The sequence below is a fragment of the Budorcas taxicolor genome, chromosome 8 (genome assembly GCF_023091745.1).
Source record: "Budorcas taxicolor isolate Tak-1 chromosome 8, Takin1.1, whole genome shotgun sequence".
NCBI lineage: Eukaryota > Metazoa > Chordata > Mammalia > Artiodactyla > Bovidae > Budorcas > Budorcas taxicolor.
This window is the reverse complement of record NC_068917.1, coordinates 51853472-51997650: the sequence shown is the minus strand read 5'-3', so window position 1 is coordinate 51997650 and position 144179 is coordinate 51853472. Positions and strand designations below refer to the sequence as shown.

At 38.4% G+C, this 144179-nt stretch overlaps 1 protein-coding gene across 1 annotated transcript; it reads right to left on the bottom strand.

Moving 5' to 3' along the window:
* Positions 1–34485: 34485 nt before the first annotated feature.
* Positions 34486–135095, bottom strand: TMC1 (transmembrane channel like 1). The gene is made up of 18 exons (XM_052645236.1): positions 135053–135095; positions 131467–131635; positions 124847–124975; positions 106989–107079; positions 104802–104883; positions 96308–96414; positions 92325–92423; positions 79189–79331; positions 73929–74073; positions 73128–73322; positions 69091–69270; positions 68810–68971; positions 60087–60215; positions 49043–49110; positions 43007–43246; positions 38318–38443; positions 34871–34949; positions 34486–34764 (listed from the first exon to the last, which is right to left on the bottom strand). Exons 2-18 carry the CDS (start codon positions 131589–131591, stop codon positions 34486–34488), a joined length of 2379 nt encoding a protein of 792 aa, XP_052501196.1. The 5' UTR covers positions 131592–131635; positions 135053–135095.
* Between the last annotated feature and the right edge of the window lie 9084 nt (positions 135096–144179).

Below are 144179 nucleotides of genomic sequence, written 5' to 3'. Positions count from 1 at the left end.
CTTCTGCATCACTCTTGCTGTCAAGCTGAACACAGCAGCAACTCTCCTTCACTCTGCTTCTAGGAAAGCTAGTCAACTCATCCTCTAGATTCCTCAGGAGAGAGTCATATAGTAGTACATTGCAGGGGAAACTGATTATAGACAGCACAGCAAGCTCTAGGAGCACATTTTTTTGAAAGCTCCTCACTCTTACCTTCTCACAAACTGTTTTCTCCAAAGAAATCATTCTCCTACTTCCTCCTTAATATTGCATAAGTCAACCTGTTTGTTAAAGGTGAGATATTTTTAGTATTATGTAATGCATCTTTGGTTAATTCTGCAAATTCCACATACGGTTTAGCACCTCTTTGTAAGGCAACAGACATTGAACTTCAGTGATTCAACTGAAACTTAATGAAATGTAAAATCACATCCTCTATAGCAAGAACCTAGACATTAAAGAAGTGAATTTAGAAGGAAAAGTAAAACCAGTAGATAGACAGAGTCTTGGTATAATTCACACTCTTGAATTCAACCACACCTGAATAGAAACTATCTTTGGATGTTTCAGTTAAGCAACCCAACTACAGAGCTCTTTCTCTGAAGTGTTCTCATTGTTTGATTCTTCATTTCCAAAGTTTCCACTGAAATAAAACAAACAATTAGGGCCTTATTTTCAAGTGTTTTCTTATTGGGTGGTCAGTTCCATTGTCCTGTCATGAAACTGTCAGTAGTGGGTACGGTAGATGCAGAGTTGGGTGTTGTGGGGTAAGCCTAGCATCTTCAACCTCTTGGAGGGCTGGAGGGGAATACTCCTTAGAGCGCAGGAGTCTCTCTGGGTGTGGACATTTGACCAAGGAGGGATAAATAGAGATGGAAGCCATTTCAAGAGAGGCAAACTGATCAGAGCCAAAAGTGGCAACATTTTACCAGTGCACAGTCCCACATGGTTAAGTCTTTTGAATCCTTGAGCTTCACAGTAATCTTATCTGTCTTCATTTCCTGTCAATATTTTCACTGTAATATCTTTTATATCTCAACTTGATTATCTGTTCCTATAGTCTGTTATACCAACTGAGACTCTCAATAAAACTCTCACTTGGTATTCATTATATTTAGATAAAAGACATTTACTTATGCACCTAATTTCGTATGAAATTTCATGGCATTTATCCACCTTCTGAAATCCATTCATAAGTAGGTCTTATAACTTAAGAATCTCTCTTTTGTAGTTTTGCCTGAACGGCTTTCATAATATTGACTGACACCCTGCATAAGGCAGAATGAGTTTCTTTATTATTTTATATTTTCAAACATTTTTAAAGTGCTTATATGTGCCAGGAACTATGAAGAATACTTTGATATTGCCTGAATTACCTCATTTATTCTTATCACAAACATCTGAAGTATATACTATTCTTATTCCCACTTTATGGATGAGAAAACAGGTTTAGTGGTGTTAATATAAAGTCACAGACTGAGATGGACCCTAGACTCAAACACAAGTCAATTTCTGCAGGATGACTTTATTCTTTTTGCACTCCTTTTTTTCTGCCATGGCTTTGTCTCATGAGCGTTAGTCAGGATGGGTTATAATGTGGTGCAATAACAGATAAACCTCCAAATCGCAGAGGCTTTGCACAAAGAAGTCTTATTACTCTCACATATAGTCTCAAGGGAGTACCTCAGCCTTCCTGCATCTTTCAGCTCTGCCATCTGGAACACAGGACCTTTAAGGTTGCCACTTTAAGGGAAGAGGTAGATGGAAGATGCACATTAGCTTTCAATTGCCTCAGCCCAGAGGTGATGCGCTGCACATACAATCTACTTTACAGAACTTTAAGAAATTATACTAGCTTTATAAACCCTGCCACTATTACAGAAAAATGCATTATGTTGCAAAGTCACCTCAAAGCAGTATATTTTCCTAAACATTAAATAAGCTCAGCCATTGTTTTTCCTGTATGTTTCCCAATCCTCCCATCACTGCAGCAATGCATAACCCATAACAGACTAAGTTATTAGCAAAATGTCTAGAAAAGGAAAACTTTTGATGATTCTAATTTGGAGTTCATCGGGCATCATTTCTTCTTTTTGTGGATACATGGTTTCTTGGGTTGTATAGAATCTGCAACTAAGCCCAGAGACATTTGCGGCTTCCATCATCTCACTGCCAAACAGAACATCTAAATCCATGAACAAACCACTCCAACTTCAAGCATCCACACATCAAAATATTAATAACAAGATTCTGTAAATTCTCTAAAGTGATTTAGGAAAAAGTAAGAATCTATAACTAACTAGATGTTAATCAAGATAAGTTACTGTGAAAAGCCCAAGAGTAAAAGAAATATAGAAGCTATCAAATGTCCCCATCCTTCAGTAAGAAAATGCAGGATGTTGGAAAACTGTTTCTGGAATGTCATTGGAAGAGGAAGACAAGCTGCTACTCAGAAACTCACTTGCCCATATCAATCACATTAATTGGGACAATTATACTGGGATGTATTCCCCCTTCCCATTTTTTTTGTTTTGTTTTCTGCTTTCCCTTTGTCTCAAGAAATGACAGCTATATTTATTTAACTATAGGCATGGCACTAGGCTCTGTGGGTATATGTTTGTGTGTGTGTGTGTGAGTGTAGGTGTAAATGTGTATTCTATACAATTTTTCATAATCCTGGTGATGTTACATGGGAATTAAGAATTTTCATTATGAAGTGAAAGAAACTGAAGCACAAAGAGGATAAGTTATTTTTTTCAGGTCCTAAGCCCAGTAGGTTGTGAAGCTGGCATTCATACTCTGATTGGGATAAAGTCAAAGGGAGTCTCCCTCACCAGATTGAAAAAGCAGAACAGAAGACCTCCTCCACAGCCTCTTAAAGAATTCCAAATAGACATGGCTGACTCTGCTCCATCTAGGCCAGTCAACCTGTGGTGAAAGTGAGCAAAGAGAATGAGCTGCGGGCGGTGCAGGAATGGATAGAGATACTAGAATGGTAGTTTCCAGGGCTGGAGATCAGGAAAGTAGGAAGATGGGTCAAAGGGTACAAACTTCCAGATATAAGATGGATAAGTTCTGGAATTTTAATGTACAGCATGGTGATGATAGTTAACATATTATTGACCAGGGTTCTTTTGCAGAAACTAGTGCCTATGGCTGGCAATTTGTTAGGTAAGTGAATATTGATATGCCTCTGATCAATAATGTTCAAGCAACAAAAGATGTATTAATATATCTCTGGTCAATAATGAGTTAATAATACTATATTGTGTACTTGAAATTTGCTAACAGAGTAGATCGTAAATGTGCTCACCACAAAAAATATAACTACTTAAGGTAATGGATGTGTTTATCAACTTGAATGTGGTCATCTTTTCAAAATGTGTACCTGTATCAGATCATCACATTGTACACCTAAAATATATACAATTTTTATTTGTCAGCTGTACCTCAATAAAGCTGAAAAATAAATAATGAGAGGACAGGAGGCTTGAAGCTTGTCCCTTCTGTCATCAGAGCCCCAAGGCAAGCAGGCAGGCTACTAAGAATAAAACAATGCGCTCCGAGTCCTTACATTGCTTTCATGCCACCAATTAATGCATTCATTTCTTCCTTTGTGGGCTTGTTTACTCATTCATTTATTAACTCAACTTTTTTTTTTTTCTCTTATTGTTTTTCCTACTTCTGAATGATCTTCTATTTACCCACTGCTTAGTCAAACCTCCACACCCAGAGGGACTCCTGAGTTCAAAAGACTCTTTCTGCCTATCCCTCTGAGTCATGAGGACTCCAGACCGATTCCACCACACCCAGCTCCCCAGCTCCTGGGACCACTACTTGTTTTATGGCAAATCGGCGGCACAAAACCAACTGGCCGTGAAACACCTGAAAAGAGTCTTCTCATCAAGAGGCTGGTTTTAATTCAATTGGAACTTTGCAGATAAGAACATGAGATTAAAAGCTGAAGTCTCTAAATCTAGGCAGTGCTGAGTTCAAATCCTGGTTCTACCTGTTCTTACTGTGAAACCTTGATCAAGTTAAGTTGAATGCTGTCACTTGGAGTGTAGGGATAAACATGGTATTCAGCCCACTGGTTGAGAAAGTTAAACAGGATCAGAGGGAACACTTAGAACACATGGCAGGGCACATGATGGTCAAGGTTCAAGATGGTAGGGACGCAGCAAAGAATACTGAGAGAGATAATAATAAAGAAATAGATAAATATAGAATACTTTGGCTGGTTATAAGTACTGAGAATAAACAGGCAGGGTAAATGTCTAACAGTGACTGCAGAGCAATTGGGTCGCTCCTGAGGGCACACAGGGGTGAGGAACACAGTGATGCTGTGGACTCCCAGCAAGTGCTGCTCTGAACAGGTGTCCCAGGTAGACCCCAAAACTGATAGACCTGTTGTGGAGAAGAAGAGAGAAGAAATTCATCATCTCTATAACAAAGTCATAAATAGAGTCTCCACCATAAAATAAAAGTAATTCTTCCTTGCTCTCTTTTTTCATATATGAGGAAGACTGACCACAATCCCTAAATGTATCTGAGAGCAATTTTGCTTAATAAACATGCTGAGCAAACTCCCTCTTAAATATAAATTTGTGAGCCTGCAGAACCCAGAACACTTTCAAGGGGCTTAAAGTCTTTCAGGCTTATAGTCATGCACCTTACTCCATTCTTAGAAGTCAAAATTGGGAACAAATTTGAGCTGGGAGGTTTCGAGGACCAAGCTATTAAGCCAATGGAGGAGGTAACAGCCTGTAACATTCCCAGGTTGTCATCAGTGCATCATGAAGCCAACTTGGATGACTGCCTTAAAGTGATCTACTCTTGCTGGGAAGGCAAGCAGCCTCTGGAACGCTATGTCCAGAGTAGAGAGTATTTGGCAACAGTTCCTAAGGGTTTCTCATGCCCCTCCCATCCTGCTTGATGTCTCCATGGGAGGTTTCCCATACAAAGAAAATGCCTCTGAATCTCCCCCCTCACTCAGTTCCTTCTACCATCTGGGGTACCTGTCAGGGGTGTTCAGCCCTCAATGACCCTCTACTGGGTCCTGAGGCCCCAGGAACCACTAACACTTCCCTACACTGCCTGCCTGGCTCTTATTTCCCCATGGCCTTAATGAGGCAGCCCTGTGCCCACACAATTGCTTACTGCGTGTGCCTGGCTTCCCATTCCCTGCCCCACTGCAGAGGTCTCCACACCAATAACCTGCTTAATCTGGGACCAATTGAAGGTGACAGCTCACCCCATGTGCAACCAGTCTTGCTCTTTTAGTATAATGCCTCTTGCAGCTCAGTTTTGATGTGCTGGCTTCTAAGGGATTATCATTCTTTGGCTTAATAGCATAGAGTCTTGTTTTAAAGGGACAATCCCTTTCTAGCGCATTGGTTCTGGTTTGTGCAAATTGCCCCACAGACCCTCTTGGTGGAGTAGGACAGGAGGTGTTTGCAAGGCAAGGTAGGAAATGGCCAGCTTCATTGGTTTGGACCCTCCCAGCTCCAACCAGAGCATCTCCTTCCGCCTCTGTTCACATAGCATGCAACAGGTTTTTAGTTGAAAAAGGGCTAGAGAAAGGTTGAATACTTTTGGACTGAGTGATTGACTTCCTCCCCATTTTGAAATGGGCGTAATAGTTTAGGGTGTGTGACTCAGTGCTCACAGGAGCCTTCACATTCCAACCCCGCATCTCAAGTTGAAGCTATGACTTCAACTTCACACCATCTTCCTTCATTCAACCAATAACAACTATTAAGAACATATTCTGTGCGATGAATCTGAGCAGGAAATGATATCTTCTTCAGACTAGAGTTAGGCCCTCTTTTAATTGAATGTCTTAATTCTGGTTTCCAGGGACTTAATTCTTAGGCCCCCAAAGACCTTTTTAAAAATGTTTCTCTTAGGAAGTTTCCTGGCTATCGTGCCTGCCTGGGTAGCCCAGGATCCCAGTGGGATGCACTGTGTGTTAGACTCTGAAAGACCTTCAGGGTCACCAGGAGCAACTTTGTGGCATCGTTTAGTAAGTTTACCACTAACAGGTGCTTCTCACATGCACCAATAGATTGTTGTTGTTGCTGTTTAGTTGCTAGGTTGTGTCCTACTCTTTTGCAACCCTGTAGGCTACAGCCCACCAGATTCTTTTGTCCCTGGAATTTTCCAGGCAAGAATACTGGAGTGGGTTGCCATTCCCTTCTCTGGGGGATCCTCTTGACCCAGGGATTGAACCTGCATCTCCTGCATTGGCAGGTGGATTCTTTACCACTGAGCCACCTGGGAAGTCCCCAATAGATTATGATGTTTTAAAATTTCTCATTTCTTGCAATGTTGGATATGTCTCATTGGAGAGATAATAAACTGGGTCTCATACCACAACGAAATTAGAAAAAAAAGAGAAGAAAAGATTAAAAAGGGAAAGATTTGCAGTGGGGCCTGTAATATCCTCTGGGCACAGTGATGAAATCCAGTCTCCTGCTGGAAGGAAAGAAAAAATACTCCATCCTTTTTCCTAGAGATTTCCCCAGGTTTGAACATAAAATTCAATCTAGCCTGAATAGAGTCCATCCCATGGTATGGTTCAGTGAAAAAGTAAGTTACTTTTTAAGTAGTATCTCTGACCTGAGAAACGTTTTTTTAAAATATCAAATTCTTACTCCCTCTCACTCTCTTTCTCTCATACTGCCCCTACATAGACACACTCACACCCACACTCACAATCAAATAGGAAACACTCCCATATTATGTTAGTGGCAGTATAGGCTCCAAATTTCCCACAATATTTCCTCTGCCCTGCACTGCCATATGTTTGATATATACCACTTTTCAAAGTTTTGGCAGCTTCATCTGTGCATAATAAGAGAGAGGGTCTGTAGATGATAGTAATCATCACCAATGATTTCTTCTTGTCACATGTCCCAGAAAAGAAAGAAATCATTCTGGGATTACTCAGTACTTTGAAGAATGGCCCAGAAACACAAGCAAAAGGCCTCAGTGTTTGTCTAGTTGCTATTGCTATAAGAACAAGGGTGTTCAGCCCTTCTTCTGAAGAAGCTTTAAATGCATCTCACTATTTCAGAATATGTCAAAACTATTTTAAAATATCACCCTTTGATTTCCTTGTTTTGTTTTAGTTTTGTCCAGGTGCTTTCATGGAATGAAGGAGATAGAAAAAGTGAAAAGGAAAAGACAGAATTGTTTCTTTTCTTGAGTTCTTACCACTAGAAGAAAAATGGTATAATAATAATAATAATAGTTACTGTTTATTAAATTCTATGCAGAGTACATCATGAGAAACGCTGGACTGGAAGAAGCACAAGCTGGAATCAAGATTGCTGGGAGAAATATCAATAACCTCAGATATGCAGATGACACCACCCTTATGGCAGAAAGTGAAGAGGAACTCAAAAGCCTCTTGATGAAAGTAAAAGAGGAGAATGAAAAAATTGGCTTAAAGCTCAACATTCAGAAAACGAAGATCATGGCATCTGGTCCCAATACTCCATGGGAAATAGTTGGGGAAACAGTGGAAACAGTGTCGGACTTTATTTTTTTGGGCTCCAAAATCACTGCAGATGGTGATTGCAGCCGTAAAATTACAAGACTCTTACTCCTTGGAAGAAAAGTTATGACCAACCTAGATAGCATATTCAAAAGCAGAGACATTACTTTGCCAACTAAGGTCCATCTAGTCAAGGCTATGGTTTTTCCAGTAGTCATGTATGGATGTGAGAGTTGGACTGTGAAGAAGGCTGAGCACCGAAGAATTGATGCTTTTGAACTGTGGTGTTGGAGAAGACTCTTGAGAGTCCCTTGGACTGCAAGGAGATCCAACCAGTCCATTCTGAAGGAGATCAACCCGGGGATTTCTTTGGAAGGAATGATGCTAACGCTGAAACTCCAGTACTTTGGCCACCTCATGCGAAGAGTTGACTCACTGGAAAAGACTTTGATGCTGGGAGGGATTGGGGGCAGGAGGAGAAGGGGATGACAGAGGATGAGATGGCTGGATGGCATCACGGACTCGATGGACGCGAGTCTGAGTGAACTCTGGGAATTGGTGATGGACAGGGAGGCCTGGCATGCTGCGATTCATGAGGTCGCAAAGAGTCGGACACGGCTGAGTGACTGAACTGAACTGAACTGAAGCACATCATGGCTTCATCTAATTCCTGCAGCTAGTGCAAGGAAGTTATTATCTCCACTCCAGAGATGAAGACTGTGGCTGGGGCAGTGAGGATGGAATTAGCCCAAAGTCATAGCATGTTCTAGCTGCTAGGAACTACTATCCTGAACAAGCCACTTCACATTGACTGTGGTGAAATCTTCAGAGCATCCCTAGAATAAATATATGACTGAAATTAAAAGATGCTTCCTCCTTGGAAGAAAAGTGATGACAAACCTAGAGAGCATATTAAAAAGCAGAGACATCCCTTTGCCAACAAAGGTCCATTTAGTCAAAGATATGGCTTTTTCAGTAGTCGTGTACAGATGTGAGTTGGATCATAGAGAAGGCTGAGTGCCAAAGAATTGATGCTTTCAAACTGTGGTGCTGGAGAAGACTCTTGAGAGTCCCTTGGACTGCAAGGAGATAAAACCAAACAATACTAAAAGAAATCAATCCTGAATATTCACTGGAAGGACTAATGCTGAAGCTGAAGCTCCAATACTTTGGCCACTCGATGCGAAGAACTAACTCACTGGAAAAGACCCTGATCCACGGAAAGATTGAGGAAAGGATGAGAAGGAGGCAACAGAGTATGAGACAGTTGGATGGCATCATCGACTCAATGGACATGAGTTTGAGCAAACTCAAGGAGATGGTGAAGGACAGGAAAGCCTGGCATGCTGCAGTCCATGGGGTCGCAAAGAGTCAGACACAACTGAGCGGCTGAACAACAACCAACATTTTTATAACTGTTCAAAGTTGCAGGCTAAGTGGTAAATTCAGGGCAGAATTCAAAGCTAGGTCTTTTTCATTCCAAAACATGCACTCTATTGTGCCAGAAATATTCTCATACCTTGTCAGAATAAATGTCCTGAGCTTAGTTTGAAATGTATAGTTACCATGCACAGTCCACAATGAGAGGTTTAGCCTTTTGCTACGGAGTTTCTGAAAAGCATTTTTAAAAACATCCTTAAACAAGCATTTGCTGAGGAGTCCTTTGGGCCAAGCCTCAGGCTGGACAGTGCAGGTAGGGCTGGGATAGAGGTGACCCAGAACTTGACCCCAGGGAGATCATGGTCCAGGAGAGTTTGGGGTGGAGGTAGGAGAGGAAGGGAGAAGAAGGAAGTGAGAGTAGAGAACACAAGTAGTAGAGAACACACACAGCATATACTCACACAACAGTAGGTGGCAGGGGCGGCATTTGAATCCTGGCCTGTCATCTTAATCAGTGCACTGAGATGAACAACATTTTTAAAGTCTTACTAGGCTCACTCACTTTCTTTACACATCCATAGACCAAATATAGTACTATCAACATAAGAGAATGAATATTTATAAGCTTATATGTAGTATAATCTTTTTGTGGATAGTCTGTCTTATCCATCCTGGAACTAATTAACTAGTTTATTTTGGATGATTTAATTGGGAGTCATGCCCATATATCCAGGGAAAATAATTTTTAATTTTGAAGAATAGAATAAGTTTCATATCTTGGTTTATCTTTTTGGCAGTCCAACCTCTATGTGGAGACCAAAACAATCCCTAAAGATAATAAAATACTATTGACTGAGGAGACTAAATATATCGAGTTGTTTTTATTGGAATGACTTAACAACAGGCCAGAAAGCAAACCTGGAAGTCTCCTCTTCTTTAAATAAATACCTGAAAAGATATTCATTCAGGGTTACTAGGAAGTTTCCATTTGCATTGCCAATTCTATCATTCAAATGATGCAAGTAAATTTATATTAGTTATATTTTCTAGGTATTTCTCAGAAAATTCTAAATGGAATAGTTCCTTTACAGGAAGGGTATTTAAATAGTCTGTATGCTTGGCTGAGATAGCTAGGAGAGAATACTGATCATTTTTATTCATTCTCTTACTCCAGTAGACACTTAGGATCTGCTTCTTGATTATTCAATTTTTTCCTTTGTATCTACGGTCTATTAGTACATTATCCAAGATCTAGTAAGTGGGTGTTCCTAGGAACATCAACATAGGAATTGGAATTATCACTGAAGCTGTATGAAATCGGTGGGTTTGAGACTCTTGTCTGTGAAATCAGGACTTGAGGAAAAATAACAAGCCAACCCACTAATTCATAAATAGCCCGCTACATGTGAGGAGTCAGAGAGGACCAGGACTGAATGCCAGACCTCTGACAGTTGAGCCCACATTAGTGGACACAGCGATACCAGATGCATGTCAGGTGGTGTCTTGGGATTCCCAGTGACTTGATTTCAAAGAAAAGTCATCCGCAGGTAGAACACTGTTTATCTATCTGGCTGAAGCTTGCCTTTGTGCCATTTTAGCAGTGAGAAAATGAACCAGATCTGCTAGTTAATGAAATAAAATTCCCCCAAGAAGCAAGGAGTTTGGCCAACTTAAAATGCAAGGCAAGTGATCTTCATGCATTTTAAAATTATTAGGAACAAATGTTAGGGAAAACTGTGCTAACAACCAATTTATGATCTCTACCTTCAATATCCACATAAAGCAAATATAGAGTGAGGACCCAATCTGAATGGACAAGAATTGTCTATTTCACAGACTTCCACAATTAAGGGCTTTCCCTAATTCTGAGAGGATTTCCTCTGTTCACCACAAATGTGTTCACCCATATTAAAATAATAAGCTCTTTAAAGAATAAGCCCCGTGCCCATGTATACATAGGAACTGGTTAAATTTTCCTTAAACACTTTCTAGCTGAGCAAATTTCCTGTTCCACTCTAATTGTGCTGACTGCTAGTTGTCTTTTTAGGTCTATGTTTAAACGTCCCTTAAAAAAATTTTCCTCAACCTCCCAATTGCTGTGAAGTTTCCTTATTACACTCTGTCTTAAAAGCTGCATATTTTATTCATAGCATTTATAGCAATTTATAATTGTATGGATGTGTATTTATTTGCTTAATGACTCTCTTCCCATTTAATGTTCATTTAATGCCATATGCATCCTTATATCTCAAGTCTTCAGCACCAGAGTGGAGACTCAGTGCATATTCAGCGAATGAATAATGAATAAATGAGAAGCAGAAATGAGAGTGACCATGTGTTCCCTAAGAGAGGCAAAGAGCAGCCCCTGCTCCCAGTAGGCCTTGGCTATATTTCATTTCTTTTCCAAAAATGCCTGTGATATTCCTTCTTGTGTATTTATAATAGTATTCTCTTTTCTTGAGCCAGCTGGAATGAGTCTCTATTCCTTGCAACACAAGTATCCCAAGTCACAGCCAGAGAATTGTGCACTTTGACATAACAGACAAAGCAAGTATGATAATAACAAGGTAACATTTTAAAAGGAAATGTCAGAGGAAAGTAGACCCCTTGGTATAGTTTATCTTTGCTTCATCCAATCTGAAAATGAAAACTCTCAGCTTTCTAAATTTAACCCTTTAATAAACTACCCTCTAACTCCACCTGGTGGAGACATAGAAACCTGGGGAGACGAACCAATCCAAAGCAGGATAAAAAAGTACGCCTAGTGGATTTCTCAAAGAGAAGACACATACTCATTAAGCCAAATAGATGACCTCTTGGGATGCGCCTTACCCACTTAGAGTCCCTGAGAAGAAATAGGTTGTAATGATCATTTTTGCCTTTTACTCTTGGCCCCCATTTTTGCCCTTCTATGTACTGCAAGGTATTCTAAGAGTCCAGGGACCTGCATATTCCATTTTCCCAGATACTTGCCAACAAGCTTCTGGTTAATTTCTACCAATGGGGAGTACTGACGGAAGTTCAAAGGGCAGGGATAGAGAAAGGGGGTTTGCTTCCTGTTCTAGAATCTGTTGGTATTTTTCAACAACTAGAGAGCTAACCCTCTATCCTCATCTTTCAGCATATGCAGCAAAGAGTCTTTGCACTGCTGACTCTCAGTCCCAGCACCCCCTTCATTTGTGGTTTCAACAGTGGCTCAGGCAGGCCCCTTTCTCCATGATCTTGTGTCTTGTAAAACCATTGCCCTCATTTATGTCTTCAGAAGGGTTTTTGATGCTCCCAGCAGCTACTTCTCATAGAGTTACTGGGCATAACTAATTCAAAGAGGCTAAATTAATGTTTTCCTACCCCCACCACCCAGATGTATCCAGGATCTAAATTTTGGTCTTTAATACTATTGTGGACTATAGGGGAACAGGGTCCCTTGGAGAGTAGTTCTTTCCAAGCCATAGAGAAGGAAGATGAAAATCTATGTAAATCTCGATTACACTGCTTTTGCCAAAAAAATCTCATAACAACAGGACAATGAATTAGTACTGTTGTCCATTTTAAAGTGCACATTATTTCTAGAATCTCAAAAACAAATTTCATAATATTTATAAACTGAACTATCCATAGCCAAACAAGGGAAATCCATTATTAGAAAGGATATATCCCAAGTAAGTGACGCAGTTTTGCGTCACTTTGGGTTCTGCAAACTACTAAGAATCAACGTATCGAGAGAGTAAACCCTAGACTTTGGCAAGTCGGAGTATTCTTCTGCTTTGTGGTTTGGAAAGATTATTTCCACCTTAAAGGAGATATAAAAGTCAACATCTCCCCATGTGCTCTTCAGTAAGTCATTATTGGTTATCCATTTTAAATAGCAGTGTGTACATGTCAATCCCTAACTCCCTAACTGTCCCTCCCTTCCCCACTTAGCAATCTAATTGGGAAACGAATTTGAAAAAAAAACCATAGATACCTGTAAAACTGAATCACTCTGTTGTACCCCTGAAACTAACACAGCATTGTTAGTCAGCTATGCTGCTGCTAAGTCGATTCAGTCGTGCCCAACTCTGTGCGACTCCATGAACAGCAGCCCACCAGGCTCCTCTGTCCACGGGATTCTCCAGGCGAGAATACTGGAGTGGGTTGCCATTGCCCACTCCAACATAAAATAAAATGGTTAAAAAGTTAGCATCTGGCAAGATCACTACAATCTTGGAACAGTAAAGCAGAAGAGCAAAATTAAGAATATGAATGTAAAATGAAATCATTAGTAGTGTAATTATATGTTTTCATCACACATTTATAACTATTTCAGTTTTACTGTAATACTTGTAATTGATATATTTTATGTGTAGATTTTCTGCTCTTCAAATTGTTTAAAGCCTTTAAGAGAATTTTGTATTTCATGTTTTGATTTCAACTAAATATTTAGAAGAGTAAAATTAAATGTATTCACAATCATTTAAATATTTGAGATATTTTTAACTGAACTCTGTAAGTACTGATGGATTATCCTTGTAAGTAATATAAAAATATTTAGAGAGATTGTGAGTGTTCAATGTTTAAGTGAATGTTTATAACAAAATGGTTTTAGGTTTAATGAATTAAGCATTAAAAAAAATAAAAGAGAAGGTTGCATTTTCCTTCATGGAGCTAAAGGACCCGTTAACACCTTTGACTCTGTAAAATGTCACACAGTTAAAGGAGGATGTATTATTCACTGAGGTTGGTGGAAGGATTTGTCAAAACATTTAGTCTCCCCCAGCACCAACACTATGGATACTTAAGAGACCAGGAACATAGCAGGCACGTGGCTTCAGCTATATTCGGCTTTGAATCTAGCCATGCCTTTTGAATTTCTTATTTTTATAGTTTACCTGTCATTGTTATATATGCAAAGTAGACATGGCATTGCCCTCTTATTATCTAGTGCCATCTTAACTGAGAAAATCTCTCTTACTGAACTTTTAAAATAAAACTGGAAATACATATTTTAAGACGCTTGTCTCTCCTACTTAATCACTAACTCCTTTAGACATTGTTCTTCTTTGTATATGCAGTCTCCAGCACATAGTAAATTGATCAATAAACATTTTTTGAATAAATTATTGAGAGGGTAACATTTTGTGAATCCTGGAAATGCTGGAAAGGGAAGACAGAAGCTATTGCTTATGTATTATTGATGGGAAAGTAAACTGATACAACTCTTTGAAACTGAAGTTAGCAATGTCTTATAAACTTGTTCAGATAAGCTTGGACTGACTTTTTTGGGATCTGGCCTTAAGTAATAATGAAAAAGAAGCAAAACAACAACAACAACAAAATTGGAAACAACCTGCATGTTCACTTACGTGGAATTGGTTAAATAAATTATAGTTTATTCATTAGATAGAAAATTAACCCTCCAGTAAAATTATTTATTATGGCATCAGCTCATTTTAAAGGCAGCATTTGGAACAATTATGACATTATAAAACACATGGATTAAAAATTAGAGGAAAATAATATGAAAATTGTAGCAGTGTTAATTCCATCCCCTTTCTGTTTTTCAAATGATAAAATCTGGCTCTGTAAATTGGCCTTATATTTACATTATAATTACTTGAATTTTAAAAAATTTTTTCCTCTAACTATATACTCAATTGCAGGAATCAAACAGAATATACATTTTAAAAAATGTGATGTTTAATCTAGGAACAAACTCTACTTTTAGTTTTTAGCTCATAACAAGCATGAATTTCAGGGCTCCTATTATATACTTTGATGTTTTTTTAAACTAGTTTTCTACATATAGTTAAATGTAAGTAGATGTTGCAACAGCCTTTGGGAAAATAAAAAGAAAGAGAAAAGAAATACTAAGTTGAAATCACAATGAAATAAGGCTTAGCAAGACTTAAAAATATTATGAAGCATTCCAGCCAGTGACCACCACCATCACAAGAGTGAAGCCATCTTGGGCTTTTCAGCCTAGCCCAGTTATTACTTTCAAACCATGACTACATTTTCAGTCACACGGCAGTTTCCCTCTGAAGAAGAGTCCCTGTAGTAGTCCACAGTGTTTAATGTTCTCATATGATCTTGATAGTAGAGATCATTTGGCACTGCCTCAACACTACTGGGAGAAGGCAATGGCACCCCACTCCAGTACTCTTGCCTGGAAAATCCCATGGGCGGAGAAGCCTGGTAGGCTGCAGTCCATGGGGTCGCTAAGAGTCAGACTCGTCTGAGCAACTTGACCTTCACTTTTCACTTTCATGCATCGGAGAAGGAAATGGCAACCCACTCATGGATGGTCACATCTTATTAGTCCTGTTCTATTTCTGTTTCTCTGAAAAACATTGATTAATACAGGCAGGACACTTGGATACCAGATACCACCAAATTGACAAATGTTCACTACATTAAAACTTCTCATCATTTTGAACATATTCTTATCCATCTCAATTACACACCTCATTGAAGAGCTATGAATAGAGTAGGATTTACCACTAAAGTATCTCAATAAGTATCTCAGTACCATTAAAGATCTCAATATTTATCTCAAGCTTATTGTTACTCATTCCCTTTCAAATTTCTAGTTTGTAATTTTTAATAAGATAGATGAAAATGCCACAGCTTGCAAAACTGATTTCAACAAAAAACTTAAAATTGTTTCAAAAGGAAATAAGCTTACAGAAAGCAATATGTATTCTTATACCCAACTTGATGCTTTTGGCAAGTGAACAAGTATCAATGCATGTGTTCATTGCATTATCAATGCAAATATCAATGCAATGAAAACAATTTTTGTCATGAAACAAAATCAAGAGTACTGGATAAGGCAACTAATGCTTTGATCTTAGAGTTCAAGAATTTTAACTTGTAAACATTAAATATATATGGTATAATCTTTACATTTAAAATAATTTTGACATTTTTGTTTTTATGTCCCTTCTTTCAGTGTTTTCTATAACAAAATATAAATATCAGGTAGAGATGAATCTATTAGTAGAACATAAAATTTTTTTCAGTATACTGCCTTATAAGAATAATAAAGAAAACCTCTGAATTTTAGCAAAAACCCTGTGAGAAAAAAAGGGCTTTTGTTTATTATTATGGACAAACACTACTTCCTAAGGCCCACTTGACTTCTCATTTCAGGACGTCTGACTCTAGGTGAGTGATCACACCACCGTAGTTATCTGGGTCATTAAGATCTTTTTTCTGTGTATTCTTGCCACCTCTTTTTAATATCTTCTGCTTTTATTAGGTCCATACCATTTCTGTCCTGTATTGTGCCCATTTTTGCATGAAATGTTTCCTTGGTATATCTGATTTTCTTGAAGAGATCTCTAGTTTTTCCCATTCTAGTTTTCCTCTATTTCTTTGCACTGATCACTAAGAAAGGCTTTCTTATCTCTCCTTGCTATTCTTTGAAACTCTGCATTCAAATGGTTATATCTTTCCCTTTCTCCTTTGCCTTTTGCTTCTCTTCTTTTCTCAACTATTTGTAAGGCCTCCTCAGACAACCATTTTGCTTTTTTGCATTTTTTTTGGGGGGGGGATGGTCTTGATCACTGCCTCCTGTACAATGTCATGAACCTCCATCCATAGTTCTTCAAGCACTCTATCAGACCTAATCCCTTGAATCTATTTGTCACTTCCACTGTATAATTGTAAAGGATTTTATTTAGGTCATACCTGAATGGTCTAGTGGTTTTCCCTACTTTCTTCAATTTAAGTCTGAATTTGGCAATAAGGAGTTCATGATCTGAGCCACAATCAGCTTGTGGTCTTATTTTGCTGACTGTATAGAGCTTCTCCATCTTTGGCTACAAAGAATATAATCAGTCTGATTTCGGTACAGACCATCTGGTGATGTCCACGTGTAGAGTCTTCTCTTGTGTTGTTGGAAGAGGGTGTTTGCTATGACCAGTTCGTTTTCTTGTTAAAACTCTGTTAACCTTTGCCCTGCTTCATTCTGTACTCCAAGGTCAAATTTGCCTGTTACACCAGGTATCTCTTGACTTCCTACTTTTGCATTCCAGTCCCCTATAATGAAAAGGACATCTTATTTGGGTATTAGTTCTAGAAGGTCTCGTAGGTCTTCATAGAACTGTTCAGCTTCTTCAGCTTTAATGGTTGGGGCATAGACTTGGTGTGATATTGAATGGTTTGCCTTAGAAACAAACAGAGATCATTCTGGCATTTTTGAGATTGCATCCAAGTACTGCATTTCGGACTCTTTTGTCGACTATAAGGGCCACTCCATTTCTTCTAAGAGATTCTTGCCCACAGTAGTAGATATAATGGTCATCTGAGTTAAATTCACCCATTCCAGTCCATTTTTGTTCACTGATTCCGAAAATGACAATGTTCACTCTTGCCTTCTCTGTTTGACCACTTCCAATTTTCCTTGATTCCAATTTTCCTGAATGGACCTAACATTCCAGGTTCCTATGCAATATTGCTCTTTACAGCATCAAACTTGACTTCCATCACCAGTCATATCTACAACTGGGTGTTGTTTTTGCTTTGGCTCTGTCTCTTCATTCTTTCTGGAGTTATTTCTCCACTGATCTCTGGTAGAAAATTGGGCACCTACTGACCTGGAGAGTTCATCTTTCAGTGTCCTATCTTCTTGCCTTTTCATACTGTTCATTGGGTTCTCAAGGCAAGAATACTGAAGTAGTTTGCCATTCCCTTCTCCAGTGGACCACATTTTGTCAGAACTCTCCACCATGACTCATCCATCTTGGGTCATTCTACACAGCATGGCTCATAGTTTCGTTGAGTTAGATAAGGCTGTGGTCCATGTGATCAGTTTGGTTAGTTTTCTGTGATTGAGGTTTTCAGTCTGTCTGCCCTCCAATAGAGAAGGATAAGAGGCTTATGGAAGCTTTCTGATGGGAGAGAGTGACTGAGGGGGAAACTGGGTCTTGTTTTGATGGGTGGGGCCATGTTCAATAAATCTTTAATCCAATTTTCTGTTGATACCCAAGGCTGTGTTCCCTCCCTGTTGTTTGACTTGAGGCCAAACTATGGTGGAGGTAATGAAGATAATGGCAACCTCCTTCAAAAGGTCCCACACACTGCACTGCTGCACTCAGTGCCCCCGATCCTGCAGCAGGCCACCGCCGACACACACCTCCACCGGAGACTCCTGGACACTCACAGGCAAGTCTGGGTCAGTCTCTTGTCGGGCCACTGCTCCTTTCTCCTGGGTCCTGGTATGCACAAGGTTCTATTTGTGCCCTCCAAGAGTTTGTTTCCCCAGTCCTGTGTAAGTTCTGGTAGCTCTATGGTGGGGTTAATGGCGACCTCCTCCAAGAGGTCTTATGCCATACCCAGGTCCGCTGCACCCAGCCTGCCCCTGTGGCATGCCACTGCTAACCCGTACCTTTGCAGGAGACACTCAAACACAGTTCTGGCTCAGTCTCTGTGGGGTCTCTGGGTCCTTGTGCACACAAGGTTTGTTTGAGCCCACCGAGCATCTCTGGCAGGTAAGGGGTTTGATTCTAAATGCGATTTTTGCCCCTCGTACCATCTTGCTGGGGCTTCTTTGCCCGTGGATGTGGGTGGGATATCTTTTTTTGGTGGGATCCAACATTCTCCAGTTGATGGTTGTTTAGCAGCAAATTGTAGTTTTGGAGTTCTTGCAGGAGAAGATGAGTGCATGTCCTTCTACTCTGCCATCTTACACCCCAAATTCACTACTAATTTAAAATATGCAAATAATTTTTTAAAGTACATAATGATATCATTTCAAGAATTCCTGGGAATTCTGATTCTCCTTTCCCAGACCCTAGAAATATTAATTTGGAAACCCTATAATAATCTAAATCCAGAAATAGTGAAAGCCAGGAGGCACACAGTACACGGGAGACCACATAGACAAGTCCATCACGGCTCCCACCCACCTCATGAAGCAGTGCCTGAGGAGATGATGGGCTGCCACCAGGTGGCAGCAGTGAGCACAAGCGCTTAGTTCTGAAACCCGACAAGGCCAAAGAGAACTTGAGAGGACCCACGTTCAGAAGCCTCTTAGGTTTTTCGTTTTAAACTATCAAGATATTTAACCTGTCAACTGCCTTAATTAACCTATTATGATTATCTTTTCACTTGCTTTTGACTGTTTAACCGAAAAAAAGTATAGTGTTCTCTTGTTTTCAAAGTAGGAAGCATGCCTTAGCTAGAACAGTGGCACATACCTGGCACTCAATAAATAGATGTTAAGAAAATTAAAGTGTGACATTAATTAATGAGAGGAACAGAGAATACTTTTATTTGGAACTGGCATTTTTCTCATAAGTCAAAATTATGAAAAACCAAATTTCCTGTAAAGAAAATGTTGTAATTGAATATTAGATTCTCTCCCATAATCCTAATATACAAACTTTTATAAAATAACTGCACATGATTTTTATCTTTTTAAACTTCAACCAATTGGGTGAGTGAAGAATCAGCTTTAATAGGAAGCTTTTAATTTCTTCAGGGATATGGTAAGGATTATCTTAGCTGAAGTAATAGGAGACGCAGATGTATTGATTAGTTATAAGGAAAGCAGGTTAAAGTAAATAGTCTTGTTTTCTCATCTTAAATTTACCTGCTCATCCGAACATAAAATTAGATACAGACGATACTGCATATCTGGCTTCCCTGGTGGCTCATATGGTAGGGAATCTGCCTGCAATGAAGGAGACCTGGGTTCAATACCTGGCTGAGGAAGATCCCCTGGAGAAGGGAATGGCTACCCACGCCAGTATTCTTGCCTGGAGAATTCCATGGACAGAGGAGCCTGGCGGGCTACGGTCCTTGCGGTCGCAGAGAGCCAGACTTGATTAAGCGACTTTGACTTTCACACTGCATATACTGTATATAAAAATGAGATCTGGTTATTCAAAACTCTATATGTTTTTTTTTTGTATGTAAATACATCAGAGTATTTGCCAAGATTAGAAATATATAATAAAGTCAAGGACTGTGTTAGCACTGCTAGTCAACAACTAATTCTTAAATTTCATTACACTAAAGATAATTCAGAGCATAATATTAACAATTTAGCTAGGTATTTATTTTTTAAAGTTCTCTTGAACACTGTGAACTATGTCATAGGAATGTCACTTCAATAAGATACACTCATATCAAATGTCTACTATAATAATTCCTACCACATATGGAATTCCATGTGTCAGACCCTGCATGGAGCACTTCACAGACTTCAACTCAACAACATCTTGCTAAGCCTTGTGAAGTACTGTTATTCTCCTGACTTTACTGCGGGGGACACAGGGGAGGAAACCAAGAAAAGAAACAACAAATAAATCACACCTCCATTCAGGGCTTGATGTGTGGGCTGATAAGAGAGGTTCATAGAGACTCCAAGAGAAACAGGGCAGATAAAGCTGGAAACCTATGAAATGACTAGGTTCTAAGCCAGAGTGGCATCTTTGGATACCTCGGCCCATTAGGGCTAACCGTTGGTTTTCCTTTGCCAAAAGGAAAGCATATTTCCTGTCTCAAAGAATCCTGGGTTTTTTGTTTTGTTTTTTTTTTCCTTTTCTTCTATTTTAAATTTAAATTTGAATTGTAAGTTATAGGACTCTATAGAGTGGTTCCAAACTCTATATTGTTTTTGCTTCTTTACCTCTGCCTTGAGAATACCTCTGCCTTGAGAATGATATAAAAAAGTTAAAGTGAATATATAAAGTAAAAACCATAAAATATAAAAATTAGACTGCTAGGCTTTAACATGAGTTTTAGGGGAGTTTGTTGTCTGTTTTTATAGCTAGTGAAATAGTTCTTAACAAAATCAAGCCACATAGGCAATTTTAGCAGGAAGAGGTACCCTAAAATGTCATACGATAATAGTTTCACGTTTTGCATGAATTAATGTTGACTTCAGGTAAAACTTAAAAAAAAAAAAAAGAAGTTTGAGCTCCCTCTTGTGGTAGTTGATGAGAGCTAGAGAATCCCAGGGATGGGGAAGCCTGGTGGGCTGCCGTCTTTGGGGTCGCACAGAGTCTGACACGACTGAAGCGACTTAGCAGCAGCAGCAGCAGCAGTGAAGGAAAGTACAGATACATCTTAATGAGCCAGGAGAGAAATTGCATTCTTTTCAAAGGAGAAAAAGACCTGAAAAATACTGACAAATGGTTTCTAAATGTGCAGAAGAGGACTCTATCTGAGGGACTGCTAGTATAAGAATATCAGAGCACACCCTTGGACAACATCCTGCCAAGAGATGGAGTGTATGTGTGTATTAATTTGTGCTAATTACTAACATTTAAAATATTTTAGTATGTGCATGAAAGTCCAGGTTTCCAGCTAATCTCTGACAAACCAGAAGATCTGGGAGCCAGAGGTCTGCAATAATTAGCAAGAACTGAATATTCACGCTCCCTAAGTACAGGACAGAGCTCATTTCTCCACGGTCCCACTGGATAACTGCACTTATTGTGCTGTTCTCTTGACTGTTGCTGGCCTCTGGGTTTGAATCCCTGTTAAAGGAGGAAGCTGATGGCAAAAAGGCTCAGATATGATTGAAAAAGCATAAACCACGAAATAAAAGACCCTTCTGCTTCCCAGCTTTGTCATATCCTGGCTGGATCACTTTAGGGGTGGGGGATGGTCTATATCTTTTAGCCTTTACGTTTTCATCACTTTCTATACTCATCCAATCATACTGAGCTTTTATTTTTACTAAATAGAGTAGTTTGTAGAGAAGGTATGGATTATACTCTACAATACTATTTTAAAAGTGATGTTGATTTCTCTAAAACGGGCAAATTATGGTCTCCTCGAACTATCTAAATTCATGGTAATTTAAACACTTTTTTGTAGGCCTCCCCTTTATCCCCAAGGGATCTTAAGGAGAAACAAAATTCAAAGAATGTTTTTGTTTGTCCCTTTTTCATCAGTTATGTCTCAACTCCAGTGTCATCTTCTCAGACAAGCTTTCCTGGTTACGTTGCTAAAGCAGCCCTCCGAGCCATTTACCTTATTTTACCGTTTTCTTAGGGCTTCCTAGGTGGCGCTAGTGGTAAAGAACCCACCTGCCAATGCAGGAGACCTAAGAGACGGCTTTGATCCCTTGGTCAGGACGATCTCCTGGCGAAGAGAATGGCAACCCGCTCCAGTCTTCTTGCCTGGGAAATCCCGTGGACAGAGGAGCCTGGCGAGCTACAGTTCATAGGGTTGCAAAATGTCGGAGGCGACTTAGCACAAACAAGCACCTTTTTCTTAGTCACTATCAGCAGAAGCAGTGGCTGAAACCATGAGTAATGAGTAAATGAGTAAATCCATTTCACCTGCCTTCACTAATGAAGGTCGGTTGACGACTTACACATTCTTCAAGAGGCAGGTAACCTAAACAGGAAGTTTGCGTGTATTGTTTTCCAGAAACTGGCAGTCAGCTGTGCCTAGTTAGAGCTGAGCTGTTACGATTGGACAGGACCACCCAGCCTTCAGCGGAGCATGTGCCTTTTGACCTGAGCAGGCAGGAAAACTCCACCCCCCAGCATGGAGAGGCTTGTCGCCTTGGTGTCTCAGTGTTTTGTCTTTCTGAGCATCAGGCAAGCGAACCTTTCCGGAACCTTGTTCTTGTTTTAATTTACTCTTTCACTTATTTGGTTCGTTCGTTTGTTTTTGTAATGGTTTCTTGTGTGTTTCCTCCCTGTGGAAGGAGATCTGCTATGTTCAGTGCTGTGTTCTAGAGCCTAGTCCAGTGTCTGACGCTAACTGCCCACAGACGCATCGGTGTCTTATGAGCTGGTGTTTCCCAAGGTATGCTGAAGACTGGTTGGTTGTACAGCCTCACCTGCAGTCTCCAAGGAGATTAGAAGAGGAGGGACAAGTGAGCATGTCAGAAGTCCAGCGGATGTTCTCAAGGAAGGCAAAGAGACATCAGCTAGAATCAAGGAGATAAGGATTCACCTTGCTGGGCAGTGCACAAGCTGATGGGGATCACATCTCAGCAGTCAGTCTGACCCGGAACCTGACACCAAGATTCCTCCTGAAAGGGCTTATTGGATTCACTGAGGAATACTCGGTATCGCTTGTGACTGACTGAGTTGTTACATGTATTTTTCATAACTTTTTGGATCTGGTTCTAAACTTCAAGATGAGTTTTAGAATTAAATAACTTGGAAAAACGGGAAGAGAGCTAGTGTCTTCATCCCTAGGGCCAAATCTCTCTTATTAATCTTTTGCAGTATATCACAAATCAGTGTGCATATCAACAACAGTAAGAGGCCAATCAAAAGCCATATGGCCAACGTGCTTAAGAAAAATTAACCACAGATGCTTGTCACAAAATGATAACTTAAATTTTTTTATGATAGGCTCAGGAAATGGTATGACTTAACATTCAACCTTGTCATTGACTCAAGAATATTACTCCTGTATCCCAGAAAACTCTATGATTCCCCATTTATACTCCACTGGCTATAAAGCTCTAGAAAAGACAGCACAAAAATGACCATGTGTGTTTGTCAGATCTTTCTTCACACCCCAGATGAGACACTCCCCTTCCTCCTTCACACCCTGGACAAGACACTGTAAGCATTCTGCCTTCTCTTTGACCTGAAATGTCATTGCTTTTAAGACACTTTGATTTTTAAAAGGTTGTTATTGCTACTTAGCTGAAAAATTTCCCTAGACTTTACCAGCCTTAGGTCCAAAGGAGGTATTTATTAACATTAAGATCCCTAGTATTGTTGCACCCACTTTGGGGGAAATAAACACTAATACTCTGTAAAGGGACACTTGTTTGTTGAGCTATAGTCTATGAACTGATCAGTGAGGCTCATTCACTGTGAAGCTTGCTCTGAACTCTTATTTTGCTCCTCCAATTCTTCAAACCAGTGCCTGAGAAGTGCCTGTCATGAACGTCTGCCTTGAGGACACCAGAATCCTTTCATGTGGACCATCTCCCCATGCTCCAAAAGCTGCCCTTTGATGATGGTGTCGGAGCAGTGACATGCTCCATGCGCTGTGAGCAGAATGTCTCTCTTCGCTTCTGTACGCTATGTGTGCCTTCCAACAACCAACAGAACGTCAAATGTACCCCAGAATCCTCCCTCCACCAACTGGCCCCATCTGATTTTCTGCAGACTCTGTCTCTACAGGACTCTAATTGATTGCCATTCTTCTCCCCAGCTTCCTGAAAGGCAGCTTCCCTCTCCCCATCCAACCCACCAGTGCAAATCATCTACTCCAGATGAGTAGAAGCCATTAGCGCTTACCAACTTATCAGAAACATCCTAGTAGCTCTGAAGCCCAGCTCTGTGTACAATTTAATTGAAACCTTCACTAAAATTTATTCTGTAAACTCAGTTTTTAGAGCAGCACTGTCCAATAGAAATGGAACACAACCACAAGGGCCAGCTATGTGTCATTTAAAATTCAATAGCCACATTAAAGAAAAAGAAACAAATGAAAATAATTTTAGTAACTCTTTTTTATTTAGCCAAATACATGCAAAAGAATCATTCCAATAATCGAAATGAAAAAAATTATTAATGACATATTTTACATTAGTTTTTCATACCATCTTCAAAATCAGTGTGTACTCTATGTTCACAGCACAATTTAGTCTTATGTTTCAAGTTCTCAACAGTCACATGTGGCTAGTGGTTACCATATTGGGTCTCTCAGCTTTATAGCACAGGAAAGAATTTTGAAAATTTTGAAATATTTTGCAAATGAGACTTTACAAGGTTACATGATTTCCAACAAGTCAGACAGCTAACCAGCAGCAGCGACATGGCTAGAACCCCGAGATCCTGATGCTCAATTATATGCATTTTTCTTCATTTAGTGCTGCTTATCTTAAATTTGTCAAGCCGCTCTATTACTAAAACAGTTCTATCTAAAAATAACTAAGAATGTGGCAAAATAATTTGGACCGTTGTTTTTGTTGGTCTGTAAAAGATTTGGTTTCTCCAACTGAATAAAATCTTCCTTGCAATTGTTTTTTGATATGTCCTTGAATTAAATCAATTAATATCTCATTTTTAAACTAGAACATGAGTAAACTTTTCAAAAGAAAATATTTGACAAAAAAGGAGAATGAGAGGTAATATTTATCCAACTTTTAACTAGATGCTAAATGATGTGCTACATGCTAAACGGTGCTCAGTGATTTTCAGCTTCATCTCATGTAATCCCTGCAGCAATTTGAGTGGAAACAATTATCTGTCTAAAGATGAGATAATTTGAAGGCTAGTGGGTGGAGGAGCCTGGTGGGCTGCAGTCCATGGGGTCGCTAAGAGTTGGACACGACTGAGCGACTTCACTTTTGATTTTCACTTTCATGCATTGGAGAAGGAAATGGCAACCCACTCAAGTGTTCTTGCCTGGAGAATCCCTGGGGCAGGGGAGCCTGGTGGGCTGCTGTCTGTGGGGTCACACAGAGTCAGACACGACTGAAGTGACTTAGCAGCAGCAGCAGCGGCAGTGAAGATAAGTAAGTAGCCTGAGTCAGAAAACCAATAATGATTACCAAAAAATTACACGGCCATTGGGTGACACTCTTCAAAACAAAACTTAAGCCTTGGCCTGGAATCCCAGGCCTGTACTCTTTCCCTCCACCACCCAGCACCCACAATTATTTAGTTGTCTGTGGACTTGATGTACATGGAACCTTTTCTGTGACACAGATCCAAAGACTGAGTGTTTCCACTAGCCCTTATCTACTGTTTCCCTGGAGACAAACATTTCCCATGGAATCAATTTATTCCACGTTCCACTGAGATCAGTTCTAATTCCAGCTCTTGACCCCTTTTGCACCAGGTTAATTTTCACCTGCTGTTGGGTTATTGCATCATATTCCACTACAAATGTATTTATTAATTCTGAAGTCAATCCCCTAAGCACCTTACCCTTCAGGCCTGTTAATCTACCATCTTTTTCAGGGTTATCCTTTCATCACTCATAACAATATAAAATGTCATCATGCATAAAATGTTTCTTAATTAATGTCATTCAATTTGACCTGCCTTAACACATAGAGTCATTTCTAAAAATTTATAATAAATCCACTTCCTCCATTTATTTCCATTATCAGGTCATGTGGGAAATATTTGATCCCAAAAGAAAAAAAAGCACTTTAGGATTTTAAAATTTTAAAATACTCTCTACTCCTGTTGACTCACAGTCCTTATGTATTTAGCCCATGTATATAATTCCTGAAATACTTGTTATGTCTATAGGGCATATAGACATATGCCCTCTAATTTATAAGCACATCTGCATTACGTACATGTGTATGTGCTCAGTTACATCCAACTCTTTTGTGATTCCATAGACTGGAGACCACCAGGCTCCCCTGTCCATGGAAGTTTACAGGCAAGAATATTGGAGTGGGTTGTCATTTCCTTCTCCAAGGGATCTTCCCAACCCAAGGCTCAAACCCATGTCTCTTGTGTCTCCTGCATTGGCAGGCAGATTCTTTACCACTGTGCCACCTGCATTACAGATTGCTAAGTCCATGTGCCTGGATTACTTAACAGAACAGGCAAGTGGGTATTTAGAGACCCAACAAAGCAGAATTTTTTTTTTCCAGAAAAAAAAATCTTCTAAATGACTTTCAGGAGTCAGAAAGCATGACTTCAGCATGCTTGAAAGTTTAGAGTTTTAAGAGTAATATTTTTTTTTAATTTAAAATTAGATATTAGGGATCACCATTAAAATTTCATTTTTCCGTTCATAAAAATAATGTGACCTTCACAAATTCTCATTTTAACAGTGTTCTCAAGTTTTTCCCAGAGTTCAGATGTACAATCGAGCACAAAAAAAAGCATCCGAAATGGTTACCAATAATTTACTGGCAAATTGGTGACTGTGCTTTTCCTGTCTGAAGCATTAAATGATCTCTTTATTACTCTTTACAGTTCATCCTCATCACTCCCTTAGTGTAACGTGTTGGCTGGTATGGAATATTTTTGTTTACAAATGAAAGCTAACACATAAGATGGACTGTAATAAGGGGTCTTATATTGTCTGCTGCTAAGTCGCTTCAGTCATGTCCGACTCTGTGCAACCCAATGGATGGCAGCCCACCAGGCTCCCCCGTCCCTGGGATTCTCCAGGCAAGAACACTGGAGTGGGTTGCCATTTCCTTCTCCAATGCATGCAAGTAAAAAGCAAAAGTGAAGTTGCTCAGTTGTGTCCGACTCTTCGCGACCCCATGGATTGCAGCCTACCAGGCTCCTCTGTCCATGGGATTTTCCAGGCAAGAGTACTGGAGTGGGGTGCCATTGCCTTCTCTGCTTATATTATCTAGACCTTTTAAATCCACTTTTATCCACAGATAAGAGACTGTTCTTAATAGTGGCTTTGATGTTGAGAAAGTAATCAATGAACCTAATCAGTTATTTTCAGGCAATTTATGGAGAGTTACCATTTTAGAGTCTTACAAGGAGCATGGGTATTTCTAATCCACTTTCAAGATGCTATTTTCCCCTTGAAATTCTTGGGGAAATCTTCAGAGGTTCAGTTAGGGATTTCAGAACTTAAATCACGTTCTGAATTTAAGCTGGATATATTTGAATGTCATGATCCACCTGACATGATCGATTACTAATCTGCTATGTTATGGAATATTCTATAACTTCATTTGGATTTAGGGAGTTTCTGTTAGTTTACATATGATGCACAATGAGTGATCCAGAAATTAAAAAATGTCCTGAAGTAATTTTTGTGACACGGAAAAATGTAAAATAAGAAAACAGGATAAAAACTAAATACATCTTGCGATTCAAAATATTTTATCAAGTCTGTGTGTGTGCATGAATCTGAGAAAAAAATACACCAAATGTTAACAGAAGTTATTCTGGCTACTGGAATTAAGGGTTCTTTTGCTTTTTACATTTTATTAAAATTTTCTAAATTTAGTTTAATGAAAATGTACCACTACTATAGGGTTTTAAATGACCAAGGATTTGTATGAAAACTTCTGGGTGTATAGGAAGATGTGTATTATATAACATTTAAGTTCCCAGAAGAGATCAAGTATTTCAGGTCCAAAGTTTCACAGACACATTGTTCCATTATTCATAATTCCTAAGTCACCAGGACCCATTCTGATAAAGGCAGCTGTACCATCCAAGGCAACTCATGACAAGAGAACTTTGAGAAAAAGAGCTTAAGAACTCTTGTAACCATCCTATAATGCTGTTTCCTTCTCTCACTGGTTGTAAAAACAGGTTTGGAAGTGGCATTCCCTCCTTTAGATGCTTGTCCATGTGACAGGATGGGAATATTGAATATTTTCAGCAGCTCTCTGGAAACTGAAAGAACTAAAATTTCTTAAAAATGTTTAATTTAAATCAGGTAGATACTTAGGTTGGAGAAGGTGATGGCAACCCCCTCCAGTACTCTCGCCTAGAAAATCCCATGTCGGAGGAGCCTGGTGGGCTGTAGTCTATGGGGTTGCTAAGAGTTGGACACGACTGAGCGACTTCACTTTCACTTTTCACTTTCATGCATTGGAGAAGAAAATGGCAACCCACTCCAGTGTTCTTGTCTGGAGAATCCCAGGGATGGGGGAGCCTGGTGGGCTTCCGTCTATGGGGTCGCACAGGGTCGGACATGACTGAAGCGACTTAGCAGCAGCAGCAGATACTTAGGTGCTATAAAAACCTAACTTAGTTTTTAATTTATAGAAAGACTGGAAGTTGGCATGTCGTGTCCCAATGCTTCTTACACTACGAGCACTTGTTTGGAAAATACATTGCCTTTAGAAGGGTTTCCCTTGTGGCTTAGATGGTAAAGCATCTGCCTACAATGTGGGATACCTGAGTTCGATCCCTGGGTTGGGAAGATCCCCTGGAGAAGGAAATGGCAGCCCACTCCAGTACGCTTGCCTGAAAAATCCTATGGACCAAGAAGCTTCATAGGCTACAGTCGGACACGACTGAGTGACTAACACACTTAGAAGATGAAGCCCTTTGGGGACAATTTGTCATCTCGTATCATCTTCCTTGTGAAGCAGATCAAGACAAGGGAGTTTCATCCATATTCTAAACTTGGCAACATGTGTAAGTCAATTATCTAATCTTATTACTACACAGTACAAAAGTAATCCAAGTAGAAATAAGCACTAGCTTTATTTACTCATCTGCATTATAATCTGAGATAATAAATTCAGCCCATCAACAGAATTCCATTTTGTACAGCATAGTAAAGTTTTTCATACAGATAACAGAAAGTTCTTTTCAAAATGTTATTGCTGTAAGTTAAATTGATTCAATTTAATTAACAAGCATTTATTCAGTGCCTACCTGTGCACAGCACTATAACAGGCAAACAAAAATTAGAAGATATGATCCCTGCTCACAGGGAGTGTACAATCTGGATAGGAAAGATGATTCATGCATATAATTTTTTAAAATTATGAATTATAGAAAAATCAGTAGAATAACAAACTCTAAGTTAAAGACAGGCAAGTCCAAAGGGAGCCTATAAAGAGAGTTATATGATTGGTAATGGAGGCTAGTCAGGCAAATTTGACCAGAGGAAGTACTCTTGAATTTGGTTTGATGGAAGTGATGAGCACATGGATTGGCAGAAGAACAGAGTGCTCACTCTATGGCCAGGAGGAAAAACTCAAAGAGAGAGTAATACAAAATTAGTAAATCAATTGTAGGGAATGGCAGGCAAGTTGGCTTAGCTGGGGATGGGGTAGGGGTGGTGGTGGAGACACTGAGTTAAGAGATTTAATTGAAGTCATGAAACAAAGTTGGCTGAGTCCATTGATTGTTACTAGTCAACGTCAATTTAAATTTTAACAAGGTAATAATGTTTAAACATAGGTATAAATCACCCCCCCTATATAGTATGTGTTTTCCTAACCTTAACAAAAAATCAAAGAAAAGGTATAGAATTTTAGACTCCAAACTCAGGAGATATGATCATTGGAGGTCATGATCAGACTGTGATGGAATAGTACTCACTTGATGGTATCATTTTTCTTTTAACTCACAAAGTTATATTTAAAGTAAAGTAAGACTCACATATCTCCTCAAGGTGTCAAGACCTTCATCCCAGTGTTGATCAGGCCCCTAATTCACTTGGGACTTTTCTTCTAAAAAGTCCATTCCTTCTCATAGTGAATCTAGCATTAACAAAAAGGTTTTGGGTATGCATTTGTGGATGAACCATGGATGAGGAGACAGAATGAAAAGGGAAAACAAGATAATTTCAAAAAAATGAGTTAATGAATGATTATAATGAATACTTTATCAAGATATTTCTGAATTTAGAAAAAAAAAAAAAAGGTGAAATATCCCCATTTCCAGACTAAGAAAACTAAGGCAGAAGAAATGTATAAAATGAAAGTCCATATGAGCAAAAGGTTTTTAAATTAACTCAGCAAGTAAGCTAGTGATCCATACTGCAGGATCACACACACTTTTAAACTCAATTCATTAAAGAAAATGTCAGGAGAGTGGTTCAGGGGAGAAAGTGGTGGTGGGGGAACAAATTATTAATTTGGAAGAAGGTAGAGACCTTGTTTTTTTAGTTAGGGCACGTGATGCCTTGATTGATCAGCGAGACCTTGATAAGCCATCAAGTTTAGAACAGGGTAGAATCAACTCTTCATGCTTTGTCCTCTGGGCCTTCATGAAAGTCACTGACTTAGAAATGCATGATGAGGAATACTTCTGAGCCTCCAGAATATCCATGAAAATTACTGGCCACCAGCAGCTGCAGCTATTCAAATTAATTAAATAAATAAGAGAGAGGAAGAAACAGAGAAAGAAGATAAAGAAGAGATAAGGAAAAATTCATTTCAGTGTGTATAATTGTTCTGAATGAGATGGCTTAAAAATCGGTATCTTCCAAATGTGCTCCATGTTGCCATAATATCTTTTGCCACATATCTCTATATTTCTTATTTTATAAAATCTGCACAAATTCTAAAGACAAGAGAATAAAAGTACTCTTTTGGTAACATTTATTCATTCATTACTGCTTATGTAAGTAGTATAGAAATATATTCCTTTCAAATTTTTTGCAGTAAAAGAATTCCTCATTGTACAGTAGATATTTAGTAGGTATTTATTGAGTGACTGATATATAAAGTCCTATGTTAATTCCTGAGGAAACAACTATAAATTATATAGTCTCTGTCTTCACAAAGGTTATACACATTTTTAAACAAATTATAAGAAAATATCAGAAAAAAAGCATGCAATAACATGTCACTATTTAAAAGAATAAAGAAAATATGCCTTAGCTAGAATTCAGATCTTAGAAGTTAGAACATTTTGTCAATTATGCCTCAATAGAGCTAAGAAAAAAATGCAGTTAAGAAACAAGTAGCAGAATGCAAAAAAAAAAAAAAAAAAAGCACACAAAACATAAGACAAATATAATCCAAGGACATGGCATTGGAAGTTGCTACATCCACATATGCCGCCATGAAGGTTGGCCAACATAATAGGAATGTAGTATTGAAAGACCCACAGAGAAATGGGGCTCAGTCCTGATTGCTTCTAAACTTGGGGCAAAATGTGACTGGAAGTATTACATACCACACTCCTGTTCATTTGTGTGAACTAATACATTTCTTTTCTACTTAAGCTAATCTGGGTTGAGGTTTTTTATTATTAATATTATTAATTATGGGGGAGATAGGGGACTGGAATGCAAAAGTAGGAAGTCAAGAAACACCTGGAGTAACAGGCAAATTTGGCCTTGGAATACGGAATGAAGCAGGGCAAAGACTAATAGAGTTTTGCCAAGAAAATGCCCTGGTCATAGCAGACACCCTCTTCCAACAACACAAGAGAAGACTCTACACATGGACATCACCAGATGGTCAACACTGAAATAAGATTGATTATATTCTTTGCAGCCAAAGATGGAGAAGCTCTATACAGTCAACAAAAACAAGATCAGAAGCTGACTGTGGCTCAGATCATGAACTCCTTACTACCAAATTCAGACTTAAATTGAAGAAAGTAGGGAAAACTGCTAGAACATTCAGGTATGACCTAAATCAAATCCCTTACGATTATACAGTGGAAGTGAAAAATAGATTTAAGGGCCTAGATCTGATAGATAGAGTGCCTGATGAACTATGGAATGAGGTTCGTGACATTGTACAGGAGACAGGGATCAAGACCATCCCCAAGGAAAAGAAATGCAAAAAAGCAAAATGGCTGTCTGGGGAGGCCTTACAAATAGCTGCGAAAAGAAGAGAAGTGAAAAACAAAGGAGAAAAGGAAAGATATAAGCATCTGAATGCAGAATTCCAAAGAATAGCAAGAAGAGATAAGAAAGCCTTCTTCAGCAATCAATGCAAAGAAATAGAGGAAAAGAACAGAATGGGAAAAACTAGAGATCTCTTCAAGAAAATTAGAGATACCAAGGGAACATTTCATGCAAAGATGGGCTCGATAAAGGACAGAAATGGTATGGACCTAACAGAAGCAAGCAGAAGATATTAAGAAGAGGTGGCAAGAATACACAGAAGAATTGTACAAAAAAGATCTTCACGACCTGGATAATCATGATGGTGTGATCACTCACCTAGAGCCAGACATCCTGGAATGTGAAGTCAAGTGGGCCTTAGAAAGCATCACTATGAACAAAGCTAGTCGAGGTGATGGAATTCCAGCTGAGCTATTTCAAATCCTGAAAGATGATGCTGTGAAAGTGCTGCACTCAATATGCCAGCAAATTTGGAAAACTCAGCAGTGGCCACAGGACTGGAAAAGGTCAATTTTCATTCCAATCCCAAAGAAAGGCAATGCCAAAGAAAGCTCAAACTACTGCACAATTGCACTAATCTCACATGCTAGTAAAGTAATGCTCAAAATTCTCCAAGCCAGGCTTCAGCAATACATGAACCATGAACTTCCTGATGTTCAAGCTGGTTTTAGAAAAGGCAGAGGAACCAGAGATCAAATTGCCAACATCTGCTGGATCATGGAAAAAGCAAGAGAGTTCCAGAAAAACATCTATTTCTACTTTATTGACTATGCCAAAGCCTTTGACTGTGTGGATCAAAATAAACTGTAGAAAATTCTGAGAGAGATGGGAATACCAGACCACCTGACTTGCCTCTTGAGAAATCTGCATGCAGGTCAGAAAGCAACAGTTAGAACTGGACATGGAACAACAGACTGGTTCTAAATAGGAAAAGGAGTACATCAAGGCTGTATATTGTCACCCTGATTATTTAACTTATATGCAGAGTACATCATGAGAAACGCTGGACTGGAAGAAACAAGCTGGAATCAGGATTGCCAGGAGAAATATCAAAAACCTCAGATATGCGGATGACACCACCCTTATGGCAGAAAGTGAAGAGGAACCAAAAAGCCTTTTGATGAAAGTGAAAGAGGAGAGTGAAAAAGTTGGCTTAAAGCTCAACATTCAGAAAACAAAGATCATGGCATCCAGTCCCATCACTTCATGGGAAATAGATGGGGAAACAGTAGAAACAGTGTCAGACTTTATTTTTTGGGGCTCCAAAATCACTGCGGATGGTGACTGCAGCCATGAAATTAAAAGACGCTTACTCCTTAGAAGAAAAGTTATGACCAACCTAGATAGCATATTCAAAAGCAGAGACATTACTTTACCGACTAAGGTCTATCTAGTCAAGGCTATGGTTTTTCCAGTAGTCATGTATGGATGTGAGAGTTGGACTGTGAAGAAGGCTGAGCACCGAAGAATTGATGCTTTTGAACTGTGGTGTTGGAGAGAACTCTTGAGAGTCCCTTGGACTGCAAGGAGATCCAACCAGTCCATTCTGAAGGAGATCAGCCCTGGGATTTCTTTGGAAGGAATGATGCTAAAGCTGAAACTACAGTACTTTGGCCACCTCATGTGAAGCGTTGACTCATTGGAAAAGACTCTGATGCTGGGAGGGATTGGGGGCAGGAGGAGAAGGGGACGACAGAGGATGAGATGGCTGGATGGTATCACTGACTCGATGGACGTGAGTCTGAGTGAACTCCGGGAGCTGGTGATGGACAGGGAGGCCTGGCGTGCTGTGATTCATGAGGTCGCAAAGAGTCGGACATGACTGAGCAACTGAAATGAACTGAACTGAACTGAACTGAGGAGTCCTAGTAATATAAAGAGTTTTAGAATTAGAAATGAGGGAAGAGTTAGAAAAGATTTTTAAAAAATTCATCACTTTTCCATGTATTAAGCAAAACATATCAGTAATTTTGGCAAATAGTTTAAAAATTAAGAAAGATAGCACTAAGTCATGTCTGACTCTTTGTGACCCCATGAACTCTAGCCTACCAGGGTCCTCTGTCCATGAGATTCTCCAGACAAGAATGGGTTGCTGTTTCCTGCTCTAGAGTATCTCCCTGACCCAGGAATCAAACCTAGGTCTCCAGCATTGCAGACAGATTCTTTAACAACTGAGCTACACAGGAAGTTAAAAATTTAAGAGGTTAAAAAGTAGAAGAGGTTAATGAATTAGAGAACGCTCTGGGAAATCAATAATGATGAGCCTAGAGGATCCTCTTAGTATCTTCCCAACGTGTCCATCTATGTACAAAAATGGTCAAAATGGGCAGGAGAGATTGTATATCTGTCTCTGCTATTTGTGTAACTATATGGATGTTTCCTTCATCTTCCATCAATTAGTAAAAGCCCTTTTCTATCACTAATGCTACTTTTATGTTCCTGAATTTTTCTTTGTCTTTTCTTTCTCCCACTGGAAAATAACTGAACCCTGGATATGAAGCCTGAAAGGGCTGAAAAGGTGGACTCTAGAGAGTATAAGATGACTTGCTGTGGCAATAATGCCTCTCTGCACCAAATGCCCCATTTTGAGAGGGAAAAAAAAAGGAAGAGTATACTGTTCGTAGGGGAAAAAGAATGCAAACATAGCGGAGCTCAAACCTGCTCGCGCAGCTGCCATTTTCTTGTTTCGCATTTTGTTCTCCAAAGCTTGCTAGCAATAAAAAATAGTAAAAAAGAAGAACATGAGATTTCCTGGTGTTTTCTACAACTTGACATGAATGAAGACAAATATTTCTCTGAAATATATTGTATCCTACCTGTTTCATCTTCTTTTTTAGATCCAAATTTGCTGCCTTCTGGCCCTTTGCAGTAGCATTGAGATAATAGATGGTCAAACTAAGTTCAAAAAATAAAAAAAAATGTATGGTATTTTTCAGATCCTCAAGATTCTGCTTAAATTTACATTACTTAAATCATAGAATATTGGCCCTGGAGTGACTTTAAGATATTTTCTACTTCGAACTTCTATTATGTAGATAAAAGACTGAAGTACAGAGAGGTGAAGAAGCATGTTCAGAACTACACAGTGACTAGGCTGGATCTAGGAAGTGGCACCTAAGTCTCCTCCTTCACAGCCCAGGGCATTCTGTCTGATATACCTTACTGCCGAATTTTAGCTGTTCCTTGGAAATGTAGTAATATCATTTTATGTTATAATTGAAAACAGCATTTTAAATCGATACCAATGGCATCCAAGGGAAGAGGAAATCTCTTGAAGCTTAAGGAATGTGTAGAATAAAAAGGAGACTGACTCTCCGCTTTAAATTCCCTCCTTGGGCTTTTACAACTAACACTATAATCCTCAGTCATAGTTAATTAACATGACCTTTTTATCCATAGGATGTGTTGCTTGCCTTTCTCTCTCCTTCAAAAGAAAATGTCTCAGAAAAGAATAGTCTTGGCATATAAGTGACATTTACATTTCTCAAAAGAGCAAATTCCAGCCAAACATTTTTGCAAAAATAAACACATTCATCTTCACTTAAAGCAAAATAAACAAAGGAAAAAATGCAGTGAAAAAAAAAAAAAGGTAACAGGCATTGCCCTTTATTGCAAATAACTGGATATCGAACACATTGCCTCTACTCCAACATGTCAGATCATAACCTTTATGAACCATCTGCTGCTAGCATCACAGTTATTGATATCGTTTCTGCTGGGTTTATTTCTTATACAAGTGTTGGGAGTTTGAATGATGTTATATACCTGAAAGCACCTGGTGTAATATCTGGGATGAAGTAGGTGCTTAATATATGTGTGTGTGTATTACAAGAATTTTCTTAGAAGTGTCTGGATTTGGAGAAAGAACTCAAAGACCTCACAAATCATTTGCAGACTGTAATTCTCTATTCATTCATCACTTTTTCTGTCTTGAGATGCACCTTCAGTGAGGAATACTCATAGATCATTTTTTAGTCTCCAAAGGAATGAAACTGCCTGCAAAGAATTAGCTTAAACTCAGTTACCCCAAAACCATCCAAGCTGATTGAATATGATTCACTGGGGAGATTAAAAATGCTTGTAAACATTCTCTAATTAAAGGTAATAAAAACCCAAACCAATTTTATGGACACCATTAAGTATTGAAGATGAGATCTTAGTATCTGAAACATCAAATCAACAATAAACTGAAATTCAGGTATAAAATCAGAACGTCAGAACTAAAATCAACCTTGTGGGACATCTATTTGATCTTACATCCTTCCAGTTTCCATTTAGACAGCCTATATCAGGAGTTGTCAAACTATGGCCTCCAGGGTAAATCTGACTCCCAGCCTATTATGTATAACCCATGACCTAAGATTGGTTTTTATATTTTAAAATAGTTATAGAAGTATTTAAATAACATCCTTAACTTTGCCTCTTGGATCACAAAGTCTGAAGTACCTACTATTAATATCTTGACCCTTTAAGGAAAAGTGTGCTGACCTTGAGTGTAGAACATCTCAGATAAGTGGCTTCCAACTCTTATGAGCATAATCATTTAGCCTGAACCGGGTGTTCAGTGCTAAATAAGTAGAGGGTGGGGAGGTGGGGAATAAGAAGACATGAGCTTGAATTTTACTTATTAGCTGTTTGATTTGGGACACATCTTCCATGTGCTTTCAATAATATGATTAATGTGGCCAACTTAAGGTTATTGTGGAAATTAAATGGGTTAATATATGGATCGTGCCTGGAACAAGGGCAGTGTTCATTCCTCTCCCATACCCTCAAGGTAGCTTATTAAATCTTTAATTAGCAGCATTAGAACAATGTTGCTCCTTTGCTTAGAAATAAATCTGTCTCTCACTAATTTAAGAATATAGTCATAAAATCTGACATTAAGTTTTGTGTGTGTGTTTTAAAACAAGACTTCCTTTATACCATGAAAGCCACATGATACTTAATATGGTCTCTGTAGCTGCTGAATCATAAAAACTCAGAGAAGGAAAATCACTTCCCGGGCTATCTGGGGAAACATGCTGCCTCCAGCAGGTTATGTTCTAACATATCTGCGCCAGAGATTCACTATCAGATTCCTAACGCCACCCCATGATCAAGGTTCTGTAATATATAAAATAATCTGTTTTACTGTTTAATTATCCCTACAGGCTATTAGCTCTCCCTCAAAGAAGGCATCATGGTGTAAGAGCTGAGTGCTGGATTTACTGTCAAAGCCTTCCTATCATTTTGCTGTATTCTCACCTAGGGAAAAACCAGTCCCTGCCTCTAAGTCCGTTTAATTTATAAACTTGAAGATGACACCTGCCATCACGGATGTGGCTTGTGACCACAACCTCTGCAGAGAGGATCACAACAACTTGGCCCAGAACCCAGTTCATTTACTTAAACCACTGGGAGTTCTCCCCTGAGATTTCCTAGTTTTACTTTTATTTAAACAAATTAGAGTGTCAAGAGTGTCCGCAAGAGTGGTTTCACTGACAGAGAGCAGTAGCAGTTCCGGACTTTTCATTTATGAGGGACTTGGGGTTTGAAAGGAAGGGCTGGGGCACTTTTTTGCAGCTCTTCCATAGGAAGCATATTTTCTTTCCTTAGAATGTAAGTTTATCTGTGGTGGCCAGGAGTCAGAAACCAAAGAAAGTCACATGGGAACAAAAGCCCCCTCTCAAGTTGCCCTTTGGGTATCACCTCTGACTTTGAAAGGAAAGACTAAATGACCTTTCCAAGAGCCTTCTGGTCCTCTGATTCTATTATGGGCAAGCACAGTTATTGATGGCCTTCTAGGAACAAGGACAGGGTAATTTTTAAGATCCTTTAAGCCTTCAGCCCTGATATACAGCCTATAGGGCCCCCAGCGGGAATATTAATTTAGAGGCTCATCATTTCTATGTGTTTACAGCCATCTGCTTTATGGAAAAAGAGGTGGGGGGCAGGGGCTGGAGGGAAGCCTGATGTGCTGATTAGATTTAGCATTTATGTTTCCCTTGCTTTAGCTGTTTACTGATCATTATTTTGGTTACTTGGGAACAAATCTTATAATCCTAGGCTGGCAAATACAGATGCAGATGGCTATGAATTACATGCAATAGGATGAGAATATGGCTCATGAATTTTAGCCTCTCACCACCATGTAGTCAGTGCTGAATTTGGTTAGGTTACAGCACAAGCCCTGGGGAGAAAGAGAGTTGAAAACACTGAAGCTTAAAAGGAGCAGGAAGAACATCACAAAGGCTCTTTCTATGAGGAGAGAAAGCACATACGCCATGACCAAAACTACAGCAATAACCAGTCCAGGATTAGAAAGCTGTCTCAAGATCTTTGCCATCCAGCTTGGAAAATCATGCTCCAGCGTTTCTCCAATGACTTCAAACATCCTATTTTTGCCACTGAAAAAAAGAGAGACATTTTTTTTAAACAGATGTAAAAACCATGGTTACAGCAAGAAAACGAGAAATTTTTCTCAAACACTGCCTAAGTACTCTTTCAGGTTAGAAATCTGCTGTTTAGCTACAACTCCTGATACTTCAAACTCATACATATGGATGAGATATGAGAAATGTTGTATCAATGCAAACACAGAGACCAAGCAGCTAGGAAATTAATCATAGAAACAGGAGATTTGTTTTTGATTTTTATTGGGACATAGTTGATTTGCAATGTTGTGTTATTTTCAGGTGTACCTCAACGTAAATCATTTGCACATATACATGTATCCTCTCTCTTTTAGATTATTTTCCCATGTAGGTCATTGAGTAGATTTCCCTATGCTATACAGTAGGTCTTTATTAGTCATCTATTTTATATATAGTAGTGTGTATATGTCAATCTCAATCTCCCAATTTATCCCTCTCCCCCAGGAGAAGACTTTTTAAAGTTATATTTCTAAGGTTTGGGTTACTTTGTGAATAAATATATAAAATATGAATATATAAAGTAATATCCATCATGCAAAATTATTTTTTTCTGAATATGCATATAGATTTTGCTATAAAATGTGTCATTTACAGAAAAGATATTGAATTTTTTACCAGCAAATTGTATGTATCATGAGAATAAAGGTTAGCATAACACTGAGTAGACTATTTTCATTTTACTTTTGTCTTTTGACCGTAATACATTCTTATCCTCTAAATAAACATGATCCACAAGTTCCAGATCAGATTTTTTCTCTCCTGGTCTAACTAATTGTATCTTTTAGTAGACTGAAAGTGACTTCAACTATCTTGTCAGGAGTCACTAGACTGCTAAGTCACTTCAGTTGTGTCCGACTCTGTGCGACCCCATAGACAGCAGTTCACCAGGCTCCCTCATCCCTGGGATTCTCCAGGCAAGGACACTGGAGTGGGTTGCCATTTCCTACAGAGATATAAATTTTGCTTCACAAATTAGAGATCTATACACTGATTAGCAAAACCTATGATACATAAGAGGGAATGAAGCTTATTGACAATTTAAGATTATATCAACCTATCACACCAAAGTTTATTCTTCCTCATCTATCTAGCTGACCATGCTTTACCACGACATATGGAATATAGCCAGAGTGAGGAGACCGGCAGCGAGGACAAGAGAAGATAGAACAACCCACCCCCACCCTTCTCCAGCCTCTCAGGTGTGGCTAATGAATATCAGACTCAGGAAACTGGAATTTTACAAAATCATTCTTACCCCTAAAGTCTTCTCTGTGTCTAGTGTATAAGAAATGTGAAGCTATTAACATCTTTGAGGGTTCTTGGGTGCCTTTTCCAGGTTAGGTCTCTTACCAGGAGTCCAGATCTTTTATTATACACAAACTTTAGAAGCATCTACAAATCCCAGCAGCCCGTTTTTCTGACAGGTTAAGCAAAATATGCCACTTTATCATATTCCCAGAAGTCTCTTCCAACCTGTTGTGAGTATACAGCTAAGTGAAATGCTACTGAACTTAAATTTACAGCTCTCTTGGGCATAGCTCCATCCACCCCAGATTAAAATAGTCTAGTCCGTCTTTTCAGCCAGATGGAAAGTCCCACCTCACCATAATTGATGCCCAACATATCCCTACATCTCCTCTAGTGCTTAGTGCACAATAAACATTCTTCCTTCATTATTTCAAATTACAGGCCAACACTCTACTGTGTTTGGACTTTTGAAATGAAAATGTTCTATCCCCAAGCTGTAGGGCTTCTTTTGTGGTTCAGCTGGTCTTACCAGGATTCAATCCCTGGGTTGGGAAAATCCCCTGGAGAAGGGAAAGGCTACCCACTCCAGTATTCTGGTCTAGAGAATTCCATGGACTGTACGGTCCATGGGGTCACAAAGAGTTGGACACAACTGAGCAACTTTCACTTTCAAGCTGTAAAAGTCAGCTACACTATTAAGAAAAACTGATACATCAAATGAGTAATGTAATAACAGTGCCATGATAAATAATATAAACCTATATATCTTATATGATCTAAGTTTGAAGTCTGCATAAAAAAGAACACCACAACACAAAATGCCAAAATGCTGAGAGTTGTTATTTTGGGTCTTTGGGGTTATGGCTAGTGTGTATTTTCATGTGAAAATGTTTCTGTAATTTCCACATTTTCTAGGATAAACACATGTTACCTTTGCAGCTAGATGAAAATACATAAAGTTGTCATTACCATAACGTAGCAAGGAGGTGTGTGAGAACCTCTGTGTGTGTGTGTTCAGTCACTTCAGTCGTGCTTGACTTCAAACTGTTAAGGTAAATTCACTTCATGGCCTATTGGAATAATTTTCTGGAAAATTCACCCTCCCTGACCAGTTGTTGTGATACCAGATCAAGCAGAATATCTCATCAAATTGCTTTGAAGAATGGTCTTCTAAGGTATTGTAGTCATCTTACCTGAAAATGTACCTGCGCTTGGGAGAGATTGCCCATGACCATGTCCCCATTAATCTACCTCAAATGCATGTTTATCAATTTGCTGCCCACCCAGGTGTCAAGCAGGGTCAAACGCCCCTCTCTAGGCAGGTTGGGCGGACCACCTCGAACTCAGGATCCCTTAGGATGGCAAGTCATGAGGTTCCCACTATTACATGCTTTCTCACCTCACTACCAAGGTAGGAAAATGCTTTAAACTTTAAAATCCAATGAATAAACCACGTATACATTCTTTTGCTCCAGGAAAAGTAGACTGAATATTACAGATATACCCCTTTCCCAGTGCTCCACTAAAAACATTTACATTTCCTTCTTGATCTCAAAATAGTCATATGTATACATATATATATGTGTGTGTATATACACATACACACACATACTGTTAATTTGCCAAAGTTTGTTAATTTGCCAAAGTTTGCCAATTTGGGAAGAGTTGGTCAAAATCAGATACTATTCCTTAGATACAGACTAATTTTTATTAATTAAAATAATAGTAACTCAGTGTGATTTAAAGAGAGGAAGAAGAATTAGACTTCAAAAGCTAAAACTGTGTAGTAACCAGCTCAATGATATTTTTAATATCAATGGACATTTCTTACCACTGCCCAGCTATATGTTGACCTTGTAGGGTTTCTCTTGAAGACAGCTAAATTCTTTCGATTTTTCTGAGAAGGATCCACTTCCAATTAAAAAGTTAAAACTTATCCTGGATATTTAATTGTGTGGGTAATTTCCAATTAACTAAAGTTTTTAGATGGCTCATCTCTTGAACTTTCTATCCTGAGCAATTGCTTTCAAAGCTGCAGTTTCACATTTAGCCTCCAGATGTCACTGTTTGCATTATTTATTTCAGCCCACCTGGTTGGGGCAAAGAAACAGGACTTGTCAACTTCAGCTTTCTGAATATGTATGACAGGACTCCAGCAGTTTTGGTTTAATCAATAGGCTTAACCTTTTCTTAATTTCTTTTCCAGTAAAGCAGTAATAACCGACTATTATTAAAATGAAAATATCTCTTTTATACTGAAGTCTGTGAGCAAGGAAATTTGACCTTAACAACTTGGTTCTGACGGCATGAAGGAGAAATTACGTATGTCCATTATTGCATCATGCTTGCCATTCACATGACTTTTCACATTCTCATTTCCTCAGTGAAAAGTAGAAATAACTCAGATGCATGCTGATCAGTGACTCAACATGCTGAGATTCATGGGGGGACTGGTGGTAGAATGAAATCAATCCTCCAGACCTGGAACCTTTGCTTTCTTAGCTAAGTGTCACAGAGAGAACTCTGTCATAGAGAACTGTAGAGAAGTATATTTCTAAGAGCCTTCTTGACTCTTTATTACTGACTTGAGTGATTTATCCTTGTTATTTGAGGAGAATATACATGAGGAGCATCCTTAAATTTTTTACTAGCATGTAGAATTTGGATTATAAGTGATGAGACTCTCTTTATATACATTATTATGTAATAATGACCCCACTTCCTAAGTATCTTGTGGAGTAACCTTTCTTTCTTTCTCATCCCTCCCACCTTCCTCCTTCCTTCCCTCCCTTCACTTCCTCCCTCTCTCTCTCTTGCCCCTTCATCCCTCATCCCTCTTGTCCCTCTGACCCTTCCTTCCTCCCTTCCTTCCTATTTTTATTTTTTTCAATTAAGTGGTTCATGTTAGAAGTAATAGCTTTCCAATGTCTGAATGAGATGACCTAGCACCAAGAAAATGTTCACATCTAGACTAGTGTAATCAAACTTTTCTCTTTGCTATCTCCTTATATGCAAATAGCTCAGATTCATTGTACATATTTCACATGGTTAGAGCCTGAAGCAGTTAATTATTTTCCCTTTTATGACTGCCAATGAAAATAGATGGATCTTGCTTAAGAATTTCCATGCCCTATACTGAGTCTGAATACCCCAAAGATGTCATTCTTATAGACCAAAATGTTGGGTTTTTTTGAGGGGAAAAAAATGATCACTTATACAATGAGTGACCATTTTTATCTCCACCTCTGAAAGAAAACTATGCCCAAAACAAATTGCAAAGGTAAGAACCTGAAGGGGCCACAATCAAAAGATGGTGGGAGGGACACGATCATGTACAGGACGGGCATGGTGGACAGGAAGAGGATGAGCAAGAGCATTCCCAGGTAGAAGTTATTCGATCTGGAAGCTTTGAAGACCCTGGCCTCAGGAACATTGCAACACATCACAGCCCAGCACTGGAAGTACATGGATGTATGGAGCCGAAGGATATTGATGCCTGGGAGGCTGGGAGCGAAGAAGGACCCCATCCTAGAAAGAAGAACAGAACTCTTCTCACCATGGAGCTTCACTCCACAAGGTCACCAAGCATCTGTTTATTTTACCTCGTGTTTGTTTGCCAAAGGCAGAAATGTGTTGCCACTTTTAGTCACATAAACCCTTTACACTAATAAACTTAATTTATTTCCATCTTTTATACACATTCTACCATCTTCCTGATTATATCAGGTATTGTATATACGTCTTTCACAGAAACTATGTTGATCACTCACCATATCCACTTATCACTGGTAAATTTAAACAACAGACCAATATATTGCATTCATTTTACTTCTCTCTTCTACTTCTAAAAAGTTTATTTTACCTTAATGTCCATATCATTGATTAATATATTGAAAAATTTAGCTTCAAAAAAACTCCCCCCCAAAAATTAAAAATTAGCTTTTTTTTATAAGTAACTCTTAAAGCTACCCATTATATTCAAATAAATTGCAAATGTTTGTTAGTTATTTTGTCATGACTAGTTAATTTTTACTTAATGAAAGAAAAAGTTAAAATTTTTCTTATGTTCTTTTTTATTTGTGGCAGTTATGGTATTTTAGAGCTGATGGGAATAATCTGTGCCTAATAAAGTACTATGTTTTGTTGATATTCAATTGCAAGCTTTATGTGTTTTTGAGATGAAAACTCGACATATCCATTTAATTTTGTTTATCTGCTTATTCTCTTACTTTAGTTTGTCCTGGAAGTCCACTGATCTCTACATGCAATTTTTTTAAAGTATTTTAAAATGCCACTTTTAAACAGGAACCATTTGGGTAAGGTCACTCTTAACTTGCTGACTTCAATGGTTATTTCAACAAAATAAATTTCAACTTCCATTAATGAGAAAATCCATTAGCATCATAAAGCCACATTAATGGCAATTTATTAATCCAAAATCCAAAAGTGGATACATGTACACTTATTTCAGAAATACAAGCAGTGTCCTATCTTTTAAACTGTCCCAAATATAATAAAATCCAGCAATTCTAGTTAGGGTTTGCACATTCTATTTCCTGGTTACGTGGAATAATGGTTTTAATTAATCCAATATAGATTTGGTATATTATAAGGGAGAGACATTACTTTGACAACAAAGGTCCGTCTAGTCAAGGCTATGGTTTTTCCAGCGGTCATGTATGGATGTGGGAGTTGGACTATAAAGAAAGCTGACCACCGAAGAATTGATGCTTTTGAACTGTGGTGTTGGAGAAGACTCTTGAGAGTCTCTTGGACTGCAAGGAGATCCAACCGGTCCATCCTACAGGAAATCAGTCCTGAATATTCATTGGAAGGACTGATGTTGAAGCTGAAGCTCCAATACTTTGGCTACCTCATGCGAAGAGCGGACTCATTTGAAAAGACCCTGATGCTGGGAAAGATTGAGGACAGGAGGAGAAGGGGACGACAGAGGATGAGATGGTTGGATGGTATCACCGACTCAATGGACATGGGTTTGGGTAGACTTTGGCCATTGGTGATGGACAGGGAGGCCTGGCGTGCTGCAGTTCATGGGGTCACAAAAGAGTCAGACACGACTGAATGACTGAACTGAAGGCATAAAGGGTTGAGTTAGATGAAGAAGTTATTTTCTGCTATAATTGAACTTGTGCAACCCAACATTAAACCATTTCATTGAAAAGTGATAATTTGTTAGTTTGTGTTGTCTTGTTGGTAGGCTCCCATACAACAGATCTGAAAAATGTTTACACATACTAAATTGACCAAAGACTTTGTAGAAAGATGGACTATCTTTTTAAAAAATGTATGGACTTTGAGTGATGATGATTTGTCCATGTAGGTTCATCAATTATAACAAAGGTACAGCATTGTGGAAGATGTCAACAGAGGCTGTGCACAGGTAGGGGTAGGAGGTATAAGGGAACTCTGTGCTTTCCATTCAAAGTTGCAGTGAACCTTTAACTTCTCTAAGATATAAGGTTCAGTAGTTTTTTAAAAATGAAGGTAAACTTTGGAACAACCTGGAACCCCAGAAATGTTAGCAGGTGAGTGACAGTCCCAGCTGAGGAGCCATAATTACAAAGCATTAAATTATATTCCCAAATGTCAATGTTTGTAAGGCAATATACTTACAGATGATTATGCTTGCCCCCTCCTCAAAGTCAGGCTTAGCCACGTGATTTATTTTGGCCAGTAAATTAGAGATAAAAATGAAGTGTCTCACTACTGGGTGAAAACTTTAATAATGCTGTGGGTTTTTTGTTCTCTTCTCTCTCTGCTGTTCTGACCAGCGATGCTCCAGAAGGATATTGTTCTGTTCCGGTCTATGAGACTATAGTGAGAGTAACTTACAGGAGCAGAGTCCTTTACCTACTCACATTTCACATGGAGTAAACAAGAAATAAACTTTTCCTTTTCTAAGTCGCTAAGATTTGGGGATTGTATGTCATTGGTACACAACTTAGTCTATCCTAAGATATGGTTTTGCACATAATTCAAGATGCAAACTTGCCTAATTTCACATACATGTGTATCTATAGATAGGCGTGTGTCATTTATCTATATGCACACATGTACACTCATATGCGTAAGTGCATATGTATAGGTAAATAAATTTAATAATTTCAAAATAAATATCACACAGGCATTTTGAACAAATGACTCAAGAACATTAACCTAGAAAGAGGGATGCCGGCACAGTGATATCCGAATCTTAAAGCTCATTCCATCTTTGCCTGCTACTCACTAATCAGCTCAGCTCACTAAGTCCCTTACTCAGACCTGATCCCATCATCTGTCAGTCGAAGATCACTCTAATACCTTAGCCTTATAAAATGCTTTTCTTCCAAAAAGATCAAAGCAAAGGAAAGCTTCTTTTATTTAGCTCTCCTTATTATTCTAGTGACATGGTACATGTCAGGTAAATTACTCACATTTGATCAAGGGAGAAAACGAGATAGCAGACTGTGACAAGACTGGCAGGGAGATACAGGAGCCAGTGTTGGAACAATGTCCAAACCCATCTTCTTTCTCACTGTGTGTTTTCTGCTAGTGCTACATCCTGCTCTGATAGAGACATGATCTGCTTCCATCATTTAAAAATATGATTACAAAACCTGTGCTGTCTGTTTTAAAAACATGTCTGTAATACGGTTTTACTGATCAGTTCATTTCAGTCGCTCAGTTGTGTCCGACTCATTGCGACCCCATGGACTGCAGCACGCCAGGCTTCCCTGTCTATCACCAACTCCCGAAGCTTGCTCAAACTCATGTCCATTGAGTCGGTGATACCATCCAACCATTTCATCCTATGTCGCCCCATTCTCCTGCCTTCAATCTTGCCCAGCATCAGGGTCTTTTCTAATGAGTCAGTTCTTCGCATCAGGTGGCCAAAGTATTGAGTTTCAGCTTCAGCATCAGACCTTCCAGTGAATATTCAGGACTGATTTCCTTTACGATTGACTGGTTTGATCTCCTTGCAGTCCAAGGGATTCTCAAGAATCTTCTCCAACACCACAGTTCAAAAGCATCAATTCTTCGGTGCTCAGCTTTCTTTATAGTCCAACTCTCACATCCACACATGACTACTAGAAAAACCATAGCTTGGACTAGACAGACCTTTGTCAGCAAAGTAATGTCTCTGCTTTTTAATATGCTGTCTAGGTTGTTCATAGCTTTTCTTCCAAGGAGCTGATACTGGTCATATTAGCTAATTCATAACAAAATGGATTTTACCTATGATTGTTTGACAATTGTTTATATCTGTGTAAATAGCCTTCACTACTCAGAAACTCCTAAAGCAGTTATTGAACGTCTCCAGTCACAAACCAGTAATATTGAACACAAAATCTCCATACTCTTTCAATCGTTTCTGTAGAAAATGGCCAAATTCGGGTATCAAATCCTTACGCCTCATAAAATAGTGTGAATACAAGGGAGCCTACTAAACTTGGGCTACACACTCCCCCCACCACATCCCTACCCCATCACCAATGTTCTGGGAAGGAGGAAAAGACCGTTTGTACAAAGGGTTGACCCAAAGTGAATGATAGTTTTTTGCTTCTAGAACTCTGGGAAGCATGTAAATGTCTTATACACTCAAAAAACAGAATCACTTTCTAAAGTCCTCTTCAAACTAACCAGAAGCAAGATTCATCTGAAGGATGAATATAGAAAAAGTGATAGTGTAATGGTACTGCAAAGATTCTGAGATGGGTTTGCCAGAGAACTGAAGAGCATTTTTTTTTTTTTGGATATTTAAGAATTTCAGTATGAATAATAGTGGACTAAAGAGTGGCAAAATTACAGGTGAAAGCAATCAGGACACAATTATAAGAGCTTTGCTCACAATGACAACAAATTTCTAGGTCAATCTGTTGTCTTCCCTATGAAAGCACAGGAGAGAGACATGCAGCCTATGTCTGTACAAATGGTGCCCACCAGGCCTGAGGGATTTGTGACACTCTGCATAAGAGCCAAGGAATTTTAAACTCGGTAGAAGGCAGTGGTTTCCCATTACCGCAACAGCAGTGTTAGCCATTTTCTGCCATGACAGCAGAATCCCCTACAGGAGATAAAAGATCAGAAGGTGAGCCCTTTGCTGTCTCTGTAGACAGTCACACGTTGAGTCACCTTGACTTTCCTCTCTGCCTGAAGAAGGATGCCTTTCACTCCTTAGTGATTCTTTGGACATAAGAGCCATAAATAATGTGTAAAACTTGGAGCAAGAGAACAGGAATCACATTTTAAAACATACCTGACAATGGAGAAGAGGATCTCTTTATAGTCTTCTCTGCAGGACTTAACCTAGTCAGGCCCAGGAATTTGACGGGCCCCAACACAGGATGATGGAACCCTTGACTATAGTCTTCAGTTTATTTAAGCAAGATCATTTTAACAGTTGCAGAGAGGTCTGCCTTCACAAAGGTTTAACAATTCAGACTAGCCGTGGTTGTAGGAGTTGAGTAATATATGAAGCTCATGCAAAACTGACTCCAGTAACTAGCATATGTACTTAGGACAATGGTGTGATCACAGGCACAATATTTGTCCTGTGTCAGTGGGATAAGGAAGCTTAGTTATAACTGCTTGTTGGTTGATATATGTTAGTTAATTGTGACAGATTTTCAAGACACATGGTCCCCAGATGAATTTCCTGCTATGATTCAACTTTTATAGTCAAAAATGTTTTCTACTCTATCAACTCATCTTAACTTGTCAGGATTTACAGTGAAAATGCTTTCATTTAATAAAAGAAATGACAATCCTTTGTACAGGTGAAGAAATAATTTTGATGTGCAAATGGCCCCACGAAACAAGTTACCAAAAAAAAATCATATTTCTAACTAAACCTTCCTAAAACATGTGTTTCATCTCTATCAAGCATTGAATTTGGTAAGGTAATATCTTTTTAAAGTAGCTATAAATTCCATTGAAAACATATTCAATAGTGACCAAGTTTCTCAGAAAGGTCTTATATTAATTTCTTTCATTCTTAACATGCAGTCATGGGATCATTAATGTTTAACTGTGAGATCCTAGTGTCACAAGACATAAAACTACAAAAAGCATTCAAATAATCTGGAAGCCAGAACCTAGACTCCCAGTATTTGATGAAAAAGTGCTCTGCAAAACAAGATGCCTTATAGAATTAAGACTTCAAATCTGAGCAGAAAAGTAAACTCTACATAGCCATTCACTCTGAAAAACAAATGCTGAGTTAGGCACTGACTGTGGACTTCTCTGACACCAGGTTACAGTGCTTTGTGCAATAATGATCTTGCAGGCTCATTTCAAGTGATGAATTGTCCACAGTTGGCTTACCAGATCATTCCTTGATTGAAGATCAGAGCAAGGACGTTGCCGCTGATGTCAAACTCAGTGTATGAAGGCTAGAGGAGACAAATATTCACATATGGATTAGCATCTCAAATGGCAAAAATTAAAAGGCAAGTTTTTCATATTTTTATATAGGTATGATTAGACTCTCAGCTCCTTTCTAGAAGCAACAACAGCAGAATAGTCAATACAATAAATAACTAGCAATACATAAAATAAGACATCCTTTTTAACACCCAAATACTCATTTTTAGATGCTATCGTTTGATGCTGTGGAAGTGTGGTGAGACAGGCTCTCAAACATTGCTGGCAAAGGTAAAACTTGGCATATGTTTATAGAAAACAATTTGACAATATCTGATTCTCTTTGACCCTGTAAATTTACTTCCAGTAATCTGTTTTAACAAATTAATCCTAAATGTTGACCAATTTTAAGAAGCAGAGATGAAACCATCTAAATGTCCAACATTGGATAAGTTAAATACAATATAACTATGCTATGATATATATTGCAGCTAATTACAATCACTGTTGGAAGGATATTTACATACCCAAGAGAAAACTATGCTCTAAGGTTAAACAAAAAATATGTTAACATTATTTTTTCAACTCAATACAGAACTATGCATAAAGAAAAAACTTAAAAGTAATGAGTATATTAATAGTTGTTATATGTAGGTAATGGATTATACGTTATTTTCTGAAGTTTTGCATACTTAAAATATTTTTAAACAAAAAATGTGAATTTCTTTTACAATTAAAAAAAAAGAGATAAAATACAACAAAGTTAAAGAAATTATTCAACTCAATGTCCAGTGTTCATATCCTAGATAATACCATCATGTTCAGGGCAACAGCACCTGGTTGTTCTTTGTATGCAGATACCACCAACTGGAAGTGAGCTGGGCATCTCAACCCAAAGGTTTCCTAGTGACACATTAGGCATCTTAGAAGGAAAACTCTACCCATGGAGTAATGCTAGTTAGCCACAATAAAGCTGGCTCTATTTAATTTGATATAGGGAATAATCAATCAGGAAATTGACTAATTGGTAACAAGAGAAGAGAACAGCAAAAAACATAAAGTGAGAGAACCACGAAGACAGAGTAGTAAAGTGGCAGGACCCGATTACTGCCCCAGATCCTGACAATGGCAGATGTGTATCCTCATAATAACTCCTTCCTAAGCACATACACACACACGCACACACACACACACACACACACACACACACACACGCATACACACAGAGATAACCTGAGAGTGTCTCAGTTCTTCTTAAACCCAAGAGTCCAAAAATATGTTTGTAAGAAGACAGAATAGGTCTCTGATTTGGAACCCCAACAACTCTTTCACAAATTGTGAACACTCTGCCTCCAAGAATTCTTGAATCCAGGCATCAACTTTGTCTCTTCCCCAAAGGCAGCAGTACTCTCCTAGTTAACTGAAAGATATGAACAATGTGCCTTGTGACAGCGTCAGGGAGTAAATGGCAAATCTGACATAACAAGAATGGTTAAATAGCAAGATATAATAATAATATGATACATAAGGGAATAATAAATAACCCTATATATTTGGCAGAACAAAAATGACAGATGATTTCAAGGTAAGTTCACTAAAGATATTACTGAAAGTGAAAGTGAAAGTGAAATTGATGTCGCTCAGTCGTGTCCGACTCTTTGCTACCCCATGGACTGTAGCCTACCAGGGTCCTCTGTCCATGGGATTTTCCAGGCAATAGTACTGGAGTGGATTGCCATTTTTACCAAAGATTATAAAATGTGTTTCACTTAGTTTGCAGATGGAGAAGCTTACTGTAAGATGCAAAGAAGTTCAGTTTTTGTTCTAAAATCAACAATGAGAAAACTGTGGTTTTCATGGAAAAACGAAGAAGATGAATTGCTTCTAATCTGGAGAAATGTTAGCTCTGAGTCTTTCTTTTTTTCAGGAGCCCTTTGCTCTGCATCAACTTCCCTTTTCTCCTGGAGCCCTGTGAGATCACAGAACACACGTGACAAATGCTCAGTCGGTGGCCTGCACCATCTGTGGCCTTGAAATGGCTCTTCTCTGTGTACATTTATGAATCAAACCTTCAACCCTGGCCTCGTTAGAAGAGTGTCAGATTTAGCCCACAAAACTGAGGAAAATGAAAAAAATTCAGACGTTCAGAGGTACATTTCTTTTATTTTCATAAGCACATAAACCTCTTAAAGGCCATTTGAGATGAGATATTTTTATAACCAAGTGACTAGAAAAACACAAAGGACACACTAGGAACCCCTGGCTTCATACCGTGCGTGCAGCAGGGGCAGCTGAAGGAATGACATCTTTGATGCATAAATTGATTAACTCAATTCAGAGAAAGGGTAGAGGGCCCCTACTGTGCCAGTGGGTTTGTGCTACAGACACTTGCCTGGGATTCAGATCCTAGTATGAGACTTTGCCTGCCATTTTCTAGCTAGGTGAGCTGAGCCAATCACTGATTAATTCAGGCCTCAGTTTCCTCACAGATAAATTGATGGAATGAACTAGGTCAGGGATTGGTGCGTTTCAGCTTAGGAGCCAAATCTGGCCACCACCAACTTTTCTGGATAAAGTTTTTTTTTAGAACATAGCTGTATTCATTCATTTATGTATTGTCTATTGCTGTTTGGGATGAAAATAGGAGTTTAATAGGTACAACAGAGACCATATCGCTTGATGCAAGGAAAATCACTCATTTTCCTCTATGACTACTTATTCATGATACTCCCCCCACCCCCAACCCCGCAAACCAAGTGTTTCTCTCTGTAGACATCAACTGAATGTCCTACAATTTAACTCAATTCAGACACTAACAGACCCCACAGGTTAAGGTCTCGTTCCCACAAGACCCATTCATTGAAAGCTCAGGTTGTCATCTATGCTGATTAAAGATTCCCATGACTCCCTTCCTCAGGTTTGATCATTTGCTGGAACAGCTCACAGGTCTCAGGAAAACTGTTTACTAGATTACTGGTTTATTATAAAAGGACACAACTCAGGAATAGCAAGTTAAAAAAAAAAAAAAAAAGATGCGTGGGCAAGGTGCAGGGGAAGGAGTACAGTGTTTCTTTGCCTTCTCCAAGTGCACCCTCTTCCCAGCCCCTCAGTATATTCATCAACCTGGAAGTTCTCCTAACCCCAAGGGTCAGAGATTTTTATGGAGACTTCATCACATGGACAAAACCAATCATTAACTCAGTTTCCAGCCTCTCCCCTTTCCCTGGTGGATGGAGGAATAGGGTTTAAATTTCCAAGCTTCTAATTTTGGCCAGGTCTTTTGCTGACCAGCCTCCAATCCAGGAGCACACCAGGATCTGCCTCATTTGAACAAATAATGTTCCTATCATCCAAGATATCCAAAGGAATTTAGGAACTTTGCATCAAGAGTCAGGGCTAAAGACCAAATATAAGAATACAAGATGTTCTTAGCACCTTCAATGCTTAGGAAACTACAAAGATTTTAGGAGCTCTGGCCAAGAACTAGGATGAAAACCAAAATATATTTCTTATTACATCACAATAACATACCTGCAGAAGTGAAAAAACTTACTATGCAAAGAAACTTTGCTTACTTCTAGATAATTTCTAAGATCCCTTTCTAATTTAAAATCTGTTATTGATTGACTCAGTTACTAAAGAATTGCTTCTCTCTAAGCACCTTAAAAATGGAATTTATATTCCATGTAATAAATTCAGAAATCCACACTCTAAAAACAGAACAAATGTAAGAAAGCAAACACATACACACAGAGTGTGAAATTCAAGGCTCATTCTTTTTGAGATGAATTTTTTTAAAATATGAGATAACATTATAGTTTCATTTTTAAGCCAATGCATTCATGAGTGTAAACCAATTTGCAAAGTTTGCCTCTAAAATATAAAAAGGCTAAAAGTAAATGATGTTTGAGAAAAAAAAAAAAAAACAGGTTTTCTTAAAACCTAAGATAACAAAATGATTCAAATGGAATAAACATAGAGAAGTCTCTAAGGGCTACTCACCCGTAATAAGATTTTTAGGAACTAGTAACAGGAGAACCTACTTGGATTTGGGTTGAGGTCCATAATAGTCAAGGAACTAGAAATTATCTTGCCTTATTTTTAGACCTTTGTTTGCGGTGGGCTAGAGTCACAGTTAGCTACCCAGAAAGAAGACATATGGTGCTCACTGGACTAAAAAGTCAGAAAATCCATTCTCTGTCTGCAAGTTTAGTTATTTCTGGCAAATCATCAATCTCTGGATATTGTGAAATGAAATTCAGGATCTCAGAGGTAATTCTGTCATTGCAGTGACCTGCTTTCTTCACGCAAATCTCATTCCCCACAGCTGGAATCACCCTGCTGAGAGCTGCAGTCTGGCCTGGCCTAGGGCTCTGGGGCAATGGTATGCAATGGTGGTCCCCAGACCACCCACAGCATCAAAACCTGGGAAGTTCTTAGTAAATTCTTAAGCCCCGTCCAGATCTACTGAATCAGAAACTGTCTTTTCATGTGCCTTCAGAGCACTCTGATATATGCTCAAATTTAAGAACTAATGCTCAGACTACCGCACAATTGCACTCATCTCACATGCTAGTAAAGTAATGCTCAAAATTCTCCAAGCCAGGCTTCAGCAATACGTGAACCGTGAACTCCCTGATGTTCAAGCTGGTTTTAGAAAAGGCAGAAGAACCAGAGATCAAATTGCCAACATCCGCTGGATCATGGAAAAAGCAAGAGAGTTCCAGAAAAACATCTATTTCTGCTTTATTGACTATGCCAAAGCCTTTGACTGTGTGGATCACAAGAAACTGTGGAAAATTCTGAAATAGATGGGAATACCAGACCACCTGACCTGCCTCTTGAGAAATCTGCATGCAGGTCAGGAAGCAACAGTTAGAACTGGACATGGAACAACAGATGGGTTCCAAATAGGAAAAGGAGTATGTTAAGGCTGTATATTGTCACCCTGCTTATTTAAGTTATATGCAGAGTACATCATGAGAAATGCTGGGCTGGAAGAAGCACAAGCTGGAATCAAGATTGCCAAGAGAAATATCAATAACCTCAGATATGTAGATGACACCACCCTTATGGCAGAAAATGAAGAGGAACTAAAAAGCCTCTTGGTGAAAGTGAAAGTGGAGAGTGAAAAAGTTGGCTTAAAGCTCAACATTCAGAAAACGAAGATCATGGCATCCAGTCCCATCACTTCATGGGAAATAGATGGGGAAACAGTGGAAACAGTGTCAGACTTTATTTTTTTGGGCTCCAGAATCACTGCAGATGGTGACTGCAGCCATGAAATTAAAAGACGCTTACTCCTTGGAAGGAAAGTTATGACCAACCTAGATAGCATATTCAAAAGCAGAGACATTACTTTGCCGACTAAGGTCCATCTAGTAAAGGCTATGGTTTTTCCAGTAGTCATGTATGGATATGAGAGTTGGACTGTGAAGAAAGCTAAGCACTGAAGAATTGATGCTTTCAAACTGTGGTGCTGGAGAAGACTCTTGAGAGTCCCTTGGACTGCAAGGAGATCCAGCCAGTCCATTCTGAAGGAGATCAGTCCTGGGTGTTCTTTGGAAAGAATGATGCTAAAGCTGAAACTCCAGTACTTTGGCCACCTCATGCAAAGAGTTGACTCATTGGGAAAGACTCTGATGCTGGGAGGGGTTAGGGACAGGAGGAGAAGGGGACAACAGAGGATGAGATGGCTGGATGGCATCACTGACTCAATGGTCATGAGTTTGGATAATCTCCGGGAGTTGGTGATGGACAGGGAGGCCTGGCATGCTGTGATTCATGGGGTCGCAAAGAGTCGGACACAACTGAGCGACTGAAATGAACTGAACTGAACTGAACTGAACCTAGGACAAATCCAAGCCTCATCTTCTAGGAGAATTCAGCACCTCAGGGCTTTGTACTCTAACCCTCACTGCCTGCAGATAGATTCCATCCAGCCCAGCCTGTTGTTGTCCCTTTGTGCATGTTCTCATCGCCTCACTGGGGACCCATGACTTCTTAGTGACTGTTTATCATACCCTCTTCCCTGGACCCCTGAATAGTATCTCATTCCCAGATAAGGAATATCTCCCTATCTCCTAATTCTACATCCCACTCCTCCTGCCAATTCCATTCTACAGCAAGAAACCTGTCTAAGCATTTGAGTAACAAAGGCCAGGGACTGGCTCATGAATTAGTCATGTTTTGGTAGAGTCCTTGATGTTTCTAGGGGTAAGCATTACAGCAAAAATTCAATATGATGGAAGGCTAGTTCATGGCTTTGAAGTCAATCAGATGTGGGTTTTAGTCCTAGCTCCACCACTGACCAGTTAAATTGTCTTTGAGCAAATTATTAAGCATCTCTAATTCTCAACTTACTGTAAAGGAGGAAAATATCTACTTCATAGTGTTGCTGGCATGATTATACAGAATAACATATGTATTTTGTAGATGTTCTAACACATAGTAAGCACTATGTAAAAATATAATACAGTGTAATATAACTAGAAATATCCTCTGATGGTCTGTGATCAGATCTCAGGGAAATCTTCCATATTTTCCACTTACATAAAGTGGAATTTAACGAGGACCACTTTAAAAATGTAACTTTAAACAAGACACTGAGGTTTTAATTTGATTGAATATACTCTTACCTCATGCCATGTATTCAATCCATGTCTTCCTGGATGTTCTTTACTTACTTCATTGACAAATGGCAAGGATGGTGTCAACATAAATTAAAGTGAGAGTAATGTTGAACCATCATAGAAAATCCAGAGTTTACAAGAGGCCTCAGGATGATTTTGCTGAATCAGGGTGGTTAAAATTCTTTCTGTGAGCAAAGCATTCCACTTCCACGAGCCAGTGAACTCTTTAGAAACATTGAGAACCATCTGCTATGCTCAGAGAAGCCTCACAGAAAGATTAACTTACATTACATGGTCTAATAGTCTGCTCCTAGCCAGTAATTTTCCTACCTCAATTCATCCTCTTAGGTTTGTTGTGATGATACTTTGGCTGTGAATTTACAACTGGAAAAATATATAGGGTCACTTCAAGCCCAGTTTACTCAGATTTAATCAGTATGTAATTCAGTATACTAAACATAATAACTTTAAAAAAAAAATCACTTCATTGTCCTTATTTATCCTCTGACTAAATAACTTAAGCAACTCACTTCAATTCACAGACTCTTGATTTTTTGGGGGGGTAAAATAAAAGCATTATGATTTATTTTGTCAAAATGTCACCTAACCTTAACATTTTATGGATCTCTGAGTCTAATGCTAGAGTCTGCAGAGTTTGCATTTTATAGAGGTTAGTTGTAGAAAATGTGAATGTACTTTTTCAAAAATATCTTCTCTATGACTGGGCAGTTCAATTTAGAGAAATTTCTCATAAGGAAATAATTTGTGCATACCACTATGGTTTATCTATGGAGATATTTATCTGCATGGATATAAATAAATGTGATCACAGTGTTTATTGTAATAACAAACCATTAGGTACAATTAACTGACAACAAATAAAAAATAGGTAATTATAGTAAATTCATATGTAGAATCACACACAGTCATTTAAAAATTATAAAAGACCAGTTAATAACATAGAGAAAGATCACCATTAGGTGAAAAATGCAAGTACCTAGTCAATGAGATACATGCTTATATGTATTTACAAAAATCTATGGTAAAACATATAAATCTGCAGTACATGTTTATCCATACCTAAATAAATATTAATACCCTACAATTCAATGAAGTAATATCCTGAATGGTAGGATAACCTGTGATTTTTATTTTCATATTAATTTTCTATTACCTTTTACAGACTTTTTAACAATGAACTAGTATTATTTTTAAAGTCCAGAAAAAAATTTCTTTAGTAGCAGAAATGGACATCTTTTCTCTTTCATTCCTGAAAGGATTCTTAAAAGCATCTCCTCTGCCCATCTCAGGTTCTCCTCTGCTTCAAGACAGGTACTTTCTGGACTCATATTGCCAGTCAATAAGTTCAGAAGATCAGAGATGCATTCTCATCATTCTCTTCTTCGCTAAAGCAGCACCATCTTAGATTTTGCATCTCTATCTGCGTTGTCCATACTTGCTAGCTGCAGGACCCTGCCTTCCATCAGTCCGTCCACTGAGAATGCTTTCATCTCAATCTTTTGAAATTTTGATTCTTCTTCAAGATTTGGCTCAAATGTTTCTTACTTCATCCTGTCTTTGAATTTCTATTGATCTCTACCTCATAACCCCAAGTCATGGTGTCTCCAATGTGCAATTTCATTGTAAGAGCAAGCAATTACATTTCCTGCTCTGTGCTGACAAGGAAAGCTTGTAGCAGAGTGTGAAGAATTGGTGAATGAATATTTTACCGAAAGAGGGCAGTATCCTCAGCTCCTGCCAGTTTCTCCAGCATGGGAATATGGGCCTTTCAATATGTCAGGAAAAATAAGAAATCCATATTTTTTAAATGTAAAGCTTATGACAAAACCAATACAATATTGTAATTAACCTCCAACTTAAATAAATTTATATTTTAAAAAAAGAAACCATACTGCAGACTTGACTAAAAATATCTGTCAGCTGAATCTAGCCTGCAGGCCCACATTTGCAACCTCTCCTTAGGCTTACAACTTTTACCTCTCTGTATCCTCTTATCTGGGGGCAGGAGGAGAAGGGGACGACAGAGGATGAGATGGCTGGATGGCATCACCGACTTGATGGACGTGAGTTTGAGTGAACTTCGGGAGTTGGTGATGAACAGGGAGGCCTGGTATGCTGCGATTCATGGGATCGCAAAGAGTCGGACACGACTGAGCGACTGAACTGAACTGAACTGATCCTCTTATCAGCTGGCACAGAGGTTTGCTCATGATAGTTCATGACTTGCAGGCACTCAGCTCTGTAAACTATCCACCTGGGGAGTCAGTGATAATAAAATCCATATCAAAGATCCAGCATCCAACCTTAATGTTTCAAAACTTGTTTCACTGCTGAGTTTCTCTCTGATGAGCCTTCCTAAGGTAACATGGAAGAAAATTCACTCGCTGTGACCTCAGACAGAATTTGTCTGTTTTCCTATATTTCATACTAACCCAAGAGCACCGTCAGCACTCAATAAATAATAAATTACTCATTTAATTACAGCTTTTATGCATACAGGTCATGTTATATTGACTTCATCTTTGAAGCAAAATTTTCTAGCACTTAAGAGGAAAAAAAGGATAAAAGGCAAGCATAAGCTGAGTGGTGGTCTAAGAAAGAAATGGCAATTCTTATGCCTGCTTCAGAAGAGCTGAATCAGGCCAGGAAAATAGAAATGAAACGAAGCCAGCTGAATACTTCACAGCGGAGAACGGGGAAACAACACAAGAGCCTTCTGGACCTATAGCATTACCTCACCATCGCCTACCAAACCACATGGCCTTCTGGCTCCTCCAAGAAGCACTTTCCGGAAAAAAGGCAGAGATGACCTCATAAAAGGAACAGTCTCAAAGTCAGGAAGAGAATCTAGCCTGGAGTCTTAAAAATAGTTCTGAATATAGGACTTGACAGGAAACTAGAGGGCATGAGACAAGAAGACCAGCAGGGAAGAATATCCCTTCACGGGGGAGAAGAGAAACATCATTCGCTAAAGAACACTAGGGCAGAACTTGACTCCAGGGCACATCCCTGGAAGCAAGCAGCGTTCTGTCAGCAGACAGTGTTGCCTTAATGGTACTGAAATGTGGAGGTTCAACACTGAGTCAGCCAGGCAAAATAACTCCTGCTATGTGACAAGCACAGCTCAAAGCATGAGGTCAAGGCCTCTGTTTTGAGAAAGCTTTCATTCCAACAGAGCGAGGCAGATAATAAGCACTTTCAAAACAGAAGATGTCAAGTAGTTATACATTGTATAAAGAAAATAAAACTGTGCTGAAACAGAGAGTGCCTGATGGGCCACCTTAGATTGGAAGGGCAGAGAAAAGCTTGAAGGAGGTGACTTACAAGCTGAGTCCTTAATGATAAGAATCTGTCCCGGCAAATTCTAGGAAACTGCGCCCCCAGAAGGAAGAACAGCTAGGGCAGATGCAAGGAGCATCTGTGTTTGATCATAACAAAGAACCCCAGTGTTTATGGATTTTACAAAGCAAGAGCAAAAGTGGTAGGAGATGAGTTCAGAGGGGAAAAAAGCAGAAGATCACAAAGGGTATCGATGGCCCTGGACAGAGATTCAAATTCATTCTAAATATTTAGAAACTGCTGGAAATACTTGAGCAAATAAGTACTATCAACTCCTCAGGTACTGTTTCCCAAGATAACAGTTTCATGTGCAAAAGGAGGACGCAGAGATGTGTGTTCTGCTGGCACTTTCAAACTTTGTGGGGGGATCTGGGGGTTAATGATGAAATCAACACCAGTGGGGCTCAGAGAAACCTGTGCTGTTGCTATGGAGAAGCAAGTCAACTTGCTAGAATTCTACGCCACCACTTACCAGAGCCCTAGCAGCACCCTGGGCCTTTTACAGCCCCCTGCTGTGTCTCTGCTGAGTGCTTATTAGACTGTGAGCTTTATGAAGCAAGCAGCATAATCACTGATGCCTTCACCCCCCAACATCCTGCACAGTGATGCACTTGATAAGTGTCCAGGAGTTTGCTTAGTAGAATTCAAAGGAATTAACAGAAAATGTACAGTTGATACTACTCATCTTGCCCTGCTTCTAGAAATGCCAGCAAACTTCATGGGAAGGGTACAGACTGTGGGCCCAAGATTTACTGAGTTCACCAATTTAACATATAGGTTGAAGTCACTGCTTTTGCCACCTATAGTTTTACTAGAATCTAATTTTGTTAGACTACTGCAAGCCATGATATTCAAGTCTTATCTCCTTCTGAATTAAAACAGTCCTCATTGGTCTTTGCTTATTGACATCTGAAAGACCATCCTACCTCCTAATTCTTCTTCTTGCACTGTATGTGTAAATGATGAGTCATAAAGGAATGATCTGATAAGAGAAAGATGAATATCACACTTACATATCCATATTCCAAATCCCAGCACCAGCAGTAGTTGCAAAACCTCACAAAACATGCTCGGAGAAAGTCCCCAATGAGAATTGTGACATAGGTGGTCAGAACATCAGAAACAGTCAGTCGCACAAATTCCTGTTGAAATAGTATGTGTATTAAAACAAGCATTTCTCCCTTCATGTGGTCCTAAAGTTGACATCAAACTTGTCATGCTTTCTAAACAGTATTAACTTGAAACCGCAACTAATGGTAAAGAAACTAGTTAGGCATATTGAGCCAGTGAAAAATGTTTCACCCCTATTTTATTAGTTTAAAAATAATTATTTCCTGGGCCCAAACCATGGGATCAAAAGTCTTTTTATTGAGAAACTTTTATAAACATGATACAAGAACACAAAATAGCAAAATACCTACAACACGGAAATTTAGCAGTTTAATCTGACAAGCAGTGCTATTTATAAAATTAAAAGACAAACTTGTAAAAAGTACTTGTGGCATATATGATAGAAGACTAGTTTTTCTAACAAGTTAAAAACTTTTACAAATCAGTGCAACAGATGGGCAATTCAATAAGGAAAAGAATGGCAAATGGCACATATAAAAAATAAGAAAATATACAGTTAATTAAAACAGTCAAAAGTACTTAATTCCTTATAAAAATAAAAAAGGACTCAATTCCTTATAAAAATAGAGTTGTTACTTTACACAGTGATAAATATTTTAAAAACCATGCTCTTCCATATTGATGAGAGTATGCTGAAATAGGCACTGCCATAAACTGATGGGGAAATTAAACTGGTGTATCATTTGGGGTGGCAGGGGCAGGACTTTTGTGAAGATCCATCCCATTGTAAGTGTGTGGAATTTGATCAAGCAAATCCACATCTAGAAATGTATCTTATGGCAAGTGTCAATCTATACATATAATTCTGAAAGCATTGTTTCTCCCAGATCAAAATTGGAAACAAGTTAAATACACTCAAGGGGAAATAAAATAAAAATGGGTGTCAACACCATGAAATACTGTGAGCTCTTAAAAACCAAATGCTATTGTGATTAACAACATAAACATTTACTAAAAACCACTGAATTCTGTACTTTAAAGTCCATGCAGCCTTCTCAGATGACATGCACTGCATTCTTGTAGTGCTTTGTTGACACTATAAAATTGTAAATGTTATCAATTCAGTGGCTTCCCTGGTGGCTCATACTGTAAAGCGTCTGTCTACAATGCGGGAGACCCAGGTTCAGTCCCTGGGTTGGGAAGATCCCCTGGAGAAGGAAATGGCAATCCACTCCAGTACTATTGCCTGGAAAATCCCATGGACAGAGGAGCCTTGTAGGCTACAGTCCATGGGGTCACAAAAAGTTGGACACAACTGGGCAACTTCACCATCAATTCAGTTCAGTTGCTCAGTCATGTCCGACCCTTTGAGACTCAATGGAGTACAGCACGCCAACCTCCCTGTCCATCACCAACTCCCGGAGTTTACTCAAACTCATGTCCATCGAGTTGATGATGCCATACAACCATCTCACCCTCTGTTGTCCCCTTCTCCTCCTGCCCTTAATCTTTCCCAGCATCAGGGCCTTTTCAAATGAGTCAGTTCTTTGCATGAGGTGGCCAGAGTATTGGAGTTTCAGCTTCAACATCAGACCTTCTGATGTATATTCAGGATTGATTTCCCTTAGGATGGACTGGTTGGATCTCCTTGCAGTTCAAGGGAGTCTCAACAGTCTTCTCCAACACCACAGTTCAAAAGCATCAATTCTTCGGCACTCAGCTTTCTTTATAGTCCAAATCTCACATCCATACATGACTATTGGAAAAACCATAGCTTTGACTAGAAGGACCTTTGTTGGCAAAGTAATGTCTCTGCTTTTGAATATGCTGTCTAGGTTGGTCATAACTTTTCTTCTAAGGAGCAAGCATCTTTTAATTTCATGGGTGCAGTCACCAATTGCAGTGATTTTGGAGCCCAGAAAAATAGTCTCTCACTGTTTCCCTATCTATTCACCATGAAGGGATGGGACCAAATGGGATGATCTTAGTTTTCTGAATGTTGAGCTTTAAGTCAACTTTTTCACTCTCCTCTTTCACTTTCATCAGGAAGCCCTTTAGTTCTTCTTCACTTTCTGCCATAAGGGTGGTGTCATCTGCATATCTGAGGTTATTGATATTACTCCCTGCAATCTCGATTCCAGCTTGTGCTTCTTCCAGCCCAGGGTTTCTCATGATGTACTCTGCATGGAAGTTAAATAAGCAGGGTGACAATATACAGCCTTGACGTACTCCTTTTCCTTTTTGAAACCAGTATGTTGTTCCATGTCCAGTTCTAACTGTTATTTCTTGACCTGCATATAGATTTCTCAAGAGGTAGGTCAGGTGGTTTGGTATTCCCATCTCTCTCAGAATTTTCCACAGTTTATTGTGATCCACACCGTCAAAGGCTTTGGCATAGTCAATAAAGCAGAAATAGATGTTTTTCTGGAACTCTCTTGCTTTTTCCACGATCCAGCGGATGTTTGCAATTTGATCTCTGGTTTCTGTGCCTTTTCTAAATCCAGCTTGAACATCTGGAAGTTCACGGTTCACGTATTTTTGAAGCCTGGCTTGGAGAATTTTGAACATTACTTTACTAGCGTGTGAGATGAGTGAAATTGTGCGGTAGTTTGAGCATTCTTTGGCATTGCCTTTCTTTGGGATTGGAATGAAAAGTAACCTTTTCCAGTCCTGTGGCCACTGCTGAGTTTTCCAAATTTGCTGGCATATTGAGTGCAGCACTTTCACAGCCTCATCTTTTAGGATTTGAAATAACTCAACCAGAATTCCATCACTTCCACTAGCTTTGTTCATGGTGATGCTTCCTAAGGCCCACTTGACTTCACATTCCAAGATGTCTGGCTCTAGGTGAGTGATCACACCATCGTGATTATCTGGGTCATGAAGATCTTTTTTGTACAGTTCTTCTGTGTATTCTTGCCACCTCTTCTTAATATCTTCTGCTTCTGTTAGGTCCGTACCATTTCTGTCCTTTATTGAGCCCATCTTTACATGAAGTTTTCCCTTGGTATCTCTAATTTTCTTGAAGGGATCTCTAGTCTTTCCCATTCTACTGTTTTCTTCTATTTCTTGCACTGATCACTGAGGAAGGCTTTCTTATCTCTCCTTGTTATTCTTTGGAACTCTGCACTCAAATGGGTATCTTTCCTTTCCACCTTTACTTTTGCTTCTCTTCATTTCACAGCTATTTATAAGGCCTCCTCAGACAGCCATTTTTCTTTTTCTTGGAGATGGTCTTGATCCTTGTCTCCTGTACAATATCACAAATGTCCGTCCATAGTTCATCGGGCATTCTGTCTATCAGATCTAGTCCCTTAAATCTATTTCTCACTTCCACTGTATAATCATAAGGGATTTAATTTAGGTCACACCTGAATGGTGTAGTGGTTTTCCCTACTTTCTTCAATTTACGTCTGAATTTGGAAATAAGGAGTTCGTGATCTGAGCCACAGTCAGCTCCCAGTCTTGTTTTTGCTGACTGTATAGAGCTTTCCCAACGTTGGCTGCAAAGAATATAACCAGTCTGATTTCGGTGTTGACCATCTGGTGATGTCCATGTATAGAGTCTTCCCTTGTGTTGTTGGAAGAGAGTGTTTGCTGTGATCATGCGTTCTCTTGGCAAAACTCTATTAGCCGTTGCCCTGCTTCATTCTGTACTCCAAGGCCAAATTTACCTGTTACTCCAGGTGTTTCTTGACTTCTTACTTTTGCATTCCAGTCCCCTATAATGAAAAAGACATCTTTTTTTTGGTGTTAGTTTTAGAAAGTCTTGTATATCTTCACAGAACCATTCAACTTCAGCTTCTTCAGCATTACTGGTCAAGGCATAGACTTGGATTACTGTGATATTGAATGGTTTGCCTTGGAAACAAACAGAGATCATTTTGTCATTTTTGAGAGTGCATCCAAGTACTACATTTCGGACTCTTTTGTTGACTAAGAGGGCTACTCCATTTCTTCTAAGGGATTCTTGCTCACAGAAGTAGATATAATGGTCATCTGAGTTAAATTCACCCATTCCAGTCCATCTTAGTTCACTGATTCCTAGAATGTCGATGTTCACTCTTGCCATCTCCTGTTTGACCACTTCCAATTTGCCTTTGATTCATGGACCTAACATTCCAGGTTCCTGTGCAATATTGCTCTTTATAGCATCGGACCTTGCTTCCATCACCAGTCCCATCCACAACGGGGTGTTGTGTTTGCTTTGGCTCCATCCCTTCATTCTTTCTGGAGTTATTTCTCCACTGGTCTCCATAGCATATTGAGCACCTACCGGCCTGGGTAGTTCATATTTCATTGTCCTATCTTTTTGCCTTTTCATACTGTTCATGGGGTTCTCAGGGCAAGAACACTGAAGTGGTTTGCCATTCCCTTCTCCAGTGTACCACATTTTGTCAGAACTCTTCACCATGACCCGTCTGTAAATGTTATATATTTATTTAATTAATGGTTTTGTTCTTCCTATGAGATTGTAAATCTCACAAGGACAAAGAAGAGATCCACTTTTGTTCCCCACTGGACCTCCAGTATCTAGCACAATGCCCAACACTTAATATGCACTTAACAAACATGGAGTGAGTGATTGAGTGACAGTAAATTCTTGCAGTTATTACTGAACATAACTTTTCTCTTCCCTACTCTTATTTATTCTTCTTTCCATTCCCCAGGAAACTTGAGTTCAGATTCTAATAATTAGCATCCATTAGAGGCAGGCTGTGAGGGATTTTTTTATCCTTTTTATTCTTCCTCAATAAGAGATAATTTCAGAGTGATTTTGAAGTCTTCCAGACACTCCTAAGCATCCTCATCCCAATGGTTGAAGTCTGATTCTTCCCCTAAGCAGTGTCCTAACTTTTACATAAAATAGCAGAAGAGGATTCAAACATTATGTGAAAATATTTATTAACACACCATAGAAGGAATATACTGCTTTATAAGAAGGAAATTCCCAAAATGGTGGTCTTGCCCACCAAGGGAACATCATTCAGTCCCAGTTCCTAGCGTGCTAGTCAGGATGGAGCATGGCTTCCCCACAGGCCTTCTGCAGACCACTGCACTCCACACCTCACACTTCACAGTCCAGACATGTAGTAATAAAATGCTTGGGAAGCTTTGATCAATACATCTAAGACTATCATTAACTAGTAGTGTTAGTGTTAGTTTTAGTCTCTCTCAGTTGTGTCTGACTCTTTGCAACCCTATGGACTATAGCTCATCAGGCCCCTCTCTCCATGGAATTCTCCAGGCAAGAATACTGCAGTGAGTAGCCAGTCCAGGGGATCTTCCCAACCCAGGGATCAAACCCAGATCTCCCACACTGAAGGCAGATTCTTTACTGTTTTGAGCCACCATGGAAATAATAGAGAAGGTGTATCACAAAGACTATAGATTTTCCATGGCAGGAGCCTGGGGAGCACGCAATGATGCTAGTTATGTTTCTGGGGGATGATTCGGCACTATGGAGGACACAAACTCTAATCAGACTCTGTAGGTTAAATTTGGGTTCCTATCACTGGCTTCCTTTAAGGTCTCCTTTAAGGTCTTCCTTTAAGGTCTCTTTACTTTTCTAAGTTATGGTCTCCTCATCTATAAAATGGGGATAATGATATAACTTGGAGGGCAATTTATTAATAAAAATTCAAAGAGGTAATGCCTGGCACACAAGAATTTGATAAATGTGAGCCATTGTTGTCATTATCTTCAGTAGCAGTCTCTTTTCTCTCTGCCCCCAAAATGCAGACCTCGGTATACAGCTTCAAATAGTGATCTCCCAAGAATTGTTCTGCTGCCTACCTATCAAGTGCCGTTGGAGATGAGACTAAGTGACTACATCTTGAGATTTCCTGGAGACGTAAAGGGGTCACCAAATCCTTATAATCAAGGAGAGACTGAGTTCCACAGTATCCTTGAAGGAAAACAGAGGAGAGGACATCCACAGAGAAGAAGAGGAAACATCTGGAATGTTCTCATAGAACAACAAACAATTCTTTGGGGGTGCATCTCTAGAAGCTGCTGATACTGTTTCTTCTGGAATGACTTTGTTTTAAAAGTGGTTAAAATTAATGTTTCCAGGTGCATGGATATGCCTATTAATCTCTTAAAGGCCAGACCTTCCCAGCACTCAGGGTTTTTACATCCCCTGTGTTCTCTTTGCCCCCATGGATCTCACCTCCCTCATCAACATTCTGTTCAGAATCACAGCCCTTCCCTCCTCCAGCTCCCACAAGCTTTCCCACTAGTGCTGCCTGTTCCTTTAAAGAAAGGAAGGTGAAAGAGAAAAGGGAACCCTAACTACAAACAGCAGTAAGAAAAGATGATGAAGCAAAGAAAACCACTAGGGACAGGATTTTTAAAAAAGAAAAAGAAAAAGACAAGCAGCATGGTACAGGGGCTCCGAGAAGAATAATTAAATAAATATTTTTTATTTATTTTAATTCAGGAGGCAGAGGAATATCCCGGAAGCTTCTGAATAATCAGAAACATGTTTTCTAGATTGCATTGACATTCATGTCTAATTAATTGTTGCCTCCTCTTCAGAAGTGAGCAGCTTCCACCTTATTCTTTACAGTTAGCTCTATTAATCCTGTTTAGTCCGGGTGTTTTCTTGGTAAAGAATAAGTTTCTTAGCCCTCATGCCAGTTTGCATTCTGGGATGTCCATTAAGAGAATGTCTCAAACTCTTTGAGTTTGTGAAAACTACATTTTTTTTTTCATTTCTCTTCACTTTTGCTGAAGATTTAGGGAACAGCCTAGAAGTGATAAAAAAAAAAAAGATTATATAAAAAAAGGCTCATGGCTGCCTTCCTCCACTTTTAAAGAGCATCACTCCAACCTCTGTTTCCACCGTCACCACCAGTTTTCCTCACTCTTGCCTCCCATGTATGAGCATGTTGTGATTTTGTTAGGCTCACCTATATGATCCAGGATACTTTTCCTATCCCCAGATATTTAACTTACTCACATTGGTAAAGTCCATTTTACTATGTAAGGTAACATATTCACAATTTCCAGGAATTCAAACATGGACATTTTGAAGTAGCTTTTATTCTGTCTACCACACCATATATCACAAGTATCTCTCTACCAAGTGCAGGCAGTTTTCCTTTCATTTATTATTTCATACATTGTATGATCCTGTAAACATGTATAAAACATGGATGTCTGAAAACTGAGAATTTAATAACATATAACTGGAAAATGAAGGCCTATCTCGTCCCTGAGAGCTTAAAAAATAAAGCAGAGTCCTTATTTATACTCTTTGGACTTGGTTCCCAATGATGTCTGTCTAGCATTATACGCATTTTCCTTATTTTTTTCCACAGTTGAAATCACAGATGAGTTGCTTAAGTCAGATGAATATCTGAAGCTAAGGACATCTAATGATATCTATATTTGTTTAAATTAGTTTTATAAAACTAATGCTAATTTTCAATTTTCCATTTATCATACAAAATTTATGCAAATAATAATATGAATAATTAAAAACTAAAGAAAGATATATTCAAATAATTTCCCAAAGATTACACTATTACTGAAACTGAGCTGTTGTCTAACCAACAGAAGCACTATGACATGTCTTTAAATGTCTGTTCACCATAGTCCAAAGTCAGTTTATGAAATGCACATGAGGAATGTCAATTCTAATGAGATAAAAGTAAAGGCATTTCAAAATATAAATTGGATTTGTATAGAAATAAGAGACCTGAAGTAGGTTTTTGGTTTTTTTTTGGTTTGGTTTCCCTTTATTAAACAGAAAGCCATAGGAAACACTATTTCTCTTATCTGCTAAAATACCATTAGTCTTGGACTGGGATCGTTTACACAGTCATCTGAAAACAACAAACCTAAAATAGGTTTCCTTTAATGCTTAAGGGGCAATTATTTGACAAAACTCAACATTATTGAAATAAACTTTAGTGTATGCTCCCAAATGAACTTTTTGTCTTTTCTTATGGAAAACAGGTAACAGTAACTAGAGTGCCATTTAAATATTTGCTTGGGTCTGGGTGCTAAATCTGGGTGTGTTATTACAATATATATAGAAAATATCTCCTCAGGCCATTTTAAAACATCCTTCCATTATATGCTACCAAACTGTGGTGTTGGAGAAGACTCTTGAGAGTCCCTTGGACTGCAAGCAGATCCAACCAGTCCATCCTAGAGGAGATCAGTCCTGGGTATTCATTGGAAGGACTGATGCTGAAGCTGAAACTCCAATACTTTGGCCACCTGACGTGAAGAGCTGACTCATTTGAAAAGACCCTGAGGCTGGGAAAGATTGAAGGCAGGAGGAGAAGGGGACAACAGAGAATGAGATGGTTGGATGGCATCACTGACTCAATGGACATGGGTTTGGGTGGACTCCGGGAGTTGGTGATTGACAGGGAGGCCTGGCATTCATGGGGTCGCAAAGAGTCAGACACGACTGTGACTGAACTGAACTGAAAAGGGGTGTAAATGTGCTACTTACCTGAATGGATGTTTGTGAGGACTGCAAGAGTTAATATATGTGAAATTCACAGCCAGCATATAGTGAACAGTCAGTAAGTCTTAGCAATTTTCATTAATAAGCAATATAAACCAGCTCACACTTACAGAAGAAATCTCTACTCTGCTCCTTTTTAATCCAATAATTGTTATGCACTCCTGTGTGTGACATTACCTGCCCCACCATTGTTTCCCAGCAGGGTCCTCGAGGTACATCTGCAGGGTGCACAAAAAAGGGTGGCCCAGTGGTATTTCCAGCAAGGGAAGCATTGTAGGCCTTGATCATGTTGGCTTCCCATAGGGTAATATTGGCCTTTACCAGCTTCTCCTCTTCAATCTAGAAAGGAGAGTATTGGAAACAAAACTGAAACAGATTTTGAAGGCATTTCCGGCTATCTTGAGACTAGCAATCTAACAACGTGCTGATGGCAAGGACAATCCAGACACAAGATTTACCTTGTTGTTAATCTCATCCATCAGGGCAAGAATAAATACATACAGGTTGCCTAAAAGAAGAGCAAAAATGCGTCCCAGTAGCCATTTCAGAGCAATGAGGGGATGGTAGTCTTCCAATTCAGCAAATAAGTCAAATAGTGTTGGACAGAACATCCCCAGGAGGGACATGACCATGTTCATCTACGAGAAGACACAAGAGGTGAACCAAGTTGATGATGTTTAAAAATTATTATTTCTTTCTTCCAAATTTGCAAGATTCCAACTAGATTCCTTTGTTAGTCTATAATACTAAAAATTATTTCATGCATTTTTAAAATTTGATCTTAATAAAATAGGGGCCATATTCAACTCACACTGCACGAGTTTATGGACATGCCAGTGATAATAGTCTGTTTCCTAGTATATGAGCAATATGATTTACATTAATTTTTATGCAGATAGTATGTTGGTCTACATGGTACCAATTCTGCACTTCACAAGAAGATTTCCAAAGAAAATGAAAAACTGTCTGTTTGAGGAATGGGTTCAAATAGGAAATACTAATTTGACAATCATCAACACATAGGCTAGTTTAATCAACTAGAATGGATGAATTCCTTGAGATGGGCTCAGGACTACTGAGTTAGGGAGAACGCAAACTGTTAGAGGCAAAAAGAAAGAAAATGGAACAGATTTTATCAAAGAAAACAGAAAGGATGTTCAGAAAATACAAAAGGAGAATACATGGCATAATGTCATCAAAGCCAAGGCAGAAAAGTTTCAGAAATGAAGAACTGACTTACAATGCCAAAAGTAAGAAATGTATGAAAGAGAGAGAGAATGAAAATATGACAAGCTGGAAATCTGTGGTCCATATCTCCGGATTGATTGACACACTTATGAGTATATTATTAGGGTAAATTAAGCATATGCCACATTTATAATAGGGGAGAAAAACCTTTAAGTAAAATTTTAAAAACGGTTCCAGTTAGCACTGGCAATTTCTTTACCTGAGCATCTGGCTCAAATTGTCACTACTGTGAGTTCCCATTTCCCCTGGTGGACTCCATGTTTTGAATGATTAGAACTACCAGGCTATATTTAGAAAATAATTATCAATTTTTTTTTTTTTTGCTTTTGACTAAAAAAACTATATAAGTATGACTAGCGGGAGCTAAAAGTCAGCATAATATAATTTCAGCCTAAAGTAAAAACTTGGCAGAGCCTATGCAGTCTAAGGTAAGTTTGAATTATTTCATCAAATTTGTAAAGTTTTTCATGAATCTGCATTATTACCTTTGTTGGCCCCTAGAATCAGAGGTCCCCTAAGATGGAAGTTTTTTAATCCATCTGGGCTGGATGAAGCACAAGATGGGATCAAGATTGCTGGGAGAAATATCAATAACCTCAGGTATGCAGATGATACCACCCTTATGTCAGAAAGCAAAGAAGAACTAAAGAGCCTCTTAATGTAAGTGAAAGAGGAGAGTGGAAAAGTTGGCTTAAAGCTCAACATTCAGAAAACTAAGATCATGGCATCCAGTCCCACCGCTTTATGCCAAATAAATGGGGAAAAAGTGGAAACAGTGGCTGACTTTATTTTGGGGGGCTCCAAAATCACTGGAGATAGTGATTGCAGCCATGAAATTAAAAGACACTTACTCCTTGGAAGGAAAGTTATGACCAATCTAGACAGCATATTAAAAAGAAAAGACATTACTTTGTCAACAAAGGTCCATCTAGTCAAGGCTATGGTTTTTCCAGTAGTCATGTATGGATGTGAGAGTTGGACTATAAAGAAAGCTGAGCACCGAAGAATTGATGCTTTTGAACCATGATGTTGGAGAAGACTGTTGAGAGTCCCTTGGACTGCAAGGAGATCCAACCAGTCCATCCTAAAGGAAATCAGTCCTGGGTGTTCATTGGAAGGACTGATGTTCAAGCTGCAACTCCAATGTTTTGGCCACCTGATGCAAAGAGCTGACTCATTTGAAAAGACCCTGATGTTGGGAAAATTGAAGGCAGGAGGAGAAGGGGATGACAGAGGATGAGATGGTTGGATGGCATCACCGACTCAATGGTCATGAGTTTGGATAATCTCCGGGAGTTGGTGATGGACAGGGAGGCCTGGTGTGCTGTGGTTCATGGGGTCGCAAAGAGTCAGACACAACTGAGTGACTGAACTGAACTGAACTGAATGAAATTAAAAGATGCTTACTCCTTGGAAGAAAAGCTATGACCAACCTAGACAGCATATTAAAAAGCAGAGACATTACTTTGCCAACAAAAGTTCATCTAGTCAAAGCTATGGTTTTTCCAGTAGTCTTGTATGGATGTGAGAGTTGAACTGTAAAGAAAGCTGAGTGCTGAAGAATTGATGGTTTTAAACTGTGGTGTTGGAGAAGACTCTTGAGAGTCCCTTGGACTGCAAGGAGGTCCAGCCAGTCCATCCTAAGGGAAATCAGTCCTGAATATTCATCAGAAGATCTGATGTTGAAGCTGAAACTCCAATACTTTGGTCACCTCATGCAAAGAACTGACTCATTTGAAAAGACCCCGATTCAGGGAAAGATTGAAGGCAGGAGGAAAAGGGGATGACAGAGGATGAGATGGTTGGATGGTTGCTCAATGGACATGGGTTTGAGAAGCTTTGGGAGTTGGTGATGGACAGGGAAGCCTGGCGTGCTGCAGTCCATGGGGTCGTGAAGGGTCAGACATGACTGAGCAACTGAACTGAACTGAACTGAAGATGGATATTAAACAAGTTCTTATAAAGAGTGACTGTTTTAATGATAATCAATTACTCATTCTTTTTTGTGATTCCCTGATACAAAGATATAATCAATATGAACCACAAACCAAAGTGGTATGATGATTTTGCCTATCAATGCTATCATAACTGCAAAAGATAATCTTAAAAGCAAACTTAGTAATACTGTGAGGTTCCCCCTTAGTTTTAAATACATAAGACCCTACCTAATGACTCTGTTTTACAGGATTCCATGAAATATCTATGTCTTCATAGTCTCTTAAATGTATGGTCTCCCATCTTCAGCATTATTGCTTCTGAAATACCTAGAATGTTTTTGTTTGAACCTTCTGTTTTAAGTGTGTTATACCATTTTCTGTCCAAGATTTTTCTAGGAAATTCTATGCTTATGAATACTTTCTTAATCTGTTTGGCCTATAAGGCTTTGCAGAAGTTTCAGTACTGTAAATCTACACTTCCCACTGCTTAAATCTTCATATTCTTTGAGAACCCCAGTTCAAAATGATGTCAATTGTAACATTTTATGGAAGGGAACAGGCCCAAGAAACAACACATGGCCAATGACCTCCTGATTCTAAATGTTTATTTCTGACCTCTTTTCTTGGACCTGCTAAATGGGCAGATACCCTGAAGACAAATCACAATGCTAATATTTAATTTTTGGCAAAGATCTGGCCTTCCTCATTTGACTAGCATTTGGAGGGGGAGGTATTAGGGTAGGAGGACGAGGAGGTGGAGTAGCTAGGCTGCTAGAGAGAGGCCCAGTCTTACCCAAAATATGGGAGGCAATCTGAATGTTTCCAGTGAGATTAATATAAGAACCCAGGGCTTTATCATCCCCACTTTAGAGAATTCAGGCAACAACTGGATCATTCAAAGACAGAAGCAGGATCTACAGAGAGCGTAAAACAGGATCATGGAAAGAGTGTTGGGCTTGAAACCAAAATTCTTAAGTTTTAACTCTCATTGTTCTCCACGGTTCTATGACCATGAACACATCACCTAACCTGAGATTCATTATCTCTGTCTATAAAACATACTGGTTGGAATATATGTGTTCTAATCTCTCTTCCAACTCTACCTAATGTCACAAAGTAAGAAACACACAGTAGAGAGATTTGGAAATAAGGCTGGAATAAAGAACTGTGTGCCAAGGTTGGTTCATTCTCAGGGCGAGATGACAGGGGTAGGTAAAAAGTGGCTGTATTTCATGTTCCAGCACTGAAGCACAGCCCACAAAACCTTCAATGTCAGATTCTAAGTACATAAAAAGCATGCAGAGACGAACTTCATTTTTTTCCCACCACCCAAGGGTGTCAGGATCTTGCTGCGCAAATTCCTGGGATCGCTTCACAGCCCAAAAGATGAGGTATCCACTCCCGCCAAGTGTTAGAAACACGAAGAAGTTAGCAAGAAACCTCAGGAATCTGATCAAGTGGATGTTTTCTTCTACTTGGGCTGCTCTTTCTTCTATTATAGCTTCCTGTATCCAAGGAAAACAGAAAAAAAAAAGAATTATCTGATCTATAAAAAATATCATGAACTTAGGAATTATTTTCACAAACGTGAATGTGAGGAATGAAAATGTAAACTAAATCTGGGATTCCACAAACCAGGTGAATATTGCCAGCAAGTGAGAAAGTGTAAGACAAAAAAAGGAAGAATTCTTACAAAGTCTGGTTGATCTAATATTAAGACAATCTTCATTCTAAAGTCTCTTCTAGTATGGCTTTTTAAAACAATTACAAAATAATATTTTGGAGTTATTTTAAGTATTGAGCTACTGTATTCCTGTAACTAATAAGTTAGCATTGTTCTAGTATTTAAAATATCTGATTCTGATTACTAATGGTTAGCTATTCCAATCCAATGGTGTTTTATTACCAAATTTAGAGAGAAATAGTGCTGTCACAAGCCATCAATCATCTTTCAGTCATATTCATAACCCCGCCCAGATCCTGATAGGAAGAAATGATGAGTTAATCTTTCTTTTAATTGTCAAGATACTTTGCTACACATACCATTTGGAATGATTCCAATTTTACTTTTACAAATACCAAGAAAAGTCTCTTGAAGTTGGTATCTTTACCTTAAAGTTCATTGTGATAGAATTGAATTTGTTGTCTGCTGTTTCAGGGTTGCCAATAAGGTAGTCCCAGCTAGTGAACACCTTCCAGCTAAAGTTGAAAGTGTTATCATCACCACCTCCATCATCACCAATATTTTTGGTCATCCTATGCAAACAGGAGATTTAATCCAGCAGCCAGAATACAAGCAGAAAGGGAGAGATTAGGGAATAGAAAGACATCGTAATTTCAGGGATATTGGAGAAGCAATATCTAAAAGACATATACTTTCAATTAAGTTTGTTCTTATAACCAGAAAAGTTTGTTTTAAAAAAATTTTGGTTTGTTTTAATTTTTTAAACTTCATTTCTAGGCTTTCAAGATTAGAAAACTACTAAGCATTGATGGTTTTAACAATAAATTAATTTACAGGTTATATAAAAATTTTTTTATTTGTTTTCCTAAACTGTTTTCTTAGAGTCATATACTGTACTCTGAACCTTTTATGGGATAAGGATCTCTTAAGAAATCTGATGAAAACCACTGGGCCCCTATCCAGGGAGAAAATATGTATAGGCTCTAAAACGGTTGTACACAATTTTAGTTGGTTTACAGTTGAAAGCCTAGGGATAGATTAACCCAGGTCAGATCAGGAAACTTCTTTATAGGTTTCAAATCCTCTAAGAATCTCCTCCCAAAGAGTGATTACACTGAATGCATGAAAGTTTTCCATGCTCTACAACTCTTGACCAAAAATCAAGATGTTTATACAACTTTAATGCCAAGTGGTTACATATATTCTAATAACTTATGTTAAAAAAATTTTTTTGGGGGTTGGACCATTTAAAATACATTTACTTAAAGGTTTATTTCAGTGGTTAAAAATCTATATCCTACTTACTTCACTTCCTTGTTTCCCCTACCATCATAGCTAGCAAAATTAAAATTTTATATGACATATATTACAGAATGGTCCTATAAGGTTTTGGTTTTTGACAGTGTTATGGAACTAAAAAAGAAAAGAGAATGAGGACATAAAGATGACATTATATTTTGGCAGACATCTCTCAGGTCATCTAAATTCTACCACTGTTAGTCCTATCTCTTACAGAGGTTTATATGTTTCAAATGGGCTTATGTGTTTGAAAACTAACTAAAAATAATTATTACTTACCTCAGTCTACCACTTTACCCTCTGCAAATGGCATTTATGTGTATTATTATATTTGTCCTTCTCAAAAACTTAAAGAGAGGTCAAGGTAGTTGATACTAAGATAGTAGATGCTATTCTCTGTTATAGATGAGGAAGCTGAAGGGTAAAATTATGAACTGATTTCCTGGACATAATTCAGAAGTAAACCACAGGGGTGGGTCAAGAGCTTAGGTTTTCTGACTTTACTCTATTACCCAAGCTAGGACACCATGAGATATGTTGAACCATATAAGATGCCTTTTTGTAGGTCAAAAAGTATTGAAATCAAACATTGCTAATGATTTAATCTAGGGGAGAAAATTATTTTTTGATTAAGATGCCATCATTCCTTTTGTGCATAGTCATTGAGCAAAGGGCAGAGCCTCAGGTAAAACTGACCGCTTGACAGATGATTTTGCATGGACATTTAGCACTGGCAGGATTCTATATCTGTAGTCAGCCTCCCAGAGAAGGGAACTCAAGCTTGACAAGCAAACTGGGAACATCTAGCATGTGAGAATTGTCAAGAAAGGGAGTGGAATACTAAACGCATAAGGAAGGATACTGAAGACAAACTTTACTAACAACACATTTTTTTGAGATGGCCCTGATAGCTATAAAATGTTCCATGTACAGCTCCATCCCTTGGTTGCAGAGAAAAAAATAAAGTGTACGTACTTAAACAGAAATTCTTCCTTTTTCAAGGGGGCTATACTTTTTAACAACTGTATCTCAAGCTATCTCAACATACAATTTGCAAGGCAGGAAGGAGTGGAGGAAGGACGAGTGACCAACCATCTTGCTTTGTCAGGGACTGAGTCATTACCCAGGACAAAAGACTTTTAGTGCTAAAGCCGATGGAGTCCTGGGTCAACAAAGTTAGCCATCTTATCTTAAAATTTCAAAGTACTTTCTTGTATATCTAGCTAATTTTCCTTCCAATTTCCCCATTGTTGTTGGTTTAGTTGCTAAGTCTTGTTCAACTCTTGTGATCCCATGGGCTATAGCCCGCCGGGGTCCTCTGTCCAAGGGATTCTCCAGGCAAGAACACTGGAGTGGTTTGCCATTTCCTTCTCCAGGGGATCTTCCCAACCCAGGGATCAAACCTGGGTCTCCTGCACTGCAGGCAGCTTCTTTACGGACTGAGCTACCAGGGAAGCCAATTTCCCCATTAATTAATCAAAACAGATATCTGCTTCCCTTTTATGGATGAGGACTCTGCAATAAACAGTATGAGCAAGAGGATAAAATTCCTCAGTTGCCTGATTGATTTTAAGTACTCAGTTTTAGTTTCACTTGATTTGAGGCATGTATCCCATAAAGCCACTCATGTTTATTCCAAGAATGTATTTGTTTGGCACTGGTGGGGGACAGCGGAAGAGATGATAAAGGATTCTGTGCAATCACTTATATCCAACCAATTGTTTTATTACCAAGCTCTGCCCCCAGGGCTAGGAGCAGCTAGGAATAATAAATGGCTTTGGAATTGTCTCGCCATAAAGGCCAATGAACTGAAACCACTTGCCAATCATGTAGTGCATAACCAAAGGTCCCCTGCCAGGGGGAGGAACCAAAATCAGGCTGGTTTAGGTGATGTAACATGGATGACTTTGAGGGTGAAATGTGGAACTGGTGCCCTGCAGGTATCCTAAATGGCATGTTTGAGTTAATTCGAAATAGTTTCCATTTCCTGGAGAGCTGCACTAGCTAGTAAGTTTGCCATCAGCAATATGTGGTTACTGAGCACTTAAAATGTAACTGGTGTTTCAAAGACTTAGGACCAAAAAAGACAGAAAATATATCAATAATAATTTTAGATTGATTATATGTTGAAGGAACTGTTTTGATATATAGAGTTAAATAAAATACATTATTAAAATATATTCTAGCTATGTATTTGTTTAGGATAGCTGCCAGAATATTTAAATTATATGTCCCTTGTCTTATATTTCTTACATAAATGCTATTCTAGATGCTTTATACTCATCTGCCAGAAATTATAATAAATGTACAAATCTATTAATGTACAACTACATAACCATGCATAACTACCTTACTGTGAGGGCTATCATATGACCACACTTCCTATCATGCTGGCTTTGTTTAGTTTTTCATTAAGCCGGTGAATTATAATCCTAATAAAACAGTTAAATTAGCATATGCTAGCCATGTTCTAAGTGCTTTGACTGTATTAACTCATATTGTCCTCATAGCCATCCTAACATCAAGGTGTTATTACACCTCTATCAGAAATAGGAAAGGGTTTCCTTGGTAGCTCAGCTGCTAAAGAATCCGCCTGCAATGCAAGAAACCCTGGTTTGATTCCTGGGTTGGGAATATCCCCTGAAGAAGGGATAGGCTACCCACTCCAGTATTCATGGGCTTCCCTGGTGGCTGAGACAGTAAAGAATCTGCCTACAAGGTGGGAGACCTGGGTTTGATATCTGGGTTGGAAAGATCCCCTGGAGGAGGGCATGGCAACCTACTCCAGTATTCTTGCCTGGACAAGAATTCATCTCTCCATGGACAGAGAAGCCTGGCAGGCTACAGTCCATGGAGTCACAAACAGTCAGACACGGCTGAATGACTAAGCAACTAAGCACAGCACAGGAACAGGAAAACAGAGCAGTTGAACAATTTGTCAAAGTTCTTTTATAATGGGCTAGAGCTAGTATTTGAATTCATGAAGAATGGCTCATGGTAACCCACTCCAGTATTCTTGCCTGGAGAATCCCATGGACAGAGAAACGTGGCAGGCTACTGTTCGTGGGATCAAAGAGTGAGACACAACTTAGTGACTAAACCACCACCAGAATGGCTCAAGAGACCACTAGAGTATATAGCTGCTGCAGAGTCACTAAAAGAAGCTGAGGAACTGGACATCCATAGACATGCTTCCTTGGGGAAAATGGAGACTAAAGGACCAATTTGAAATGATACTCACAAGGCCTGTGTGATGTAACTGATACCCTTGACTTTAATCCTGCCAAATCTAAATGGCTAAAAGGCTAGAAATATGTTAGATTTTTTAGAATGAGATACTATTTTAGCAGGTAGACAGATATTTTACATACTTAGGGTCTCTGATTACACTTGGACAAATAGATAAAGATTTTGGATACAGGATCTCCATTAAGGCCTTTTTCAAGTTCTGAAAGGGCTTAAAAATCTAAACGTGATAGTTTTTCTTGGGGAACCAATAAGTTTGGCAGGGACAGGATGTAAAGCATGTTTCAGACTGCTCTAGAGAGCTCCTGCTGAAGAGGACTTGGACCCTCAAGTGAAGGTCCTTCCCTGCAATGAAGCAAAAGCTCAGTTTACCCTGTGCATAGTTAAATAAAAGGGAGACTTCATTGAGATGTTTCAACACTTCTGCTAAACTGGTTCAGAAAATTAGCTAAAAGTTGGGTTATTCATAGCCCTAAATGACTGTGCAAGGTTCCTGCAGTGTCTTCAAGTGAGGTTTTAACAATATATTTCAAACAGGGGGAAAAAATAATCTGCAGTTTCATCAGTTCCCCCAGTGAAATTCTTTCCCATGTTCTAATAAATCTTCTTCCAAGATAAAATATGATTACACAGTTGATCATGACAATCTTGTTGAGGGCCATTTGTTTCTGCTGTCTTACACAGCTGAAATTTTTTGGATGAGTGATTATTCTGGTTTTTTGTGGGGTTTTTGTTGTTGTTTTTTGATGAACAGAGAACAACAGATTCTGCCTATTGAGCTGATCCTGCAAGTCACAAATCTCTCTGCACACTAAAAGAGGGGTCAGCAGCTGTTTTCCTGTCTTATTTGCAACATTGACTTACACCTTAAAATACAAAAAAGCACAATTTTAAAATAAGCTTAACCACAGGATAGGTACACAACCATCACTGTGATCCAGGCTTGCCCTTGTTTTCAATCCTTCTGTTTGGGAAATGTAATAGTCTAACATTTGTACAGGTATTAAAACCACATTTTGTCTCTTATATACTCTGCATTCTGTAGACATGAAGCAGAAAAAAAAAAATCCAATTCCCAAATTAACTTTCCCATTTGATTCCAGCAATCATTGCTTGCTTCCCAGGAGATCAATGAAACTTACGCTTTAAGGACAACCAGAAAACTGTATCCAATGCACATGATCCCCACCAGAAAATAGGAGAGTGGCAGTCTGAAATTCATCCATCCAATTGTTCGTTTATTGTCGTAATAGCCATAAAAGAGGACGGAATATTGAGCCAAGCCCTAAAATCCAACAACAAAGCCGCTTAACAGATGCTGTGAAGAGCAACTCAAAGAAAAAAGATTGACTTCTAAGAAGAATAACAAAATGACATTAATTCTCAAACTTGGGAGATGGCTCTGACATGAGCCCTATTGTTTTGCTTCATGGAGTGACTGTTTCAGCTGCCACACTGACTGACAGCCTCTTGGTTTACTTGAAACTCAGGGACTTCTAAATAGATCCAATTTTTAACCAAATATAGGCTTGCTCAGCTGTGGAGCCATTACCGTGAAATGCCCATTGATTGAAACATCAAAACACACTTCATGGTGTCATTAGATTTACAGTTTTAAGAGCTTGCTTTATATTGGGGGAAAATCTGAAATGTGCTTCCTCAAAGTTTCATGGCAGGTTTCCACTTTCAGTCACCTAAGCCACAGTTAGATTTGTTCTCCGTAAGGTACAGAGGCCATATTTCAGCTCATACTTAGCAAAAACAAGGAGCAGATGAGATGACATTGCAACTACTATATACAACCTTCTATTCATCAAGATTATTATCCCCACATGAGCATGTTTATTTATACAATTACATGCTCTTTCCCAAAAATTATCTGCCAGGGTTGGCATCACTGTCTTCCAAAGCCAATTAAGTAACTGCTCTCCATACATAGAACATGGCATATTTTGATACTGTTTCCCGTATAATATTCTTCATCTTTCTCTCCTGTCATTCACTGTGTTCTTCACTCTTAGTTTGGAGCCATTGTTTCTGTATTACTATGCATCTACTTCCCCCTCTTCTCTTCAACTTCATCTCTCTGGCAATAATTTAAAACTACTATGCTTTGTGAAGTGAGAGGATAATTGCAGTAATAATATCAATCAATAAACTTGACTGAGCAGAGACTTCCCTGGTGGCACAGTGGATAAGAATTGCCTGCCAGTGCAGGGGACATGGGTTTGATCCCTACTCTGGGAAAATTACGCATGCCGTGGAGCAACTAAGTCTGTGGGTCAAAACTACTGAGCCTAGAGCTCCCAGCAAGAGAGGCCACCACAGTGAGAAGCCCGTACACCACAACAAAGACAAAGTATAGCCAAAAAGAATAAATAACGTAAATAAATCCTTTTTTAAAATAAATAAAAATGAACTTTATCGAGCAGTTAGAGTTTGCTGAATACTTCATCTTATAGAATCCTCACAAGCACCCTCTTGAAGTGGCTCCTGTTAGGGGCAATCATTTTCCTCTAGTTTTGTTACTTTCCATATAGAGAAGACCCATGAGTGCAACAGTCCCAGCCACTCTCCACTGCCTCATACTGGCTCCAGGGAGGAGAACCTCATCTGACAGTAGAGCATGGCTGAGGAATGGGGACAAGGTGGGGCACCACTCTTCCTCCTCCTTTGAGATCACTCTCTGTGTTCTGTCCCTGTGAGGGGCACCCTGTCCTGGTCTAGGACAGCTGGGTAGGACAGTCTGTTCTGAAGCTCATTTGCCCATGAAAAGATGCACATTCTTCAATATCCCAGCTTTAACAATGATAAACGTGACATGTTGACCTCCATCTGTCTGTCCTATTTCTGGTTAGCTCACAACCTGAGTTGACAACCCATGTGGTATTATTTACCATGACTCCCCCCCACCTGCAAAAAGACACTAAAGCTTTATATCTACTTTGCTGATGAAGAAATTGAGTTTCAGAGAAGTTAAGTTACTTGTCCATGTTCACGCAGCTAGTAAGCAACAGTCTGAACCTGAACTGGGTCTAATTTTAAATCTGTATACTTAACCACTGTGCTATACTGCTTCTCCTCTGTTTTTTTTTCCTACCAGGTCTTGCATCATACTTATGTATTATTTATCCAGGAAAACAAAGAAACTGAAGCCCCAGGACCCCTAGATTGATTCAGAGTGGTTCCAGGACCCCCGGACACTTCTTTTGAAAAGATTTCAAAGGCTCTCATCCCCATCCTCGAAGGGCCTCATTCTCACATGTATAAACATTACAAGCTGACTTCTTTTTCTAACTCACAACAACAGTACTGGGATTAAAAGCCACCTTCAAAACAACATAAAAGGAGAAAGGAGATATGTAGCAAACATCTGGTGAGCTTGTTAGGTTAGCACAATAGCTACCAGGGCAGCTAACTCATCTGGCATATGTATTATTCAGCATATGTTCAATGGTGGCACTACATAAATATTAGATCACAACCAAAGTGGGTAAGGTCCCTTTTTTTGGAATCCTGATTATTTAACAAAGGTTTCTTCAGCTGGCCTATTTCTACCTATGCAGTGAAGCATGTAAATAAAAGAGGAGGTACTATTGAAGAGCACAATTTTTAAAAGCTTTATCCAGTCACTCTCAGTAGCATATCGAAGGGTGGTTTTAAAAACACTGAAAGGCTTAAAAGAGGATTCCCCCTTCCCTTCTGCCCGGTGGGCCCACCACAAGCCATCCGTCGATCCCTTTCCCTTAAAACTCCAACAGCAGACATCTGGAAGTGACTAAAATAGCAATGACTCCTAGCCTAGCCAAGGTTCCATTCGGTTTCCATGTCAGCGCACATGGCTTTTCCTGTGGGAACGCTCTTCCATCCCCAAATCTGTGACAGAGAAACCACAGTCAGAGCCAAGTTTCAGATGAGCGCAGAAGCTTCTTGTCCAATTCTGGGTTCCATGCTTGCATATCATCTACTAAGTCTCTAATTTCGGTCTGAATGCTATGCTGCTGCTGGTCTAGTGCTTAGACACCGACACACATCTATGAGAATGTTATGTTTTGATGATGTGGTCACAGGTAATCATGTACTTATTTATCTAACTAACTTTTAATGAGAACATATTTGCTAAATGTTATACATAGATGGAATGGGAGACTGGATTACATAGACCCTTAAGAAAAGCTCTACATGCAAATCCCTTTTTAACCATATTCTGTAAAGCAAAATTCCATTTGCCGTTTGTGTCATGATCCACAATTGACAAAAAGGTGGAAATTCTAGATCATATGCCCAACACCTATTACACATCTCACTCCACTTGAATGTTCCACAGGAATCTTGACCTTAGTACATTTTAAAAGTTCTCCCAAACATTTTAAAAGCTTTTCCCTCCTACCTCAGGAAATGATCCATCAATCCATAATTACCTCAGCCAGAAACTTGGACATTTTTCACTATCTTCCCATGTTTGTATGCATACGATGCATGCAGCCACTCACTAAGCCCTTAGTTTCTGCCTCATTACCATTTCTGATACTCATCCCTTCTCTGTACACCACCTCCATTTATAGGACTCCCTGCCTTCAGCTTGCAGTACTTTTGCCTGGAAAATCCCATGGACAGAGGAGCCTGGTGGGCTGCAGTCCATGGGGTCGCTAGAGTCAGGCACAACTGAGCGACTTCACTTTCACTTTTCACTTTCATGCATTGGAGAAGGAAATGGCAACCCACTCCAGTGTTCTTGCCTGGAGAATCCCAGGACGGGGGAGCCTGGTGGGCTGCCGTCTATGGGGTCGCACAGAGTTGGACACGACTGAAGCGACTTAGCAGCAGCAGCAGCCTTCAACTTATGAAAACAAACCCTTACCGTATTGACAGAGAGTCTTCTAAAGGGTAACTCTGACCATGTTTCTATCCTAATTCAAAACCCTCATGTTCTCCACTGCCTAGTAAATAAAGTCTGAGTCTTCAGCATAATGAATGAGACAGTCCTGCCTGATTACACCCTTGTTTTTCGTGTGGCACACTCATCTTCCACCACTCTTATCTCTCCTTACATACCAGCTTGGCTGAATCACTCATAGATACTGAGTGCACAGCACTGTCTATTACCTCCATACCTTTGTACATACAGATCCATCTGCTAAGAATACTATTCCCTGTTACTCTCCCCATTTCAGAGCCTAGGTTATTCCTACTGTTTCTTTAAAATTAGGTGAAAATACCTTTGTAAAGACTTCTCTGTCCTCTAGACCTCAGTCAGGTGTACGAGGAAATGAATGATTGCTTCTTTCATTTGCACAAAGTGCCACTAGATGAACTTCATCCCATCCCTCCTCTAGGTTTTACTCACTCCACCCCAGGGAAGATATAGCGACGTCTCTGATAGGTTAATGAATTAACGTGGCTCGCCTTTCAAATTTAGAATTCAGATCAGAAAGAGTTACTGTTTACTGGATCCTCTCAGAAAGCCAGTAAACTGAATCCTCCTTCATTATGCCTCCATGTGCCCAGGACATACGTCTGTGAGCTTGAGATTGTCACCTTGTATGGCATTCATTTGTTTGCATGTCCAAATAGACCATAATGTCCCTGTAGACAAGGAGTATATATCATCTTTGTAGTTCTAGCATCCCACACTCATCTTTGTGGAATGATTAAATGAACAGAGAAATTGCTTCTGGTAGTCATTAGCAATCCTCAGTTAAGTTAAGCTCCTTCAAATTATCGTCTAAACCACCCTTTTCTATCATTCTGCTACTACTCATTTTAATAAAATAGAGTAAATCATTCAAGACAGAAACATGAAAATAATGATCTTATGTTGGGATTAAATGAGTCAAAACACCAAGAAAATATCTGACAAAACTCTTCAATTTTTCCTGCTGTTTAATTGCCTAAAACTCGTAAGTGAGACAATCCCAGTGCTATAAAATGAGATGCTACATGTGATTTCTTTCTACATAGGAAAAATGATATTTTGTTTCACAAGAGGAGATTAAGGGACTATATTATGGGGTTTTGTCATTCTATATAAATCTGCCCACTACTTCTTTAAAGTCATGAAATTTCAAGTCATACACGAAAAGTGATGTGGGTAGTTACCTAGCCACAGGTTGTACTGGGAACACTTCAGTATTAGCTTAGTATTTTAAAAGGAGTTTTTGAGGAAATAAAACTACCCCCAAAATGTAGAGGAAATATTGAAATGGCTTAGAAAAAACTTAAATTCAGAAGTTTTAAAATCCAATATGAACAGCATATATTTTATTTCAAATATTTAATATTATCAAATGTAAATAATTTCAAGTACAATATATAAGCAAATAATATCCATAAGTGATATATGTTGATGAAATATTGGATAGAGTTTTTACTGAATTGCTTTCAAAAAGTTGTAAACTTACGTAATCTATTTGTCACAGCTGAAGTTAGACTGATAACTTGGGGTTGCTTGTTTATATTACAGAATATAATTTAATAGGTTGCAAGGTTCTAATCTAACTCAACAACTCAGCCTTTCAGCTGAATTTACCAAGCTCGGCCTATTAGGTTGGTGCCAATATTTAGATATAGTCCTAGCAAATTCCTTAACAAATCCCTCCCAGGTAAACTGAGCTCTTCTAAACAATCTTAGTCTCTCACCTCTGGACATATTGATAGACTCTCCTTTGGTCTCCTCACATTAATCTTGCCTTTCTCCAACCTGTTGATCTTTTCAAAATCCAAGTTTGATAATGTCACTACTCACTCACCACTCAAATTATTTTCAATTACTCTGAGAAAAAGTAAAGTGTTATGGTCTAGATTCTAGATGGTCTCACATGTTTTAATATCCTTTTATTTCTCTAACGATATCTGTCCTTGATGCCCCTTCACATTCTCAGCTTTAGTTTCACCAGCCTTCACTCTGTCCTTTAAATAAGGCCACCCTTTCTCATCACAGGACATTTGTAGATGCTGTTCTCACTGCCTAGAACGTCTATTCTCTCTGGTTCTTCAAAGCCCAATTCAAATGTTACTTTCTCAGAAAAACTCCTGCTCTTATTCACCTCCCTCTCTTAGGCCATAAACCAAGCTTCCTGATACATGTTCTCTTAATACTGGTTAGCTTTCTTTCATAGCACATGGCACAGTTACAATCACATTATTTCTATGATTATTTGATTACAGAGGTTTTGTTGGTTTTTGTTCAACTTTCCTTAATGCCTGGCACACGACCTGGCACCTGGCAAATCTTCAATAAATGTTCACTTAATTAATGAGAAGAAGACTTGTTTCTGTGATCATTTCTAAAGAAGAAAACAACATTTTCATGTTGTAAGTATAGTATTAGGATCATAGGCATCCCAAAGTTTTGCAAAAAGAAAGCTCATCTTTGGTTTGGCAGGTACAGCTTAAAGGAGATGCTGAATAATAGGAGTTGTTGCTGAAGCAAAGAAAGAAGATCCCAAGGAATCAGTTCTCCAAATTCAGGAGAACAAAAGGATACCAAGAAAGCTGAGAGTAGACCCAGGGATCTTTCCTGTTACAGGCTATAAAAAAGTGTCATAAACAAGTCCAGAAATAGTAGGTTAAGAAGCCTATGAAGCAAGAAAAAGACCTATGAGCAGAATTTGATATGCCTCATTTTAAACCAAACCAAATGAGCCTGTTGAATCAGAGAGATCTGCACTGGACATTGAGGAAGTGAAGCAAATGTGGAAGCCAGGGGTGAACAGCCCTTAGATGCTGCCAATCCCAGCACCATATGCCTGAGCGGCACCTGCCTCTTTTCAGTGCAGCCGTTATAGGAGTCTCATCATGTACACAGGTGAGAGGATGCTCACCCCTTCCAACCTTAGTATCTCCATTACAGGGAAGAGCCATATCTCTGATGGATTTGGGAATCTACAGGAGGCTTAGCAGCCTGGCATGGGGTAATACTTTCGCCCTCACTGGGGAATTATTTATGTTCTAGGAGTTCAGAGTCTGCGGGTCAGCTTTGGCCTAGGCTGAGACAATAGCCTTGGCTAAGGGGCCATGCCGTGAAACTTGCTGAAACTAAGTAATCCCAATATGGGCTTCCTTGGTGGCTCAGTGGGTAATGAATAGACTGCCTGCAATGCAGGAGACACAGGCTCAATCCCTGGGTTGAGAAGATCCTCTGGAGAAGGAAATGGCAACCCACTCCAGTATTCTTGCCTGGGAAATTCCAGGACAGAGGAGTCTGGCGGGCTACCCCCAGTGGGGGTCTCAAGAGTAGATACCATCAACAGCAATACAGCAGCTGCTAAGACTTCCTTCAAAAGACAGTGACATGGGTAAAGGGAGGCAAAAAATACAAACTTCCAATTATAAAGTAAGGAAGTCATGGAGATATAACATACAGCATGGTGACTGTAGTTAATAATACTGTATTGCATATCTGAAAACTGCTGAAAGAATCATGGACAAAGCTGCCCACCATTTCAGTAAACAGAGGACATTGCAGCCATCAAGCCAGTCGCCACTGCAGGTACCCTCAACCATACACTTTTAAGACAATTCAGGAGAGAAAAATAGGATACCAGGCCATATAGTTAAGAAATGAATCATTTCAATGAAACCAGACTCTTGCAACTTCCTCATACAAACAAATGCACTAAAATTATTAACTTGAGAGGTTTGCTTTATTGTGACTAGCAGTAATCCTTTTATGGTCCACTATATGGGCTGCATTTTGTTTTTGTTTTTTCCCAGCAAAGACTCCTACATATCCTGACACTTCCCTTACCTCGTTGGAACAATCCCCAGAGCAATCTGAGAGACTGCCACCCCAGGCTATGAATCTCAGTAAAGCTACTGAATAAAGCATAATTTTCAACTTTTAGGTTACGCATTGTTTTCAGCAGACAGAGTGAATCTTAACATTTCTCATCACAAGAAAAACAAATTCAGTAACTATGTTATGTACAGTAAGAGTCATAACTAGACTTATTGTGGTAACCATTTGCAACATATATAAAAATACTAAATCATGATGCTACATACCTTAAAATGAATATAATGTTTTAGTCAATTTTACCTCAGTTTTAAAAAGGGGAGCTCTCTAAAAACAAAGATGCATTTGAACTACTGAAACATTTCTAAAGAAAAAATGCATCATTCCATATGTGAATCACAAAAATATCTCTTCTAAATGTGGCTGGTACAGTAAGAGATGAAGGAACTTCGAGAACTGAGACTGTCTGAGAGAGGGTGCCCTTGCTTTAGAAGATCACTACTTAAAAGAAACATTGATGCCAATAAAACAAGGACCTAACCTGCTGTTTATCAACATTTAGACCGTTTGTGACAGTCTCCTTTGAGGATAGAACTCAAAAATGAGATGTGGCAAAAGTGGGCAGAAGACATAGGCTTGAGATGATATGTTAGAGTAAAACAAACAATTTTACATTGTCAGCCACATTTTAGTTTGAATTTCAATACCTTCTTTAGTTACCTCTGCCGTCTTTGGGAAACCAGTGAACCTCCCTGAGTCCCAATCTCCTCAAATATAAAAAGATTATTGATCTTCATCTTGAAGCATTGTTATAGAAAGATAAAATTTAATGTATGTGCCTGTTTAATACATAATGGGTATAAACTCTCCTCTCCTCTCCTTATCTCCCATATCTGTGGTGACCAGGGGAAAAGGGAAGACAAAGTTTGACTCATCATTTATCTCCATCCACAATGTACAAAATGCCCTCAAGCTGGAAAGCTAAGTGCATTTCCCTTAACTCACAGCTCAAATCTTTACTCACATGATCTCCCTGTCTAATAACAGCGCAAGCTCATTCCAAATTCCACCTCAGTTCCTCCCTCTCTCTCACAAGAATATCAAAGCTCTATAGTATCTTCATCATTCCTACATCATTCTTGTGTCTCCAAATATCATGCCAACAAAGACATCCTCTTCTTACTGACTTAAACCTGTTCTAATTCTATTGCTTCAAATAATACTATTTCTGTCAATTTGATTCATAATATCCATATTATACCACCTTCCTATTTCTTACTATTTTAATAAAATATACTTTCCTTTTACCCAGTAAGACCCACCACTGGGTATATAACGAAAATAAATTGAAAATATGGTGCTTTGTAAATGGTGAATTTGAGAATCCATGAGACTGGCTGGCCTTGCATATATCAAATGATACTCAACTGCTATTAATTAAAGGGAATTTGGATGAGCTCCAAGGGGATACTTCTGAGTGAGGAGGGGGAGCGTCCAGAGAGACATTCCAAGGTTCTAACATAAACTCAACAGAGAAGCAGCTCCCCACAAACTTGCCACCTCCACCCTGAAAATTTTCTGATCCTTCCCGACTTATAGGATCTTCTACCACAAGAGGTCATGCTTGCATCTATTTTACAGTGTTCTATAAGTTGATTTTGCTTTTCTTTACCTGTGTCTAAATGACACTGCTTACCTAATCTGATATATTAACATTCTTAAACGAAGGAAAAAAAGCTCGTGTTCTGATGAGACCATTTAGGCACCAGTCGTCTCTACCCTGAGCCTAAAACTTTTTCTCCTGGCATCTCTAAGCTCTTTGGAAGTACAGAATTCTGGGTTTCCAGGGACCTCAAGGATATCTGGCCAAAGGTTTCCGCCATGGTACTATGATAGATGAACTAGTGGGCTGTCCAGTTAGATCACTTGATAATAAAGAGAGGGCATCTCTATGAAGTAACTGTACAGAGCAGCAAGCAAAGAATTCAGGCAAGGTTAAATATTGAACCTTTCTACTTGAGAAGCTAATTTAGGAATTGCATGTTTCTTACAAAAGGTGGAAAAAGGATCCAACCGCTCAACTGCTTTTCCCCTTGCAAAATACAGCATTAAATGGAGTCAGTCTGTGTTCCAGAAATTGTCAATGAGAAGGATGTTGGAAATTATGACCAAAAAATGACTGATGTGATACAAGACAGAGAAAGAACACTAGATTAAGAGGCTTTTATTAGCCATAAGACCTTAAACATGCTTCTATGACTCAACGTTTCCCTAACTTTTTAATGTGAGACATGGGATAGAAAGTCTCTATGGGATTAAAACTCTCATTACTCTCTTAAGTCTCTTATTTGTGATATGTCAAACAATTGAGTGATCACAGTCGTCAGAAAAAAATTAAGAAAGAAATAAGTGCGTACCATTACTTTAATGACTTTTTTTCTTGACCTTTCAATAATCTCTCATGGCCTTAGAATAATTTCTAGGTTGGCCTAAGTGAATTATAGGATCTTCCAGTTTCCATCTTCCTCTATCCACAGTAAATAGTATTTCACCAAACTGGGAAGTTCCTTAGTGGTTCAGTGGCTGAGACTCTGTGATCCCAGTGCAGAGGGCATATGGGTTCAGGCCCTGGTCAGGCAGCTAGATCCAGATGCTGCATGCCACAACTAAGATCTGGTGCACAGTTAAAAAATAGTATTTCACCAAACTGAGCAGGAGAAAGCTGTTGAGGGCAGTAATAAAAATTTTAGACAATATATTCATTCCCCAAACCTTTCCTCTAGTCTCCTCCTGTGCGCACCTCCTAGACTCTCTAGTCCACTCCTTAGCAACTCTCCCAGCGCCACCTTCCTCTTTGTCTTTCTCCGTTAATTAATACCTCTAAAAATCTCAAACAGACATTGTTTGCAAAATGGACATTGTTTCATTTCAGTTACTTGACAAGTTTGTAAGTGTAGACACTTCAAAAAGATGTGTTTAAAAGTCAAAATGCCTTTTATTCACACTTTTAGTTCTTCCTTTCACTGATATGACTAAAACATCAGAAAATGCCAGTAATATTATTAGTTCTTGGTCTTATTAACCAGACTGGAAGCTTACTATGTTACTAATCAGAGGAAGAGAATGAGAAATAAAAATCATATGGGGGATGCATGCTGCTAAGTCACTTCAGTCGTGTCCGACCGTGTGACCCCATAGACGGCAGCCCACTAGGCTCCTCTGTCCCTGGGGTTCTCCAGGCAAGAATACTGGAGTGGGTTGCCATTTCCTTCTCCAATTCATGAAAGTGAAACGTGAAAGTGAAATTGCTCAGTTGTGCCCGACTCTTAGCGTCACCAGGCTCCTCGGTTCATGGGATTTTCCAGGCAAGAGTACTGGCGTGGGTTGCATAGTAATAAATTAATTGAAATGTAAATGGGGGGGAAGGAGAGAGAGGGAGAAATGGAAGAAGTAGAAGTAATAGAAAGGAGAAACAAAAGATAAGAAGTCAAATCTAACTCAAAGGCCATAACTTCTCTGAAATCCAGACACGCAAGCAAAATAAACAACTTGCTTCCTCAGGGCTCCCCGGTATTTTTTTCTCCTTCATTTTACTAAGTGCAGAACACATGGTATACTAGTTGCCTGTGTAAGAGCTTTCTTCTACTGTCATAATTACCTTGAGGTCAAGAACCATGTCACATTCATCTTTGTAAAACCAGGGCATGTTTATATTTAATAAACATTGAATTTAAGTGAAAATTCCAACTGACAGGTGTAAATTAGAATTCCAAAGGCCACAAAGTTGAGGCTGTCACTCTGCTTGCGCTTATTCTATAGCTGCCTTGTTGAGTCAGAGGCTGGAAAACGTTCCTAAAGTTTACATTTGCTGGTACTGCTCACATCAATTAAATTCTTTGATTCTTATTTCAGTGCTCTACAAATCCTCCCCCTTGCTCAGGATTCCCAGGAAACAAGATTCATGAAGTCTCGATGGTTGAGTATTATGTCAAGGGCTTCAACGAAGATGCAGCAGATGTTATCCCTTCTTTAGAAAACTCACAATTTAGAGAGGTTGAGGGCAGAATTCAAAACATCTCTGAAATATGCATATTAATAATATAAATATGAAGACGATCATTTTTCTCTCCTTCCTTCATTCCCCACTCTACATAAAATTTTATTCTCATTTGCTACCCTTCAAAGATTCCTGAATTATTAATTCCCCAATCTCCACCATCCTATTTTCTGATCCTATACACTTCAGAACATCTCTAATCTGGCCACTACACATTTAAGAAGAATGTGTAGAATTGAATCATTGTCACAGACTTGAATCACGCTCCAAAATGATAGGCAAAAATGAATCCCTGCCATAATAATCCCCACCCAGGGGAGCTCAAAGTGTAATACTCATTTTAGTGCTATGATTGAATAATGCTCATTTGGGTATTACAATTGAGTGATAATCATTTTCATTTTATATAAAAGTTAGAATTTGGTATTGTTTAACTCTAGTTTTATTTAGTATTGACTCTTTAGTGATGCAAAATGGACATGTGTAAGAGGGGAAGACGCTAATACAAAATATCAAAACCTGAGGAATACAACAAGATATTCCAAAAAGCACATTTGCAAACTCTTGCTTTGTCCTTTTCCAAACAGTGACAATAATATTTAAAGGAAGAAAGCTAAGATCATAGCATCCAGTCCCATCACTTAATGGCAAATAGATGGGGAAACAATGGAAACAGTGAGAGGCTGTTTGGGGGGTGGGGGAGTCTCCAAAATCACTGCTGATGGTGACTGCAGCCATGAAATTAAAAGACGCTTGCTCCTTGGAAGGAAAGTTATGACCAACCTAGACAGCATATTAAAAAGCAGAAACATTATTTTGCCAACACAGATCCGTTTAATCAAAGCTATGATTTTTCCAGTAGTCATGTATGGATATGGGAGTCGGACCATAAAGAAAGCTGAGCACTGAAGAATTGATGCTTTTGAACTGTGGTGTTGGAGAAGACTCTTGAGAGTCCCTCGGACAGCAAGGAGATCCAACCAGTCCATCCTAAAGGAAATCAGTCTTGAATATTCATTGGAAGGACTGACATTGAAGCTGAAACTCCAAAACTTTGCTCACCTGATGCAAAGTGTTGACTCATTTGAAAAGACCCTGATGCTGGGAAAGATTGAAGACAGGAGGAGAAGGGGGCGACAGAGGATGAGATGGTTGGATGGCATCACCGACTCAATGGAAATGAGTTTGAGCAAGCTTCAGGGGTTGGTGAGGGAGAGGGAAGCCTGGTGTGCTGCAGTCCAGGGGTCAAAAAGAGTCGGACATGACTAAGTAACTGAACTGAATGTTCATTCAATAATCTATATTCCCATTTAATCATCTTATCATATTCCTAAACTCCATTTGCTTTTCCTTCCTTTTTCTTTTTTTTTTTAAAGGGGGCAGAGCCCTCTCTCTTAAGACCTTTATTCAGCTACAGAATAGGGGCCATGGAATTACAGAATACGGAAAAATCTGTCACCACACAGCTATGTGGGAATACTTACATTGAAGTCATACAGGACACCAAAGTTGGCTGCTGATGCCTCCTCAGCCCTGGGAACCGTTTTCCTAGGTAAACTGCCGTATGGCAAACCCCAGAGGTACTACATGGAAAAACAAAGAAAGCAGTTGACAATTGGAAACAAAGTCTGAGCCACACATGTGATCACAAATGGTTTTGGTTAGAACTCTTCTGAAACTTTTTCATGGCGACTCTGTGGGTCTGCATGTGGGGTCCCCTTTTCTGGGAACTGACTGCTAAATCCAGAGTTAAGAACAAAGGGAACCCTAAGGACCCTGCATTCTGACTTCAGCAGACCACCAGCAGTCTAACCAACCACTTTGCCCAGAGGCTTGCTGAGAGCCCTACTACCCACCACCACTGCCATACTAGTCTCATTTAGGAGGTCTGGAAAGGAGAGAGGTGGCCTCTGGGGGACAATAGTTTTCAAAAAAAAACATACTACCCACATAGTCAGATGGGAATACCCCTCAGGAGTTGGGGTGGTGGAGAATCTCTCCCTCATGTCAAGGAAGAGAAGAAGGAGAGTCACTCATACAATTAGAGGGTGTCAACTAGCAGGGGCTTCCCAGGTGGCTCAGATGGTAAGGAATCTGCCTGCAATGCAGACCTGGCTTTGATCCCTGGGTTGGGAAGATCCCCTGGAGAAAGGAGTGGCTACCCACTCCAGTTTTCTTGCCTGGAAAATCCCACGGACAGAGGAGCCTGGTGGGATAGAGTCGACAGGGTCACAAAGAGTTTTACATGACTGAGCAACTAACACTTTCACTTTTTAACTAGGAGGGAAGACTGCACTCTGACTGTGATGTCTGCTTCATCACTGATTCAGGTTTACTGCCCAGACCTTGTGCTACCAGATTAGAAGACATGTGATTAGGGAGGGAAGAAGTCAGAGATGGAACAGAGCAGGGAAAAAAGAACCCCTCTGGCCCCAGCGTAGGCACAAAATTGGCCAAGCAGATGCTGCTTCTTGTGCAACAGGAAAACATCCCTTCTCTGGGGCTCTGGCCGGAGGAGGAGGAAGAACGTGGGTGGAAACCTAGGTGCAGAGATTGACTGGGCAACGGCTGCGAATCAGCCCCTGCTCCTTCTCTCCACCCAAACTGCACAGCTTCCACAGCAGTCCTTCTGGCTTCCTTAGACAGAAGAGAACAGAGGCTGGGTTCTACTCATGCTCTCTTTGCCCAGAGTTGGAGGCCACAGGAAACAGAGAAGATTGGGGTCTCCTGTTTGCACAGGGAGCAGGAACTTAGGGCAAATGCATCAGAGGAATGCTGAGTAAGGCTGCTGGGTGGAGGCCCCTGAACAACCCAGCATTGTGGCCAGGAGGCAACCAGTCCTGCCCTCTGTTGATTCTGTAAAGTCAGCAATCAGTGAGCCCATCCTCTTCTGTTTGTTTGCTGGAGTTAGTAATCAATGCCCAGAAAACCGGATGCCCCTCAACATCTAATACAACCTGGAAAAAAAGCATCCAAAACCAATTTGCTTCCTAGTTCTGGGAACACATCGACTTGAACACATATTAGCTTCCTGCACTACATATGAGTGCTCAGTGCTCACTCAGTCATGTCCTAACCTTTACAGCCCCATGGACTGTAGCCTGCCAGGCTCCTCTGCCCATGAAATTTTCCAGGAAGAATACTGGAGTAGGTTGCCATTTCCTTCTCCAGAAGATCTTCCCAACCCAGGAGAGTCCTACAATTTTCTACAGTTGGAATGAATTAGCAACAACCTTTCATTCGTCCACATGGAGGCAGCATGGTGTAGAGGGGAAAGAGGAAATGCAGCCGATAAGATTCCATGTATACCCTGCATCTGACACTGAGAAGTGTCGTAGTAACTGGTGATAGAGTTTCAGGTTTCCTTAGAGAAGAGCAAAACCAAAGTTGGGGTTAACTCGAAATAGGTGAAATACATTCTGCTGCATTGCTTAAAGTTTTTGCTTAGGAGATGTACTATACTTACGACCTCAGACTTCTTAGGACTTTTGATCTAAGTCCACCATCTTCTACAAGCCAGATAGTCATATAACCCCCCAAATTATCTCAAAGATTATAAAACTAGCAAAACAGGGTGCAAAAGCTTGTTACATAAGAAGAACGCTCATTCCAGATCAGCTTTAAAAAAATAAAATAAAATAACAACCTCTTCACTCTGTGATATCAGCTAAGTCCAATGAGCATTATGTGACTCAGATTCCACATTTTTAAAATGGAGAAAGAAAAACTCGACTATATTCTACTTTATAAATTTGTTGTAAGGCTCAGTGAGTAAAAGAAATGAAAGTACTTTGCACATTAAAAGCTGAAACTCATTAAGCATATAAGGCACTAGTATTATTCTTGTGGGGTGGCTTGATACAAAAGCTGGCTCTGATTCGAAACCGCAGGGATAAAAAGTCACTCAAAACAATTAGTTTTGGCTGTTGCCAATGGTGTATTGAACAAATTGGCTTTTGAAATACTGATATCTGGAAAGATCCTTGGTAGGTTAAGTAAAGCCTAACCCAACATGTATGGTAAGCATCCAAAGAAGTCACAGTCATTTAACTTCTTACGGTTAAGTACACAACCTCAGTCTCGTTTCCTGGTCTTAGCTAATTGGTCTTAGTACAGCCTTGACATACTCCTTTTCTTATCTGAACCAAGTCTGTTGTTCCACGTCCAGTTCTAACTGTTGCTTCCTGACTTGCATACAGGTTTCTCAAGAGGCAGGTCAGGTGGTCTGATATTCCCATCTCTTTCAGAATTTTCCACAGTTTGTTGTGATCCACACCGTCAAAAGCTTTGGCATAGTCAATAAAGCAAAAATAGATGTTTTTCTGGAACTCTCTTGCTTTTTCCATGATCCAGCGGATGTTGGCAATTTGATCTCTGGTTCCTCTGCCTTTTCTAAAACCAGCTTGAACATCTGGAATTTCATGGTTCATGTATTGCTGAAGCCTGGCTTGGAGAATTTTGAGCATTATTTTACTAGCATGTGAGATGAGTGCAATTGTGCGGTAGTTTGAGCATTCTTTGGCATTGCCTTTGTTAGGGATTGGAATGAAAACTGACCTTTTCCAGCCCTGTGGACACTGCTGAGTTTTCCAAATTTGCTGGCATATTGAGTGCAGCACTTTCACAGCATCATCTTTTAGTGTTTGAAATAGCTCAACTGGAATTCCATCACCTCCACTAGCTTTGTTTGTAGTGATGCTTCCTAAGGCCCACTTGACTTCACATTCCAGGATGTCTGGCTCTAGGTGAGTGATCACACAATCATAATTATCTGGGTTGTGAAGCTCTTTTTTGTACAGTTCTTCTGTGTATTCTTGCCACCTCTTAAAATCTTCTGCTTCTGTTAGGTCCATACAATTTCTGTCCTTTATTGAGTCCATCTTTGCATGAAATGTTCCCTTGGTGTCTCTAATTTTCTTGAAGAGATCTCTAGTCTTTCCCATTGTATTGTTCTCCTTTATTTCTTTCCATTGTTCGCTGAGGAAGGCTTTCTTATCTCTCCTTGCTATTCTTTGGAACTGTGTATTCAGATGCTCTTATCTTTCTTTTCTCCTCTGCTTTTGCAAAGTTGCATTAAATAGTATTTTTCTGAAAGCAAACTTGGCAAACTAAATACATGCAACTCACAAGATGTCACAGTCTTTCTCTTGAGTAATTAATATTTGGGCATAGGGACCACCTTGGGAATCTGATAGAATCTGTGAAAATTTCCACAGAGAAATGTACATTTAAACATGCATACACATTTTATTTATTATTTCAGGAGGCTACATACTCTTTGGAGAAGAATTAGGACCTTTGGTTAATGGACACCATTTTGAAGATTAATTTGTTACAGATACTATTCCTCTAACTGCATAAGTAGCTAGATAGGCATTCTGCTCTTAAAGAGTGGAGTTTTTTAGTAGAGTGCTTGCATAAGAAGCTTGTAACAGCATGTTTTATAAACTAGAAGTCAGAATCTTACCTCTGGCAACATGATAAGGCTGAACGTCAGGATAAAGAGAACCATGTTTACTCCATACATCCATCTCAAGAAGAGGAAGTATGAAGCCACTGATGAGCCAAACTGACCTATTAAAAAGAAAATTAAAGTTGGAGAGAGGGGGCAAAACAAGACAAAAGCCAAGTCGTGGCGTCTTCCAAATTGGGTCGTCTCATTGCAACACATTGATTTTTTTTCACTTTTACAGGCTCTACCTTTTTTTTTTTTTCCTATCCAGAAAAAGACAATGTTAACATGATGAAAGTAGATGTGCAATCTACACAATGACGACATCTTTAGAGCCCATTATCCTGCCTTTTGCTCGGCAGCCAGAGTTGCCATTTGAAGAGTTCATTTTATTCTTTGAGTTAACACAGTTAAGTGAGAAAATGTATATAAACTGGTTATGTTATTGAGCCCAAGCTCATATTTCTCACACACAACAGGCCAATAAACCAAGAGATGAGTTGTTGGGGCAAGGGATAATGACTTTATTCAGAAAGTCAGCAAACCAAGAAGATGGTGAAGTTACGCCCCCAAAGAACTATCTGGACTGGTTTAGAAGTTAGGCTTCCTTTATACTAAAAGGGGAGGAAAAAAGTCAGACATTTCCTAGTTCCAGCTAGCTTCCAGAGGGAATGTGTTAATTTCTTCCTTCCTTTAGTCATTTATAGGCGGACCTGGTGAGAATGTTCCTCATGAGCTAAACAGAGATATTTTAGCTTAATGCTCGTTACCTTGAAGGCAGGATTCCCAGAAATAGGCCATTATGTATAATTTAAACTTACAGGCAACATCCCTTTAGTGGTTAACATAACAGAATACAAAAGTTCCTCCCTGTTACAGTTACTACAATGCCTGGCCAGTAGTTAGCTATCATTATAATTATAATTACTGTGCTTCTTCCTCTTTTTCTCTGAAGCAACAATATTCTTTCCAAAATTTACCACATCTTCTATGGAGAGGAGCCTGGCGGGCTACAGTCCATGATGTCACAAAGAGTTGGACATAACTGAGTGACAAACACATGCACACATCCCATAGATCATCCTGTGCTGTTCTGAGCAGATGGGGCATTTCATAGATAGTGCAGAAGCTGAAGTCCATTCATTCATTTTTCACATGTTTACCTTCGGTCAGGAATTATCTTAGATGTGAAACATAATATCAGAGACAGGATTGCTGCCCTAATACAACTTATATTTTACTGAGATGTTGAAACAAGAAATATGTAATAATTTAAAAAGACATAAAGAAGTATACATCCATCATAATATATACTACATTACATTATAATCATATATTTATAAAAGTATATATAATAATTTATCCAGATCAGTCCTGGAGGGAAGAAGGTAAAATACTGAAAGGGGTTGCTTTAGATGGGTCTGTAGAGGAAGGTCTGACTCTCATGTGAGCTTGGCCTCATCTTAGTAAGCAGAGTCTGAAATGAAAGAAGGTGACATTTGAGCAGAGATCTGAAGTTAAAGGAACAGGCAGCAATGCCCAGAGTTGGGGAAGAGCAGCTCAAGCAGAGGAAAATGCAGGGACAAATATCATGAGGGAAGCCAGAGCTCAGGACAGTTGAGGAACAAACCTAAAGGCTTCTGGTTGGAGTACAATGAATAAAGGAAAATGGAGATGGATGCAGATGAAGAAACCAAACGACAGTGTGTGTAAGGCCTCTTAAGGAAAGGTAAAAAGTGAGCGTTTTATTTTAGATGTGACGAAAAGTCATGGACAAATGTTAAGCAGTGGGGGTGGGCAGGGAGATTTCACATTTTAACACTCACTTCAGGCCTGGGGAATTAATTGGGAGGAGACAGGCAAGAATGTGCTGTCAACTCACATCTCAGAGAAAGTAAAGTGATCTGTCCAATTCTTATTGACTAAGAAAAACCAAACAAAAGCATTCTCTTAAATCAGAGAATGGAAAAGGAAGAAAAAACTGAATTTGGGTCTCAGGTTGAAATTTCACAGATTAATAAAAGCCATCGTCCTTTGATAATCATTTAAGATTCAATAGCAAGTTGCTAGTTTCCCCAGTCTTCCTAATTTTCATTTTCATTGCCCAAGAAAAAACAGGGAACACTCTTAGCTACTCTCTGCATCAGGCCCTTTGTCCTGACTCATTCAGCAAAGCACCTCCTGGGGAACACTGGTTTTCTTGGGGTCTCTAGCTTTGAAGCATTGCTGATGGAGAAGCATTATTACAGGAGGAGGGAAGTTAATGTGGAGCAAATTTCAGCCTCTGCTTACCAAGATAAAGCTAAGCTCATATGACAGTCAGACCTCTATTTCCAGAATTTAGTCCATTCTTTAGGTACCATCTTACTCTCAGAACACAGTGACAGTTTTTATAGAAACTTAAAAGGAATTCAATGCCCAATTGGACATTGTGCATGCATGAATGCATGTTAAATTGCTTCAGTCATGTTCAACTCTTTGCAACCCAATGTATGAACTGTAGTCTGCTAGGCTCCTCTGTCCATGGAAGTTTCCAGGCAAGAATATTGGAGTGGGTTGCCATGCCCTCCTACAGGGGATCTTCTTGACTGCAGGACTGAATCCATGTCTCTTATGTCTCCTGCGTTGGTAGGCGGGTTCTTTACCTCTAGCACAGCCTGGGAAGCCCCAGTTGGACATTTTGTATTTGGATTCATTTCATTTTGTAGAGGGGTACTGAGTTCTACAAAATTTCTAAAAATGTGTGCTGTTGATAAACATGCCCCCCAAGTGTTGTAACTGGATGCACTGGTCTATCTGCAGAAAGGCTGGAGCAGGTGCTCCTCTCCTAGGACATCTGATCATCCACCTGGCTCCCAGTGATTTCATATCATTTCATGGTTGTTATCTGTGTTCTCCAGTAACAACTACCCAAGGGCTGCCTCAGCCAGGTTCACTCATCATGTTTTATTGACAGCAGTGGACTTCCAGCTTATTAGTCATTACAGTTATTCATTAACTGGAGAACATTTGTCTCTAGGTTTCCGTGGCAAGCTTTTCCCTGAAAATACATGTGAAACCCTCTGATATAGAGTTCTGAGCATAGGATACTGACCCATCCTTCCCTCCCTCCTTTTTTCTTTCCTTCCTTCCTGGCCTTTTATGCTTTTGCTATTCTAATTAGCACCATGGCCCACCCTTTCCCCATTCCCCATACACAATCCCTGGCAAATAAGTATAAATATACCTAAAAGCAAAAAAGAGAAGCAAATTAAAATGTTTCAAAAAATACCCCTTACATCATACATGGGCTTCTCTGGTGGCTCAGATAGTAAAGAATTTGCTGCAGTGCAGGAGACCTGGGCTCAATCCCTACATCAGGAAAATCTCTTGGAGAAGGAAATGGCAACCCACTCTAGCATTCTTGCCTGGAGAATTTCACAGACAGAGGAGCCTGGCAGGCAGGCTACAGTCCATAGGGTCGCAAAGAGTCAGACACAACTGAGCAACTGAAGACACACAAACACATCCACCCTATATATAATCCATATATATTATGGGTGAAATATACATTCAACTCCAAAGCTTATAAACTCGAGTTTTTAGACTTGAAAGTGGTTTCACCACAATTTTTTTTTTGGAGGAAGAGAAGTGACAACTAAGGTTTTCTCTGCAAAATCCTAGGTATTAAAAAAAATGAATTGTAGGAAAATAGATTTCATCAAAGCTAGAGTGATTGTAGGAAAGATCCAGACACAGGTCAAAGAAACTGAGAAGTCCAGAAGGCAATGATCCTTCTGTGTGACACCTACCAATGGCAGAGGAGGAAAGAACACTAAGAAAACAAAGAACAAAGATCATAAAGAAGAGAAAACAAATCAATGCATTGACATCAAAGTTCCATATGCCCTTTCCCTTTCTCAACACAAAAATGAAAAAGAAGACATTTTCCCTCTTCATATTCACTTAGCCCAGTGGTTCTATCCTCCCAGAGATTGTTGACTGAAACTGGCATTTCCTAAAAAAAAAAAAGAAAAAGAAAGAAACCTTTCCACAGTGTAGCTAAATGAACATAATTAAAAGAACAGTCATTTCCATGTGCTTAGTCTCTCAAATAAAACTGACTTATTCTTGTAGAGAACAGTTAATAATAGTAGTAGCTGATGAAAGTGAAAGAGGAGAGTGAAAAAGTTGGCTTAAAGCTCAACATTCAGAAAACGAAGATCATGGCATCTGGTCCCATCACTCCATGGGAAATAGATGGGGAAACAGTGGAAACAGTGTCAGACTTTATTTTGGGGGGCTCCAAAATCACTGCAGATGGTGACTGCAGCCATGAAATTAAAAGACGCTAACTCCTTGGAAGAAAAGTTATGACCAACCTAGACAGTATATTCAAAAGCAGAGGCATTACTTTGCCAACAAAGATCTGTCTAGTCAGGGCTATGGTTCTTCCAGTGGTCATGTATGGATGTGAGAGTTGGACTGTGAAGAAGGTTGAATGCTGAAGAATTGATGCTTTTGAACTGTGGTGTTGGAGAAGACTTGAGAGTCCCATGGACTGCAAGGAGATCCAACCAGTCCATTCTAGAGGAGATCAGCCCTGGGTTTTCTTTGGAAAGAATCATGCTGAAACTGAAACTCCAGTACTTTGGCCAGCTCATGTGAAGAGTTGACGCATTGGAGAAGACTCTGATGCTGGGAGGGATTGGGGGCAGGAGAAGAAGGGGACGACAGAGGATGAAATGGCTGGATGGCATTACCGACTCAATGGACGTGAGTTTGAGTGAACTCCAGGAGATGGTGATGGACAGGGAGGCCTGGAGTGCTGCGATTCATGGGGTCACAAAGAGTCGGACACAACTAAGCGACTGAACTGAACTGAACTGAACATATTTTGATGGTCAGTTACATATACTGAGAACTTTACTAGCATCAATTCATTTTACTGCCTTGACAATTTGGTAAGGTTAAGTATTATTAGTCCAGCTGTGTGGATGGGAAATCAAAAACAAACACAGCAGTTGACTGATCCAAGACTTGATTAATAATAATAATCACTAAAGTTTAATGACTTTGTTCCAGTCGTCTATTTTATCTCTGCATAGTAATTCATTTAATTATTATCAAATCCCTGCCAGGGAATCTATTGCACTCCCATTTTACAGAGACTTAACTCCATAGTTACACATCTAGTAAATGATGGAGCCAGGTTACACTGTATTTACATAAGTAGTAAATGATGCAGCCAGAGTTCTAAATCAGATAGTCTTTATCTATAGATGTCTGACTCCAAATTAACATTTCTCTTATCCACAGTGCAATATTGCTCCTCAAGTATAATCACAGTTGCATGCTAATTCACTTCATTCGTGTCGGACTCTGTGCGAACTGCTGGACTGCAGCCCACCAGGCTCCTCTGTCCATGGGGATTCTCCATGCAAGAGTACTGGAGGGGGTTGGGCCCTCCTCCAGAGGATCTTCCCAACCCAGGGATCGAACCTGCAACTCTTATGTCTCCTGCATTGGCAGGCAGGTTCTTTACCACTGGTGCCACCTGGGATAATCATAGTTAAATTCATTTTTAAAATGTTTTTTTAAAAAAACTATTTTATGCTATATAGAATAAATATGCAATGAATGTGTGTGAGAGAGAATAGATATAGGTAATATTCATCAAACAGCTAAGGCTGATCAAATTTACAAATTTGGATTGTGCCAATCAATGACCAATTCCTTTCTCTTTAATCTAATGAATAAATTCTGTTTCATTAGTAAATTACTAATATATTAAAACAGTCTTTGGTATTTCTTAAAATGAAGTCTAAACCTTATGCAATATTCTTTTTCCTGAAGTTTCTTGTGTATCTTTTAAATTAATGTTAAGGTTTCATATCTCCCTCTGGATATTTATTATTAAGACAGAGTAATTTGTAGTCTGTCATCGTGTATAATTTCCTCTTGAACAGATGGGTAGTAAGACAAGCAGATAAATATGAGCATTTCTAAATGGAAAAAGACCAATTAAATTACCTGCTGTAAAGTATAATATAAATACCATCTTGTTAGGCAAGGATTCAGAGCACAGTTTCTGTCAAACTGATCTAAGGATGGGGAATTAAAGGTGGCAAATTTAATTTACATTTTTCTGGAGCCCTAGGCCAGCAGGGAAACATGTAGTTTAAACTCTGTGTTTAAGGTTGCCTATCTAAAGCTATTTCTGGTCCTAAAAAACAGTAATCTATCATACCTCAATTTTTTTATGTCTTCTGTTTCTGAAAACTGTCTTTTTTTAAACTTTTTATTTTGTATAGCTCATTAACCATGTTGAGATAGTTTCAGGTGAACAGTGAAGAGACTTGGCCATACGCATACATGTATCCATTCTCCCCCAAACTCCCCTCCCATCCAGGCTGCCATATAACATTGAGTCAAGTTCCCTGTGCTATACAGTAGGTCTTTGTTAGTTACCTATTCTAAATATAGCAGTGTATACGTGTCCACCCCAAATGTCCTAACTATTCCTGCCCCCAGCCATCTCCCTTGGCAACCATAAGTCTGTTCTCTAAGTCTGTATCACACTTTAACTTTGATGGTGTAATTTACTATTAGGAAGAAGTAGATTTTGATTCTGAGAAAGACTTGTAATCTCCAGCTTGAAAGAATTCAATGATTTAATCCATGGTTTTCATAGTAATACAGGAGTCAAGTAGGTATAGGTTATATTTGCACTCCTGGAGTACCAATGTACAGCTTCTTCAGCAAAATATGCAATCCAATGTGGTTGATAAGGTGCTTCTCAGCAGGTAACCATGGGGTTTTAGGCAAGGCTGGCATAACAGTTAAACTCCATGGCATCACCATATGACACAAAACTTCACAGCAAGAATTATCAAGTCTATTTTTCATATGAGAAAAAGTTGAGAGTCAACAAGTGAGTGCCTGGTCCACATTAATATTGGGATCCAGGCATTACTGGAATCAAAATGGAAACAGCAAGAGTTTTAAAATTTTATTTTTCCATTTCCATTTGGAAATTTAATTTTATTCAGCACATTCATTAAGACCAAGCATATTCTAGGTCTAGGGGTGCAGGAGTGAACAAAACAAATTTTCTACCTTCATATCTATTGGAAGAAATGAACAAAATGAAGTAAAATGACTGCATTTTTCATTTAATTATTTTATTTATTATTTATTTAACAATTTATTTTTAAATTAAATGAAAAATACTTTATTTTAGATAGTGATAAGTGTTGAGGAGAAAAACACAGCAAGAAAGGGCTGGTACAGGAATATGTGGGAGGAATTAATGAGCTGATTTATTTTATTAGGTATTATATATTCGATTAATAAGCTGATGTATTTTAATTCATTGCCATCTGATGATGAGAGACAGAGGACTGAGTGGTAGTCACTCCTAAAACGTGCCCAATCTTGTCAGTGAAATATCCATCAACTGTGTTATCTCCCTATGGAGCCTCCACTTTAATTAGGCAACACCACATTTAGCCCGCAGGAAAATCTGCCCTGCTATCTGGAGGGGTATGCAGGAAAATCAGATTCTACTCAAAACTATTAGAAACCAAAATATAACAAGGTTATGCTCAAAATTATTTTAAATGTTATCCCCTTTTTAAATTTTCTTTTATTATTTTTAAAATGACATACTATCATATTTACAATATTTAAAAATTTTTATCTTCCTTATTCTAAGCCTCCTGCTGCTGCTGCTGCTGCTGCTAAGTCGTTTCAGTCGTGTTCGACTCTATGCGACCCCATAGACGGCAGCCCACCAGGCTCCCCCGTCCCTGGGATTCTCCAGGCAAGAGTACTGGAGTGGGGTGCCGTTCGTTGCCTTCTCCTATTCTAAGCCTAGAGCACTATAATAAATAGGTTTTTGATTGAATATATTCTCCTGCTTTCTCTGTACACTATGAACACTGTACAAAATGAAGGCACAATATGATATTCAGAGAGCGAGTTTCTGGATGACTATTGCTTATTCTCATTTCAGAGGTTTGAAAATGATGCTTTAAGATTTCTTCACTATTTTTAGATATGGCTCATTTTGATTATTGTCTAACATCCAAGTGAATGTATATTTTCTTTTTTTGATATTTCTATATGAGTTTATTTTAAATTGAAGTGTAGTTGATTTACAATATTTCAAGTGATTATGTATTTTCAATGTCATGTTCATTTCCAAAATAAAATCTCTGCTTTCCCAATGATATGATTCAATGTCATTGTGCACAATACTGACTTTCATGCATAGAAGAAAATACAGGGTCAAAATGAGAATATTTTGGTCTAATGCAGAAAGGAGAGTGGAGTCTCCAGTGCTACAGTTAGTAAGGGCTAGCAAAGCTTCACAGTGAGCAAAGAGGACATAAAAATATCTTCATTTGTTTATTTTCTTGTTTTTAATCTTTTCAGTAGTACAGAACTGAGAAAACCATCTGATAAGCTTATGAGACATTTATCTAGGACAGCATTCCTCATCTAATGAGATAGAATGAGCGCTTACTTTCAATTGCCTTGATTTTATTTTCCCATGGGACACAAGCAGCTTTGAAGTTCTCAAAATCTCGGAGAAATTTCGCCCATTTCTGAAAAGAAAGCCAAGTGCAACAGTAAAACCCAACTGCTTGTTTGTTAAGGTGTTTATCCCCCGCACTCATCCCAAAATATCACATGACAATGAGCTTGGAAAGATCTCTCTGGCATCACATAGTGCTTTTTGTAAAAAAGTGCTAGTTTTCACTTGTTCCCCTGTTCTGCACCTACTCCTGGACCAATTTAATTAAAAGATATTTACTGGCTCTCTGTTTTACAGAAAATATGCCGACCACTGAAAATGATCTGTTTATTCTGCTACACAATAAGAGAGCAGGGACTGAGTTAGCACCTAATAAGGTATGTGTTTAATTAAATATTCATTGCATGAAGAAATTAAGGAACTATAAATAAGGCATAGTTCCTGCTTTGAAGGGCTTCTGGGTCAAGTACACTGTACAGTATGTTAAGTGCTATGACTTTTCATTCTGGTAGAGATGAAACAGTTGTCTAAATGGAAAGGCATGGTATTATAGGAAAAAGAAGCAAAAAAAAAGAATTGTAAACTAGTTTTTGTAAAAGATCTTCCTTCCACTTTATCCAACAATGTTGGGTTACCCATAAGAAGAAGAATGAGGATGGGACAGATAACTTTGCATATGTATAGATGATGCTGGGATAATGGATGAGCTAAACAGGCATGTGACACCTAAATAAGATTCGATACAAGTCTGAAGTTCAAAAGATTACCCAACCCATAAACAACTCAAATGTTCATCTATAATTGAATAGATAAGTAAATTATAATATCTTCATATGATAGAATATAACATATAAATAAAAATGAACTATAATTCCCACAACATGGACATATTTCATGCAAATAACATTGCTCAAAGAAACAAGAAACAAAAGCATAAATACTGTATGATTCCACTTACTTAAACTGTAAAAACAAACAAAACAAATCCATTATATATAAATATGTATCAGATCTACTTATAGATTTCATATTTAAGATAAATGAACTTTATTCACAAAACTCCATCTCTATGGGAACATATTTAGCCTCAGGTGGTATAACACTTGTAAAGAGATAATAATGTCTACATACCTACTTTGCTGTGAGAATTAAACGTGGAAGGACTTTATATAATAAGGACTCAATTTTTATAGAAGGATTTAACTCAGTGCTTGGAACATAGCAAGTGCTAAATAAATGTTAGTCTCTTTTCTATCTTTTCCAAAAATTTACATTTATATTGGCATATCATTTGTTTTCTCTTATTTTCTATCCAATTTATAGTTAATGTTCCTAGTAGAGAAGAGTTATATGGCTCTGTAGCTTGTAGACATTTTGAGAAAGAAACCTTGACCCAGAACCACATAACTCCTAGGGAATGAAAATGAAATTTAGGAAGATGGTAACGATAACCTGGTATGCAAGACAGCAAAAGAGACACAGATGTATAAAACAGTCTTTTGGACTCTGTGGGAGAGGGAGAGGGTGGGATGATTTGGGAATATGGCATTGAAACATGTATAATACCATATATGAAACAAGTCGCCAGTCAAGGTTCGATGCATGATACTGGGTGCTTGAGGTTGGTGCATTGAGATGACCCAGAGGGATGGTACAGGGAGGGAGGAGGGTGGGGGGTTCAGGATGAGGAACACGTGTATACCTGTGGTGGATACATGTTGATGTATGGCAAAACCAATACAATATTGTAAAGTAATAACCTCCAATTAAAATAAATTAATTTATATTAAAAAAATAAATTAAATAAAATATATAACCAAGCAATCAAAAAAAGAGAAAATGAAAGAGGAACAGTCTATTACATTTGGAAGTGATAAAATCATACAAGTCAATCTTTTGCCATAAATCAGTGTTTCTCAACTTATTTTTCATTTTAACTCCTTTGAAGAGCCTTTCAGGACATTTTTTTTTTTTTTTCTGAATCACCACTCTCTCCAAATTTCCTTAACACAGAGTACTATGTATCTAGTATAATGCACCTAAGTATACACATAACATGTCGGATTTTTTTTTTCACTCTCTCAGAACAGAACCAATTTTACAACCCCTTGGGGGCAATGTGGCTTCCACAGAGTTTATATGGCATCAAACTGACTGAGCTATGAAAATACTTACCTTGGCCATCATCATCTTAAATGCAAACCACCGTTTCCCTTTTCCTTTCCCAAGAGCCCCTTCATTTTCACTCACAAATTTTTTTGCTTCCCTGAGAAAATGAAACAAAATAAAATGTGGGTGGAGATTAATATAGTATATAGGTAGTGGATATTTAATTTTATTAGGTCTTCTGCTTTATTTCTCGTCCACCCTTTTAAACTCTTAACAAGTGACTGAATTTCATAATCTTGGGATTTGTAAATGATGATTAAGTTTTAAAATTCTGGCCAAGTGTTTAAGTTTTTAAAATTCTGGCCAGGAAGAATAAGATGTTTTAGTCTCACTTATTAATCAGCTATAGTCATCAAAAAGCAAGGAATTTATGCTAAACATCAAAGTAGAGAACCCCAGTTTTCATTTCTACTACATGTAAAATTGAATCTGAAGTTTATTTCAGATTCTGGCAGTCAGAATGTTTATTTTAAAATACTTTCCTTCTTTTTTAAGGGTTGCTTTAAAAAAAAAAATAGGGCAGAGAGTTGGGGACAAACTGACATAGAACACACTTATTGACCTGGTATTTAATCTCATAAAAGCAATTATGACTTAAAACAGAAAAACCATACTATATAAAGCAAAGGCGTTTAGGGAAGAGAGAAAAGAAAAGGAATAATCTTTGGCCTCACATTCTCAAAGGGCTTCAAATTTAAATTTTAACATTATTCCCAAATATTCGTACTTTTACAGTAGTCACATTAGTGTCTTTTTGTGCATTAAAAAGCATTAACTCATCAAAATGGATAAAGTGAACATGTTAAATATACTACAACTTTTATAACTTCTTTTAGTCATTTTTGCTATCATTGTCTGTTTGCAGTTTGGAAAGAATTTTACAAATAGAGGCAGTCCAGGCTTGCCCTAACCTCTCAGGGGCCATAAAAGGCATAACCCAAGAGAACCAAGGGATAATCCAAACCTGGACATTGGTTCTACAAGTACCACACTGTCGTCAGTTGGGTGGCTCCTTAACACATGACTACAAACTTAACACACAAAGTATTCTTTAAAAGGTTAAAGATGAAACTTCATCCTTAAGTTGATGAAGGATATTTTTGTGTTCCTCAGTATCAGTGCTAAGCTCATGATTTTACCATAGCCAGTGATCAAAACAGCACATGCCTGCTACCTTAGCCGATAACTAAACAATAGTGCCCCATTATTCACCCATATATGGGCACCTGTCCATGGCCTGCCATAAAAACACAAGCACAATGGAGAAGATTCTCTTCAGACGTCAGACTCCCCACATCATTTCTTTGATGGCAAGGACAATATCTTATCTCTTTTTTCTCCCACAGCACTGCTCACTACTTGGATCATAAGAGGTGTTTAGTAAACTTATTTTCAAGTAAACTTGAAATAGACATGACTGGCATAATTCAGGTAGATGGAAACAGGGGAGTGTCTAAAAACTGTATTATCCACATCAATTAATGCTCGAAGGCAGTCAGTCCTAGACTTTGGAATCACACCCTTCTCTTTTGTCTTCTCAGAAACTAAATAGGACAGCTTCCTAGAAATGAAGAAGAGTTATTAGGCTGGCCTTGCGAAACACTCTGACATTTGACAGGACGTCTGGGCTGTGAAGATTAATTGAAAAATAGTTTCTAAAACATTCTACACAGTCTAAGATGTTCGATAAAGCCATATCAACAGTTATAAACTGAACTCTCATGGCTGGGTTTTAAATGCAGGCAATCAAAAACAAACATATTACAGTTAAGCTTTAACTATGTGTTATAGAGATGACAAGACAGAAGTGAGTATGGTACCTAACAGACACCGTATAAAATACTGAACTGATATAAACTGAAAATCAAGTAACCTGATTTTAACCCAGCCTCTGTGATTTGTCTCTATAACCTTGTCCATGTTTTTGTCACTTTCTATACCCATGCTGGGGCTTCCCTGGTGGCTCAGACAGTAAAGAATCTGCCTGCAATGCGGGAGACCCAGGTTAGACCCCCTGAAGGAGAACATGGCAACCCACTTCGGTATTCTTGCCTGGAGAATTCCATGGAGAGAGGAGCCTGGCGGGCTCCAGTCTGTGGGGTCGCAAAGAGTCAAACACAACAGAGCAACTAACACTTTCACTTTCTTTCATACCCATGCTGAGGAGAAGCCTGTTTTTCAAACGAGAGCACACTTGCTCAAGACTTGCACAGACCTGAGCAAGTTCTGCACAGATTCCTTCAGTTACTGTGTAGCTTTTAACAGGTCCAGGATTCTCAAACAAACAAAAATTGAACAAATGCTTCCTGCTTGCTTGGGTGGTGGTGAAAACCTAAGGTGTGACCATAGGTGTGAATGTGCTGAAGGCATTACTACACTGTCAGTTCCACTGTAACACTTGTTTTGAAACCAAGAATCTGTTCTTACATGATTGTTATACTATGGAACAACCTGAACATAACACAAACTTTGTGTTTGCTTATGTGTGATTTTTATCTACAAGGAACGCTAAGTGAATGCAAAAAAAAAAAAAAAAAAAAATCGCATCCACCTAAACCTAGAAAGGTTTAAACAAAATCCACACACCTCATCAACCAGCTACTTCATGACACTCCATGTATCAGAAAAGCCACATGCATTCAGAGCTGACTTACAATGACCCTGCTTCCAGGCTTCACAATAACTCACAAACTGCAGTCTTAACCATTTCCACAAGCAAACTTCAGATCTTTTTAAAGGTAAACAGCCATATTTATTGCATTTCTCAGCCATTTAACATGTGTAAAATGTTGCTGTCATTTTCTTAAATTTCTCTTTTTAAAATATGTCACCTATGATGTTCTTGAATATTATGCCCCATTCCCATTATTCTGTAAGCCCTGCAGTTTTCATTACCCAATTTTCAAGGTGTGGTGATTTTTAGGAACCCATTCATCATGTTATAACAATTATTTGACATCAAGAATTTTGAAATTCTTAAGATCAAGTATATGTAGGAATTATCACATCATTCTCTATTATGATAAACATATATAAATGGAGAACCAAAGATTCTTCTTAGTAGTAAAATCAAAATTTGTTTTTCAAATGTAATAAAGTGACTACTTTACAGGCATATCCACAGCTCTTGATATTTAGGAGATAATTAAAGAACATCAGTTTGGCCTATTAGAATTATATTGCTTTCTACTTGACTGGGCAGTTAGAAAACAAGACTGCTCTAAGCAATCAGAAGTGTAAAGGAATAGCTAATCTACTCCATAGGTTTTAAATTTTGTGAGCTGATAATTATGTTACAGGAACAGTAAACTAGCAAAATTTAAGAGACAGGGAAGTCCAGGTTATAAACAAATTGCAGTCACCAAAAAGTTAATTGTAAATTAAATTATAAAATACAAAAATTTATTTATATGGCTTCCATAAGAGTTTTTAAATCAGTTATTATGTACATACTTCTCCTTTGAACAATCTAAACAAGTTTTTATTTTTTGTCTCTTAAATTGCCAAATTCTCCCTGGTGCTAGGTATAGTTTCATATTTGTCTTCCAGTACTACCCTACCCCACCCTCAGCATACATACACATCCTGAATTTTCAAACAAAAGTCTGGACTTCACTCCACTCTGTATAATTTCAAGTATGAATTTTTTCTCCCAGTAGCTCAGCTGATAAAGAGTTTGCCTGCAAGGCAGGAGACCCCGGTTCTTTTCCTGGGTTGGGAAGTTCCCCTGGAGAAGGGCTTGGCAACCCACTCCAGTATTCTCGCCTGGATAATCCCCATGGACAGGGGAGCCTGGTGGGCCACAGTCTATGGGGTTCCAAACAGTCAGTCACGACTGAATGACTTAGCACAGCTCAATGCCCTACCCCCTCCTCTATTCTCTAAGAGGTCTTCTCCAAGTTTCATAGTTTCATACCTAAGGGCTCCTTGGCCAGCCATTCTAGCTCCTCCTGCTCCCCACTGCCCACCAGGGCCAAATAACTACCAGGGGTAGTGGGCAGAGAAGAATTGTTAAGCAAGAACAGAGGGGTATAAGCATCTTGCTCCTTTCGAGCAGAGAAGAGGGGAAATCGAGGTGGAAGAGCTTGGAGAAAGAACAAACCTTTACATTATTTTCAGGGCTGACCTTTACAATTAGCTGGCATGATTTTAGGATGGAAGAAACTAGTATCACCCAATCCCATCCTTCCTGATAAAGATTTCTTAACCAGAAGACAATATCTTCTAACTGTGCTGTTAGAAACAAGATAGAAAAAGAAAATATCCAATATGGAGATAAACAGAGTGCTACTTATCGCACTAAAGTAACCATAACAGATGTCAGAATGCAAGAAAACAAACAGCAGAGTCTTTGAAAACCAAAAGCCAAAAAAAAAAAAAGTTTTTTTTATTTTGCTTGTAATGAATCTATTTTCCTACCCATTTGTATTGTTCTGGATAATTTAAAGGGATTTTTCTAGGCATTTTTCATGGCTAATATGAAATAGGCTTTTGTGGATAAATTCTGAATACCCACTAGCCTCAACCAACCAAATATGTGACTGAAAAATGTGTGTCATCTCCTTGAACTGCATTCAACAAAAGCTGCCTGCCAGGTCTGTAATCCAGTCTCCACGTCTCAGAGCTCAAACCCCTGGTACAATATGCACAGCTCTCTGAGCTGTAACCCTAGACCCAGGGATAAATAATTGATCAAGGTCTATTTAATGACAATAATACCTGGCTTCATCATTCATTTATCAACCCTTTTTGTTGGTAATTAGAATAATAAGGTTTAATGGGCATTCGAGAATGCTTTCACAGTTAGTTGAAGGAGCACACTTTGGCCTAACTTACAAAATAGATAATTTACCCTTAACATGTGATACAACCCTGATTCCACAAGGGAGTTAGGACATGCTATGCTGCCTTTGACACATTCTCATCCCAGGAAACATGCTCCTCATTTGGGTTAGGTTAAGTTGACTTTTCTTTCTTGTTTTCAGTTTGATGGTATCATTGAGCAACCCATTTATTGCTCAAGTAAATGAAAGACATTTCAAAACTGGTCTTTAAGCCAACTGTCATCAAAACTTGTGCTCATGAACACTACTTCCCAATAAAGCAATCAGAAGAACAAAAAGTCTTTTTCTAATAAGCACCACCATTAAAAAAAAAAAAAAAACTGACCAATTTAAATTGACTAAAACTTAGAGCTCTAACTTTCCCTAAAATATTACTGAGTAACTGAAAGAAAATTCAGGAGATAAGAAGATAGTCTAACGTACAGAAACATACAGTCTAATATAACTTCATAATTAGACTGACAGAATTATTTTAAACCATCCTAATACTGGAACTGATGATCAAAACATGTGCTTTTAAAACAAGGATATTGGTGACAGTAGTCATAATGGGTAAGATATTCAGCCACTTCATCTTTTAAATAGAGATAGTAATAGCTATCCCAAGGGTTGTTTATGCTTTATAGGAAAGAATGTCTGTGATGTGTTTTGTAATAATGTATGTAATGTGTCCATGGCAAACAGGAAGATCACCATAAACAGTAACTATCATTAACAGCAATAGAACTAATAGGGCTGACCAATTTTGTGCTGACTCTCCAAATAAGTAAACAAAGTTGAGGACTAGATACTTCCAGGCAGTTGCAGAAAGCCAGTCCATTTCCCCTTCGTCTGTGACCCTGGTGAGATGTGAGTATAGTGGGAATTCATCTTATTACCGAAAGAGCAGGAGAGAATTCAGCCTTACATCTGAGACCTGATGAGGGTGCCCAGGTGTCTGGTTTCAGAAGCCCCAGATACAATGCTCCTGGGAGGAGCACAGTGCTAGGTGCCAGCCCAAGTCCTGCTCCTGCCATTCTGTGCTATTGCAGAGAGTACAGGATGCTTGGACAGCTGGGGAGTCTGTGATAACAGACAAAAAGAGCTTTCCTGTGGCTCAGGCAGTGAGGAATCCGCCTGCAATGCAGGAGACCTTGATCTGATCCCTGGGTCAGGAAGATTCCCTGGAGAAGGGAATGGCTACTGACTCCAGTATTCTCACCCGGAAAATTATATGGGCTACTGTCCATGGGTCACAAAGAGTTGGACATGATTAAGCAACTAACACACACAGTCCGTTGACTAGGACCACATTTCTATTCAATTCTGTGATCCGTATCTTATAACTGAGACACAGATTTGAATCCTGGCTCTGTCACATATTAATATTAGCCGTGTGCTTTTGGGGAGCTGTTGTTGATCCCAAGCTTTCTCACCTATAAAATGACCAGGGAAAGTCACAGCAATGACAGTTAATATACTGAATGTTTACCGTAAGCCAGGCAGTTTACATCCATCATCTAATTTAACCCCCACCAAATCCTGCAAGGTGGGAACTATTTTTATCCCCATTACAGAGATGAGGAAACTGAGGATTAGGTCAGTAAAAGAGGTGTCCAAATTTACCCAGAGAGTAAGTGGCACGGCACAGCTAGGAACTGAGCTCAATATCTCCAGTTTCCTCAGAATAACATTATTGCTTACCTCATGGGATTGGTATAAGGACATATAAAAGTTGAGACAGCATAAACAAAACAGTTTCTTGGTATACCACGGGTATATGGTACTTTTGATTAGTATTTAAAAATATTTATTATTTTTCTGGGAAATGTATTTGATACACTGTGTAAAATGCCAGAATAAAGAACGATTCTGACATGACTCAGTAACTGAGCATGCATGTACACTATCTTTACAACTCTGTAAAAATTGTGTGTGCCAATGGCCAAAGACTGGGCAATTGTGCAAATAATTTGTTCCTCTATCTTCTAAATGTATAATGTTATCATACAGTTTTGTTTATAGTAATAAAATAAGATTTACGATAATAAAATACAGGGTTTTGTTTGTTTGTTTCAAGGCACTGTGCCATATGAAGAAAAAAAAAACAATGTGGTTCTGTGTTTTTCTGTAAGGCATTTCTAATTTCATAAGAAATCTAAGACATAGATAAACTTTCAGGGAATCATCTAATTGCTACCAAATGAATAGTAAAATTAAGGGCTGGAAAAATTCAGATGAAAGAGCAGTCTGGTTAGAAGGAAATTTGAACAAAAGGAGGATTCAGGTACATAGCCAAGGTTGCTGGAAGGACATTACAGTGCAGGGAACTGGTGTGAACAATGGTGAAGAGATGGAAATATATCTGGGGCCTTCAGATGGCTGATGAAGAAAACAGTCCAAGTGCTTAAAGGAGGAGTAGGCACGCCCAATGCCAGGTTAAGCAGTGCAGAATTCATTCTGATGTTAATAAGCACCATGAGCATTTTTTTTATCAGGAGACTGATTAGTGCAGTACAGTGTGCTATCTGAAAAATGTTGCAACAATGATTTGCAAGATGAATTAGAGGAAAACCAAGAGAGGCTGGATGTATTAATAACTTGTTTTCTAACGCCTTTATACAACCTGCTTCCTCTTTCTGGAATGCCCTTCCCCTCTTCGCCACATGATTTCTTCCTTTTCGTTTTCAGTTCAACAGCCAGGTCCATACTACAGCTCCTCCATTACCTCTTTCCTGGTTTTCCTTTCTAACACTTACCTCCAGCCACATGTCAGGGTGATTTAACCTCTGCCCTTTATGTAGTAATTACATCACATATTACAGTTAACCCACAGTCCATTTTCACCTCTGCACTGGGATTTCCTGAAAGCAAGGTCCATTGTCTCAATTTCTAATTTCCCAATATTTAATATAGCACCTGGCATAGAAGTAAGTTTCAACAAATGCTATTTGAATGAATGAACACCTCCAAGACTAGATAATAGTCTGCTGTGGGATACCTGTGGGATCTTTTAAAAATTCCAAAGGCCAAGTGTCCCCATCTCCAGTCCACTTAAGTCACAATCTCTAAGGATGGGACATAGGCATCAACACTTTTCAAGGTCCCTAAATGAGTCCAATGTAAACAAGTTGAAGATCAAATTCAGAACTAAACTAAATTTTATTTGTTGAGACTAGTAAATTTAAGAGATTTTTATGTGGCCAAAAAGTTGCTGGAAGTTTGGGCTAAAAAGTTACTATATCAAATATGATTATTTTGGTGACCCCTGGCATTGACAGTACTCTACATATTTTAAAACATGATAAATTTACTTTGGTGAATAACTTCATCTTGAAAAATAACTAGTTCACTCTATCTTGTATCCCTAAAGGACAATTGACTAAAAATTTCTGAAACAATCTGACAAGAAACAAAGAACACCAAAAACGTTGGCTGGATATTCATATAAACTCTTAGCCTATAGGCGTGGCTTATTTTAGTCTGCCTCCTTTTAATAGCATAGCTTCACAGATTTCACAGATTTTATATATATATTAGAGAGAGAGATCATTAAGACCTCTAAACATTTCATCAGCAATAAACATTAAAATGATCTGTTTTCACCAGCTCTGATGATATTCATGAAGATATGTCAAAGCCAGCTGCTGGTATTGATAAAAAAACTAAAGCAAAGCTCAGGTAGGTCAAATCTGTATTAAGTTCAAAGTTACTACCCATAGAAATTCTTCAGAACTAAAATTTCTTTGCTCCCCCTCCCTGGAAGTATAAAACAATGTTAACTTTCATGGCTGGCTTAAATGTCAATTAAAAACTCAAACATAATTTAGTTGTACCCTAGAAGTCAGTCAGGCATCTCAGAGTAATTTTAGATGAATCAAGGGGGAAAAAACATAGCTGGGCTTTAGTAGTTTAATAAAGAAAGAAAGAACATTAGATCCTCTTTCTACTTGCTGATTAAATGTTTTCCTAATTCTGTTCTACCTGATTAATTTAAAAATCAATTTATGTTTAACAATATTCCTTTTTCATTATAATAGTAGAGAGAGGAGAAAGAAGACAATATAGATTTTCCCAGGAGCTGAAAGTTTGTGCTGAGTTTTAAATATTGGTCACAACATAAACTAGTTTTCTGCTCTATGAGGGCACCAAAATATTCTAAGATTTGTAAATTGTCAGCAGAGATGATGTGCAAATAAGTTGCTAAAAAGAATTCTTTCTCCATCTAAAACAATCTATAACAGTAACTTTATAAATATCTCTCCAGATCTTATTAAGCTCTATATCAAGGATTTTTTGTTCTATTTTTGTTTTTGTCTTGTTTTAATGAATCAATGACCATGCAATTAGCAGCACTAAAATCTGAAAGTAGGGGTGGCATTACATGGGCTGCAGAGTTCTGGGCCATATCCCTAAGACATCTAGGTATATCCCAGTATATTGCTATTGCTTTGACTTTGGGGCAGAAATGAGATTTAAGGATACCAAGTCCTTAAAGACACAAATGAATCTTAAAATCAAGAGGTTAAGAGTAATAACAAAAGTGAAATCTAAAGTCTTATCTTGACTATTCTTAACCCCAAAGATTTTCAAAATGGCAGTGTATCCTCTCCCTACCTTCATTGTGAGAAAATTATACTCACAATTAGGTAGGAATAGCACTGAAAATGTAGATTGCTACACAGAGATGTAAGAAGGACCTATCTGAAATTCTGATCAACAAGGAAATTTATTTCTATAATTTTTCATTCTCCTTTTTACTTAGCCATTTTTTCTAAGTATTAATTGAGTGTGTTTTATGTTTTTAGCAGACTTAAGTGGTTCGAAAAACTAAAGAAACATGGAGATTCCTTCCTGAAACTTAAACCCCACTAAGAAAAAATGAGATATAGGCCCATAAAACTATTATACAACAGTGCTAGACAGTCTTGAAGTGAAAAGGGAGAGGGCAGTGGAGGCTTGAGAGCTTGTTGAAGACATTGTAGATGAGATAAGAACTAAACAGGACATTAAAGGGCTGATAGACTTGAGTAGGCAGAGAAAGGCATTTCAGGCATAAATTTGCAGAAATTTCCTCAACAAAGGAGACATTTCCACCATGAATCTCAAGTACAATCTCATATTCTTAGATATACTAACATTCAGGGATTGGTAGACAGACTGTGCTAATTTCGCTTGGTTGGTTTATATGCATTCTAATGAAGCATGTTTAATGAATTCTGAATACTGTGAAACAGATGGATTCACAGGGCACTGCCTCAGAATGAGAGGAACCATTCTGTTTTGAAAGTTTTGGTAAAATATTTCTGCACAACACCTGTGTGTTCATATTTAGTCCCTGGTCAACATTTCTAAGTATTGTGAAATATTTTTTTCAAAATTTTGTGTGATGATATTTAGGAATGCTAGAAAGCCTTAGTTTTCTGTTAGAACAGTATGTTCTGCCTTTTGATCCAAGAGTGGGCAAGAAACTTTAACTGATGGCAGTTCAGTGAACTCTACAGATAATGAAGATTACCTGGTAAATTGCCTGCTGCAAGATACCCTTAGATCTAGGTCTCTCCTGAGCATTTGTCAACACAACTTACACAAGGTCATCCACAGAGCATAGTATATTCCCATGTGAATTCATCTTTCTGCTGAGCTGATTTGGAGTCTTATTATTTCACAGTCTCCTTCCATACCCTTCCTTCTAAGATTTCCTGACCCATATGACCAACCACTGGCCAAGAAACACTATAATAGTATGCATAAAATATAAAAATTAATTCATCCAAAGAATCATGTATCTCATGGATATTTGAGTGTGAATATGTATGTATATGGTCAGCAGCATATACATACACATGCGTGTACATATATTACAAAAGCATAATTAACAGGACTATTTGAAAGAAATAATTTATATTTAGTTTAAAATTTTCTAAAATCAGGACATCTTAGACATAATATGTTGAATATGAAAGACTATTACCCTTTCTTCAGCTCATCTTATTTTTTATGATATTCTAATATACTGCTCTCTGAATTTACTTTTAGTATATGCATTTTAACAAAATATAACTATTTTTGTTCTATAGCAACAAGCTTATTTAAGTCCCCTGAAGTAATGTTCTACCAGCCATTTCTTGGTTATATAGATAAAAACATTTTCAAAAATGCCTTAGTTATTCTCTTTTATTATAAACCTGATAAAGTTAAGGGTTATCTTCATAATTAGTATCTTATCTGATATCTGTATCATACTTTTCCAAAACAACAAGGACACATTTCTCAAATTAAGTTTATTTTGTGCTTGTCATGTGCACAGTTGCTTTCTTTTTACTGTTACTATATCACATCAAATATATTTAATAGCATTCCTAAATACTTTTAAATCATAGTCAATGAATTTCTCCTTTTAATCAGTTTCCAAAGATCACGTATTTATCGATAGCCTAAGAACAAGTTGTGAAAATTAGCTATCACTGACGCTAAAATTCTAAGGAGTGCAAGTTAGGTAAACTGCTATTTATCAAAAATTTGGGGAGGCTATGTTACTTTGGTAAGCTGGAAAAACTAACTCAGTGTGTCTTACCATATACAATACACTGACTGATAATACCATGAGAAAGTAGTGTACAATGAATGCAATTAAGAAGAAGATGAAAATAACAATATGTCACCTATCAAAAAGAAAACTTTGGAACTTCTTTGTTGCTAACATTTATTTTTATTATAATTATTATCTTATAGAGTGCCATTTTAAAAACCCCTGTTTCTTTGAACTCTAGGATTATTTGAATTCTGGATAAGCAGATGTTCATGGAAGGCAGCAAATAAGATTGCCAAGAATCTTGGTACGCATCCTTGAATATTAGCATTTTTAACCCATTTTTTCAGTGACTAATACCCTTCCACAGTCATATGGGCAGAATTTCAGGCTGATTTAACTAGCCTGCATGCTCAGGATTTTGAGATAGAATAGTCATAAATTCCTTCACAGATCTCCAAAAAGATACAGGAGCGTGTATACAGGTCCATGTGCCACCTGAAAAGCTTGCCAAACCAAGATGAAGAACACATCTCCAGGAAACCATGGTAAAATGGTACAATATGGATTTTAAAAATTCAATGAGTCATGAAACAAATAAAGAAAGAGAATTCTTGGTAGACAAAAGTATGTTTCTCTGAAATAATTCAGAACTACTTTAACAATTGAAAAAGTTTCCAGAACATACAAGTCCCAAGCAAAAAAAGTCACTTTCTCATTTGGTTCCTTTCAATATCCTTCAAGGGAGAATTCCAAAATATTATTAGAAAAGCATTATTAAAACAACCACAGTAATTTTCTAAGGACTCACAATAAAACAGCAAATGTTTTCATCTAAATCTAGTCTAAATCCCAAGACAGAAAGACTTGTTGGGGACACTGTTCTTATTTAAGGTGGAAAGATTCCTTCTAAGACCATGAAAATGATGAGACAGACAATTGTGGCAGGTGAGCTCTAAGGTAAATGATTTCTGAAATCAATCATGAACTGAATACTCTTGAATAAAAACTTTTCCTCTTTAAGATGAATTTTGAAAAGAACAGAATAGGAGGAAAGAAGGAAGAAAGACTGAAAATCTCTAGACATGTTTAAAAAAGAAACTGAGCATGGTGATAAGATAAAATAACTAGGATAAGAGGTTACTAATGCACTGTGGCCAAAAAACAAGCAAACAAGCAAGCAAGCAAACTGCTGTCACTTTAGTGAGCAAAGAATGCTGCCTGCGATCAAGCCATCAGTCATTGCAGCCACCTCCTAACTTTGCACCTGAGGGAACTTCAGGTGGAGAAAAACTGAATACTGACCCTAGATAGTTAAGATGCGTATCTAAGGAATAATCTCAGTGAGCCTGGACTCTTGCATCTTCCCATACATAAAAAAGCACTAAAATCATTAAAGTGAGATGTCTGTTTTTCTGTGATTAGCAGTGATCTTCTCATGTTTGACCACATTTTTTGTTTGTTTTCAACAAAAACTCCTATATATGCTGGCTGCTCCACAAACTCTTTGGAATAGTTCCTCAGACCTATCTGAGAGGCTGTCTCCCAGGCTATAGTACTTGGTAAAGTCCCCAAATAAAGCATAACTTGCAACTTTGGGGTTGTACAGGGGACTTTTTGTTTTCTATTATCGATTGACAGCACTTTGAACTTCAGAGTCCAGAAATTATAGAATTATGTTTTTGTTTTTTTTTTCTCACAGGTAGTCTTAATTTAAGCATTTCATTGTTGATTAGAATTTAAATAAAGGAAATATGTTATATCATAATAAATAGGTTCTCTTCTTTAGCTTCTGCTCTTAACTGCTCCAGATTAACATCTCTCTAATATAAGCTTAATCATAGGGCATCACTAGATTCCCCCCCGCCCGCCCCCCGCCATTGAGGTGCTGCAGCTGACTCAGCCACTGACTGTTAAATTTTCAGGACTTTTGTGAGCTGGTTCTTAAACTGTTAGTAGCTTGAAATTAATCATAATGGGAATATTTACACCATGGAAATTGGCAAACACTATGAATCAAAGTTTCAGCACATTCCTGCCTTTTACTCACACACTTATCTAGGCCTTTAACAGGTCTCAGTCATGTTAATGGTTCTCTTGGTTTGGGAATGAGTGTCCAACAACAAAAGAAATCACCATGAACAGTGATACTCAGGAAACAGTAATTGAATGCTTATGATGTACAGAGCAAAAGGCTAGACCCTGAAGAAATAAAGAGCTGTCAGACCCCTGTCATATTCTTAGGAGTTCAAAATCTATTCTAAAGGAAAAGAGATTTATATACAATTTTAAAATGCGATATAATGCGGCACAACAACAGAGCCAAATGAATAATAGAGAGACTATCTGAGTTCTCTTTCTACAGGATTTGGCAGAGAAAAGACCACAGGGAGACAATAATTCATGAAGGGGATAGAACTCAGTTGGAAGAACTATAGGCTGCAGACAAATGGAGAGGAGACTGAAACAAAGTGAGAAAGTCCACCAGAGTGTCTAGGGAAGACTGTTTATTTTGCTGGAAAACATGGTTCTGATGAGAAGTAGTGTGACAGTAGGAAAATCATGAGGTTTTGCAGATGAAGGAAACTGGTTTTGAATGTTCACCTTAATAGTTATTAGCTGTGTGAGGCTACCTTACCTCTGTAAAGTCTTCTCATCTGTATAATAGGAATAAAGTTTTTGATTAAGAAAGTCAGTGTGCTCCACAATCTGAATTCAAAATCTGAATTCCAGCTCTTTGATTTAGAAATCATTAGTTATTGACAATGATAACCATGAGGGTTTGGAGATGGACAAGACCATCTCCAAAAATTTTTGAGAGTCCCAAGATGAATTATGGCTTATGAGAACTATACCTGGGTCTCCCACAATATATATCCTCAGAACCATAAGCCTCCATTCCTGAGGCTTTACACTAAAACACATCTTAAAATGCTGACCCTCTATAAAAATCTGTTTTAGAAGTTTCACAAGTTTTTTCAGAGTCCAGAGCCAGATGGGAAGACTTGGAACCCAGATACAGATCCAAACCCATGAGGAAAATATCTGTTCCAGTTATATTGAGCCTAGTGTCTTGGATTCCATCGACTTAGCCAGAAGTGATGACTGGAGGCTACTTCTGGGAATAACATAATCCACTGACATACTCTGTCAGAGTTTGAAGTCTCTGAAAGGAATAAATGATAGCAGGAAAGATGCCGGCTCCCATGTTTTAATAACACTGGGGTAGGGAAAACTTTATCGTTGTTGTTTAGTCACTAAGTCATGTCCAACTGTTTGTGACTCAATGAGATTTCCCAGGCAAGAATACTGGAGTGGGTTGCCATTTCCTTCTCCAAAGGATCTTCCCAACCCAGGGAATGCATCCATGTCTCCTGCACCTCAAGCGGATTCTTTACCTCTGAGCCATCAGGGAAGCCCCAGGGACAACTTGACCTGCATGTAAATACTATGAAGTATTGATTCCAGTATGTAACTGGGACCCTTGGAGGAGAATCTCAATACAGCATTCAGAAACCTGCAAAGGGAAATAGGTCAGGCACTGTAGTACCAACAATTTTATCACAGAGGCTGAACCCAAAAGAATCAGGCTGATCGTGGCCAATGGTACCAGCTGTGCAGAATACTGCAAAGCCACAAAGCAGGAGCCATTTCTAGCTCTGGAGAATCATCACAAGACAGTGGGCATTGCTGACAGGTAAGAAGCCACAGTTGTTTCTTCTCTGGGCCTAAATCTGTGCTTCCATTCTGCAAGCTGGCTTTCACCCCAACTTTCTGAATCACTGTCTCAGTAGCATGCCTAACTTGCTCCCCAGATGCACAGTGTAGGAGGCAACAAATGAAAGCTTATAAGGTCCAGCCAAGGAGCATGAATAAGTGATGTGGATTGTTTGGGAACTGTGCACACTGAAGAGTGAATGCCCTATTAGCAGGGGCATTCACTATAAGCAGAAATTGCTTAGTCCTAGTTATTATTTTCATGTAGGAATGTGGACCACACTTTCTTCTTGTCCAAGAGAAGATGAATATCTGAATTTTAAAATGTGAAATCTTCTACTTTTTAAATTTAAGATCAAAGAAAAAAATTATTATTATTATTAAATGATTAAAATGTTAAATTTTATGGTACATATATTTAATCATAATTTAAAAAATAATAATGAATAAGAAACAAAAAGCATGTGGGCCAAGTAAAAACCATTTATAATCTAGATTCAGCTGCAAACTCCTCATTTTTGACCTCTGCCCTAGTAATAGGACCTGTGTTGCCCTTCATTCCATCCCAATCTTTATCTCTCCCTGTGTCTAAAAATGGCTAAATCCCAGGACTCCAGCCTAAGGCCCCAGGATCTGGAATCTGCTACAAGATGATCTTGTGGGTACGTTTTGAAAAATCTAGAAGTGGCTGACCATAGATTCTGCTGAACTGTAAAGATACCCTCTTTTCTTTCTTGGAGCATCAAAATCAGTTGTCCATCCTGCCAGATTGTCCAGACTGCTATACCGATGTGCCAGCATCCCCCAAGGCTCCTGGGGTTGCCTATGGCTAAGTCTGCTCCCACCCAGTCCTGATAAGCCCTATACCCTCCCAATCTCTCCTGTTGTACTGCAGGGAATCAGACAACACTGAGTCTGTCCTGAGATAAAATGATAATTACAAGTTGTATTTCCCAGATTTGTGCAATATTCTGGCACCCTGATTAGTGTTTCATATGAAATAACCCACTTTATGAGTCCAGTAACCCTGTAAAATAGTAAAATTTCATATGAAACCTGAGGACTACACAGTTCATTCAAATTTGCATAGCTTTTAAATGGAAGATCTGAGATTCAAACTCAAGCCTGACACCCATCCCTTCTCCACTGCTCTGTATGGAAAATGCAGACAAGGAAGAGCAAGGGCTATTTCTACACCTCCATGCAGATGGAAAGGGAGGATATATTTCCCAGCATTTTTACTCAATTTCACGTCATGCTTTGAAAGTTCAAAATATTATTACTATATCATTTTACAACTTTCCACATACAGTTACCTGTGGTTTCGGGTTTGGGGATTTCATGGTCAGCAATATTTTAAGACATATTTTGGGAACCAACATAAGGTTGCCAAACTTCTATTTTGCTAAGTAAGGATATTTTTTAAACCTATTATTTAGCATCACTATCTCTTCACTGAATGGAAACTATTTTAACAGACACACATATACGCACACATGGACATGCACACGCATATACATTAATAGCTTCATTGAACCAGGAATGCCACTTGTCTTTGACCTCATTTATGACTGGTGTACATGCACAAACATAGGGAGTTCCCAGCCTACAGCTGTGTGGTGTTCCAGAAGTTTTCTGGGAAGACCGCTCTTTGGAACTTAGAAAACTTTATTCCACAAAACAATACTGTTAGAAATGATACCTAGGTTCCCACATCATAGGATAAAGCTTGAATATCTTGTTTTATTTTGGATACAGGGTGACTGAGGTCCCAGAAGTTTAAGCTATTTCCTTTAATAATGCACAACCTCTTGCAGAGCCAAGATTAGTAGTGAATTACCCTGATAGCTGCTGCAGTTCTTTTTTCATCACCAGAGACAGAAACATTTTCCCCTAATTTTAACATTATTATATATACACTAAGCATTTAATGTTATTAGTTAAATAGGCTTGTGGAGGGATAGCTTTGGAAATTTACCACCGTTTATAAAAATGATTCTGTGGGGAAAATGCAATCAGTATCACATCTGTGAGATGCAAACATGGTTGTTATCACAGACACGTCCTTTTTATTCATGCCCCGCTTCCCCAACCACTATGGCAAGGAAATAAAGTGTGATCCTCGGAGGCAAATCTGCTTGCAGTCCCAGGAAAGGGATAATCATTTGACTTTTTTTATCAGGAGCTTATAAATCTATGTGTCTCTGAGTGCATCAACACTCAACATAAGAGTGAAACTAGGTTGCTGACATGTTACCAGGGAATAGCTATTAGCATAACCCTTAATTGGAATCCCATTTACTGTTCAGTTGGCTTAGTATCCTCCCTGTGCTTTATTAAGAGCTGTCACATGAATGTATCATTTGAGGCTGGAACCCTGCAGAGAAACTAGAGTGTGCAATCCAACAAACTTGTAAAATTCAAATATAGTATCTTTTTCAGAGAGATAGTAATGAATGTATTAAACTAAGGAAATTCTCAGTTCAAGGAGCAAATGATTAAAGGTGATCAGAGATTGTAAGATTCCAAAAAATGAATTTAATTATAGCTGTTTTCTTTTATAATCATTATCCCAGCCTCTCTAGTGATATATATATATGTCTGAGTGTGTATATGTACATATATGATATGTTAACATATGATACATTAAATGGCCATGAACATTATATATAATGAGTGCTTTATCTAAATGATGGACTACATATAGTATTATCTATAATGTATAGGAAATAGAGAATTTTGGAAATCAATAGCAAGGAAAGTGTTTCTAATTATGAAAAGTGGCATCATACTTGAGAACTTCAATTTTCTTCTCCATTTTCCAAGGCTTGCATTTGACAGTAGCGATCGTTTGTCTTTTCTCATCTAACTCTGCCTTCAATCTTTCCAATTCCTCTGCATCTATTTCTTCTTCTTCTTCCCTTAAGAAAAAAAAAGAAGAAAAAAAAAACCTTCTTTAGTAAAGTTAAGATTTGCTTGACTTCCAAACTTAAAGTATGCTATCAGATACTCAGCTGATTAATGCATAACAACTTGGTTGTATACAGTGAATGCTGAGATCCATAAGCTTTAGAGCTTATAGCTGAACGCTGATGCAGGATCTCTGGAATTATTGTAACTTTAAAAGTAGTATTTACTTTCTGAAGTCCTGGAACCATTTTATGTCCATAGTCCCAAATTCTCAGAAAATCCATGGAAATAAAAAGCTATTAACATATTTTCTTCTCTTCTTTGTTCCCCTGTATACCTTCCGCCTTCAATTCTACATTTCATTAAAAAACTTTATTTTTCAACAAGGATGGTAAATTAGAGGTGAATGTGTCTTTGAAGTGCCCTTAAAAAATTTGTTAGCCCTGTCTCAAGAGAAAGAGAAAAACTGAAACAGGAAAAAATAAAAAGAATCTATTCCTCTAAGGTAAATTAATCTGTTAATTAAGCTCAAAACTTCAATTGATAAAACTGAACTCAAAGTGTACTTGATAGAAGTCAATCCTTTGAAGAGGCCTTCAAAGGAATTTAGTTTCTCACTGAGCAAATGCGATGGATCTTTTCTCTTCTGTATTCCTAGAACTGCAAAAAATATCAAAGGGTCCAAAACTCAAAGAAAACAAAATCTAAACATGAGCAACCAGGTTTATAAATTGAAGAATGTAATGCCCTATTGTAGAGAAGAATGTTTTTGGTAAGAGATTGTTTCAGTTATGAGTTATTGTTGCAAAGAGATCAAACCAGTCAATCCTAAAGGAAATCAACCCAGAATATCCACTGGAAGGACTAATGCTGAAGCTGAGGCTGCAATACTTTGGCCACCTGACATGAAGAGCCAAACTCATTGGAAAACACCCTGATGTTGGGAAAGACTGAAGGCAAAAGGAGAAGAGGGTGACAGGGAATGAGATAGTTAGATAGAATCACTGATACAACGGACATGAATTTAAGCAAACTCTGGGAGTTGGTGGTGGACAGGGAAGCCTGGCGTGCCACAGTCCATGGGGTCTCAAAGAGCCAGAAATAACTTAGTGACTGAACAATAACAACATGGTCACTTAACTTCAAATTTACCCTTTTAGGTTTAATATTGTGATGCTGTGGCTGTGACTCTGTAGGACACATTTCTAGTTTGTCAGTTGGCTCAATATTCTGCTGTCATAATCAGCTGCCAATAGAGTATACTAAGGAGAGACTTGGTTTCTCCTTTGGCTTCTCGTTTGCCTCTTGTGGGATGCTTGCTGCTGCTGCTGCTAAGTCGCTTCAGTCATGTCCGACTCTGTGCGACCCCATAGGCGACAGCCCACCAGACTTCCCCATCCCTAGGATTCTCCAGGCAAGAACACTGGAGTGGGTTGCCATTTCCTTCTCCAATACATGAAAGTAAAAAGTGAAAGTGAAGTTGCTCAGTCATGTCTGACTCTTAGCAACCCCATGGACTGTAGCCTACCAGGCTCCTCCATCCATAGGGTTTTCCAGGCAAGAGTACTGGAGTGGGGTGCCATTGCTTACTCTTCAGCAATTCTTTTTCACCCCAAGAGCTGCAGGACCTTCCCATAGCTGCAGGTGAGACTAGTTAGCCAGTTTTTCCAACATTAGCCGAACCAGCTTCATCACTCGCACTGTAGACACCAGCACGACTTGAGCATCACCCCCTCTGCTGTAGTTTCAGCTCCCCGGGTCTCTCCTCTATGCTTTTAGGTTTTAATTTCAACCTCTTTCCATTGTTCCTCCAGCCCATGGTGTGCTATTTGCTTCCTATAGTTGCTATTACCATGATACTTAGTGTTTTCTTTTCACCTTTCCAGTAACCTATTTATTATTAGCCTAGTGATTATTTATACCTACTAAATCAGTTCATGCTGGGAGAAATATCAACAACCTCAGATATGCAGATGACACCACCCTTATGGCAGAAAGTGAAGAGGAACTAAAAAGCCTCTTGATGAAAGTGAAAGAGGAGAGGGAAAAAGTTTGCTTAAAGCTCAACATTCAGAAAATGAAGATCATGGCATCTGGTCCCATCACTTCATGGGAAACAGATGGGGAAACAGTGTCAGACTTTATCTTTTTGGGCTCCAGAATCACTGCAGATGGTGATTGCAGCCATGAAATTAAAAGACACTTTCTCCTTGGAAGGAAAGTTATGAACAACCTAGATAGCATATTAAAAAGCAGAGACATTACTTGGCCAACAAACGTCCGTCTAGTAAAGGCTATGGTTTTTCCAGTGGTCATGTATGGATGCGAGAGTTGGACTGTGAGGAAGGCTGAGTGCCGAAGAATTGATGCTTTTGAACTGTGGTGTTGGAGAAGACTCTTGAGAGTCCCGTGGACTGCAAGGAGGTCCAACCAGTCCATCCTAAAGGAGATCAGTCCTGGGTGTTCATTGGAAGGACTGATGCTAAAGCTGAAAGTCCAATACTTTGGCCACCTCATGTGAAGAGTTGACTCATTGGAAAAGACCCTGATGCTGGGAGGGATTAGGGGCATGAGGAGAAGGGGACGACAGAGGATGAGATGGCTGGATGGCATCACCAACTCAATGGACATGAGTTTGAGTGAAATCCGGAAGTTGGTGATGGACAGGGAGGCCTGGCGTGCTGTGATTCATGGAGTCACAAAGAGTTGGACACAACTTAGCAACTAAACCACCACCAGAGTTTTTAGTCAGGTCATGGTTACTGAACAGAAATTTAATTAACCCTGTAAAATAACATCTGTCATTGATAGTTTGGTTGTTTTTTTTTTTAACCAATTAAGATATTTTTCTTAGAATAGTAATCCTGGTTTATGTGAACTATGGAAGTACACTCATACTAAGATACAACTTTGAATGTCATTAAGTTGTTTCTATTTTAAACATTTGATGTTTATTATATAAAATCCTTCCCTGGTAGCCCAGATGGTAAAGAATCCTCCTGCAATGCAGGAGACCTGGGTTTGATCCCTGACTTGGGAAGATCCCCTGGAGGAGGGCATGGCAACCTACTCCAATATTCTTGCCTGGAGAATCCCCATGGACAGAGGAGCCCTGGAAGGCTACCATCCATATGGTTGCTGAGTCGGACACGATTGAGTGATTAAGCATATACACACATGTAAAATCCCAAGGTGCTGTACAAGGATAACAAAATACTTAAACAGAATGAAAGAATGATCTATTTCATATTTGGATTTACCATGTAATTAAAGCTTATTTCTCTATGTTCCTAATACTAATTATTTAGTTTTCTGCTGTCTTAAACCCAGTACTTTATATGTTTAACATATTCAGATTCTACGACTCCTTCAAAAATCATATGAAATGTCTTCAATACCCTTTTCTGATTGTCCTTATGAGATAGTTTTCTTTAAGACTCTAAATCACTTTTTACTTCTGTGGCACATTTATACAGTCTTATTTCATAATAATTGTGTCTAAGTGGCCTCTCCCTTTCTAAGTCACTTCAGTCGTGTCCGACTCTGTGTGACCTCATAGACGGCAGCCCACCAGGCTCCCCCGTCCCCGGGATTCTCCAGGCAAGAACACTGGAGTGGGTTGCCATTTCCTTCTTCAATGCATGAAAGTGAAAAGTGAAAGTGAAGTCGCTCAGTCGAGTCTGACTCTTAGCGACCCCATGGACTGCAGCCTACCAGGCTCCTCCGTCCATGGGATTTATAGGCAAGAGTACTGGAGTGGGGTGCCATTGCTTTCTCCGGCCTCTCCCTTACTATGTTATTAATTTGTAGAGAATGGAGGCAATTTCACATTCATATTCATATCTTTCAAAGAAATTAGCAAATTATCTTTGACAGAAGTGGAGCTGAATAAATATTTATTAAATAAATGTTTATTACAGAATTTTTCTGGATGACAGGATTACCAACAAGTACACTAAAATAAAATATAACAATGTCTTCCAAGTTATAGAAAGATATTTATTCCTACACTAAATGATCTCAGACTGGTACATTTTTAATCTCTGTGTTGTTAATTGTCGATTACTCTAGGAAGATCATGCTGTGTTACAATGTATAGTTGTTCTCAGCTAAATTACCTTCAAATATGCAGGTAATTAAGATATTACATTTTTTGCATAATTTAAATATAATAATGCATAATTAAACATTGCATTATAGGGAAACAGCTTTTCCAGGAACCACTCAAAGAAAGTGCTAATCATATTAAAAGAGTGTAGCACAGGCATGCTTTGCTTCTAAAATGTAGAGCTAATTTGTGTAAGAATGGCTTTCTATCTTAGTTTTGATTTATTTAAACAACAGTTGTTAGGAAAAAGGAGACATAATGTGCTGAATTTCTCACTGCTATAAACGTATTACTTATTCACTTAAAAGTGGGTCAAGAAAAGCATAAAATATTATTAGAAATACTTCAAAATGCCAAACAAGGCAGTTTCTGTTAACCATCTCCAAAGACAGTTAACATTACAACCTTGGATTTAGTTGTTTTCAAATGTTTTTTCAGTGCAAGAAAAATTCCCTAAGGTATTTCACATGAACATTTAAATAAAAGAAAATCATGAATTAATTAACCTAAATAAATGTGCCATGATTTGCCTACTAATCTTTCTCAAAACATATTTGCTAATACGTTTTCTTAAAAATAGAAGGGCTTATCTTCAAAGTGAACAATAGAATATGGACCCTGAAATAGTGATCAGAACTGTCAATCATCATAAGTAATTTATATTATTTAAAATAGTTGTAAAAATTATGGCAGTAATAATATAATTTGCAAAACCTATGAAGATAAAATTCATTTTAGTCAAGATTGGTTCTGCAGAGGAGAGAGGAGGATGGGAGAGGGGTGCTTCTGGTTTCTCAGAATCAGAATGAGAGTGGGACCAGCTAAGGACAGACCCTGTCACAGGGACAAGATTGCCCCAGGTAACAGGGGCCAAGACCCAGTTGATTCACATGGTCCTATTTCTAGAGGTTGAGCCTTGACAGGAGGGCCTTGAGTAGACCAAGAAAGCAAAGGAATTCCCATCTGAGTCATATTTTAAAAGCGACATCTCTGAAGCACAGGTGGAGAGGAAAAGGCAAATTCTGACACAATCTGTATCATTCATATATCTATTGGTGATGTTCCCTCAATGAAATACCACTGTCAGAAAGCATCAGCTTTGCTAGTAGGAAATATTACTACCTAATAATCGAAATAACAATCACAATAAGACATGAAACTTAATAGGGTGTTTTGTTTTTGAAAAGAACAAAATATAAAAATACTTGAAGATAGACATAAAAAATATCAGAGTAAAACAGAAAGCAGGTGATGTCTTAGTATTCAAGGATAGAAGAAAGAAGAGGAGATTGGGGAGAAGGAGAAAAAGGAAGAGAAGGAGAAAGAAGAGAAAGAGAGAGATTTAAAACCTTAAGTCAACAAAAATACAGTGAAGAAATGGGTGGGATTACTCTTATTTTAAAAGGAACCATCGTCAACTAATGCTAAACTTCTCTATTGACAAAATATTCACAAATAATAGCTATTTATTGAATACCACAAGGTGTCATCTTGGGAGGAAATCTTGGAAAGTTCCTCAGCATTTAAAGTTCTAGGACTGTTTTAGAGGAGAGATCCTATCACCTCATGGTGATTCCCATGCCCCACCTAGGGGTGGCAGAGGAGTTATTCTCTTGAATCCTTTCCAAGTGGCCTAGGTTTCCTATTAGTAAATGTGTTTCACATTTACAGTTTTTCCACCTGCCTGCCATCGGCAGTTTTCCAGGCAGCAAAGACCAGAAAATTATTTTCTTGAATTTTTTTCCCTAAACAGCATTAATATATTATTCTAGACAAAGGCAGCTATCAGAAAATCATTGGCCTGCTAGAAGTGAAAGACATAGAGTTATGTTAAAAAGGGAAGGACAATCCAATCCTCTGTAGGGACAGAAAGTTAATACTTTAGACTTTGGGAGCTACATACAGCTCTGTCCCATATTCCTCTTTGCTTTTTTTTTTTTTTAATTGCAGTTTTATTAAAATGATAAGAACAATTCTTGCCTCTTAGGTTGAAGTTAACCATAATTTTTCAACTCCTGCTCTGTAAGATACGTGATTTGGGATCATGTTTATAAGTTTTTTATTTAACTTCAGTAACGATGCATTTAACTAATAGAATAACTTTAAAATATTTAAAGTAACTATAATATGTTAATGACTCATGACAATTTAGATCTCTCATAAGGAAATCTCTCATAAGTCCATTCTCAATATATATTCATTTTAAAATTGTATTTTAATATTAAAATACATTTAACTAAGTGGAATAAAATGGTGGCATCAGACTAAGCTTGTTTTTCTGAAAGTAGTTTTAATTACTAATTTTAAGTCTAGGGAGTACCTAAAGAGTGATCTTTCAGCATCAGGCACTTTTGAATGAAAAATAACGTCAATTATAGATCAAAACTAACTCACGCTCCTCTCTTTAATCTCCTCCTTCTCTCTTTCTCTCTGGCCTTCCTTGTTTCTTCATCCTCTGGTTCAGGCTCTGGATCATCTTCATTGATAACATCTCTGGTCCGTTTCCTCTTTGGCCTCATGCTCTCTCTTCGGGGTAGTTTGTGTTCCTCCTCTTCCTCTTCGCCTAAACACAACAGTTAATGCTTCAGTGAGTAGTTTCAGAAAAGTGCTTTCCTGATCCCAAATGTATTCTTACTTTTTAATTATCATTGTCACACCTCTGAAACCATAATCTAGCAATTTGTCATATCAAGATAAAATGCACCGTGCCATATATATTTCATAGTCTGCCATTTAAATACACTTATCTACATTCTCATTTCTTGTCGTTTATCTACTCAAATATGTGAGTATCAATCCCCAAATTCTAATAATGCTTAGAATTCCAGCCTTCATTTACTTGTATAACTAGATGACTTGGGAGTTTAATATCATACCATGACCTCTCAGACCTAGTTTGTAGATTATCAATTCAATACATAAGGGTTGAGTGTTTAATCACTATGTGCTAATATTACTTCTATCTTAGAACAAACAATAAGAATGCAAGGAAATGCTATAAATTAGAATAATTTTGAAGAAATTAATTTATGCCTTGACATAATTCAAATACCTTTCTAATTCAAATCATTCTCATTCTTTTTTTTTAACTTTTTTAAAAAACTTGAAGCGTAGTTGATTTACAATATTGTATTACTTGTTTGGGTGTACTGCAAGTGGTTCAGTTTTATATATATATATATATATATATATATATATATAATAGATATATATTGTAGATTATTTCCTATTATAGATTTTTACAGGATATTAATACAGCTCCCTGTGTTACATAGTAAATCCTTGTTTCTTATCTATTTTATGTAAAATCATTTTCATTCTTAATTTCAAATACTTATTTTTCTTAAATTTCTTTCTCTTTCTTAGATGAAATTGATAATAAATAACTTTGCTTGATCATTCTATCTTTTTGATTAGAAATAGATAACTAGTAAATATAATACATGATTGAGAGAAATAATATTATTTTTATTTTATTCACCAACTGACTATTAATGCCTCATATGTCCATAACTTCTTTGGAAGCTTTCCAGTAAAGAGTAGAAGGAGAATTCAGTTCCTTCCTTCACTGTTTATGACAGACAATCCTACTTCACCTTCACTTTTTCTTTTTAAATTCTGATATTTAGAGTTAATTATTATTTTTAAAAAACCAAATATTACTCATAATTATCACTATCTTTTTAAATAGAAGCTACTATGGGGAAAAAAATTGTGCTTTAATGGAGAACTATGAAATGTCTCTACCATACCCTTCTATGTTGTCTGATGCTGATTCTATGGGAGCTATCTTGTAACTTTGTAAATTGTAGATCACTAGATAGCAATGCAAAATAGTTTTTGTCCGTAGACAAGCAAGTGAACTCTTAGTGTAGACAAACTTCCACCGCCAAAAAAGAAAGGAAAGGAAAAAAACCCACAAAACAGTTATGTCTTCACTTACACAAACAGTTCAATATTCCTGATCTATAAATGAATCTGTTCTTTGGACTTTCGTTTGAACTGGTAACTGCTATAAATGGCTCACCAGATTCCTCATTTATTAGTTAAATATGTTCATTTTTACATAGTGTGTGTCATTTTATTTTTTTTTATAAATTTTGTTATCTTTTCAACATTACTTATTAAACTTTTATTGATATTCCAAATCTAAATAAGATCTAAACATTACCAATGTTACTAAAGTTTGACTAGCAGAGAGAAACAGGAGAATAACTTTTCTAACTAGGTTTTGAAAACTGTACTCTTGTCATCATGACCAAAAATTTGTTGAATACTGTGGCAGATGTTGCATGATATTCAAACCCCACTCTGGCATTTTGAAAATCTACCCAGCCTTTATTGTTCATTTTAGTCACTAACCATAGAAAGAACAAGGGCCTCATAGGAACTGAGAAACAATTTCACCCTCAAATAACTCAAAAATTCAAGAAGCCACGTGGTATTCTGCATTTTAGTATATTTTACATTAAAGCTAAGCTATTAAACTTGCAGAGTTTTACCATGGATGAAAAGTATATCATTATATTTATCTTTTAGCACTTAGGACAAAAAGGCTATCTTTAGTGTTTTCACTAGTTTCCAAATATTCAAATTCTTAAAAAAAAAAAAAAAAAAAGAAGTGTTTTACAGTTGCCTGCTAAATGTGGATTTGCATAAACATTACCTTTTGGAATGGGCTCAATTTAGTTTTGAAGGGTAGCAGAATATACCACCTCAAAAAGACATTCAGAATATACCACCCCAAAATATGCCACTTCAGTGTATTGACTATTTTGAGATGTAGCACTTGAAAAACAGCAAATGCAGAAAGAGATTTTCTCTGAATTCCTCTTGTCTGCCTGAAAACAGAGCTTCCAAAAGGAACTCTACTGTCATAAATCCCCTCCCCAGGAATTTCATCCCCAAGGAACACTATAGAAGTGTTCTATAGAGGAGACTATAGGTCAACACCACATGCAGACATATTTTATCATAAACTATCATACCTCCTATCTATTCTCTTAAAACTTATTCTCTCCCAAGAGACCTACATACCCCTCACTTTTCCCTATTAAGATGGCATTTTAGTCTCAATTTTAAGCCATCTCACACAATTACTTAGTTTTTTCCTGGGTATCATCCATGTATACATGAGGTGTATGTGTTAATAAACTTCTGTTTTGGTTTGGTTTTCTTGTATTATAGGAGTATCAGTTAAGAAACTCAGAAGGATAAAGGAAAAATTACTTTTCCTCCCCTATAATAGTCAAGTCAGAGCCTGTAGAATCTGTGTGAGACTCTGGGCTGTTTACATGCAGAATGTACCAAATTAATGAACACAACTGTCACCATGAACATTCACTGGCTGTCATATTGGGCTCAGATTTTTAACTGATGGTGTTGATGTATTCTCTAATTGAACTCTCCCTGAAATGCTGCACTTTCAGTTTTGATCAACTCAAAACTTTTGCTCATAAAATGATCTTTCTCTGTTCTAGTCCATGAGTGGTTTGCATACCTGGGAAGGGTTCACAATCCACTCTTGAGCTGAACCCATTCAAAACAAAAACAACAGGGCAATTTAGACAAAATATTCATGAATTCAAAAGAACAGGTTTATTCATTTTTTTTAAACAACCTGATCACTTTAGTCAAAAAGGCCAATCTGTTATATTGTAATAGATTCAGCCTAAGGGAAAACATTTTAGGACAAAGAAAATAGTAAAGAAATAAAAAAGCAAATTTTTCCAGACCACCATCCACTTAATGATGAGCAATTTATAAATTGGGTGGAATGTGTGTTTGCCAATTGAATGGACTCTCAAGTGAAGAGTCTATCTGATGGACTTGATCTCTCTTGTGAGACCACTGAAAGTCATCCACACGTGCTCCTGTGTTTGCATGGAGTCGCATATCCCCACAAGATAAGAGGACGAATCCCCTAAATTCACTGCTATTCCACAGGAAACATATCTCAGCTGGGTCCAACCCCACTTACTTGAACTTTCCTCAGTATCATCTTCTTTCTCCTCCACTTGGATTTGCACTGTCGAGGAAAGAAAAAATATAGCAATTCTTTAAATGACAGCACAATTGTTAATAACAGGTTTTTACCGCTGTTACTTTCATTATAAAGTTTTCTGTGCAGTTAATATATTTTTTCAATAAACTTGTCAAAATGAACATTGTTTATTAAAGATATACAGCTACAGCATCTTATAGAGTGTTGTGCAAGGACTTCTCTGCTTCATCACCTTCGACAATTTGCAAAACATGTCAATCATAAGCCTGTCAGTTCAATTCAAAATAACTTCAACCAAAATAAATTCTGTTCTGCAATAAGTTGACTTAGGGTTTGTTGGGTCGTTTCACTGTATGATAAAGAAAGTTGTTAGCAAAGCTATATCCATATGCACAAACCATTTGGTTATTATAACCAAATTAACTTATTATTAAAATAGAGAATATTTCATTCTAACCAGCTACCCAGTGTCAAAGAACCTTTCAAAAATGCTTAAAAGCTGATATTTCCTATTTTAATTATTTCTATACATATTATATGCAGCCTAAATTTTTCCATATATGATTTACTTTGACAATGTGGAGATAGGTGATTTAAAAGTTCTTTCAAGACAAAGAATGTTTTTTTCTGTTTATTCCTCCCCTCATCCTTAGGGTCTTATTTTCAGATTAGCTCCATTTTTATAAAGGCATATACAAGTTTTATAAAATTTTAATGGTACAATGATATCAGAAAATATATTAACTGGCAGATTTTTCCCCTTGTCAACTACTGTCTGTTCATCACAGGTTGAGTCAACCAGAGACAAAGATCTGTGACTTGCCATGGCAAAAATCAGAGCAGACTATTTCTTTAAACCACAGTTTAGTAACTCATTTAAAATATCAATTTACATATTTTATTTAAGGTAGATGAGCCTAAATCCAAAATAGCAAAGATAATAAACAATGCTGCTGTGAACAGAAGAAACAACCTCTGGTTTTGTTTCTGCTCAGCACTGTCAAAGGTTATTATTCAGAGCTTGACAGGAATATTGAAAAGGCAGCACATACAGAGTTTAAGTTCTATTCACAAAGAAGATTATTGTAAAAGCACTTTTTGCCTTTAAACAGCATATGCATAAAAATTTTTACGATATGCAAAAATGTTATCACTCAATGTCAGCCATGGAATAGAAAAATAAGTGTCCTTTTGTTCAGAATGGACATATGCCTTTGTCACTGGCTGTAACTGGATCTGCAGGGGACAAAAGTCTTTATGTCACTACTGAGAGTTCACAATAGTGACGACAGACACTTCTCAGAAGATATTTTATATTCAACAATAAGTCATGGTCTTTACTTGCAATTAATGCTACCACCAAATTTCTTCAGTCAAAGAAGAATTCACTTAGGAAGGCAACTTAATGATATAAGATTAGCCTTAGACCAAGGTCTGATCAGTGGCATAATATAGGAACTGCTGAGGACAAATAGCAAAGGCTGACACACAGCCTCTTTTGCACCATGCATAGCCAAAGCAAAAATTCACACAAAATGCTAAACTGATTTTTAATAATCAACTCACTAGACATGATTAAAGTTAAATAATGAAATGGAGGAAAATACTAAATAAACAGAGATACAAGCAGATCTTTAGGAAGGATTACAATCCTATTAAACAAAAACAGCAAAATGAAATGTCCCAAGCCAAGGAGATGAGTGACAAATCAATTTCCTCTGATAACCAGAAGAGAGAAAATGCAGGGCTGGAGTCATGGATCATCTTCTAAGGTACAGGAAGGTTATAAATTGCCATTAAATAAAACTGCATAAGGGAAGATAACTGCTGTGGTTGCAAGTAGAGATGAAAAAAGAGCTATAGTTTCTGAGTGATGTAACAGACAGTATTGGAGAAATAGCCTCTTCATCCCTCTTGGGGTGATCTTCCAGTAGCGACCCTCATCTGTGCATGATCATCTGCACACTCTCAGTAGGTGCATTCTTTGTTTAACAGTGTTTCTTTGGTCTGGCAGTTGAGTCAGGAGCTATGGAGCCATTGTTTTTATAGGTGAAGTGAAAGTGAAGTCACTCAGTCGGGTCCGACTCTTTGGGACCCCATGGACTGTAGCCTATCAGGCTCCTCCGTCCATGGGATTTTCCAGGCAAGAGTGCTGGAGCGGATTGCCATTTCCTTCTCCAGGGGATTTTCCCGACCCAGGAATCGAACCCAGGTCTCCCGCATTGCAGGCAGACGCTTTACCATCTGAGCCACCAGGGAAGTTTTTATAGGTATTGTGACCATAATTGGTTTATTCTTGATACAAACCTCAGCAAAGGCAGCATCAGCATCAGGAACTAAATAGCAGCACCATGACCAGCAGACTGAAGACTCCATCAAGAGCTTCAGACCAAGCTTGATTTTAATGTAACACTATTTAGTCTGAAAAGCTACTGTCAATGCTGATCTGCCTCTCCTGAAACTCAAAGTAATGCTGAAGAACCAAGCTAAGAAGCCCCTCCCAAACAAAAGCCTGTGCAGAAGAATAACTCAGAACATTTAAATGCAAGTTACAGACTGTCTTTCCCTTCTCAAACAATTTTTGGCATGGCTTGTTGCCATCCCTTCTCTCAGCAATCCCTGGTAGCTTGCTCCCAATCCTATGACCTTCTTATGTTCTGGATGTTTCCCAAAGCCTATTGATTATGTACTTTAAAAATAACCTTTCTCCTGGGGAGTGATGGGAAGAGAGTGGGACAGTTGGGGGTGGGGGTAGGGGGTTCTGTCTAAATGTTGAAGGCAGCAAGCAAGACTACACCAAAGTATGCTTATTTAAGAGAAGAATATGAAATAGGAGCAGATGAACTCCTAGGCAACCCAGATCCACATTTCATGCAAATAGACCCAGTAATTAGAAACAGTAAAAGGAAACAACAGCAAAATGTCACATTTTAGAGGCACTGGAATCGTTCAGAAAAGTGAAGGTTGTTCCAGGCTTTCTTTTTCAGTCTATAGCACTGAAAATATTTTATGGTTCTTCAGGATAAGAGTGGCCAAGTAGCTGAAAGAGCTGAATGATATCACCTGTTCCTCTGACCCACATTTAGCTCATGAAGGGATTATTGTAGCACCAGGTCATTCCTTTGGAAACTGAAAATTCATTTATTCAATTAGCGTTTATTGTGCATTTACAGGTCTATAGAGCAAAGTGTTCTGGAGTAGGAGTTTGTAGACTATAGAAGAAAAGTGATAGTACTTAAGGAGTCTAGCTATTTGATGCAGAAGAATGACTTCATAACAATGTTTAGGTATGAATATCTTATCTAGTTTACTTGGGTTATTGCAGCAATGTACTAGTTATGTTTATTAGCAATGTGAGTGAGTGAAGTCGCTCTGTCGTGTCTATTTGCAACCCCATGGACAGTGGCTTCCACGCTCCTCCGTCCATGGGATTTTCCAGGCAAGAGTCCTGGAGTGAATTGCCATTTCCTTGAAAAGGAGTACATCAAGGCTGTATATTGTCACCCTGCTTATTTAACTTCTATGCAGAGTACATCATGAGAAATGCTGGACTGGAAGAAACACAAGCTGGAATCAAGACTGCCAGGAGAAATATCAATAACCTCAGATATGCAGATGACACCACCCTTATGGCAGAAAGTGAAGAGGAACTAAAAAGCCTCTTGATGAAAGTGAAAGAGGAGAGTGAAAAAGTTGGCTTAAAGCTCAACATTCAGAAAACGAAGATCATGGCATCCGGTCCCATCACTTCCTGGGAAATAGATGTGGAAACAGTGTCAGACTTTATTTTGGGGGGCTCCAAAATCACTGCAGATGGTGATTGCAGCCATGAAATTAAAAGACGCTTACTCCTTAGAAGAAAAGTTATGACCAACCTAGATAGTATATTCAAAAGGAGAGACATTACTTTGCCGACTAAGGTCTGTCTAGTCAAGGCTATGGTTTTTCCTATGGTCATGTATGGATGTGAGAGTTGGACTGTGAAGAAAGCTGAGCGCTGAAGAATTGATGCTTTTGAACTGTGGTGTTGGAGAAGATTCTTGAGAGTCCCATGGACTGCAAGGAGATCCAACCAGTACATTCTGAAAGACATCAGCCCTGGGATTTCTTTGGAAGGAATGATGCTAAAGCTGAAACTCCAGTACTTTGGCCAACTCATGCGAAGAGTTGACTCATTGGAAAAGACTCTGATGCTGGGAGGGATTGGAGGCAGGAGGAAAAGGGGACGACAGAGGATGAGATGGCTGGATGGCATCACCGACTCAATGGACAAGAGTTTGAGTGAACTCCGGGAGTTGGTGATGGACAGGGAGGCCTGGCATACTGGGATTCATGGGGTCGCAAAGGGTTGGACACGACTGAGCAACTGAACTGAACTGAACTGAACTGAGTGTTATTTTTTTAGGGTTCCTTTGTCTATGAGCAAATGTCAACATCAGTTCTTCCCATATAAATGGGGAACATTTCCAGGGAATAGAGTTAATATTTCATAACAACTGTAAATGGAGTATAACCTTTTAAAAATGGAAAAATGATGTAAAAAGTTACATACAATAAGGGAAAGTAAATAAACTTTGATATTTAAAACAAAAGCGCTGCCTTTATCAAAACTGGGCATATACATACACTTTCATGTTCACCTGCAAAATGGAAAGAAACTGCTCATTAATTAAATTATAATTGTATTATTTAAGAAAAAATTTAAAAATAAATGAAAATATAAAAAATAAACCTTTCAGTTCAGACTAAAGTGCCCTGAGACAGACATTAATCCATGCCATAACAAGCACATTTCCAAGTCTTCAGTGTAGAACCCATGTCTTCAGTATGTGGTAGGATGTGGGATGTGAGAGGAAGAAAAAATCAAGGATAATTCCAAGGATTTTGGTCTGGGTAACTGGGAGCGTAGAGATGCAAGAAAAAGAGATAGGAGGCTCTAGGGAAAATAGGTTAAGTAGCAACTGTTGAAGTTCAGGAGTTTAATCTGACTAGATGAAATCACCAAACCATATTGAGGTGTCAATTCCTCTACAGAGAGTGGCCCAGCATTCGGCTTCCATTAATTTATTGAAACACTATCATTGGTGGATGTTAAGTAGGGAATGGAAGCCGCTGTCCGTGAAAGTGAACAAAAATGATGGAATGTGATCTTTCTTCTTCTCATATATCTTCCAAGGATATAAGATCTAATTCAGTTTAACTCAGCAGCTCCATTTATTTTTACTAGTTTTAGGTCAGGATAAGAAAATATTCAGGCTTCCCAGTGGTGCCAGTGGTAAAGAACCGCCTGCCAATGCAGGAGACATAAAAGACTCAGGTTCAGTCCCTGGGTTGGGAAGATCCCCTGCATGAGGGCACAGCCACCCACTCCAGTATTCTTGCCAGGAGAACCCCATGGTCACAGGAGCCTGGCGGGCTACAGAACATAGGATTGTAGAGAGTCAGACATGATTTCAGTAACTTAGCACACAAGCACTCAAAAAGATTTTCAGGACATTTGTTTATAACAACCCGAAATCCTTCAAGTTATGGACTTGAGCATGATATTCTGGAAGCCACAGAGTAAAAAAGAATAATTATTTAGCTATTCTGTCAATCAAATATGTTAATGAACCTGTAAACTATAAGACATTTTAAAAAATCCTCTGAAGTGGGAATAACAGAATGAGATCATTACACAACTGTCAATAAGGTATCTTGGGAAAAGGTTTAATTTGACAGACCTAGGCTGATATTCTTTCTGCAGGTGCCAGCATCTTTCCTTAATACCATTAAAAACCTTAAAATCATGGGGTGCATACGTTCAACAATACACTAATGGAAATTTGTATAATAAATGCCAAAAGACTGGTCATATTTTCAAACATAATATCTTGGATATATTAAATAGTTATTTTACTTTTGTTACAAAATCACAAAAAAAGAATAATAATTTTGGTTTTTGCTAAGACTCACCTAAGGAGGGAGGGGGCAGGCAAAAATATATATATCACTGCTGTAGTAACTGTCATTCTCTAATGTCTTTCCTTTTGAATTATATTTATTTTTAAGGCTCTGTGGCCCTTAAGAAATAGAAAATAAATAGCTGCTGATGCCTGCTTTATTAAAAACACAATATAAAATATTGTATTTGCCAAATGGAAGAGAATTAAGTCTATGGAGAAACACATTTTACCACAAGGTTCCAGAGAGACAACCCTGAGATAAACAAAGAGAAAAATAGAAAATTCACTCAAAATAAAGATAAAATAAGAGGGGATGCACACCGAATTTTTTGGCACTTTTTCCTTCTGTTTCCATAGTATATAAAATTAAAATTAAACAGGCTGAGTGAAATGGGTAGCTGGTATTCTAAATTCTACCACTCACCCCTGAGCTGTCAAGAGCAAATATGAAATGATGAAGCATCATTCTTCAAATGGCAAAATATATACAGGAGTGTTTGCAAAAAGCTGCAATCAGATATTTCTTGACACCATGGTCTACAGAAAGAACAAAGCAACTCTTATTCTATGTGGTTTGGAGGGTTGACTTTATTTTAACTATATCCAGGAAATAAATAGCTATTTACAAAGGCATTAGAGCTCTCTATAGTTACAAAAAAGTAAGTGGTGTCTTTCTTCTTCTTTGCATTTAGATTATTTTTGGGGGAAGGACATTTCTTATTTAACCATGCTGTCATAATATTTATTCAGAGTGTGTGCTCTCACACTACAATTACCATGGCAAAGGGCAACCGCTGTAAACAAATGTGCTAAAATGAAAATACATTCTCCTGTGTGAGTTTTTGTGGCTACTAACCCAATGAAAATAGTGTGTTATAAACCCTTGACGACTTTGCTTCCATATCCTTGGATTGCTTAGAACAAAAAGGAATCTTTCTGTTGCCCATGAAATTTCTGTAATATTCCCAGTCATGAAGAAGGAGGGTTGTCTGGATTCATGGGTAAACAAACAAAACAAACAAAAAACTATGAAACAACTGAAAGAAGATGATTGTTCTCTGAGCATAAAGAAGTATGAAGGAAGGCTCTATACAGTCTCTACCCATCCTTCTTAGCACCAGCCTTTGTTCACACAGAAGATGCTAATTAATACTCATTAGCATACATTAGCAAATGTTAATGAGTGTCTTCTAAAGAACAAAAGGCACTGGGGGCAGAGAGTCACGATGAAAGCTGAATGGGGAGAGAAGGGCTCCAACAAGACAGGCAAAAAAAAGAAAATGAGGGCAGCTTAGAACTTGAATTTATTTTCTGAAATTTAGAATTTGTTTCAATGACAAAATATTAATAGGATTAAGGATGAATTTATTTTCCCTTAAAAAAAGTAAGTCATTGACTAGAATGAATCATTCTTTTTTCTGCTCTTTAGCTGTTTCGGAACAATTACACATTATAGGATTTGCTACTCAACTAAGGATATTAGATAACACTGTCATCAGTTAATGAAAAAGAATTCTGAATTCTAGGTGTCCTCAGGAGTTGATATAGCTGACAGGCTCCTCTGTCCATGAAAGTCTGCAGGCAAGAATACTAGAATGGGTGGGCATCCCTTCTCTAGGAGATCTTCCAGATCCAGGGATCAGACCCAGGTCTCCAGCACTGCAGGCAAATTCTTTATGATCTGAGGTACCTGGGCTTCCCCGGGAATGCAGGAGACCTGGGTTCAATCCCTGGGTCAGAAGATCTCCGGGAGAAGGAAATGGCAACCCACTCCAGTATTCTTGCCTGGAGGATCCTATGGACAGAGGAGCCTGGCAGGCTACAGTCCATGGGGTCACAAAGAGTCAGACATGACTGAATGACTAATACACTTAGGAATTTGTAAGTACTGCGATCAACTATCCACCCATGCCAATTTCTTCCTCACAGGCTCAATTTATAATACTCAATAAGACAAACCCTTAAGTAATTTGTAGGTAGTCTGTAATTTTAATAAAATAGCTCACATAAAATGTATTCATTTATATCCTAAGGGCAGTTGGTTAACATCTGAGTACTCTAGTTAGTAATCCACAATGGTAGAATGAAGTTTTTGCAGAATCTAAGCTACTACATTTTGTTAACAGAAAAACTCCATTTTGTAAGGTTCCGGGAAAAGAGCCTTTGGAAATCCAAGAGCCTTTGGAAATCCTCTGACCTCACCCCACCGCCCACGAGCCAATTGGACCCCAGACCAAAATCTCCTGACTTAACGCTCAGGAACTTGTGGTCTACCTAGACAATAGGGACCAATCAAGAACCAACACACAACCCTTCGAAAGAAAGTGACCAATCAGACGTTCCCCTACCTAGAAATCCTTTTTTTTCCATGTATACTCCCTATATAAGCAATGTAATCCAAAACCCGGGGCTCCTCCCTATAGTCAGTATTGGTGGGAGCCCCAGCTCGAGCTTGGTAATAAAAACTCTCTTGCTTTTTCATCGGATATTGGCTCCCTGGTGGTCATTGGGAGATTTCGCATAACAGTTGGGCATAACAGTTTTAACATCCAAAAGACTAGTCAGAAGTACCTCAGCCATCTCTACCTCAAACTAACACTAGATGATTTGTTAAGTGAAGTAATGCTTCTTAGAAGTGAACGTCATGAAATCAAATGTGAGAGAGAGAGAACTATTGGTCTGTTTCTCTAAAGAATCCTAACTAATACAAAGAATATCTGCCTTCAGGGTCATCCTGATGGAATTAGACAAATATTAGAAACAATTACACAAGATATAATGGCAAGTTCCCCAGAGACATACAAGCATAAATGTCTATTACAAATATCTATTAGATATTAGAACTCTATAAATATATATCAGAGTTCATAAGAGAGTGAGATTATGCTCATTAGGACTTTCAGGATATTCAATTTTTGCAACATTTCTTCAAATGTTTCTGGAAATAGAACATTAATCAATACAAATGAACACATTTCACTGCTTAATTCCATTTGAATTAATTCCAATTCCTTCAAGATCATGGCCATAAAGAACAAAGTGCTGGGGTCCAGCCCCGGTGGATCCAGGGTGATTCGAAGGTGGGGACGGAGTCAGCGTCCTTGGAAAAATACATATTTAATTACAGATATATAGAGAGACTAGAAACGGATAGTGTA

Bases quoted from the DNA above. Each gene is read 5' to 3' on its own strand.
- TMC1 (XM_052645236.1), bottom strand. From the start codon at position 131,591: ATGAGGCCAAAGAGGAAACGGACCAGAGATGTTATCAATGAAGATGAT. The intron at 96,415-104,801 runs GTAAGCGCTCAT...TCTTTTTAATAG, and splicing joins TAAAATCAAGGCAATTGAAA to GTCAGTTTGGCTCATCAGTG. The intron at 43,247-49,042 runs GTAAGCCAACTG...TCTTCTTTCTAG, and splicing joins TTCAATCAAGGAATGATCTG to GATGGGGTCCTTCTTCGCTC.